The sequence below is a fragment of the Tachysurus vachellii genome, chromosome 8, assembly GCF_030014155.1.
Source record: "Tachysurus vachellii isolate PV-2020 chromosome 8, HZAU_Pvac_v1, whole genome shotgun sequence".
NCBI classification, from domain to species: domain Eukaryota; kingdom Metazoa; phylum Chordata; class Actinopteri; order Siluriformes; family Bagridae; genus Tachysurus; species Tachysurus vachellii.
The window spans coordinates 14883367-15027545 of NC_083467.1; the positions used below are offsets into that span (position 1 = coordinate 14883367).

Here is a 144179-nt window from a genome sequence, read left to right on the forward strand (position 1 = left end):
AAGTGTTCTGGTTGCTCTTTAACTTCTCCACACCAGTGAAGTGTTCTGGTTGCTCTTTAACTTCTCCACACCAGTGAAGTGTTCTGGTTGCTCTTTAACTTCACCACACCAGTGAAGTGTTCTGGTTGCTCTTTAACTTCACCACACCAGTGAAGTGTTCTGGTTGCTCCTTAACTTCACACCAGTGAAGTGTTCTGGTTGCTCTTTAACTTCTCCACACCAGTGAAGTGTTCTGGTTGCTCCTTTGTAATGAAATTAATCGTGAGGGGGCGGAGCTTGTGGCGGGTGAAAGGTGAAGCTGTTCAGCGCGCCTTGTTTGGCGCCAGCGTTTTCGCGGGACTGCTGAAGAAACAGCGAGGCGACGATTTCCCCGTTATTGACAGTCGATACTAATCTTTTTAGGAAGCCTATTTGCTTGGTTTGTTAGTATAAGTTTCCCATCCATGTTCACGCTGCTTTCGGTCGGTTGTGTTCCTTTAATTTCAGTGAGGTGAGAGAACACTACTTTTCCCGTCGGGCTTCCTAGTTAGCTGCAGTGTTGTGGACAGGGTGAGTTAGCTACAGCTCGTGATACCACACTGCAACATCAAAACTAATATCTGCTATAACTAAAACTTGTGTTCCAGTCGCTAAAATCTGCTCCATCCATCACGCTACCTGCGTGTCGTCCTGAGCTCGTTACACGAACGCAGACGTTATTATATTAGCTGTGTTTTTTTTTAGCTGGATCACATTGTTTACACGACATGCTAAACTACAACGAGGTCGCTAAATGTCAATGCTAACGTTAAACAAAACAATCCCTGTGCTGCGTTTGTGGATTTATGAAGAATATATGATTTAGTGGAATTGTCTGTCGTTACGCAACCTATTTGTAAGCAGTTAGCCAGATATTTAGCAGGGAGGAGGAAGAGATGCTAGCTGGTTGCCACATCCGTCTGTTTTCATCATTGCTGAATGCCTATTTCTGATCACTAGCAGTTAAATGAGCATTTTTTTTTTTCAGACGTAAGCTACTTATTTAGGAGCATTAATGTCACCTGTTAGCTGCTATGCATCAGGAATAAAAAGGGATCAACGTACATTTGTAGTCAGAACAATTTATTGTGCTTCAATAAATTACTTAATACTGCAACACTGAGACCTTCATTTTGAGTCTAATTTAAAGCTTGATAATTGATTCCCAAAACGTTTAAGTAAGGTGTTCAAAGAAATCCTTGAACATTTATTTTTCTTCCCCACACCCAGTTCAGTGTATGAAGAATTTGGTTTGTTTGATGGAGTAAGAAAATCACAAGATCGCAATAATTGTGATCACAATCAATTTGTTCTCCTGCAGGACTTGAGGATGATGGCCACGGTCCCCATGTCCAGTTCCAGCCTCCTCCCTCTCCTTGGAACTCTGGAGGACATCGCAGCCGGGGTGTCCGAGCAGACTGATGCCTACCTTACCATTGCCAAGTGAGTGAAATCAGCTTGATTATTGAAATGATTATACTAATAAAACTGGAGCTGTAGTGTGTTCTTAGATGTTCGTAAAACGTTACAGAGCTAAAATTTTAATTTTAAGAAGTAATTGTTTGCTGTTTTCAGTCGCCTCAGTGGAGAAGATGGAAGGCAGTTCTTTCCTCTAATCGTTAAGCACTTTTCACGCCTGGGTAAAGCTTTTCAGGTAAGAGCTTGCTATAAAACCAGTGCGTTCATTTATATGTTTTGTAATATTTTGTTCTGTCATTATTACATATACTTTTATTTTGTAAAAAGTGTGCATTTATTTATTCATACTCAGTACAATGTCTTCGCTTCCAGACTCACATATCCAGTGAAAATGAGGAGCTAAGACAGGCTGCGCTTCAGGCCCTGGGTTTCTGTGTATTCAGCACACACATTGTCTCGGGCATTCCTGGTAAGCTATAGAGCAATGCAAAAGGAATACAGAAAAAATGCAGGTCTTGGATGTCTCTGTATTGTTGGTTTTGAAATGCCGCCTTTTAATTACATTTTTTTTCTTTTTTTTTCTTTTTTTAGCAAATTTTGCAGAGGAGATCTTGTTGACCCTTTGTGCCCTGGTGTTAAAGTCCACAGACAAGAACACCTGCACACGAGCATTATGGGTCATTTCAAAACAGAACTTTTCTGCAGAGGTTGTTGCTAAGAAGGTTAGTAAACAGAAAGTATTCTGCATGTTTTATGAGCTTTTGCTTTCATTTTAAGCCATATTTGCATCTCATCTCTGTCCTTTAGACACCAGAAATACTCAAGACTCTTGAGGCTCTGCAGACAAAAGACATCCAGTCAGTGCTGACCGATCACGAGTCGCTAAATGTTGTTATAAAGTAAATAATGGTTTCTTTTTCAATTTTTACCTTTAATGTCAATTTGTTACACTTATGGCCACTTTTCACTGTGAATCCAAAAATATCACAATTTATTTTTACTACTGACTAGTAGAACTGAAGTGTTTAGATGTAGCATCAACTGGAGAAAGTTTTTGATTTCACTGCCTCCTTTTTCCTTGTCTGCTTAAACTTTTGAGCTGAATTCAGTAGATGACTCAAGTATGCAGGTGTAAATACTTGGTAACAAAAAAGTAAGTTACCAAATAAGCTGTTAACAGTTGAATGTTTCATTTGCAGGCTGCTTGAACAGGCTCCAGTTCAGATGGGTGAAGGAGCAGTTTTGTGGATTAAGCTGATTGTACCTCTGGTAGTTCACTCAGCCTCTAAGGTGCGGTTACGTGCAGCTGCAGCACTAGAAATGGGAATGCCCCTTCTTCTGCAGAAACAGCAGGAGGTGGCTGCCATTGTAGAGCCTATGATGTCTTCTGTAAGTCTATCTCTTGTTTTCATTATGAAGAGATACTGCAAGAGTGAGTTTTAGGTACTTTTGTGCATTGTGTCGAAGCTGTTTGGCCTTGGGTAGGAGGCCACTCCAGCTTATTTAGGTGATTGTGACTTTATTTTGCTTCCTGGTAAAGAAATACTACAGCCTGGGCTTCTGACAAATCAGCACTGTTGTGGAGATCAAATTTTATTACAATTTTTTTAATTTGACTACTAAATAAATGCCTTTTAAAAAATGTTAATGATTCTCTTACTGAAATAAAGTTATATGTTTTGGAAGAAGTATTTCACACTAGTTGTCTTGACAGATTATGCATCTCTGTGTTCTTTCAATTAATGGTCTTTTACATTTTCTCTTAGAAACTTATCCCTGAAATGCAGAAACTGTTCTCCACCAAGAATGAGAGCAATGTGCTAAAGCTCTGGCCTTTATTTGTAAAGCTTCTAGGCAAGGTAAGGCATGCACATGATTGTGCCACTAATGATCGTTCTTTTATAAGTTCTGAAGACATGTTTAGTGCAGGTAAATCTGAAATGTGTTGTCTCTGTGTAGTTGCTCCATAAAGGAGGTGCCTTCATAAATTCGCTGCTTTATTTAGAAGAGCTGGGCTTCCGCAGCTCCTCTCCGAGCATTAAGAAAATTGCCTTCCTAGCCTGGAAAAGCCTCATTGACAACTTTGCCCTTAATCCAGGTAAGCAGTTGACCAGACACCTGCAGACACCTTTTTTTTTTTTTTTGGTCATTGGATCAACTTGTATTAAATGTCTCTTTCAGATATTCTCTGTAGCAGCAAGCGACTAAAACTACTTATGCAGCCTCTCAGCTCCATCCTTGTGAGGACTGAAGCCTTGCTGCTCACCAAATTAGAAGTCTGGTGGTATCTGGTGGTCAAACTAGGGCCTAACTTGTCTGCTAACTTTGAACAAGTAAACTGGAATATATTTTTGTAATTCAAGACATACAGCACAAACTTTTACATTGTTAATAAGTTTGAAACATTCTAACACCTGAAACCTATAATTATAAAGGTTGGTGTACCACTGCTGCTTAGCACACTTCCTCCAGATGCCTCATCGGTGTCTCCAGCCACTCCTGCTAGAAACACAAGCCATAGCAATGGCATTGGATTAGTTACTCCTAAACCAGGTAAAGGAAATGTATCTTTTTTAAAAAAAAAAAAAAAAAACACCTCTGCATGTACAGAATGTACACTGGTCGGTGATATATTTGTCTTTTGTCCTGCATGGTCTTTGTCCTGCACTGTTTGCACAAGGTTGCACAGATGTATTTGGCTAGGACTAACTTAAGTTCTTAGCTCTGTGTTCTATGTAGCACCATGGTCCAGGAGAAACGTCTCATTTCACTGTGTAGTGCAACAGCTATATATTTGTTGAAATGACAATAAAAGCTATTTGATTTAATTATGTTGTTGTTATCTATTGAAACATATATGTAATCTATCTGTGTCTCGATTACACGCTCATATTTATACATATCTATTTCAGGTGGTCCCTCGTGTAGTAGTCCAGGTGCTAGCTCTCATCTGAGCTTGAACAGCAGTGTAAGCACACCCCTGTCCTATGCCTCAATCCAGCTGCTGGGACTGGAGATGCTTTTGCACTACTTTCTCGGCTCACAGGCCAGCGCTGCTGCAGCCAAGAACAATCTACAGCTCAGTCTTGGTAAAGCAGTAGTACAATGATTGTCTCTGACTGTTTAATAATCTACAGTTTTGCCGTTGTTGTAATTCCATGCTCGTTCCCCTGTATTTTTCCAAAACTGCTTTAGGATACTGTGGCTGTATGTGAACTGTATTATAAACGCATGCTTGTGTGCTTTTTCAGAGCCTTTGACTCACAACCTTCTCACCAGTCACTCGTTCTTCAGCAAGCACTCCTCCACACTCATTTCAGCTGTTAGAGATGGCTTCATCTCTGTGGGCAAAGATGCTCCAGGTACTCAGTTGCCTTAATTCATGCTGTAACGGCTGGTTTTTGAGACATTACTGTGCAGTTGCATCCAGCCTTTATTCAGTGATTTGTTGATTTTTCTACAAATAAACTTTAAACCATTTCTGTGATAATGCCACATTTTTGATTCTTTAAAGGGTTTAGTGTCTCTGACTTCAGAGTACCCCTAAACGTTAACCATTATGTAGTTTTTCTAATTATTTAGGATCTGTTGTAGAAAAATGCTTTTTCTAAATGATCTAATAAATAATTCACCTTATTAAATAAGAGTGGAGCCAGCTGAATAATATGAATTTGGATCATTTGGAATGTACTCTTAGGAGACAATGGTCTCATTGTACAGTTGCAGCCCCTGAAGAGCCTCTGTTATACATTTGTCATGGCTGGGTGATTCATTTTAACATGTGTTTGTACATTTACAAAGTCATTACCCTGTCTTTCTTCTTTCCTCCAGATGGCCTGTAATACATCTTGATATATATCTGGCTGCTATAACTGAATTGTCATTGTGAAATATTAATCATTTGCAAAAGATACTTGGCTTTTGGGGCACCGCTAAAAATGTGTATGACTTAAGAACTAGCTTGAACTGTTTCCATATGCATGGCATTGTTTAGGCAGTTTTATACTCTTAAAATGAAACTAATAAATGAAGCTTTTTCTTTGTTTAGAAGCATTGCTGAGACTGATTTGGACTAGCCTTGTTGGCCATGTTAATACAACAATAGAAGCTGGTAAGTACTGCATTGGTCTGTGAGTCTGAATAAATATTCATACATGACTAAAGGGTCCTGTTGCTCCATCTGCTTTAAGTTTGCATGTGTTCCTTCTTTGAGGTTTCTTTTTTTTTCTTTTTACAGCTGGTAATAAGAAGGAGAGGCAGGGTTCTGAAGTACTCACTCTACTGCTACAGGCCCTGCAGTCTATTGTGTCTTCTGAAGCCCTGCCAGCCCCACGGGCTCTGGTAAATCATCTCACTTTGCAAATGGTTGTTCTTGAAAACAGGCTCCATAGAACTCAAGCAGCGCATGCTAATTGCAAGTTCTCATTCAAGCACTCTTTGAGGTTTTTATATCTTGGTGTTCCAATACACCCTGTGTTCCATTGCACCCTAAGTCATGGAAACCTCAAAGGCTTGTATTGAGAATTCATTGCTAATATTAGATGGAAGTGCTAATATTGCTAATATTGGATGGGATACCATTACACAGCCTTTCTGTACTCGTCTCATCCCGTATCTTGCCCCCAGGCTTTGTTGGAAGCTACTGTGAAAGCCATACCTCAGAAGGTACTAGGATCTGCAGCATATCAAGTGGCTAACATGGATGTATTGAATGTGAGTTTGTGAGACACTTTTTGCAGTTCGACCATTGTATAATAAGCTGTACAAACCCAAATCTACTTGGCAGTCATAAGTTCATTTATGAATAAACATGTTCTCCATTTTTAAACAGGGTACCCCAGCGCTTTTCTTGATTCTTCTCTTCTACAAGAGCAGTATGCTCTCTTCGTTTGTGACTTACGAAGGGTGAGTTTTTCGAGAGTTATCAGTACTTGTTTGTTGTTCTTATTACCATTTAAATTAATAATTTGGTCATACACGAGTTTAATCAGCACTGAAATCATTTTAGCTTTACATTTATTTCATTGGTTTGCCTTTTTTTTTTTTATTTTTTTTTTATTTTTTATATTATCTGTTAGGTTCTTTGTGTGCTTGGAGACCCTTGTCACTTGTGGTCTCTGTGGGCCCACATCCCCCCTGGCCTTTGGAGAATCTGTTTTGGGGACCGTGAGTGGCAGTGTGGAGTCTGTGGAAAACAAAGAGCATTTGTGGAGAATGTGGAGTGTAGTTGTGAACCCTTTAACTGATACCATTACACAGGTTTGTTCTATGTTTATATTAGTTATGAAAATGAAAACCAACAAAGACTTGTCCAACAGATCACTTTTTTTTTTTTTAAACAGACAAATGAGGTAAATCAAGGAGATGCCCTGGAGCATAATTTCAGTGCAATTCATAGTGCCTTGATGTTTCCTATTACTCACCTTTTGCCTGGCTCAGGTCTTCCACAGGTCAGTAACCATCTGCATTTCTCACATACTTTGAGCATCATAGCTAGTTGCTTGTAAAATTGCTTTGCTGTAATTTCTGTGTTAGATGACTCAGAAGACCATGTTGAGCACTTGGTCTCGACTGTACAAGGCGTTTGCTCGCTGCTCTGCTCTCGTGGCCACAGCTGAAGAGAACGTGTGCTGTGAAGAGTTGTGTGCCAGGATATCTTCTGCACTGGATAGTGAAGCCCTGAAGGTATATAGCTTACATGGGACATGGCAGTTTTGTAAGGACATGCAATTTCATTATATTTATTTTCTAATTAATGGATCTCTGTTTTCCGCTGTCTAGAATTTGTCCACTCTTGATGCAGTAGCAAATATCTTGATGTCCATTATTGAAAATGTGGACTTCTCTCCATTTACCCCTCAGTTTCAGCAGAAAATGAAATGTAAGATTTCATGTATTTTGGTTTAGTTGGAAGGATAGATTTTCTTTAATGGTTTTACATTTAACATTGAACCTTTCCCTTCTTAGCCCCTCACACCCCGCTACGCTGGGTTCGGAAGAGGAACAAAGCTCTGGGGAATCTCTCAACCTTTCATGCGCTCTTTGTGCAGTCTTTAGAAGTTTTCATAACTTTGGCCTCTTCAGAGGCAAACAGTACAGTTTTAAGTGGCATTGGTGCAATGCTCTTCTCCATTGTCTCGATTCTTTTCACCAACATTTCACTGCCCACTGTTATTCAAGAGTCATTGGCTTCCCTCACAAAACCTCTTGCGCTTCTTTATGGTCCAGTTATAAGGTGAGTTTTCTGTATTTTAGACTACTAGACCTGAATACTCAACACATACTGAATGCAGTTTTTTTTTCTCTTACTACATGTAGTTCAGAAGGTCAACAGTCAAAGACCCACACTATGCTAGCATTCAAGGTAAATGCGTTGCTGAAGTAGAAGTTGCTAATAAATACCAATAGATAAGCCTTTTGTTACAATCCTGCCATCCTATTTAAAAATTAGTTTTGTTTTTTTGTTTGTTTTTTTTCTCTTAAATTTAGTTGGAAAAGCTGGTAGGAGATGTGTTTGGCATCCTGCAAACACGTTCGGCAGTGCAGTATAATGATGAGCTGCTGGAGATTTTGTCTCCTTTGCTCTGTGTACTTTTCCAAAACAAGAGCAAACACATCCGCTCTGTCATGACTCAGTTCTGGAATGGCACTTTTGGAAACGCTCTTGTGCTGACGTACCCTGACAGTCTCAGGTGTGTGTGAATTGTATGCATAAAAAAGCATTAAACTTGAAGCATTTAAGTTGTTTATTGTGTCTATTAATAATGATTTTACAGTATTCCTTGTCTGGCATTATACAAAATGTGCCTTGACTCATAAGAAAAAATTCTTCTAGGCCTGTTTTAAATCAAGCTAAGCAGAAGTCTCCCTTAATATTACCTGGCTTTCGAGCAGTTGAAAACTCGGAGGATTTCAGCGGACAGTGCTCAGTAAGTTCACTCTAGTATTTTTAGCTTCAGACCAAATCGCATTAATAAAAACACGACTAAATAGTATAATATATAAACTTATAATGCTTTAGTAATCTAAGTACACTTTTTATACTCCATGTTGTGTATTGAATGACGTCCACTGGTATAATCACACCACCTGGATCAAATGGTTTACCAAATGTACTTACCTTTTATTGTTCATTTTGTTTTGAGCAGAGTGAATGTTCTCAACTTGACACCAAAATCAGTGGGATGATGGTGACCTCAGTAGGAAAGAGAGAATCCTTACTGACTAGGGCAGCAGAGCTACAGCAGAGGAGTTCTGGAACACCTTCCAAGCCTGTATCTGTAAATAACTTGAAATGATACCCTTTAACTTCGGATCTTATCGGTTGTATCATACATTCTGTCTGATGGTCGTATGACATTTGCAGGTGAAATTGGATTTCGGGTCTCCGAAGCCACCACACAAAGAAGTTCTTGAGGAGGAGGCATCAGTAGATTTTGTCTTTATTCCACCTGAGGCAAAGGAGAGAGTACTTACTGAACATCAGAAGGAGGTCAAAAGAACTAAAAGGTACTAAAAGTAGCAGATTGTGTAGTGTAGCAAAATGTCTCTTACTCAAACTTGTTTTTTATGTACTGCTTTATTCCATATTTTATAGGGTTGACATCCCTGCTATGTACAATAATTTGGATGCCTCTTTGGATACTACAGTCTTTACACAGTACACACAGAGTCAAGAGGAGTCCATGTATGTACTGTTTTTTTTGCATTAGTGTCATAATCTCAGCATCTGTCTCCTTTCAGTACAGAGCTGTTTACTAGCATGTGTTTCAATTTAGGGACAAACTGCCAACACAGGAACAAGCTGAGGCCAAAGAAATTGATATGACTGAAGCGAAGGTAAGGCTGTGTATATCTGACTGCACTGTATTGCACATGTATTATTATGAGAATTTTAATAATTAGAACAACAGCTCAAGTAGTAAATTGGTTATTTTTGTAATCCATAGGATTTAAAGGACAAAGCATCATATGTAATTGATGATCAGAAAGTGCAAGATAACATCAATCCAGACCTTGCTGCACAAGAAAAAGCAACAATTTACCGAAAAGAAAACCAAACTACCGAAGTGCTGTTTTCTCTGGATGTCACCGCTTCAGATGCTGGTGTACATCAGGATTCTGAGAGCCAAAGCCCAAATGTGTCCAGTTCTTCTGACATGATCTCTGGTACTCCACCAAAGCCTAGCAGTCGACGTCAGTCCTTCATAACCCTAGAGAAATATGGAGAGGATAGGCCAACTAATTCTGCAAGTGTTACAAAATTTACTGGCCCACTCTCTAGGACTTCTTTTAGTCAGGAGCCACAAAAGTCACAAATTGACTCAAACCTGCCTTCACCTTCTTACTCACAGCCAGAAACTGGTAAAGAGGTATCTAAGGAATCTGCTGCTAATATTACCGAGGATTCTACTAATAAGTCTGATGGACTGGAGATAGAGGCAGAGTTAAGCTCGGTAGCTACATGTCCAAGTGAAGGCACAGAAGATGATGTGATCCCAGACACCCAAAACCCAGAGCTGACTGAGGTAGCTGATCCTGACAAGTCCTTAGACAAATCCAGTGTCGAGGTGAATACGGAAATTGCCTCCCCTGGAAGAAAATCTGAAGTTTTTGTTGCTTCTCAGGATTCAAGTCCAGTTGAACCAAGGAGGTCCGGTAGACGCAGAAGTAGGCCTGTTCTGCCAGGGGAAGTGTCTGATCAGGACTCAAAAGGCAAGAAAAAGCTTTCTGTTAATGCATCAGCTTTGAATGATGCACAGAAACCTGCACCTGTCAAGAACAATTTGCCTACAAGAACCAGAAGAAGTCGAGTCCATGAAGAGAACAAGAGCGAAAGTGTCAAACTGCAAAACCTCGAACAAAAAGATGAACGGAGAGATTCACTGGTACCATCTCTGGCTATCACAAACTCATCACGGGGAAGAAAAAGTAGGAGTAAAGCTATTACCCAGACTGAGCAGTCTCCTTTAAGTTCATCAGATGATAAGGAGGAGTCTCCTCTTAATCAGTCACATAGTCAGTCACATGGTAGGCCTGTAAGGCGGACCAGATTAAGCAATGCTAATGCAGACGTTTCGGACAAAACACACAGAGTTGAGAACTCTCAGGAGGACTCTCCAGTTAGTGTATCCAAACACATGGATAGTTCTGCATCTGATGCTGATAGCCAGTCACCTGCCAGACCAAGAAGAGCAAGAAGGTCTGAAGCAGCTGAAGCACAAAACAAAGAGAAGCCTGGGCTTAGAAATGAACAAGTTTGTGATCCAGGTCATGCTCAGACACCAACAACCACAAAAGTCAAATCGGGTAGGCGGAAGAAGGCTAATGAAGAGAATTCTGAATGCTCACAGGTTAATGACCTCAGTGAGCTACAGGACAATTCTCAAGGGCGTGGCAAATATAGAACTCGTCGGTCATCTCAAGCCTTGTTAGCATCTGGTGAGAACTCTGAGTCAGATGCGTCTGATACCCGTGACGGACAAAAACCTAAAAGAGCTAGAGGGTATAAATCACCTGAAATAACCCCAAGCGCAGTGATTAATGAAAATGCTCATGTGGATGTGTTGGGCAAGGAAGATGAAGGTAGCATTTCAGTTCCAATGGAGGTGCCTAAAAATGATCCAGAAGCCTGTTTAGTTGTTGGTCCACTGATGGATATCTTGAATATCATTGAATCTGCTGACAAAGTTGAAGCCCCTGTAGCTGAAATCCAAGCAAATGAACATTACACTTCTGATGTAAAATCAGCTGATGATGAGCAACAAAGTGACTCTAAAATTCAAATGGATTCCGATAAAGAGGAGTCTGTTAACACTGTTCTGGAAGAGAGGACCGTTGTGAACGAAGCCCTTCCATCTTCACAGAACAGCCTACAAAGTGACTCTAAAAAGCAAATGGATTCCGATAAAGAGGAGTCTGTTAACACGGTTCTGGAAGAGAGGACCGTTGTGAACGAAGCCCTTCCATCTTCACAGAACAGCCTACAAAGTGACTCTAAAAAGCAAATGGATTCCGATAAAGAGGAGTCTGTTAACACTGTTCTGGAAGAGAGGACCGTTGTGAACGAAGCTCTTCCATCTTCACAGAACAGCCTACAGCTAGCTCAAAACGTTGAGGTCAAGTCTCTGAAACCCCGTAAATGTCCTCATAGCAAAAGAAGTCGTTGGCGCAGACAGTCCACTAACTGTAAATGCCTCCAAGCTGGCAGCACACCTTCAAAAGAAGAATGCAGTAATTCACAAGATGTACAGAATATCACTGAAAACATGGTTCAACTTGAATCAAGCAGCCTGCCACCTGAAGCAGTGTTGAACAGTATTACATCTGTCTTACCGGAAAAAGAGAGTGTGGTACTTCAAGATAATTGTCCTACTGTCGCTAATGCACAATCTTCTTCTTCATCTTTGCCCATCTTTACTGAAGCAGAGGTGCCTGCTGTAAGCCTAGTGGAAAAGCCAAATGAAAGCATTTCCCAGTCCTCTGATGTGATTGATGCAAGAGAGGCAGAGGAATGCAGCAAAGACACCATAGATGACGCAGAGAATAAACATGAGGAAACTGAACAAGATAAAAATGTTTCAAAAGATAAGTCTACCCAGGAACAACCAGAGGAAGATCCAGGTGCACCAGAGGTCTCTCCCAGCCCTAGCCAATCTGTTGAGGATAAACCAATGTACCAGGAACAGTCTGAGTCTCCTGTCAGTCAGGAGGAAATTGTTCACAGCGGAGAAGAAACTGAGATGCCAGAAAAGGAGGAACTTGTGCCTGAGCTGGAAGGTGCAATTACTGCACTCCCAGAGGGCACTGAACTAGACCGGTTCCCACAGGAAGAGGGAGATGATGGTGAAGCAACACAAATAGATAATGATCTTCAACCTGAGACTGCGCTACACTGTGAAGCATCTGTACCTCTGCAAACTGCCTTATCGGAAGCATGCTTGGACTCTCCACCAAAAGAGAAGTCTTCAGATTCGCTCTGTGGAAACACAGAAGTGAGGCAGAGTCCCAGTAATAGTGTAACACGTGGTGTATGGTCACCATCAGCTTCTCCATCTACAAGCATTCTGAAGAAAGGGCTGAAGAGGCAATGTGAGGAAGATACTCCATCACCTCTCATCAAGGTAGTGTTCTGAGGAGAAAATGTTTGGTAAAGATCAAAAGCTTAATTCTGACCTAGTGTGCCTAGGAAAATTGTTTAAATTTTACAACAGGGAGCATATTATGGGTGTTTCTTTTTCCCTTCCATAGTCTCGCAGAGTGTCCTTCGCAAATCCGATATACCAGCAGGAACTCGCTGATGATATTGACCGCCGCAGTCCAGTAATACGAACCAGCTCTCCAAAATCAAAAGCAGTTGGACAGCCTAAGGTATGAGGATTAATATTCCCATATTTCTAAGACATAAGAGCAAATTACAAGTGAGTTTAAATTAATTGGAAGCTAATTTTATTACAGTATATTACAACGCCTACAAAAGGCCTGTTGTCCCTTAGCCCTCGCAACCTTCGCACTCCCGGTTACAAGAGTTCAAAGAAATGCCTGGTATTTGTTTCTATATGTTATTCCCGGAAACTTTTATATAACTTTTATTTTGCACATTTTGATAGTCTGGACAGGCTTTATAATCATATCATATATAACCAACAGATCTCAGAAATGAGCCAGGAGCCCCGACCTATTCCAAAGGATTGTGTTTATCCTGCTCTTGTCTGCTGTTCGACTCCTGTGGAGGCCGTTCTGCCCCAGATTTCTTCTGCAATGTGGTAAGTTATAATTCGGATCACATTTGATCTTGTAAAGTTCAGTTGCACTATCAGAGGTCAGTTTCATCCAATTTGTCTACACTAACCTACTTTTCATTACATTCTTGTGTGCATTTTATGCTGCCTAAAATGTTCACTGGCTTCCGCTTAGTTACAATTTTTATGGTTTTATAGGTTGGCCCCAGTGCCCCAAGATATGTTGATTAACTCAGGGCAAACAGATTCCTTTTTTCTTTTTACCTCTTGTCTGAATAAAAATGACTGCAGTTCATGATCACAATATTTTCTCTTTGTACCTAGGCCTCGGGGCTTTGGTCAGCTTGTGCGTGCTAGAAATATTAAAACGGTTGGAGATCTGAGCGCTCTTTCCCCAAACGAAATCAAGTTGCTGCCTATTCGCTCACCGAAAGTGTCAAATCTCAAAAAAGCACTGAAAACCTATTATGAGCAGCAGGTAAAGTCAAACAATTGCTTAATTGTCAATATTTTACTTAGCTGATATTGTATTTACAAATGTTTGATTGATCTATTAAGCGCAAAGGGCGGCCAGATGACCTGAAAAGCTTTGATGTGATGGAGAAAATGACCTCTGAGCCTGAGGAGACACCTGCAGCTCCAAATGAGGAGGACCAGATGTCTGGAGATGGACAAGGTACAGCTGACAGATTTACCGTATAGATATCCTGTATCCTGTAAGAAAGACTAAACAGAAATTCACCTAATTTTCAAAAAGATACCAGACATTGACATGGGGCTTTTTTTTTACCTGCAGAAATCCTCTCATCAGAAATGCCATCTACAGTAGAGCAGAAACAAGAAGAACCAATGCCTGTGGATCTGCTATCAGATGTTGCTGCTCTGGGATCTCGTCTCACCCACGACGAGCTCAGTCGTTGTTCACCAATGGAACTGGGTCTGATGCATGAACAACTCAGTGGCATGATGAGGAGTATTGTGGATCATCTTCAGTCACGTTTAGTCAGCAACCTTGAGGACAGTTTGTCATGATGGCAACCAGTATTTTCATCCTCAGCCTTCTACATGGAACATTCCTCACTGGTTTTTAATGTTTTCGTCAGTGGACAACTTGGTTTTTAGTGATCGTTTTAGCTGTGGGTCGTATCATCTTTTCCAAACTGATGGGATGGGTCTGCAAATACCTGCTTTGAGATTAAAAGCTTGTACTATGTTTCCTATTGAGTGCATTATATGGATCGATTGGCCTCGCTTAGCCTTTTAGTGGCACTTCTTAAAGAAATCCATGCAGACCAGAATGCAGATGGCACTTTTAGTACTACAATACTTTTTTTGTTTTTAATTTTTTTGTTTAAATAAAGGATTGAAGGTGTAAGAGTGTTGTTTTTAACTGAGACTTTACCAGCATGAACAATTGCCTTGGAAAATTATTTATTATGGAACATCAATAATTTGTAGGCCACATGGTGATCCTTTTATACACCTGCCACTTCCAAGATGTAATGATATGTTTTATAGTTCATGTTAGTCTTTGTTGTACTTTTTTTGGTTAATATCTAAGACTGCCAGTGAACAGTATAGAATTGAACGCAGTAAATTACATTGCAGCCAGATATGAAGAAATTAGCTTTAATCTGTAGAAAGGTGTAAAATCAACAAGGCTAAGAGTAACAAATCTCAGTGCTACTGTGACCATTTCTTCAGTCCCTGGCAGCCTTATGTAAGATATTTAACATTTCATTTCATTCATTTGTTTAGAGTTCTATATTCATAACAAACCTCATGTGAGGAGCTTAGTTCATGTCTTCTGTTATCAGTAGTTTATCACTATTGCTAACTCAACACAAGGACAAACGAGTGTTTTATTTTTTTTTGTTTTTAAAGCGATATTTACTAAAAGTGGAAATGCATGTGGCTGCATGCAATGTTGTGTAATAAAACCATCTAAAACCTGGATTCATTTTAATAATTTATGCATCAAATAAATTGAATTACATAAGGCTACATATTCAGGACAAGACACAGATATACTGCAGAAGCGTGGTGTGCTTTATTAGCTATTGAGCCAAAATGTGACTCTTAACCCTAGACCTAGGGAATTGGAAGAACAAAACACACATGCAACTTGTGTCCAGCCTTTAGCAAAGGAGGGAAGAGGCTTGTTTCTTGGAACTCTTCAGTGTACATTTTTGTATGTGGGGAACTATGGTTACTCCACAATTTCCAAGTTGTGATTTTTTTTTTTTCTCCATAATTACGGTTTACTAATATCTTTTTTCAGTTGTACAATTTTTAGTTGAGTGTCAGATATTCTTTACAGCAAAGCCCATCTCTTCTTGTGCAAAAGATCCAATGCTGGAAGAGGAAGATGAAGCCTTCTCTGATACCAACAGAATCGGTTAATTTTCAGCAATATACAAAATAATGGGCTTTCAAATGATGATCTAGGTTTGATACATGATACATCTATTGTTTGTCAAGTTTATGTGTCACATCCACAAAGGATTTTTTGAGTCGGGCACAAACAAAACTGCACATAATATGAAGGCAGACAATCAGGAGTCTATTCTAAACTAAAGCTTCTATCAACTACACATAAACTAGCTAAATGCTAGAGATGCTTAGCCCTGTGGATGTATCATAATCGCACTCGTATTTAGATCGCCTCTACGTAGTTGGCGGGCAGCATGCCGGTCTTTCCAGTACGCTGCACTGTGCCATACATCCAGCCCTCATCAATGGACTGGACGTTCACGATGACATCGCCATCTTTGAAGGTCACCTCGTCATTGTCGGCAGCAGCGTAGTCATACATGGCACGAACAGTTTTCTGTTGAGAGAGAAAATATATTTAAAGATTTGTGTAAAGTTAGTGTATCAATTACATGTATTACAGAAATCTGTAGAAATACATACCCCAGTGGTGGAGGGGTGTGAGGGCACAGAAGACACAGTGGTCTGCTGGGTGACCACAGAAGAAGATCTCTGCTGAAGTTCAACTGTTTTGGCCTGCTGGTAGCCTGTAAGACAGAAAAGGAAGGATTTGAATTAGAAGTCTTTTACACATCAATAACTGATCCATTAAGATCCTAAGAGAACACTTTTTATTATAGCAATTTAATGTCACGTGCATGTACCAATGGTATGAGTGGGGAATCCATTGCTGTAGAGGGACATCTGGTGGTCCACGTTCTCGGACAGCTCAGATTTCTCATCACCTAAGCCACTCATGGCACTTGTCGAGCGAGAGTGCTCCTTACTACGGCGCTGAGCTTGAACTGAAAGATGAAATTTCACAGTGTGTTAAGGTGTTAAATTCTTACTCAAATAAAAAAAAAAGAGTAGCTTGAAGTATGTGAATAAAGGTTACTGTCTACACTAAAATATATGTAAGAAATTAAAAACAAAAAGATTTGAACTGAAACTAAAGTCAGAATATTTTTTAACATGATTTGCAAATTTATAATTAAGTAAAAAAAAATGTAATGTTTTTGTACGAGAGAAGGTTGCTATTTATACATTTATTTAATTTTCTGACAATACAGAATCTGAAATGAAACCATCTCATTCAACTGAAATATTAAATTGTTTAAAAAAAATCTTTCTTTTTTTATAAAGATACCTTTAATGTACAAAGACAACTGATGTTGTATTCTACAACTGATGGTGTAACTGTGGTATTCATATACACTACTATGAATGTAATGTGTTACATACTATTTGCTATCAATCAAACAGAAAAGAGACTGATATTGCTAGCTGGGCAAAAGAATCGAAAATTATACTTAATTTTTATGAGCACACAATTTGCTTTGATATTTTCTTTTGTTAGTGATTCAAATGAAGTCCAGGGCAATGTAGTAATGTAACATTGTAATGTCTGTAATCTGTAACCTACCTGACATCATGTGGAGACTTCTAGACTGGATATTATCTTCAGCAGGATCATAGTCAAACACAGAGCCAGGGTTTGTACGCCAGACACGCAGGTCTAGAAATGATACAGAGGTTAGTTATGTGTTAATTCTTCCTAAACATAGTGGTATACAAATGTAAGGAAGTGTATAGGAGTAAAGTTGCTGTTAGTGTATTTTTGTGTTTCAATGAGCTGACCAGTGGTAGTTTCCTGGTCATGCTCTATAGCACGTCTCCTCTCCATTTCCACAACACGCCTCTGAATGCCACGGTAGCTGATGTCACTGAAGTCCTGAGTGTTTCTCTTTACACGTTCGGTCACCAGGTCAGTGATGGTAGGAGTGAAGCTTCCCTTATTCTTCTCAAAGTCCTGGTGGTATTGTACCTGAGAGACAAACGCATCATCCATGTTATTCCAGATGTTCTAACAAGCCACAATTAGCTGTGTGCAAAATGAAGCTGAAATTTACCCCAGAGATGATACGCTGAGTCTGTTTCACACGTCTCATCTCAGGAGTGTCCAGTACAAAAGCTGCTTTTCCCTGCACCTGCTTGCGGAAGCTGTCAGAGTACAGCACCTGGATGAATGCAAAATGCAGTATAACATGTTGTAAGTGAACACAGCTCATGTTGGACCATTCCAGCAGGGAAGAAGGGAAACAGATGACTATGAAGACAACAGCCATAGAACATTTAAACATCCGTGTTATTGCAACGGAATAAATTAGCATAACAGGTCCACAAAGATGGAGGGCGTTTTTGTTCCAAAGAAGTGCTACAGGACAGGGGGAAACATGAAAAAGTGTTTAATCAACAGGACGTTAGCAATGGTCGCACACATCACATCTATATTTTAATGTATTATATTCAGCAGATGGAAGGATGAAGTTAATATTATTAGCTATCTAAGCGAGAAGGAAGGAGTTAGATAGGTTATGCTGAACATGAATTTAAGGGAACACACGCTCCCTGGCTGAATACCGAGCTAATATGTTCTTGGTTCCGTTTGACCCGCTCCATCTCTGGCGTGAATATGACAGGAGTTCCTTTGCCAGAAGCTTCTCTATACAAAACCTGGAATGGAGAAGAACATTGGCCATAGAGAAGCCAGTGAGAAGCAGATTCCAGACATTACACTCACACTTCAAACATTTCTTCAGCAGATGTGAGAAAACACCACTCAGAACATCACATTTGATGGTTAAATGACACATTACGGGGCCAGAACCCTGCAATGAGAGGTTAAAAAAAGCAAACAAAACAAAAGCAAAAAAGGTTACTCTGGTGTTGTATTACATGGTCTCAGGTTTGAAAGCTTGGAATAAACTGGAGCATAGAAGATTTGAGCTGCTGCTAGGAAGGGTTGGTGATTATATTAGCATGGGACAATATGGATGGAATGGAGGTAATGTGAGCATTCATGCACATGAAGGCACTCCCAAATATACGCTGTGTAGTTTCCACTACCGAACTGATGTTCTTCTGAGTCTCTCGGACACGCTTGACCTCCGGAAGATCCGATATAGGTGTCCCTTTCCCCAACATGTTTTTGTACTTTATCTACCAATGGATATGGTTCCATGCAGGCAAGATACATAGCAAGATACAAATAAAGCAAATCAGAATAAGGAGAGTAAAAGATAAAATACAATGAATACAGCAAGCATCATCACCTCGTACATGAATAAATGCCTTAATGACACATTTTGTGGCAGACAAAATATAAAATTATATATATATATATATATATAAATATTTATCATATATATATATATATATATATATATATATATATATATATATGGAAAAATAATTTAAAGAGTAAGCTACTTTAGAAGTATTAGCATTAAACCTGGTGGTATATTTATGAATGAGTGTTATAATAAATGATATCACGTGGTGATCATTGGATTTTTCAGGGACTACAGTTAACTAGGGATGTTATAAAGGGTTGTCTATAATGATATATGGATGAGAGAATGATCTAGCTGGGAAAAGAGTCACACCGCAGTGTACCATGCTAATATTTTCCTGATTGCGTTTAACTCGCTCCATCTCAGGAGTTTCTGATATCGCAGTGCCACGTCCTAAATCCTCCTTGTAACAGATCTTTAAATAAGTATAAGAAGAAAGGGTTATACAAACGATCCCACTGTTATTTCTACAAATACCATGTATTATCCATGTACATGATAAGCAAATTTGTCATTAGAAAAGATATTTTAAAAATGAAGAATTTGAAAGAAAAAAAAATACTGAGAAATTTGAAGGTAATTAAGCAGGAAGAATTAATTAACTATAAGATATTCATTAACAATATGTGCTCATATAGATTTACAGAGTGCTATACCACAGTGCCTTTAAAGTATCAAATCTGATTGGTCAGAAGGAGTTGATGTGCTCCTTCTAGTACATTATTACTTCTATAGTATAATGACTGATATGTGTAACAAGTAAGCTTTATGAGTCACATTACCAGTGTAATAGATGTGGACAGAAAAAGATAAAAGGAAGTGTGTGTGTCCGCATCCATTACGCTGGTAATGTGACCTTCGTTACATATAATAAGATTTCTGGAATAAAAACCACTTAATGTTTATGAAGAAACATATACAAGTGATAAAAGGAACTAAATTGTCTCATGGATGTTCAACAACGTAAATAAATATACAGTTAAAAAACACTTCTTTCATTAATAAATGTTAAAATATCATTAGCTGTGGTATAAGTAGAATAGAACACTTCAGGATGTGCTATTACATTATACAAAAAATAAATAAATCTATTTCAGGCTGATAATTGTATCACTACCCCACTGATTATTGATTCTTTTCCAGTTACAGCACATCCATAGTGTTTTATTCCTTACTAAAAGTTCAGCACATCCTTATAAACCAATGAATTAAGAAAGTCACATCTAGAGTAAGAAGAAAAACAAAAGAATGATCAAAAACGTTAAAATGATTAAAGGGGGGGATTCTCGTAACAGAGCCAAAAAACTCTACCGAGCTTATGTTCTTCTGAGTCTCCTGCACACGTTTCACTTCAGGAAGATCTGGTATAGATATGCCTTGACCTAGTGAGTCCTTGTATTTGATCTATTCCATATTTCCATTTAATTTGTAACAAAGGAATAAAAGAGAAATGATAAAACACAGGAGGCATTACATAAGTATCTGGCAAAACTATAGAGGACATCATGACTCTTTACATGGGTTTACAGAAAACCTACATGAGCCCTTCCTCGCTACGAGTGTCATCTGACGTAAACCTGGATAAACATTTAGAAAGGCTTACTCTGATCTCATAAGGACATCTAAAATAACACTCAGTTTTAAAATAACACCTGAGGAAAGGGGCATAAGATTTTTGTTGTAGTGAGAATTAACCTTTATCAAGGTTGCTGCAGGCTTATGTCATGTAATGAAGGGCTTATGTAAGTGTCATGTAGCCTTTGCTTTAAAGACGCTGTCTTTAAGCAAAGTGGGAAATCTAGAAATCTAGAAAGAAAAATACACACCAGCATTATAAAAATGTCTGGGGCTCAGTAACTGAGGATATTAATATTGAAATACACAACAAAAGACTTTTAGTTGATTAAAATATTGGGAGTTTTCGAATGACACAAAAAAGAGCTTTTTTTTAATGAATTAAAAATGGAGATAGTGATGATTAAAATGAACTGAAGGACATGTCCTGGGTCTTCTTGTCAGTGACAAGTAGCAGGGGAATTTGGTGAGGAGGGAAAAGGCTGGGGGAGAGATTCACATCACAGTGTACCGTGCTAATATTCTGCTGATTGCGTTTAACTCTCTCCATCTCAGGTGTTCCTGCAATAGCAGTTCCTCCTCCCACATCCACCTTATATTGAATCTTTATAAATGCAGAGGTAAAAAATGTTACACACATCTGTTATGAAACTATAATTTTTCTTTGTGGTTTCTGAGGAGACTGCTGGAAATAATAAAGGAAATCATCATTCAACACATATGAACATTTCACATATATTTACACATCATGGCTTGGAAAACATGCACATCTGCATCTGCAAAACAGCTGGCAGAAGTGTAAAAAAAAAAGCATTACGGTTTTTAGTTCTTGAAATAGTTAGGGCAGTTTTTTCAAACAAATCAACTGAGCTTCAACACGAAGTTAGTCTCCAAACTGGTAGTCTATAGTTAATCGCTAACTTTAAGCCTAGATGGAAAAAGGAATTGGGCTGCATGTCAGGGACTGTTAACGTATGATCGCAGCAAGAAAAAAAGAAAAAAAAATGGAAAAAAGCAAGAATTTAAAAAAGAGAAACTGAAGAAAATAGGCAGTTAGGGAAAAAAAAGCATATAAAAATAGGAAAAATATACTTAATGAGTAGATACCGAGCTGAAATTCTTTGAATTTTCTTTAACACGAAGCATTTCAGGAGTGTCCTGCACTGCAGTTACTTTGCCTTTACTGTTTTTAAGGTCAATCTGGTATTGAAGCTACAGAGAAAAGAGCACAAGGGCAGTCAAAGTACTGCACATGGGGAAAAAAGCGCAGTGTAACAAATGATTCAGTTCTGTTCAAATGAACCACAACCACTGCATTTATTTATTAATATCTTGGTAAATTAAGTGATAGGATTTAACAACTCTAGAGCCATGTCTCTGAAACCTCAAACACAAAAGACAACAATCAAGGACAACATTAACAAGACAAGGTCCAACCTACTGGGAATAAAGGAAGTAAAAATATAGAAGTGAAAAGAAATTTAAAAAAGAAAAATCTTACAGTGCTGAAGTTCTTCTGGTTCTCTCGCACTCTCTGCATCTCAGGAGTATCCAGAACTGCATTGTAGTGAGACATGGTCTTCTCTGCCTCCTCCTTGTACTTTTTCTGTTTGGAAAAATTGTTGGAATAAGGATTACACAAGTTATTAAAAAATACAATAATTTAATAATTTACAATGTAATAATAATTAAATATACATATAATATAATTAAAAATACAAATAAAGTCCAGGCAAACTAATAGGGTGACTTAAATGTAAGTTATGTTTCATAGCAAAATATGAGATGTTCAGGGTTGGGATGGTAATCCATTACCTGGCTCACAATGTTCCTGATCTGCTGAGCGTGGATGATGTCAGGAGTGTCAATCACGGTGGTGTAACTGGACCTGTCCTGCTCAGCAGTGTGCTTGTATTTACTCTGTAAAACAAGGGCTTCAGCTGAGACATCTTATAGCTCGTTGTTAAAACTGAAATGTTTCTTGATTAGGACAGTGATATTACTAATATTTCACTTAATTAGATTAGTTACAATTATAAGTTAATTCAAAAACACATACAATTGGGCTTCATAAAACATTTATAAGCCTTGCATAAAACATTTAAAAAGCAATGTTAGGATTTAGATATGGGTTATGTTTTTTGAGAGGTGTGATGTGAATGTAAAGGGTCTTGATGACTTTCTAAACATCTTTATGATGTTTGAGACATTTTCTATAAATATTTAATCCTAATATGTATAATATTGATTTTTCCATAAATATATATCAAGCAATTTAGATGGAAAAATCAACTGAAGTTACTGTAAGCATGAACTTTAGAAGTATTAGCATTGAAAGTGGTTGTATATTCATGGAGGAGTGTGATATTAAATGGTATCATGACTACAGTTAACTAGGGGAGTTATAAAGGTTTGTCTATAATGGAATATGGATGACAGAATGACCTAGCTGGGAAAAGAGTCACACCGCAGTGTACCATGCTAATATTTTCCTGATTGCGTTTAACTCTCTCCATCTCAGGAGTTTCTGATATCGCAGTGCCACTTCCTAAATCCTCCTTGTAACGGATCTTTAAATAAGTATAAGAAGAAAGGGTTATACAAACGATCCCACTGTTATTTCTACAAATACCATGTATTATCCATGTACATGATAAGCAAATTTGTTGTTAGAAAAGATATTTTAAAAAATGAAAGAAAAAAATCATACTGAGAAATTTAAAGGTACTTAAGCAGGAATATTATTATTTTTTACTATTTAAACCAGTTCATCAATTGTAAAAGACAACATAGTTTTTTTTTAAAATGGTGTCATTACCATTTTAATTTAAGGACATAAAAATCATTCATATGATTGACTTTTTAAACAAGCTTTTTAAATTAAAAGTTTTCTTGAAATGTGTTTTATAACAATTTTTAATATGTATGGACCTGCAGCTGCATGAAATAAAATTTCAATATCTACATACAGTAATTGTACCAATTAATAAATGTACTGTACAACATGAGGATAAACATTAATTGCATTAATAAAATAAAATAAATACATTTTCATATTTATTCTTTGTTAAGATCTGTCACTTGCTTGGTAGAAATCCATTTTAACATCTAATATCAGGATTACAAATAATCCATCCACTAACCTGGCTGAGGATTTCTGTAGCATTTCTTGCCCTCATAAAGTCTGGAGTATCAGTAGCCAAAGCCAACATTCCTTTTCCCTTTATCTCTTGCTCCAGTGCCTTCTTATATTCTCTCTGTAGGGGTTTAGAGAATGTTGAAGATTCAATCATACAGCTTTATTATAATGGATATTCGATATGCAAAGCTAGCAAATTGCAGCTAGGGGACAAATACATATCTGCATAAAGGCGTCAAGAATATTATTAGAGGTTAAACAGCTTCATTAAGAGGACCCTTATTTTTAGCAGCATCAGGGTGTGGGTAAAGTCCTGTTAGAAAATAAGAGTGAATCTGGAAGAAGAAAAAAAGGTTTAAGTGAGAAGGGACGATGGATCAGTAAAGTTTTATTACCAAACCTTGTTAGATGAGTGGGTGGAGTGATCCATTAGGAAAACGGATATTGGTTAGCAAAAATCAGGACTCAGCACAATCAGTGCAGCCCTGTTAGTGTGGTAAAGAGGCAAAAGAGTCATGACTTGAAGAAGGAGATTAAGAGTAAGACTGGGGATGGCTGCAGCCTGAGCCATTCCTACCTCGTTGAGGATCTGAGTAGCATTCTTTGCTCTTAGCAATTCAGGAGTTTCCTCCAGCACTGTAAGCCCTTTACCCTTCACCCCTTCTTCTAGATCCCTCCTATACTCTTTCTACAGGGTGAAGAAGAATAAAGAAACTGCACAGTGAGCACTCGACAAGACACAGACATGCAGAACCGGACATAGCTCTTCTTAAACATCAAGCTCAGTGTCACTATGCCTCTGTTGCAGTTGTGTATTTCTGAGGTTATATTATACAATCATCTGGTTTGTAAAGTTTGCAGATAAATGGAAAATTCAGTCTATTGTTATTGCCTTGAATTTTCTTTCTTTCTTTTTTTAATCATTGTGTTTTAAAGGATGAACAAAGGCATCAGTGAGTAAACATTTGATCAGGTGATTCTCAAGAACATAAACAAAAACAATAGTGAAGAGATGTTTTATGTTCGTAGAGTGTTAGCATTAGAAATAAACCTAGTACCAGAAATGTTAGGTGGTATTGAATGAGGGTAGAAGAGCATCAGCAGAAGTAAAGACAAAACGGACAAACTTACACACGTACAAAATAATAAAAATTTAAAAAACACTGGAAGATATAAAAGACAGGAATTTGGACAGGATATTATTGAGTGTATTATGACTGGGTGGTAAAACCATGCAAACTAACCACAACCTACTTAGCTGTGACCAGGAAGTTTGGTGGATCTTAGTATGATTACTGGGAAGGGAGGAAATAATATAAACTGGTTCATTTGTTACCTCACTAGCAATTTTGGTGGCATGTCTGACATGTAACATTGCCGGAGTGACCTCAAAGCCTGACAGGTTCCTGCCTTTAATGTGTTCCTCAAAGTCCTTCTTATAGTCTTTCTATCCACCGCAAATATAAGAGAGTGAAAGACACATGAAAGCTCAGTAACATAGGCTTAATGTAAGTTCTGTTGGGCTGAACAGGTCCTTAGATAACTGATATTTTTTTTATCCCCATAATGTAAAGTCAGCAAAAAGCTGAGCAGGGAATAGCTGAAAATAAATATCCACATTCAAATAAATCAGCATACATAAGATATAAACATATGACAGACAACAAAAAATACTTTACTGTCTCCTCAAGCCTTGAGCGATAATGGTCATTTCCTGTTTTTTTTTTCATGAAAGCAATAAACCTGTTATTCTTAATATTAGTCAATAAATGTGGAAAGCTTTGATTTCCAAAATATGATATAAAGAATCTACATGCAACATCATGTAAATCATGACTGTAAGATCCTGTAGTGAGTAATCAGTGATTTACCTGGCTCTGCATATGCTGTGCTTCTTTGGCGCTCACATAAGTTGGAGTCTCGAAGTCCAGCATGGCCTTGCCTTTCTCCTTCTCGTATTTCTCCTTGTACTTCACCTGGTTTCAGAGAGAATCCAAAATGTCAAATATGTTGTTTGGAAATTATGCCTAAACATTATTTGAAAAAAAAAAAATGCATTAAAAAGGTTTCTTTTTTTAACTTTATCAATAATAACAGTGGCAAGAGTGTTAGTGAATATAAAAAAAAGTAGCTTTCCTGACCTACAGTTATAAGACTATCACATTTTAAGCACTTGATGTTCTCCAAAACTTAATGCTATCAGATAAAGATTCAAGTGGTGAGAAAATTCAGTAAAAAGAAGAATAATTGCGTCTATAGTTATTCCAACACAAAAAAACTTCAGTTTTTATTGAAATTGTGTGCGAACCTGTTTTACTACTACTACATAAAAAGTCGCTTACCAAAATAGTAACTGTAAAAGGATTTATTGCAAAAATGACTGTAGTTAAATGAAACCATACAGAAATAGCTGGTCTGTGGGAGTACAAGCTGTTTTAGAGGTAAAATAAAAAGAAAGAAGGTTGATCTTCACACATATGTTGATTTACACACACACACACACACACACACACACAAACATACACACACAAAGTTTCCTGGTGGTGTTGATTTGATGCCAGAACTTGTGACTTACATTACTCTGTAGCTCTGAGGCCTCTCTGAGATGAAGTTGCTCAGGAGAGTCAGGAATCAAATGGTAGTGACCTCTACTCTCCTCAAATTTCTTCTTGTACTGGTACTAAGAGGGAACCCCCAAGCAAAGCAACTCAGTATAAAAAGGCTAAGGCTAAACCACTTTTCACCCATTAGACTAGATTAAACCGAGCTAAAATAAAATAAAATAAAATAAAATAAAATTCAGAACAAAAATGTGAACATCTGGAAAGCAACAATTAAAATAAAAAGCAAAAATAATTAAACAACAATTAAAATAAAAAGCAAATATCATTTCCTAGAAAAAAAACCTTAAAAAAATCAATATCCGAAAATAAAAAAGGATAGATAGATAGATAGATAGATAGATAGATAGATAGATAGATAGATAGATAGATAGATAGATAGATAGATAGATAGATAGATAGATAGATAGATAGGAGTAGATGGAGGGGTTCTGTTTTTTGTTTTCAGGTTATTCAGTATAATTTGGAAAATTTAGGATGGCTTTAGTTTGGTTCTGAGGTCACATGTGGGTGAAGGAAACACAAATGTGAAAGGTTAAAGCTAACTGCTAGTTAGGGAAGAGATGAGGGAGGTGAAGGTCACTACCAGATGATTTCCTTCTCAAACAGGTTTTAGGTGAGCAACATAATTGAGAGTAATGGATGTTTGTAATCATGCTGTTAAAATGACTGAGTTAAAGGAAGATGAAAGTGGAAATGATGGGGTTTGTGAATATCTTACACTACTGGCCAGTTTGCTGGTACTCAGGTTGTGCTGCATGGCCAGAGACTCAGACATATCAGTAACAGGCTTATGGATCTTCTTCAGGTCACCCTTATATTTCACCTGAAATAGTGACATAGCAGAAATGAATTTGACTTTGTTTATCGTCTATATACATGCAAAATATTGCAAAAACTTTCCATTTAGTATCATAAACTAATGATAGATATGAATATAATCTAGAGTACACACCTCACTTGCAAGTGTATTGGCATCCTTCAAAGTCTGATAAATCTTACTGTTCTTCAGGTCATATTGTGGCCTCTTTCCTTTCATCTCCTTGTCAAACTTCTCTTTGTATTTCACCTTTTTGGGCAAAAAAAAGAATTAGTAGATAATAGTCTAAATAATAGGCAGAGCAAGCCATTAACCCCAAAATATGTGATATATACATTCTCATTAGTTACATGCACTTGTTGAAAATGTAGTCAAAAACCAGAGGATGCTGGTATAGAGTGATTTAGAGAAACATGTGTCACCCGGTAATAACTTGACATTCTATATCAGATGAATAACTGAATACAACTGCCAGATATCAAGCACAATACCAAGTCTGGACAGAAGAACATTAACACTGGGACTTCATGACACGTTTATAATTTACTAGCAATGCTAATAGATTTATATAAGGCATATATTACACTAAAGCTTTTCTGTAGTTCTCAACTGGTTGAGAACAAAGTGTCAATTTAGGTGACTCTTGTAATTTTGTAGTTAGTCTTTACTAACAGTACATTCATGAAACTTTGAGACGTTGTGGATAAGGTTATATCAGCTTTTGAGATGATTATTACTACTATGTGCATTTGTAATTAGTTGTAAATACAACTAATTGCATCTTAAAAAAGATTTATAAATGTGTTACAAGGGCCCAATGTTGGAATATTTCCTATGTTTGCAGCGTAACCATACAAATATACTGTAAATACTAATATATTTGATTTTTTTTCTTCAAAATTTGGAAACACCTCCAGATCTGAAGAAAAATGACTTTGTAAGAACAAACAACAAACAAAAAAGAATTTCATGAGGATTGTGTAAACCCATAATCTAACAGCAAGTCCAACTGGATCTGCACAGTCCTCATTTTGTAAGAGGATGCAAGAACATAGCAATACTGATAATGATGGAATAGTTCATCGTAGACATTGGTGGAAAATAATAATGCAATGAACTGCTGAACTATGCATGGCAAAAGCTTGCAAGACAAACAGAAAATGGAAACTGGAAATAAGCACAATCGTGGAACAAAAATTGGTGCTAAGAAGTGTTTTAGTGATCACTTTCTTAAAAATAACAGTGAGTACCACCAAAGATTCAGTCAAAGAGAGAGAACAGAGAAAGACACAACGCAATAGTTATTTGCCCTGCGGTTCAGGGTCCATTCTTACATCACTAGTCAGAGCATTGATTTTCTTAATATGCCGCATCTGGGGAGTATCGTAAGAGGCAGTTCCATGGAGGGAAGGCTTGGCCTCCACCTATAAAGTGCAGTGAGATGGCAGGGTGACAGCAATGAGAATGACACAGGACAAAAATGGACAGTAGATAGATGGGATATGGAGAAAATGAATAACATGAGGATGAATACATGTATATGTGACTGGTATGAATATGGTGACAAAGTTAAGTTTACAAGTTAAATGTATCTACATGAACAGAGATCCATGATCACAGGACAGTATTAGACATTGCTATTAATGCTGGCTGGTAAGAGAAGCGCTGATATAGCATTTAACACTACTGCTACAGTTATTACAAGAGCAATAAAACTAATTTTGCATGACTTGGAACATGGCAGTTGTTATGATACAGCAGGTAAAAGAAGCAGCCGTTTTGAAAAGGTATGGCTAAATGTAGGTGCCAAAGAATTACCAGGCTGGTAAGCTTGGACACTTCGGTGGCCAAGTTGATATCAGGGCGGTTGACCAGCGATCCTCCACGACTGGCCTCCTGACGAGCCTTGTCACGGTAACCCACCTATAAGCAAAGCAGAATATGTGATGTGGATAGGAGTAAGTGGCATGGCCCCTCATGTAGTGCAACAGAAACATGTTCACCCCATCTTTGGGAGATCACAGATTGGAATCCCAAACATGCAACAGTGGTCTGTCGCCTGGAGATAACATATCAGAACTGACCATCCGAACTTAAGAATTGACTAACTGGTTGTTTTACCTTAAAAACATCTCATATTAGTGAGACATGTTCAAGATAATAGCACAAACCAGTCATCATCACTTACTACTACAACCATAAACTGGCCCGGATAATTGAATGTCTTCAGAAATGGTTTTATTTTGCATGAGTGTCTAAAGTTTTTCCAAAACACAGAGTGGAAATTACCTCACTGATGAGCTTGGCAGCCTGGGTTGCCTTCAGGATGTCAGGGCGATCAGCAACAGGTGTGTAATGCAATTTGGCCTTAGCTTCCTGTTTATAGTTGATCTACCAGAGATGAGAGCACAGAGATAAACCTAACTGCATACTGATAATCTAATAAAAACCAGACACTAAAACATTACATTCTCAAGAAACTCTTTAAATGATTAATGGCCTTCTACAGAAAACATTTCTGTAAGAAAACACAGTTGATTTTTCAGCAAGACACCAAAACCTGAAGAAAACTTTATTAAACTATGTATGCTCTTCAGCTGACTGGGTGATGAGGAAAGGCTTATTGTTTTATCTTTTCAAGCCAAACAGACTCACATTGCTCTGGTTCTTGGCCACATCCATGGCATGCTTCACATCTGGAGGTACAGTCATATTGTTGTACTCAGACTTTCCCTTCTCCTTCTCAAACTTCTGCTTGTACAATTTCTGTGGAAAGATTATTTGAACAGTAAAGATCCTACAATCCAAATGAGATAGTAGCACTATAAACACATTAAAGACTAGCACTTACTGAACTTGTGATTTTGGTCATTGCTTTGCTGTGGACTGTGTCACGGGTCTCAGGCAGGGTGGTGAAAGACCCAGACTGGCGCCCCTTCTTGCTTTCCAGCTTGTATTTGCTCTGTAAAGGAAAGATTAAATGAAGTGACAGTGCTCTTTCTCCTGTGTGTCATTATCATTAACAGCCTCATCATTTTCTTTCATGTATACATATATAGACAGCCATACAGTATGCATCTACAGTAAAAATCTTTTATTACCTCAGAAACCAGACCAGATACTGATTTAGCATGAAGAATCTGAGGGGTATCATGGACAGCGTGGTAGTGTCCTTTGGCCTCTTCATACTTTTGCTTGTATTTGATCTAGTGAAGAATCATAAAGCATTTATATAGTATAAAAAAAACAAATTAGCTAGATTTGTAGGCTACAAAATTAAAAAATCTGGCACTCACATCACTGGAAAGTTCAGTGTTCTGCATGGCTAGAATTGTGTACTTATCGTCAGTAATAGGCATCACGCAACCTTTCAGCATCTCCTTGTCATACTTGTATTCAACCTGTAAGATAACCTTTGTAAGTCTCTGTTTTTGATGTAAAACCATGGGTAAAATAGAGCAGTGAAAGGCAATGAGCACTTACATCACTCTGCTGGTAGTTGATCTTGGCAGCATGGATGAAGTCGGGTCTGTCCACAGTCCAAATCCACTTATTCTTGGTGGCCTCATACTTCTTTCTGTAGTCAAGCTACAGCAAAAAAGCATATACTTGGTTTAAATACATACCTTAAGTAATAAGAAATGAGTCCAGATATTTGCTGAAAGAGAGAACTTACATTACTGATGTTCTTGTAGGCCTCCTTGGCAGCCCGGATGTCGAAAGCATCAGGAGCTATGTTGATCTGAGCTTTATTTTTCTCATACACTTCCTTATATTTGAGCTATGAAGAAAACAACATTGTTATAGTAAAATTAATAATAGTCCGTAATTGGTTAATGATAGGTTGATAAAGTGATAGATTTGTGAAATTGCAAGACTTACATTACTGGTGAGTTCTTTGACCTTCTTCATGTGCAGATTCAGAGGAGTGTCATGTCCAAGTGTGTATCCTTTAGCCTTATTCTTATTATACTCCATCTTGTAGATGATCTGAAGAAGAAAATCATAACAATATCATTAATTTTGAGAAAGTTCTTAACAGATTCTTAACAGATTCTTAACAGGCTTTACAGAAACAGAATACAGACGTCAAAGACAAGGCAAAGAGAACGGTGAGGCCTTACATCGCCGATCTGCTTTCTCCGCTTGTGGACTTGGTGTTCAGGTGTCTCCAGCACTGATGTGTACTTCGACTTGAGTCGTTCATATTGTGACCTGTATTTCCACTAAGAAGGAAGGAAATTCAGTCAGAGCCTGGAAACTGCCATACAATATGCTCAAAATTAATCTTATTAATAAAATGAAATGTTTAACACAATGGAGTAATTAGAGTGATTGCAGTATATATTACAGGAAGTGAGAACTCATGCAACAGTGTTTTGCTATAACCAGAACCAGAGCTGGAACGTTGGGAAGTAAAACACTGTTTGCTTGTATTAGACAGAGCAGAAAGCATGCAATTGTTTTCCATTATTAGGCAATATATAACCTTAAATCTTGTACAAAATGAACATGCATACAAATGCAAGCAAAGATCACACTTCCTAATGACATCTAATAATTTATAAGGTAGCATTTAAGTAGCATGTTTTTTAGAATCAATAGAGTTGTTTAAGCTCAGCTGCACACTTACTGTTACTACATGTATTTCACCTGCACATTTGGTATATAACTGTCGTTTCTGTGCTGTAGAATGTTATGTACTGTTACTGCACGTAATATGTAACACGTTATAGAATATATACATGTCATATTACAGGATATCATGTATTCTAGATTTAAAAAAAAAAAAAAATTATTTTTTCTTTTTTTTCTATTTAGTTTCTTAAATTTAGGCTTGGTTTTCATTTTACTGTAAGTTGTATACTGTATATAACTGCATATATCACTAGTAAAATCAAAAAAGTAAATTTAGAATTTTATGGCTTTATTAAAAAAACATAAATAATGGATTCAGTACAATGACAGTAATTAAATTAATCAACAAATTCAATTAACAAAATCAGGTTCAGTGGGTGTGGTATTTAAGCTGTGGTTGATGATGATGAATAACCAAAAGGTGATGATGGTGAATCATTTATGCATAAATGGAGTTAGGATGAATGAAGAATGGAGGTATTAGGTTTCCAGGGGCCTGTGGCAAAGCCTGCAGGCAGATGGTTACCTTACTCCACATGCTAGTGTTGTACATGGCGTTCAAAAGGTCGGGACGAAGCAGCTCATTGCAGCCGCTCTTGAGCAGCTCTTTGGCCCTGACTTTGTACTTGAACTGTTCACAGAGAAGACATACACAAATACACATACAGGTCATGCTTCAGGCTAAGAAGAGAATGCACCAGGGGATTTCACAGTCCAGAGAGTGATTTGCTCTAATATCTTCCTGCCAGGTCATCAATACAATTAATCATAGAGTGAAGGAATTTTTAAATCAGTAGTACTATTACTGGTACTATTAATAGTTGTATTGATGAAATATTCAGCAAATATACCATCTGGAGTGTGCAGATTGAGATTGTGCACACTCAAAGAACCCACTGAGGGGAATTTGTGTGGCACAGTGTCAAAAACCTATGCGTAATCAAGCGTATCATCCAGCAGACCTGAGACGACCTCATGCTCGGGACCTGTGCTCGGGTAATCTGGAGCTAGAGAGCTTTACCTGGCTCATATTGTTGACCTCTTTAGCCAAGAGGTTTCTAGGGTCATCTACAACTATGGTGTACTTATCCTTAGTCTTCTCATACTCTGCACGGTAGGATCTCTGCTCAGAACATTAAAAGGAGAATTAAAGACCCCTGCCTCCAATTTAACATTCAACCAGGAGACAGATGCTTTACATTCGGCAATGGGAAAGAAGAATTAACAATGGCATGTGAATATAATAGTACATTGTTTCAGAGTAAAAAGCATTACCCAACATATTTGTACTGAAATTTACCTTTTCACCTGTTTCCACTTTGGATGCAGGGAAAGAAGTCATGTTACGCTTTTACTTACAATACAATAATTATGTAGATTTTAAATTCTTATAACCATTTGATTTTTGCTATGACTTTTGCTATTAATTGTTTGATTAAACAAAACATCAGAATTATTTTGACTTACATCATTGGAGAGTGCAGAAGCATTTTTAGCAGCTTCAAAGAATGGTGTATCACACGTGTACTTGAAGTTGCCCTTGTTCTTCTCATATGATGCCTTGTACAATCTCTGTTAAGAAAATAAGAGCATGTGATAAACATTCATATATAGCAGCACTGTGTAAGCTTAGATATTTCATACACACGGCAATGCAAAATATATTATATAATACAGCGTTTCTGTGAATTGCCAACACTTTCTCTTGTTTATACTACTCATATTGTTTTCCAGTTACTTATACTGTACTGTATGTTGGATTTTGTATACTGTATAATAATGTTATGTTTAATTTTAGGGTGATAGCTGTGTGTTGTGTTTTGTGTATATTATAATATTACATATAAGCAATTTACCTAAGCTTCTCTATAAGCATTTTAATGTACATATGTTTTGGCATATTGTGCATTTAAAATATATAATTGATTTGAATTCAAGCCTGAAGAGATTTACCTCGCTGTAGAGTGCTTTGTTATGCTCTGCCTGCTTCAGCAATGGTGTGTCCCACACGTAGCAGCCAATGCCTTTGATCCAGTCCAGATCCTCTTTGTATTTGTGCTGTCATACAGGAAAGTAAGAAAACAGCATGTTTAACCTCCCTTCAAAGGAACTATTCTGATGCTATTATATGTAAAAGATAAGTTTCCCTCACATCACTGATGCAATCTCGCACAATCTTGCTGTGGAAGAATTCAGGACGATCTGGGATGGACTTCCATGTGCCCAGTGAGCTGATGTATTTCTCCCTGTATTTAACCTGTGGTAGGTAGAGAAACACCCTGAAAGACCACCAAACTGAATTTCTGTAGCATTTAAAATTAGAAATATTTATTACTGACCTCACTGATGTCATCTCTAACCCGCTTAGCACAAATAATGTCCAGAGCATCCTTGGTGGGATGGTAGTGTCCTTTGGCTAACTCGAAGGTCTCTTTGTAGCGCAGCTATAGGAAGAATCAGGCATCAGATCTATAGAGTCAATGAACAGGCTAGGAGATTTTAATAGAAATTGACTGCATACTTACATCACTGGAATTAAGGTAAGCCTTTTTGGCACGGATTAGGATAGGTGTGTCATGGATAGGAGTGTACTTGTGCTTCATCTTCTCATACTGTTCTTTGTACTTGGTCTACAGGTAAAGAAGGTGCATGTAAATATCTATGTATATATAATATAAATGTGCAATTATGGTGGTTAAAACATTTTATTTCTTATCAAGAATCTGACCTACCTCACTGTACACCACTTTCATAGATCTGGCATGATTCAGTATAGGCGTGTGAAGCTCTGGAGTGTAGAAGGCTCTTTCTTTAGAAGCCAAATCAGTGTACAGCCACTAGAAAATGAAAAGCCATGTCATGTAAAACTCTATTTCAATGATGCAAGTACTCATTAGAGCAAATAGTCTAAAAGCTCATGATTGGCTTACAAATGCACCTAACATTAAATATTGTAAAAGTACTTTACCTTATTGGTAAGAGTCTGGGCCCACTTAGCTCTTTTGAATTCAATAGCATCACCGGTAGTGCTACACTGAGTCTTTTGTAAATTTCCAGCAGCTTTGTAGACCAGCTAAAGGCAAAAGGAGAAACATTGCTTTGAGAATTGGTCTGTGTGAAGATGTATTAAATAGATCTGAATTTTTATTAACCTGAACTCACATCACTTATGTGTGTCTTCAGTTCAGACACACGCTTGTACTCTGGTGTGTCCAGGACCACAGAGAAGTTGGCAAAGTTCTTCTTGGCATCAACATCGTAGGAAGTCTTAAGAGGGAAAGTGAAATATTAGAATATTAGAAATAAAATATTAGGATGAACCGTTTTCAGTGTGCATGCATGGCAGATGATGAAAATGATTATATTTCTAAATTGATATTTACCCTGAATTTGTTGATTGCACGGATGCGGACCATCTCAGGAGAATCAAACATGAAGCAACCAATGCCTCTTAGCCAATGCAGATCCTCTTTGTATTTCAGCTATAAGGAAGCAAACAGTTAACACAAAAATTTGTTAATTTTATGTTACATCACTTGAGCAACGTAAGGACAAAAACAAATGTTATACAGTATCAGAATTCATTTATTAATTCAATAATTTTGCTGCAAAATAATGCCCTAAAATAAGGATCACACTTTTCTTTTCCCAAACCACTTCCTGTTTGATGACAGTCATTAATTTCCATATTTATCAGCTGACAGTAAACAAAATATTAAATATGAATCCAAATGAACACAATGTCATAAAAATCTGAAGAAAATTAACATAACATACATCACTGTTGATCTCATTGACGTGAGCGAAGTGCATCAGCTCTGGTGTGAATGGCATTGGTAGTAGAGTCCCTCTGCTGTTGTAGTACTTTTCTTTATAGCAAACCTGTTGAGAATAAGCATGAGAATGTGAAATTTTCAGTTGAGGTATTCAAGAATTACTTGTGGTTTCCTTAACAGACTACTTTTTTAAAGTTTAAAAAATTAAATAATAGAATGAACTGCATAAAAGTGAAGAATAAACCAATCTGCAATGATTTACTCACATCACTGATGGCCTCCTGGGTGGCTTTAACCTGTCTGATCTCAGGAGTGTCATACACTGAGTGAACCTTGTCCTTTTCCTTTTCATACTGGGCACGGTATAGTCTCTAAAAGAGTAAAATACAGATAAAATATAATACTGTGTTTCTTCTACCAACATAGTATCTTACAGTAGATGCTTAAAAATTGTCTTACTTCATTCATGACTTGGTTAGCCTTTCTTATGGTGACAAAATTGAAACCATTGGGGTCCAGTTGGTAGCTCTTGGCTTTAGTGTTTTCATAAGCTTCCTTGTACTTCACCTAAAGGATGAAAACAAAAAGCATGTTTGCAAGGCATGTGTTCATTATCAGATGAAAATAAATTAATCATGTACTGTGCTGTGGTGCCTTCTTACGTCGCTGAAAGTGACGTTGTTGGCTTTGGCTTGCAGGGCAAGTGGAGTGTCGAAGGGAAGAGAATAACCAGTGGGCATAAAACTCTTGCTTGCTTCTTTGTAGAGGTGCTAGATAGAAAAACATGGAAAATATAATAGTTTGCAACTTGATATACATGTATCTATGACCATGAACAAATGGTGATTGTAGTGGTATGGTAGTTAGTTAGAAAAGAAATCTTACGTCACTCTGGATGTACTTGGCCAAACGAGCCCTTTCAGTGTCCACAGTCGTAGCAGGGGAAGTGTTCGTACCTTTCACATTGGTGATATAGTCATTACGATAGTTGAGCTGAGAATGCAAAAGAGAGGAGTTAAAGGTCTCTTCCTCAAAATACTGATTTAAGGTGAAGGTTCGTGTATAAGTAAGATAAACAGGATAGTCACTAGTAATATTCAACAATTTGTAATTTAGTAATTAGAGTTTTTAAAAATCTTACCTCACTCAGGTTTTGTGCACTCTGCTTACATGTCTCATACACTGGGGTGTCTGTTACTACAGAGAAGTTCTTAAAATGCTCAATTCCTTTAGCTCTGTATAGGTTCTGAAACAGGCAAATAAAAACAGTTCAGTTAGAAGTGTAAAGCGCCACATAAGTCATGATACACAGGGTAATGGGGAGTGTATACTTGCCTCACTCTGCAGTTTCATGGCCTGCTTGCAGCGCAGAATTTCAGGAGTATCCCATGCATAACATCCAACACCCTTCAGCCAGTGTAGATCATCTTTATAAAAGACCTGGTAATAAATATAAAGAACACAATAAGTGGTGAGAAAAATTAGTTTTGATTTCAACAAGAGGTTATTTCAAATGTATGGTTTTACTTGTTTCATCAAACAAGGCTTGCAATTGATCAGGTTTGATTTCAATAACAACATCTAATGAGGCATTGAGGTGTCCAAGTGTAAGATAGAAGGACTGCATGGTTCAATTATACTGATATGCTAGAACTGCTAAAATTGCATCCTTTAAAAATACACTGAATCCATCACTCAGTAACTATATGTGAAACCAGCTCATTTACTTACATCACTCAGCTGTTCATTGACTTTGCGGGCATGTACATAGACCTGCATATCAGGCAGGCAGATCCACTGGTGCAGGTATTTACGGTAGTCCACTCCACTGATCATTTTCTGAGTGTTGCGGGCAGCCACCACATCTAGCATATCAGGAGGAACAGTGATTTTGGCTTTTGTCTTTTCCCACTTCTCCCTGTACAAGCGCTGTGTGAGTACATACAGAAATAAATATTAGAAAAAGATTGCTGTTGCTGTGATATAAAACACAGGAACATATCCAAAAATATCACATACATCCAAGTTGAGTTTTCCAGCTTTGATGCATCTGGCAGTGGCTGGATCATCCTCCAGACACTTGGGCAGGCTGTACAGGGACTTAAACTTCTCATAATCTTCCTTGTATTTCACCTGCAAAAAAATCACAGTATATTCAATAGATATGTCCATAACAGTTATTTTGAATAATGGTGAAGCCATGTAGAAATGTACTCACATTGCTCAGGAGGACCTTCTGTTGTTTGGCATGGACCAAAGCATTAGAGTCATGAGGAATGCTATAGCTCTTAGCTTTGATTCGATCCCAAAGGGCAGAATAAGTTTTCTGTGGAAGAAAATGTGTTTACAGACACAACTCAATAGCATAAAGCATTTTATCAGTATACTGTTTTCTTGAGACTTACAGTGCTGTAAAGCTGCTTCAGGTTGTGGCATCTTGCGTAATCATAAGTGTCCAAGACAGTAGTGTACATGTGCTTCTCTTTGTGGTAGGCCTCTCTATAGTTTAGCTGTAAGTGCAGTACAAAAGACAACAATTATTTGACAACAGTTATTAATAATTAAACGTACAATATTTGTACATTTATTTATATATACAAAATTTGTTAAAGAAAATGATGAAATTATTGATTCGTACCTCACTGGCCCATGTGTGGCCCAGAATAGCAGTCACGTACACGGGAGTGTCTGTCACAATAGAGTAGTTATTGAACTCTTTCTTGCCCTCTGCTTTGTACTTGATCTGTTTAAAGCAAATGTAAAAGGTCAGAATCTGAATATATAAAAATAAAAAATGCAGTTTCTATAAGTGCTACTTACATCACTTTGAAGCTCATAAGACTTCTTGGCACGCACAATTTCTGGTGTGTCCCAGACATAACAGCCAACACCCTTCATCCAGTTCAAGTCATCTTTATAGAACACCTGCAGGATAATAGATCAAATCATACAAATTTAATGCTGAAACAGAAACCATGTAATACATATATGACTTGGTTCTGTGATTCACAGATAACATACATCACTCAGGATCTCATTGGCCTTGCGAGCACGGATAGCATCGTTCTGCTCTGGATGGCACGTCCACTGGTGAAGGTAGGTGCGGTACAGCACATCACTTAGGATGTCTTGGCATTTCTTGGCTACCACATGGCTGATCATGTCATGTGGAATGTGGAGCTTAGTCTTGCTGGTATGGTAATCTTTATGATAGAATCGCTGCAGAAAATTAACAAAAAAGATTATGCAATAATACATGGCATAAATGCATATCTTTTACGTTTCTCAAGCTTTAACAGATTGATCTACAATCCGGTGTGATGTAATAACATGCACTGTTGATGCTAGACAAACTTACCATATTCTTCATCTTTTCCATTTGTCCAGCATGGACTACTGCAGGGAAGTCACCCAGAGTGTTGGCCATGTAATGACCCTTAGCTTTCTCATGGGCATCATGGTACTTAACCTGCAAAGTTCAAATGAACTAGTTAACTGACTAACGTATGCACAACACTTTATTACTGCTACGTTAAACTTTGCACATACACCACACAAACTCAACAAAATAAAGAGACACTCACATCACTGACAATGGTTCTGGTTTTCTTAGCTGATACAAGTGGCAGGTACTCGTGGTTCAGCTGATATCCTGTGGCTTTAGCTTCATCCCAGCTAAGTTTGTACAGTTTCTGTATTAAACAACAATAATCATGGGTAGGTTATCACAACAGGAACTTTCCTGCCCATATGGATCTTTAGTAATGAGAATCAGTGAGCCGCAGTGTTAATTACCTCACTGATAATCTTTGCAGCCTCTCTGGAATGTGCCAGTTGTGGTGTATCTTCAGCTCCAATGTAGTGGCCCTTCTCCAGGTTGAAGGATTCTTTGTATTTCAGCTACATAAAAATGGAACAGGGATTTAAAAATGGAAAAACTGTACATTTTATAAAATCTTACAAAACTGATTTGGATTTGGTGTATCTTTCTGAGAAATGACGTTAAAGCAGTTAAAAATAACATTTACAGAAGTTAAATATTATCAAACATTATAGGAACAGTTCAGTTTAAGTGACATGAAAAACAGAGAGCAAATTTCAATTAATTACATTTGATAACAATAAAATGAAATAATCAATTTACATATTATTGAGTATTAACACTTTATTTCACAAAACACTGTAATAATTTATCAAAAACCTTTATGTATAAGAGTAGATTACTTCTAATTAAAGTCAACACTTACATCACTGAGATTGAAGGCATTAACCTTGGCCAAGAGAACTTCAGGTCGATCCACAATATTTGTGAACTTGGCAAAATTATCCTTGGCATCTTTCTTGTAATGTCTCTGTTTGTAGGGAACAAAATCAGACATTGCTTAATAAGTACATACCATCATACCAAAGACTTGTTTCAAAAACCATCAAAACGTACATCGTTAAGGATCTCCTGGGCTTTTCTGACTTTGACATGATCAACAGAGTCAGCTGCCACCCATCCACAGCCACGGATCCATTCCATATCTGTCTTGTAGATATTCTGAAAAGAGAGTAGTCATATAAGTATTACATATACAAGACATATAAGTATTTTTTTATGTTCACCAAGTTCCCCAGTATTCAAAACTACATATTACAGAAAAAAAGATTTTTCTAGTGTTATACTTACATCACTGGCAAGATCATAGGCTTTGCGAGCCTGAATGACATCATTCTGATCGGGCAGGCAGGTCCAGTTGTGCAAGTATGTTCTGTAGTTGAAATCATTGACCTGGGTCTGGCATTTCTTGGCAAGCTCAAGAGACAACATGTCCACTGGAAGATTGTACTTAGTCTTGGATTTGTTAAAGTCTTTCTTGTACAGGGCATCACTAGCAATCTTAGCAGAGTTTATTGCCAGCATGATCAGTGGGTCATCCTGAACACAGCGAGCTCCAATATGGTGGCCAACATCCTTGCGATATCCCTCCATGTATTTGTACTGGAAAAAAAAAAGTAGAAGGTTTTGCAGAAGTTAACCAAGAAAATATTCAGAAAATATTAACAAAGTGTAACATAACAATTATTAGGATATATATAGAAAAAGCAAAACAACTTTTTCATTTAAAATCCTTCACTCACATGACTTTGCACTTTGGTGTTGGCAATACATTGCTTAATGGGAACAGCATCTCCAGGCATAAAATATGATTTCGCTTTTGTCTTGTCCCAAGCCTTTGTGTAGAGAAGCTGTAAGTGAAATAAGTGTACATCTTAGCTGAGATAGATTTGACACAGTCTGCCATTTACACTTGAAAGCCTGCAGGGAATCTCTCTTACAGGATGTAAATTCTTGGCCACCTCCCTGGCTGTAGCTAGAAGTGGGGTGTCCAGCATTGTGTATTTGATCTTATCATTGTGCCAAGCCTCACGGTAGCTTGCCTGAAAAACAAATACAAAATACACAGGTAAAGCCTTATAATACCAAAGTCACCATAAACAAATCTTCTTCTATATATTTTTATAGCAATATGTCTGCATTAAACAAATATTATTCCATGGCAAACTACAATATTGACAATCTTTACTATATGAAATAATATTTAAGAATTTTAAAAATGGCATTCTCACCTCATCTAGTACTTTTGCCGCATTTTTGGCACGAACAAAGTCAACTCTGTCAATGGGAATAGTGTACTTCTGATCATCCAGCTTCAAACGGTAACCTCTCTAAAAATAAGCGTAGGAAAAGATTATTTCTTGTTAATGATACATGCACATTTACTATTTTTAAATATTGAACAGTTTAGTGTCTGCTTCCAAAGTAAAAGAATATTTTTAGGGACTTACATCAGCCAGGATATTTTGGGCATTCTTCACCTTGAGGACTTCCACAGATTCATGAGGGCTCCAGCCACATCCTTTCAACCACTCTAGATCAGCCCTATATACCGCCTAAGAAAAAGTTTCAAACAAAGTCAGCTGTGAGGTCCCTAACTATATATTCTGCTAAGTAGCATATTTAGAGCTCCTTAGAAGGTATATACATACATCACTGCGTAGGTCATAGACCTTCCTGGCCTGGACAACATCATTGGAGTCTGGCAGGCAGGTCCAGTTGTGCAAGTAAGTTCTGTAGTTGAAATCATTGACCTGGGTCTGGCATTTCTTGGCAAGCTCAAGAGACAACATGTCCACTGGGAGATTGTACTTAGTCTTGGATTTGTTAAAGTCTTTCTTGTACAGGGCATCACTAGCAATCTTAGCAGAGTTGATGGCCAGCATGATCAGTGGGTCATCCTGAACACAGCGAGCTCCAATATGATGGCCAACTTGCTTACGATAGCCAGTCTTGTACTTGTACTGTCCAAAATTGTAAAAAGTAAAGTTAGTTTGCTATACATTTGAGCAACAATGCAATTGCATGTTTCTGTTTGACATACATCACTAGCAATGTCTCTAGAAGCTTTGGCCTTCAATACGGCAACAGTGTCCTCTTTGATTTGGTATGCTTTTGCCTTCTGTGAATCCCAGTCCTTGGTGTACAGTCTCTGTTAACAGGATAAAAGTCACTGAAGGTCAAATACAGTACTCAGTGAAAGCCATATAGCGTAACAATATATGGAAAGAATAGAAAAGAATGTTGAAATTTTATAGTTCACTTACATTGCTAACTGCAATGGAATTGGCCTTGGATAGCATAATTGCCGGTGTGTCTGGCTGGATATGGATTGTGGTCTTGTCTTTGTCCCAAGCCTCTCTGTATTTCCTCTGTGATTGGGAAGAAATAAAAAAATGTTAAAATTCTTTCAGAGCACTCATTTGCGTGTATTAGAAATTATTGACATTATAGAGTGGAGTATTATTGTAATATGTGATGTACGTTATATATAAGCAAATAAGACCAGCTTACATCACTGAGGATATCAGCATTTTGTTTGGCCAGGACAATGGAAGGCAAGTCCACTGGGCATGTAAATGGAACTGTGCTTGGATGCTGTTTGTATAGTTTATCGTTGAGGATCTTCTGGGCATTCTGTGCTTTAAGAACATCAAGAGAACCTTGTGGCAGCCATCCACATCCACGGAGCCACTCGAGGTCAGCCTTATATACAGCCTGGGAAAAAGATTAAACCTGAGTCAGCTTTGAACTTATATGGTACCAAAGGTCTAACAAATAACTGTAGAAAGCTGTAAAGAATTCCTCTGAGAAGTATATACTCACATCACTGCGCAGTTCATAGACCTTCCTGGCCTGGACAACATCATTGGAGTCTGGCAGGCAGGTCCAGTTGTGCAAGTATGTTCTATAGTTGAAATCATTGACCTGGGTCTGGCATTTCTTGGCCAGCTCAAGAGACAACATATCCACTGGAAGATTGTACTTAGTCTTGGATTTGTTAAAGTCTTTCTTGTACAGGGCATCACTAGCAATCTTAGCAGAGTTGATGGCCAGCATGATCAGTGGGTCATCCTGAACACAGCGAGCTCCAATATGATGTCCTTGCTGAAGTCTGTAGCCAGCTTTGTACTTGTACTGTATTTAGAATAATGCAATAATGATAAACGTCCAATCTTTTGTATGAAACTAATGCATGTTTGCTTAATAATGATCACTTACATCACTGATGATATCCCTGGAGGCCTTGGCAGATTTGACTGCAACAGCATCTTTTGGCAGGAAATAGCCTTTCTGTAGACTGTCAACATATTCTTTACGATAGTATTGCTGAAAAAAGATCAAATGCATTAATGCTAATCTAATATTAATCAGTCAATGATTAATAATAAATAATATCAATATTTTTAATCAAAGTCATATCTACTTCAAAGAAACGGCACTTACATCACTGGTGTTGAGTTTGTTCTGCCTGCTAAGAACGATCTCTGGAGTGTCTGGCATTATGTGTATTGTGACCTTTTCTTGATTCCAGGCTTCAACATAAGCTCTCTGCAAAGAAAAAAAAATTATAAAGTGATATGATTCATGATATATTTATAGATTTGTAAGTAATTAAAAATGTATTTAGATGTAAAAAAAACATTAAGATAAAATAATATATTTTTTACAGTTTTCAAAAAGAACGTTAGGAAAAAACATACCTGATCCATGACCTTAGCATTGGCTTGTGCAAGAGCCATCGGTACAGAGTCTGTTTTGCTAGTAAACTTGAAGTTGCTTGGATGTTGACGGTATTTCCTCTCACTCAGGATCTCGCCAGCTTTTTTGACCTTTTCTACATCAAGAGACCCTATAGGAATCCAGCCTGTGCCTCTAATCCATTCCATATCAGCTTTGTAAACAGCCTGGTTTTACAGAGAAAACAAAGAGGTCATTGCAAAATATTGCCAGTGTGAATTTGGCTTTAAGGAAGAACAAGCCTATGAATAAAGTTTGAGTTTTTACAATAAAAACTCACATCACTGCGCAGTTCATAGACCTTTCTGGCCTGGACAACATCATTGGAGTCTGGCAGGCAGGTCCAGTTGTGCAGGAAAGTTCTGTAGTTGAAATCATTGACCTGGATCTGGCATTTCTTGGCAAGCTCAAGAGACAACATGTCCACTGGGAGATGGAACTTAGTCTTGGATTTGTTAAAGTCTTTCTTGTACAGGGCATCACTAGCAATCTTAGCAGAGTTGATGGCCAGCATGATCAGTGGGTCATCCTGAACACAGCGAGCTCCAATATGATGGCCAACTTGCTTACGGTATCCAGTCTTGTACTTGTACTAAACATAAAAGGAAGAATTAAGATAAACATTTACATATTTTCATGTGCTCATACAGTTTTCACTTTCAAATTTACCTAAACACATATATATCATAAATGAAAGCATAAATAGAACTGGTAAACTTACATCACTAATGATGTCTCTGGATGCTTTGGCAGCTTTGATTGCGACTGCATCAACTTTTAGGTCATAGCCTTTCCTGAAGCCGTCTTCAACTCCTTGCCTGTAAAGTTTCTATTTTTTTTAAAAAAAAAATATACTGGTGAATAGTATTACAATTGAATGCATTTCAATTTATAAACTATAAACAGCTATGCAAAACAGAGAACATATTACATTACATTTCAAAACAGATATTAATAACTGATATCTACCTTGCTGTTGACAATAGCATTGGCCTTTGAGAGCAGAATTTCTGGTGTATCTGGGTTAATATGGATCTTGACCTTATCAGCCTCCCAGGCTGCAACGTATTGACGCTGAAATAAAACAAGCGTAAAAATGAGTCATTACTAGTTTATCGGTAGTAACCTACAAAAGACCATGTTAAAAATATTTAAAGGTGCCCTGCCACACGTATTTCATTACTTTTGTGGTAATGTCTGAAGTTTACCATGGACTCTATAACATTCATCGTTCAGCCATCCTTGCTGTATAGGAAACACTGAGCTACACGAATTCTGGGGGCGCGGTCTCAAGTGGGAGAGCTCATGAATAGTAATGAGCTCAGTCTCTCTGACGTCAGAGTGACCAGCTTTTCCAACTGACCTGATTTCTCCCCTTATTTCTTTTAAGTGGCTTGAACTGACCAGGGAGGTAACAGTTCGTTTTCAAATTCACGACACAACACAAACACATATGAACCTAACACATATCAAAAAATCCAAGTAAAAACGGTTTTGTTTGGAAGGGCACCTTTAAACAAAACCTACTAAAGAAAAATGCCATGGACTTCAAAATGCTTTTAATCATTTCATCTTATATTCTAAGTTTAAATAAATGGGCAATAATCAAGCTGTTTAATTCACCTGGTTCCTAATGTCAGCGTTTGTCTTTGCCAAAACCATGGGCATGGATTGCATGTCTTGTATGTAATGCAGTGTGTCTGGTTTCTGCCTGTAGAGGCGATCGTTGAGAATCTCGCTTGCTTTCTTTGCTTTTAAAACATCCAATGAACCTATAGGGACCCATCCAATGCCTTTCAGGTCTTCAAGATCTGCCTTGTACACAGCCTGAAGAAAGAGAAAGTCAGCTGTGATGCTTCAATCAGCTTAATGAAGCAAAAAACCTTAAACCAGAAACCTTCAGACTTATTTGAAATTCTATTTGTTTCATAGCATACTTACATCACTGCGTAGGTCATAGACCTTCCTGGCCTGGACAACATCATTGGAGTCTGGCAGGCAGGTCCAGTTGTGCAAGTATGTTCTGTAGTTAAAATCATTGACCTGGATCTGGCATTTCTTGGCCAGCTCAAGAGACAACATGTCCGCTGGAAGATTGTACTTAGTCTTGGATTTGTTAAAGTCTTTCTTGTAGAGGGCATCACTAGCAATCTTAGCAGAGTTGATGGCCAGCATGATCAGTGGGTCATCCCGGACACTGAGAGCTCCAATATGATGTCCAACTTGTTTGCGATATCCAGTTTTGTACTTGTACTACCATAAACAAAGTCAGGAAGACAGTAGAACATTTAATTTAGTAATTTTACACAATATCAAACATTTATAATTGTGCACATAAACACTATAAGCAAAATAGGCATACATCACTGATTATGTCTCTTGATGCTTTGGCAGCTTTGATAGCAACAGCATCACTACGCAGGTCATAACCCTCCTTCTTGGATTCTTCATTGGCAAGTTTGTACCTTTTCTGTTAGTGAGAAAATTTTTAATTATAATTAGAATATTAACTGCTTTAAAGCTTTAAATAATGCAAGTAAGCAGGGAATGGTAAGTACAAGACACTTGACTTCAATATCGAGGATATTACCAGGACAAAATCTTACCTCACTGTAATTGATATTGTTTTGTTTTGCCAGGAGAATGTCCATAGCATCAGGCATAACATGAATGCTGGTCTTATCCTTATCCCAGGCCTCAGTGTATAGCTTCTATAGTAGACAATTAAAATATCATTGTTGAGACTTGTCAAGTTCGAGAATGATTTAGATGTATGGTTTAAATATATCTGTTAAAAATATCCGTTTTAGTTAAATTATTACTGCACCTTATTGATAACAGAAGCATTGGCTTTGGCCAAGACCATTGGTATGTCTTCAGTTGTGCTTGTGAACTTGAAGTTGCTTGGGTGTTGACGATACGTTCTTTCACTTAAAGCCTCTCCAGCTTTCTTTACCTTCTCAACATCAATTGAACCAATAGGGATCCAGCCAATGCCTTGTAGCCATTTTAGGTCAGCCTTATATACAGCCTAAACATCAGGGATTAAAAAATAGTGACATTATAGCAACACTGAAATTATCACATCAAATAGGTCAATAATGCTATAATGATGGTCCTGCTCAAGTTTTAATCTATTGAGACTGACATCCAAAATAATATACTTACATCACTCTTGAGGTCATAGGCATGTCTGGCCTGTACAACATCATTAGAGTCTGGCAGGCAGGTCCAGTTGTGCAGGTAAGTTCTGTAATTGGCATCATTGACCTGGGTCTGGCATTTCTTGGCCAGTTCAAATGACAGCATGTCCACTGGAAGGTGGAATTTAGTCTTAGACTTATTGAAGTCCTTCTTGTACAGGGCATCACTAGCAATCTTAGCTGAGTTCAGAGCCAGCATAAGCAGCGGGTCATCCTGGACGCTCAGGGCTCCAATGTGGTGGCCAACTTGCTTACGATAACCAGTTTTGTATTTGTACTTCAAAGGAAAGATAATTGAGACATTACTTTTCAATTACATTATTTATATCAATGTATAATTTGCAATGAAGAGTTTATATAACAGATAACTCACGTCACTGATGATATCTCTGGATGCCTTTGCAGCTTTAATCGAAATCGCATCACCACGCATGTCATAGCCCTTTTTCTTAGACTCTTCATTAGCAAGTTTGTATTGTTTCTAGATAAACAAATAGAAATTAAAAGGTAGCAAGGGAAAAACTATGGAAATAGTAAACTTTTTAAGGGTGCTTTACTGAATCTTACCAAGCTGTAGTTAACTTTATTCTGTTTTGCAAGGAGCACCTCCATTGTATCTGGCATTATGTGAACCTTGGTCTTATCATTCTCCCATGCTGCAATGTAATTTCTCTATGGTGTGAAAAAAACAAACAATTATATACATCAGAATCTAAATTAAAACAGGGTATGCAAATAAAAGATGAACAAAGTCTGCAGGACTACTTCTTGAATCTCTACCTTGTTCATGACATTATTATTAGCTTTTGCCAAGACCAGTGGCATGTCTTCAGTGGTGCTTGTGTGCCTGAAGTTGCTTGGGTGTTGACGATAGTTTCTTTCACTCAAAGCCTCTCCAGCTTTCTTCACTTTCTCAACATCAATTGAACCAATGGGGATCCATCCCAGGCCTTGTAACCATTTTAGATCAGCCTTGTATACAGCCTGTGGAGTGAAAATAATAAACATCATAAGATATTTAGTTAAGTTCAAGCATAGAAAGAAATACATGAACAGATCAATTAAGATGAAAAACGTACATCACTCTGGAGGTCATAGGCATGTCTGGCCTGTACAACATCATTAGAGTCTGGCAGGCAGGTCCAGTTGTGCAGGTAAGTTCTGTAATTGGCATCATTGACCTGGGTCTGGCATTTCTTGGCCAGTTCAAATGACAGCATGTCCACTGGAAGGTGGAATTTAGTCTTAGACTTGTTGAAGTCCTTCTTGTACAGGGCATCACTAGCAATCTTAGCTGAGTTCAGAGCCAGCATGAGCAGTGGGTCATCCCGGACGCTCAGGGCTCCAATGTGGTGGCCAACTTGCTTACGATAACCAGTTTTGTACTTGTACTGTCATACAAAATATTGAATAATAGCAAAATGAAACAGTCAAACTGTGATTTTACAAAATATTTTCTTTTCATCAAAAGAATACATTGTATAGGGATACAAATGCACACACACGTATGCCTTTCATTCTTTTATAAGGAAACTCTTACATCACTGATGATATCTCTGGAGGCCTTTGCTGCTTTAATAGAAATGGCATCGCCTCTCAAATCATAGCCCTTCTTCTTAGCTTCTTCATTGGCAAGTTTGTACAGTTTCTGAGAGGTAAATTGTGAGAAATATAATTATTTAAAAAATAATTAACCAATTTTAAAAGCATACCATAATAACTACTTAAGCTGGAAAGTTCTTAGCAGTTACTATTTTATATAATTTTTACAATACTAACCTCACTGTAGTTGATCTTGTTCTGTTTGGCATGGAGCACTTCCAGTGCATCTGGCATGATGTGGATATTGGTCTTATCTTTCTCCCAAGCTTCGATATATGACCGCTAACAGAATTCATTCAGAATTCAGAATTAAAATGGAAAACAGTTAAACACAAAAAATATATTTACAAAATAATGTGACTTTGCATGCTGTATGTCAGAATAACCTCTACCTTGTTCATGACATTATTATTGGCTTTTGCCAAGACCAGTGGCATGTCTTCAGTGGTGCTTGTGTGCCTGAAGTTGCTTGGGTGTTGACGATACTTTCTTTCACTCAAAGCTTCTCCAGCTTTCTTCACTTTCTCGACATCAAGTGAACCAATGGGGATCCATCCCAGGCCTTGTAACCATTTCAGGTCTGCCTTGTACACAGCCTGTGAAATGAAAGCAATAAATGCAATAGGAAATCTATTTTGCAACGTACCAAAATAGAATAATCACCTTAATAAATCAGAGGAAAAACTTACATCACTCTGGAGGTCATAGGCATGTCTGGCCTGTACAACATCATTAGAGTCTGGCAGGCAGGTCCAGTTGTGCAGGTAAGTTCTGTAATTGGCATCATTGACCTGGATCTGATTCTTCTTGGCCAGTTCAAATGACAGCATGTCCACTGGAAGGTGGAATTTAGTCTTAGACTTGTTGAAGTCCTTCTTGTACAGGGCATCACTAGCAATCTTAGCTGAGTTCAGAGCCAGCATAAGCAGTGGGTCATCCCGGACGCTCAGGGCTCCAATGTGGTGGCCAACTTGCTTACGATAACCAGTTTTGTACTTGTACTGTTAAAAAATACAAGGTGTTTGTACTATAAACAATGCAAACCAGTTCACTATAATGAAAAATATTAAAAAAGAGCAATGTCTTTGCAGCTTATAAAACGTACGTCACTAGCAATATCCCGGGAGGCTTTAGCAGCGATAATAGAAACAGCATCATTGCGCAAATCATAGCCTTCTTTCTTGGCCAGTTCATTGGCAAGTTTGTATTGTTTCTGGAAAGAAAAACACAATCCAATTACTACATTTATTTACACAGAGAAAGTGTTTGCTGTTATATTTATCTCAAACAAATCAATGTCTTCGGAGTTACTGTAAGTGTTGGGTGTAATCAACTGATAAAAAATAGGAACCTTAAATTATATTTTCTTTTCAATAAAGATTATGCTAAGAGCAACAGCTTCACACATACAATACAGATACTGACCTCACTGTAATTAACTTTGTTCTGTTTTGCAAGGATCACATCCATTGCATCTGGCATGATGTGGATATTGGTCTTATCATTCTCCCAGGCTTGGATGTAAGATTTCTGTAGGAAAAGAATAGACGTTATAACACTTACATTTTTTTCTCCACAATAAGTAATTAAATAAGCAATTATAACAAATGTTACCTTGTTCATGACATTATTATTAGCTTTTGCCAAAACCATTGGCATGTCTTCAGTGGTGCTTGTGTGCCTGAAGTTGCTTGGGTGTTGACGATACTTTCTTTCACTCAAAGCTTCTCCAGCTTTCTTCACTTTCTCGACATCAAGTGAACCAATGGGGATCCATCCCAGGCCTTGTAACCATTTCAGGTCTGCCTTGTACACAGCCTGTGAAATGAAAGCAATAAATGCAATAGGAAATCTATTTTGCAACGTACCAAAATAGAATAATCATCTTAATAAATCAGAGGAAAATCTTACATCACTCTGGAGGTCATAGGCATGTCTGGCCTGTACAACATCATTAGAGTCTGGCAGGCAGGTCCAGTTGTGCAGGTAAGTTCTGTAATTGGCATCATTGACCTGGATCTGATTCTTCTTGGCCAGTTCAAATGACAGCATGTCCACTGGAAGGTGGAATTTAGTCTTAGACTTGTTGAAGTCCTTCTTGTACAGGGCATCACTAGCAATCTTAGCTGAGTTCAGAGCCAGCATGAGCAGTGGGTCATCCCGGACGCTCAGGGCTCCAATGTGGTGGCCAACTTGCTTACGATAACCAGTTTTGTACTTGTACTGTTAAAAAATAAAAAGTGTTCATTTATGCCCACACTGTATTCAATCCAGTCATTCATGGATAATGTTTATTTTGCCCTAATTAAAGTTAAACATACATCACTAGCAATAGTTGTGGATGCCTTGGCTGCTTGAATTGAAATAGCATCATAGCGCATGTCATAGCCCTTCTTCTTTGCCAGCTCATTGGCAAGCTTGTACAGTTTCTAAAAAATGAAAGATAAGAAGTTATTGATAAGTTTGCATCACAAATCCAGTATGTGAAAGCTATGCTTTAAAGGTTACTAACCTCACTGTAGTTGGCTTTATTCTGACGTGCAAGAGAGACATCCATTGCATCTGGCATAATATGAATTGATGTTTTGTCCTTCTCCCAGGCATCAATATAGCTTTTCTGTAAAAGACATATTGTAGCAATTAATTTGGAAAATATAACTGATAATGCAATTTTTTTTTCGTATTTAAGGATAGTGGTCACATGAAGTCTTTAATTGTCACATAATTGTTTGACTTTTTTTTTTTAAAACCTAACCCTGATCAAAAGTTTACATATCCTTGAATGTTTGGCCACATTATAAACTCACAGGTTTAAATTGCTATTAAAGGGAAGTTTCCACACCTGTGAATAATTGTAATTGTAAATAGTGTGCATAAATAGTCAGTGAGTTTCTGGGCTGGGTGAGCTCCAGTGGCACTAGAAAGTTAGTAAAAACTGATGACAAGATGAATGTACTGTAGCATGTTATTAGAAAAAAAAACTGTCAGACAATTTGAATACTACAGCACAAAGGCTGCACATTGGCCTCCCTTAGATGTTCCAGCATGACAATGATCCAAAGCACAAGGCAAGGTTGACACTCCAATAGCTATGAAAAAGTCTCCTGACCTCAATATCATTGAGCCAATTTGGGGAGATCACAAACGTGCAACCAAAACATTTACAGGAACTGGAGGAATTTTGCCAGGAAAAAATGGGCAGCTATACCACCTGAGAGAATTGAGGACCTCAAGCACAATTATTACAAAAGATTGCATGCCATCATTGATGCTAAAGGGGGCAGTGCATGATATTAAGAACTAAATGTATGCAAACTTTTGAACAGGGATTATTTTGTTCTTTTCTTTTTTTGTTATGTTTTATGATTTGTTTGAGGATTTTGCCATTCTGTTATGCCTTACATATTAACTTAATAAAATAGTCTTCTCATTCATGTTTCCTGTAAGAAATGGTACACATCTTGCAAATTCTCCCAATATATTCAAACCTTTGAGCACAACTCTCTATATATATAACTTATTTGATGATATAGCCCAATAATCAAATCATTAATTAAATAAAAACAGTAACATGTAAAGTGACCTAAATCACCTTGTTCATGATCTTATTGTTGGCTGCAGCAAGAGTCAGGTCCATGGAAGACATATCTTTGATAAACTTGTATTTGCTGGGGTGTGTACGATAGAGTTTCTCGCTACCTATCCGACCAGCAGTTTTGGCTTTCTCCACATCCAGTGAGCCGATGGGAACCCATCCCATTCCTTTCATGTAATTGTTGTATTCACTCTTATATACATTCTGTACAAAAAAAGCATTAAAGACATTTCGTGGTTATAAAAACAATTTGTATAAAATAAAGTTTAATGTGAAGTTTTTAACCAACGTTTATTTCCTGAAATACACAATATGATGCTAATGAGGACTGTGAATAATTGGCATGATACTATTATTAGTGGTATGTTAAATCTCTCATAGATTCATCTCAGTTGTATATATTGTAGTGTATAAAATCTTATGGAATGTAAATTTAATATCAAGGACTGCATTTTTTCTTCATGAAATCACCTAGACTAACATGCCAATCTACACTCACATCACTAGCAATCATCTGCATGTTGCGAGCCAACTCCAGGTTCATGGCATCGGGCAGGACTGTGTAGCGAGGAAAGTGCTGTTTGTATCCAGCGTTGGTTTGCACAGCAGATGCCTGCTTAGCCTGCAAAACACTCCACATGTCTACAGGCGAGTGGAACTTCAGTTTAGCCTTATGATAGTCTTTCTTGTAGTTTCTGTCACTCTGTATTTTAGCAACTTCCATGTAGTGCACCAACAGCGGGTCATCCTTAATACTACGGAAGCCAACGTGGTGACCTCTGGCCTTCTGATATTCCAGTTTATACTTGTACTATTAAAAATAAAATATCAAATTAGATCAGGCAAAGGCAGACACAGGCTCAGAAAAAAAGAATCAAATAATGATTTAGTCTTTTAAGTTGGTACTCACATCACTGGCAATGCGTGTTGAAGCTTTGGCTGCGACCACAGATACAGCATCTGCTCGTAGGTCATAACCCTTCTTCTTTGAAGCTTCCATTCCAGCTTTGTAGGCTTTCTGAAATAAAATGCCATGGACATGAAAATTAGAATGGCCAACAAATTAAGTGTCTAGGGCTGAGATTGAGAACCAAGAGAGTCAAGAAGCTTTTATTGTCATTTCAACCATATATAGCTGATGCAGTACATAGTGAAATAAAATGACATTCCTCCAGGATCCTGGTGCTACATAAGAAGACAGAGCTACATAAGACAACACAGAAGGGCTAAAATGTAAAAACCTATTTGCATAAAGTGCAAATGTGCAACATTGTGCAAACATTGCAAGACAAAAGACAAGACACAGTGCAAACAAACAATATATTACAGGACAGACACATAAAAAACTGTTCTGTAACATACAATTTAAGGGTACCTGACTCATATTTATTGCATTGGCCTTTGCCAGAAGAATCTCTGGGCTGTCAGGCATGATGTGGATCTTAACCTTGTCCTGGTCCCAAGCAGCTGTATATGCTTGCTGCAATTAAAAGATACAATATAGTTTTAATACCATCCTGAGAAACCACTACATTAAATAAATAAATGTACAGATATTTTGTTCAGGAGATAAGGCACCTTATTCAAGATTTGTTTGTTTGCAGTAGCTAATGCCAGGTCCATGGAGTCCATGTTTTTCTGGAAGCTGTGTTTAGATGGGTGAACTTTGTACTTCTTGTCACTGAGTATATTTCCACCGACTTTTGCGGTTTCCACTCCCAACGAGCCAATAGGCACCCATCCAAGACCTTTCATATATGCGTTATAATCACTCTTGTACTCAACCTGGAAATATCAGCAGAAACATTGTTTATGACACAAAGAACTATTGTTAAGCTAACAAATTCATAATTGGACTGACGGATAAATTATTTGACTTACATCACTGGAACTGGAGTTCATGGAGCGAGCTAACGCTAGGTGCATGGCATCAGGAAGCAATGTGTAGCGATGGAAAAGCTGCTTGTAGCCTATGAACGTTTGAGCTTTAGAAGCCTGTTTGGCTTGCACAACACTCAACATTTCCACAGGGGAATGGTACTTCAGCTTAGACTTGTGATAGTCCTTCTTGTAGTTCCTGTCACTCTGTATTTTAGCCACTTCCATGTAGTGCACCAACAGTGGGTCATCTTGAAGACTACGGAAGCCGACATGGTGGCCTCTGGCCTTCTCAAATGCTAATTTGTACTTGTACTGTAAAGGCATAATAGCTCTATTAGGAAAAAAGACATGCACACAAACAAATAAAAAGCTTATTATATCTTAAACCAGTAGAAAAGAGGATAAACATACATTGCTGGCAATGTCCCTGCCAGATTTGGCAGCCACAATTGAAATAGCATCTGCCTTTAGGTTATAACCCTTCTTATTCATTTCCTCAAGGCCAAGTTTGTAGAGTTTCTAAAAAAAGTACAGAGAAAAAGATTAGCACAATTAACACAATAAGCTTGCTCCATGTTAGCAAATAATCAGTAGCTAAACTTGGGTATGGAAATAACACATTTCTTTTAACCTTACCTGGCTGGCATTGATGGCATTGGCCTTGGCAAGGATAAATTCAGGGCTGTCAGGCATGACATGGATTTTGAGTTTATCTTTCTCCCATGCAGCAGTATATGCTTGCTGTTTTAAAACAGATGAACAGAAATGGTTACAGTTAAATAGTAAATAGTACTATGAATAAAGACACAGATTGTACAATTTGTTACAAAATGCCAACTTGCCTTGTTCATAATCTGGTTGTTGGCAGTAGCTAAAGCCAGGTCCATCGAATCCATGGGCCGGTGGAAGGCGTGTTTGGATGGATGAGTACGGTATCTATTGTCACTCTGTATTTGTCCACCAACCTTTGCAGTCTCAACTGCTAAGGAGCCAATAGGAACCCATCCCAGCCCTTTCATAGAGCTGTTGTAATCACTCTTGTACTCAACCTGTAAATGGAAAAAAAAGGAATGATGAGAATTGTGAACTAAAAACAAAGATTTATCCATGACAATAAAGTACTTGTAACAAGAGAAACTGGTTTATTTTATGTTTTGCCATTTTGTTTTGTTGTTCTTGTTTCACTGCTAGTTTATGCACATTTTTAAAATTCCAGTATTACATAGACTTTGTAAAGGATATATTTGACTCACATCACTGGACGTTACATTCATAGAGCGAGCAAGCTCCAGTTGCATGGCGTCAGGCAGAAGTGTGTAGTGATGAATGGGCTGTTTGTAGCCTGCATATGTCTGAACTTTAGATGCATTTTTAGCCTGTACAACACTCATCATTTCCACAGGGGAATGGTACTTCAGCTTAGACTTGTGATAGTCCTTTTTGTAGTTCCTGTCACTCTGTATTTTAGCCACTTGCATGTAGTGCACCAACAGTGGGTCATCCTGAAGACTACGGAAGCCAACGTGGTGACCTCGTGATTTTTCATAGTCTTTCTTGTACTGAAACTGTGAACACAATTAGTTCAGAAATAAATGAAATGTGATGGACAAACTCTTTAATCTAATCTTAATAAAAAGACATTTGTATTTACTCACGTTGCTAGCAATATGCCTTCCTTTTTTAGCAGCAACTATAGGAATAGCGTCAGACTTCATGTCATAACCTTTGGCGATGTCTATGAGCCACTGAGATTTGTATTGTGACTGTGAAAAGGAAGAATTATTTCAATGTGCACAAGTAGTATCACATACAACATTTTATTTTCCAAATTTAGTCTTGCTTTAAATAACTAGGTTTCTACAGGAAGTATATTATACATCCACAGTGCAAATAAAATGTCAGTTAAACACAAGTTTTACCTCGCTAACAGTCTGGGCATTAAACTTGGCCTGAATGAACTGTGGGCTGTCTGCTGGAAGGTGGTAGGTGTGCATGTACTGCTCTCCTGAAGCCTTATAAGCCAACTAGAAGATCAGAACACATAAAGTGATGAGGAAACTGTCTTTTATGTCATAATTATTTTATAGTAATGCATAAGTAGAGCAATACATACAGGATGCATCTGCTTGGTGTTATTCATGGCTAAAACAAGGTTCATTTGGTCTGTCAGGCTGGTGAACTTCAGAGTGCTTGGGTGAACTCTGTATTTCTTTTCATCCAGAGCAGCTTTGGCTGTTTTAGCTTTCTCCACGTCAATAGAACCGATCGGAACCCATCCTGCTCCCTTGTAGACATTGTTGTACTCTGACTTGTAGATATTCTTTCAAGATTAGATAAAGACAAAATTAACAACCTGTTAGATTTTATTTGTGTTAGCCAATTAGGAGCAATGATGCTGAGCAATGATGTGACTTACATCACTCTGAATTTCCATCATGTTGCGAGCAAGGCCAAGATGCATGGCATCAGGCAGAAGTGTGTAGTGATGAATGGGCTGTTTGTAGCCTGCGTATGTCTGAGCTTTAGATGCAATTTTAGCCTGGGCAACACTCCACATATCCACAGGAGTGTGGTACTTCAGTTTAGCCTTGTGATAGTCCTTTTTGTAGTTTCTCTCACTCTGCATTTTAGCCACTTGCATGTAGTGCACCAGTAGTGGGTCATCCTGAAGATTACGGATGCCGACGTGGTGACCTCTGGCCTTCTGGTATGCAAGCTTGTACTTGTACTGTAAAAAGAACAACATATAAATGTTAAAGTTACAATTCTATATCATATATGAAGCATACTTATTAAATAAAAAGTGCAGTTACTAACATCACTGGCGATATCTCTAGAGGACTTGGCAGCAACAATTGGAATAGCATCTTGCTTTATCTGGTGTCCTTTTAGAATATCTTGCTTGTGTGCATATGTGTAGTATGTCTGCAAAAAGAAAAACAGTTAATTACTGTATCTATATAATATTTAACATATTTTATTATTTATTTATTTATTTATTTATTTATTTATTTATTTTTTGCACAGATTGGTTTGTCTTCTTACATTGCTGATATTGATAGCATTGTATTTCGCTTGCAGGAACTCAGGTGAGTCAGAAGGGAGATGGTATGTGTGCACGAACTTCTCACCACTGGCTTTGTACAGCTTCTGCAAAACAAAAAAACACACAATATAAATTCAAGTGTTTCAAATATACCTTAACAATGTATAGTTATAGTGGCATATTCATTGCTACACACATCACTTAGCTGCTGTGCATTGAGCTTCGCTTGCTCCATAACAGGACTGTCAGTGACACTGGTGAACTTGATGGTGTCTGGATGCTGCCTGTACTTCTTTTCATTGAGAGCTTTGCCCGCAGTTTTAGCTTTCTCTACGTCCAGTGAGCCAATTGGGATCCAGCCAATACCTTTTACAGAGGCTTCATAGTCTGCTTTATAGTTGTTCTAATAAAGAGTAATTGGACAGAAAATGTGAGGTACTGTAGGCATATATGCCCTGTAACCTTAATTACTTTTTGACACATTTGGCTTAATTTTATTCAACCATAAAATACTTTTATTCAGTTCATGTGAGGAGAATTGTCTTACATCACTGGAGAGGATGTTCCTGTTGCGAGCCAGCTCCAGATTCATGGCATCAGGCAGAAGTGTGTAGTGATGAATGGGCTGTTTGTAGCCTGCGTATGTCTGAACTTTAGATGAATGTTTAGCCTGGGCAACACTCCACATATCCACAGGAGTGTGGTACTTCAGTTTAGCCTTGTGATAGTCCTTTTTGTAGTTCCTTTCACTCTGCATTTTAGCCACATGCATGTAGTGAACCAGCAGTGGGTCATCCTGAAGATTACGGATGCCGACGTGGTGACCTCTGGCCTTGATGTAATCTTTTTTGTACTGGACCTAAAAGCATAACAAATCAGAATTTTACTAACTGCTTCCAGCTCCCATACTGTGCATGTTCAATGCTATGTGATAATGAGGAAGAAGAGTACATACATCACTGACTGCATGCCTTGCTGCTTTAGCCGCACGGACAGGGATAGCATCGGCCTTCAAGTCATAACCCTTTGAAATAAGATCCTCGTAGGCAAGCTTGTAGTTTTTCTGAAAATCAAGAAAAAAAATAAAAACATTATTAACAACAGTCATAACCCACTAAGGATACCTCATAAGAAATATTTACATACGTTGCTGATATTGTAGGCGTTACACTTGGCCTGGAGGAACTCTGGAACATCAGGTGGCAGTGAGTATTTTTGATGGATTTCCTGAAGACCTTTCTTGTAATGAAGCTACATAGTGGAATACAAGTCAGATGCAGTGCACATAGTAGTACTAGAAGATATTCAAGACATAATGAATGCTCTGAATCATATTCTAAGACCATGTACATACATCACTCCTGAGCTGCTGATTGAGCCTGGATTGCAGCATGATGGGGTGGTCATCAATCGCAGTGAAAGGCACAGTATCTGGGCGCTGCCTGTACTTTTTCTGGATTCAGGCAATAATAAAATAACAAGTGACTAATGCAGGCAGTGTGATAGATTAAGCAGTAACAGTAAACAATATTTTTTCAAGTTAAAAAGTCATGTCTTGTCCAGTATGTTGTAAACTACTTAATCTAACAATATTGTTTTTAAAGACGTATTGTCAAAACAACACAATGTACCTGTAGGGATTTGTATCTGTTCAGTCCTCTAAATATTCATACCTACATTTGGATTTTAATTAGAATTAAACTGAATTTTGAGAATGTATAAACCAGATTGCATTTTATTTTTAAATATGACCCCTACCCCGACTTCATTTTTGTCCCAAAACCTCCCACTTGTGTGTCTTTTTTCCTTTGAGATCCCAGCCCCAATACACACACTTCAGTCTGAAAACACCTTTCAAGTGCAGGTACTAATGAATATATCTTTCTGCAGGTGATTAAATCCTTTCCAGCTATTTTACATTTTGGGAAATTGCATCTTGACAGAATTGACAGTTTATCAAATACCTCACTCAGAATATCTCCTGCTTTCTTTGTCTTCTCGACATCCAGTGATCCATAAGGTATCCAAGGACTTCCTTTAGTGTAGTTGTTGTATTCTGACTTGTATTCATTCTGTAATGAGCGAGGAAATAAAAAAAAAAAAAAAAAAAAAAAAAAAAAAAAAAAAAATTAATAAATGGTTTGCTGAACACAAACTAAACACTAATGCAGGGTTAATTTTTCTGAAGCGTTGCATTTGGACACCATTAGACTTCAAATACGTGTATCTCTCATTGTAACTTTATTGTGTCAGTCTATAGTGTGAATGCTTACATCACTCTGGAGGAGATTGGATTTCTTTGCCAGGTCCAATGCTACGCTGTCATATGGCAGAAAGTAGCGATTGTTGATACTTCTGTAGCCAGTCATGCTGGCGATAGCCTGAGACTTCTTTGCTAGTGTAACAAGCATCATGTCCAGTGGTGTATGATACTTTGTCTTCAACTTCTCATAATCCTTTTTATATTCACGCTGTTAAAGAGACATTTTTATGTGTGAATAATCCGATCAAAATAAAAACTATAATAAAAACTATAATGATGAGTGCCCTTCTAGTTGTTATGTAAATCTGGAATAATTACCTCACTTTGGATCTTAGCAACATGAACCGAGTGCATGATCTTTGGATCGTCTTTAATGCTAAGGGCACCAACCATGTGTCCTTTGGTTTTTTCGTAATCCTTCTTGTATTTCGCCTGCAAAAAGAGGTAACATAGTGCAGTCAATAGCAATCAAAACACTACTGTATTTTAATGTTCAACTAAATGGGGAATTTGTGTCTATGAACAACACAGCTTTGTTTACTTACATCACTGATAATGTTGGTGTGGGCACGGGCTGCGAGGATGGGGATGGCATCACCCTTCACCTCAAATTTTTTTGCTTTTGCCTTTTCCCATTCAAACTTGTAGCAAGTCTAAAACCACATAAAGATCACTCATTAACTTTTTTATCCAATTGAAAGAATAATAATAATGTGGTGTTAAAATGGATAATACTTACATCACTGAGGTTATATGCATTCACTCTAGACTGAATGAAGAAGGGGTAATCAGGCGGTAGGTAGCACTTAAACTTCTCTTTTTCATACTGCGCCTTGTAGTTCAGCTGAAAAGCAAAATGAACTGCGGTCAAAATGAGCAAAATAGTCACAAGGTGTTGATTATTTTTCTTTAATAACAGCACAGCTCTCCCAACAGTTCTAGCTCTAAATCAAATAACAGATTTGTATTACTGTGTTCTTTCTAATATGATATTGTTTCTGTTATAACTTGGGACATGAATGGTGGATGTTCCAATAATTGGATAAAATTGTAATTTGATGTGGTGAAATTCAATGTGTAGAGATGTTTATTTGACATTTTAGATGAAATCAAATTATATTTCATCACTTTGCAAGAGTCAGAGGTAAAGCCAAGGGAAATCTATGATTTCTGGCACATATAACAATTCAAGACTGATGATGCTTTGTGGTTTCTCTGTAACATAAAAACTGCATTTTTTTTTTGTCTAATTATTAACAGAAACACAAGTGGCATTCTTAAATAAAAAGAGTGGATAAAGAAAAGCACACCACTTTAGGACATGCTGTTATTTGGAAATAATCAACCACAAGGCTCAATAAATTCATGTTCATTTGAATCGCATCCCCCCCATCACGGACCGTTTTCTATGAAAGCATGAAACGCTGTTTAATTTATTATTTGGAAAATGATCACAATCAGTGAAAAACAGAGAAATCATAGAAAGTTCAGTAGATGATTCATAAAAGGTCTAATAATGAAAGCCTCTTTTACTTGACCTCTGTGGTCAGGAAAGTTATTTTGAGATTTTGGTATGCAAAGTCTGAAAATATCCCAGGACCTGCACTTTATCTACAGAAGAGCAGCTGGGCTCTGAAGATAAATGAGTATTTGGATGGCATTTAGCTCACATGGAACACCACTGGTGCCACTTAGTTTGTGAGTTTTGTTGTACTGTTTTGTTTGCTGTAATGGACTCTTTTCTAATGAGAAATGATTGCTTGTACAATAAAATTGACATATTGAGAAACAAATGAAGGAGAGATCCTGAGTGAGGTATCTTGTTAAAACAAAGCTAAGAATTCCAAGAGATAGAGAGACGTACATCACTCAGTTGTTTGGCGTTGATGGTTGCTTGTACTTGGACAGGCGAATCTGTTACTTGTGTAAACTTTACTTTGTCTGGGTGTTGCCGATATACTTTCTATGAAAAAGAAATGAAAGACATAAATGTAATTATAGAATTATTATACAGTGTTATTATACAGTGGAAAATTTTCTTTTTAGCATGTTAACATGTCTCATAGCTGGAAAACTCACATCTTTGCACTGTCCCACTTTTTTGATAGCATCATATTCAGGTGTGATTGTTTGAGGAAAGTAGCATCTTGCCTTCATATCCTCATAATCAGACTTATACATTTTCTAGAAGCAAACAAAGGAACAACATTGAACACAAATGTAAGAAAGTCTTACATGTGAATTGTAGATCAGTAACACAAATACAAATTACTTACATCACTCTTTAACTCTTCCACCTTCTGGCAGCGAAGCGTATTTATATCTTCATAACTCCCGATATAGTGGCCCTTTATATCATTTTCATACTTCCCTTTATAGTGTATCTAAGCAGTGAAACAAAAACATGATTTTTCAAAGTCATGAATCATGATTTTTCTATCATTAAGCATTAATGAATAAAGTAAGAAAAACTCACATCATTAAATTTTTTGAGCACGTTGTCCATCTTGAACTTTGGGGTATCACAATAATTAATGCTGGATCCTCTTGTTTTTTCATAGTTTGCTTTGTACACTTTCTAAATAAGGGAGAAATGGGGAAATGCATACCATGGTAATGTCTGAGAAAAAACTTACTGTTTGATGGTTTACATCTGTGAATAAAATTTTATACATTACTAAAATCCAAGCAATGTTTTCTAGCCTTTGCACTCGCTACCTTTATGTATTTTTACATTGGATAAAACACAATCCAGCAATCCTTCCCAACATCTTCACTAGCATCTGACCTTGATATTTTATTAAAGATCAGCAACAAAAAGAGTGTCAATGCAACATTAGCTCCACCTGGTGGCAAAATTCTTCTGTGTAAATAAGCTAAGTCTGACAAAATGGGGTTAAACTTTAATAATAACAAAATGACAAAATAGATACACATTGAAAAAAAGAATATTCATTTTCTAATGTGATAGCATCATTTAAAAAAAAAAAAAAAAAAAAAGTAAACAAATCCAACACATAATCCATACATCACTCAAGATGGTGCCAGCATATCTCAGTTGTCTGAGGAGGGGGTTTTCTGTAGCTGGGAGAACGTTGTAATCAGATTCTGATTTCGTCTTTTCATAGGCTTTCTTGTATTTGACCTAAGAAGGAAAATGTTCATAAATCAGTACAATCCGTTGTGAAATTTTGAGGTAGTTTATATGGCTGCATTTCTATTTTCACCTTCATTATCTGTATCTGCATTATGTCTCAGTCAATATCACAACTACAGTGTGCCAACTTATGAATAGCTTTTGTGTCACTGGTTAAATTCAGACCCAGAATAAATAGCATTTGCACTGACACATATCCACTGACAGTAGCATTTAAACATGTGCATGTAATCCAGCCTGGTCTGTATTACTGTCATGGTTTCCATGACAGGTCATTGAGAATTTAATTGATAGGAACTGGTGGCCTAAGTGTAAAACACACTACCTAAATATCTGCATGACACATTCAGAGTCATTATATTCTCTTATTATTAAAAGATCAGTGACTCTGTGATCTGAAAATAGATCATTTTTCTGATAATACAACCAAATCAACGTCTAGTTTAAAAGTACTATTATCACTGACTAGCTCACTTTTACTTCACTGTGTTTATTAAAATATTAATCACCGACTATAACACATTTACTTTTCTGAGTTAAATTAAAACCATCGTACGACTGACTATCTCACTTTCATTTTTCTGAGTTTATTTCCATATGTGCACAAGAGAAAGAATACATTTAAGCTCACCTCGCTTGCAAAGTCACCAGCCTTTTTGTTTGAATTGTATGTTGGTGTTTCGGTTTGCATGAAATAAATTTGGTCTTTCATGTCTTCATAAGCAGCAGTATATTTTTTCTGAGCAGGAAAAAAGGTATGACAGACATTATTTTTCAGTATAAGTAAACCTCATAACCACATCTTTGTATGGTTTTATTTTCCGAATGAAGATAACAATTGAGGTAGATTAATATACGATTACTTACGTCACTTAAGTTATCCATGACCATCTTGCCAACTGCTACGTCAAAGTAAGGGGTTTCACACCACTGACCTTTGACATTCTTATTGTAGTCCTTATGATATTCAAGCTGCAAATAATAAAAAGATTGTTGTGGCTAATTATCAACAAGAGTAACACATTCAACAAAGAGACTGCACAGAAGAAATAAGCCAATCTCTACATCCAGGGTTGTGATGCCAAAAGAAGACTTTATTTCAGAAAAACAAAGGCAGGTATTTCCATGGATGACTCAAATACACAGCCAATGCAAACTCTTTTTATATCTTTTCAACACATTACTTAAACCAGCCTTATTTATTATCTCCAAGCCAATTCCCACATACTTTCCCACCTTATAACACAATAGTGGAGCAGCTCCTCCTAACCTATTCTTTTTTTTAAAGATATAAATTTATACATAAACATTTTATTACCCTTTATTACTTCAAGTTAATTATTTTGTTTTGAATATGCTGATTTGATAGAATACAAAACAACACACAACACGATTAATATAAGAAACACCATATGATTTACAGTAATTTATTCGTCATATATTTTATTATTATACTTATACTTATTATTTACTTTGGAAAGTTTGAAAGATGAACACTTAGGATCTGATATAATACTCAATATAATATAATATCATGGTCATACAGTTATTCTTGTGTGTCTGAGGCACACTTTTATTCCTGTGTCACAGCTCTGCTTAGTCTCTCCCTCTCTGAAGCTTTGTGAAACAACTCAATACAGATATGATATGGCTAATAATAGACACTGATCGTTAAACACTCCCAGAAAAAAACACTATAAAAGTTGCTCCTAAATTCATTTTGCAGCGTTTAAAGGAACTGTATGTTTTTTAACATGACTGACCTTACTTGTGATTTCTACTTACATTACTTCGATTGGCAAAGTTTTTCTTGGCCATTTCCACTTCTGGGGGATCAGCCAAGGATGTATACTTTGCTTTGCGTTGATCATGACCTTTCTTATATTTAACCTATGACAAAGGAAAGTGAAAGTTGTTAACATTTAGAAAGGGAATATTTGGCCAATCACAGTTTTGTTCTCGTGTGCCAAAAAAAAAGGGAGCGTAATAATGTATGTCTTTATTTCTGAATGTGATGTAAGTATTCTCTAATATCACATAACTAAGACCAAAAGCAACAGACAATCACAGCTGTAGGATTGTGTGTGCAATATTACTTTTTATAGAACAGTTACATTAATCTTAATAAATTGACATTTTGGACACAATATGGCCAAATGTTTCCTTATTTTTGCTCCACCATGCATAAGTAGATTTGCCTACTGATAGCCTGTCAGCTATGCTAAATAGTAATATAGTATAACCAATCAGATTCATGAACCTGAACTAACTGTTGTATAATATACTCACTGGTCACTTTATTAGGAACATGCAGTTGTCTGATACAATGGTCATGAGATTCAAGAAGTTGTACATGTTGTTGTACAGTGACGAATGCAAACCTTCTTTATGACAATAATGTTCAGCATTGTGTGAAAGTAAACCTACATCACTGAGGGCTTCCTGGGCCTTGGCCACTCGGCGGAGCTCCGGACTGTCACTGTAAGGGTAGTACATAGTCTTCTCCACATCCCAATCTTCTGTGTAGAGTTTCTGATAAACATTTGATTAAAAAGCATAATCAGTCACAGAATGCAAGTCATAATAATTACATGACCAATTACATGGTATTTATGTACAAGACTTTCTAGGCTGGGCAAATTTCTACCTTGCTCATATTTGCAGCATTTTTCACTGCCAAAACAAACTCGGGTGCATCAGGAGGCAGTAAGTATCTGTCTTTGGTCTCATCCCACTTCTGTCTGTACAAGACCTGAGGAGCCACATAAAAATTAGGTAATCTGACAGAGGGTGTCCACTCTGTTTTGATGTATTGTGTTAGATATGCTTACTTTGCTAACAAGGTCAGAGACATTCTTCACATGTTGGACTTCACGAGCCTCACCATCGTACATGGTGCCAGTTTTAGACTTCAGACCTTCCATACGATATTTCACCTGGAATGAAAAGTTTTTAGAATAATAGTCATGTTGCATCATTTTCAACAATAGGACATGCTTCATATGCCACAGTGGTTCATATTTACAAAACTAAAGTTGGAAACCAAAAGAAGTAAACTGATGAGCGATGACCTAAAGGCTGAAAGTAATACTAAAGTCTACTCCTCACCTCACTGAGCTGCTCTTGAGCCTTCTTGATGCGAATCATCTCAGGTGTGTCAGCTGTAATGTTATAGGGCTGACCCTTGTTCTTCTCATATTCCTCTCTGTACTTGTTCTGCAAAGATCCATACACTTATGTATAACAGTAATAATATATATATATAAAATATATTACATATATACATTTTATACAGCACAATCAATGCCAATAATACATAAATAATTACAGTTTTATATGAATAAAATGCAGATCACTTTTTGTTGATTTTATTGTCTTACATGGCTGTACTGATCAAGCATCTTATGACTGTGTGCCAGGTATGGGGTCATGAATTTGGAAGTGTCCACCTTGACCCTCTTCCTGGCCCTACGTACAGGAAGCCCCCCAGGTCCAAGCTAGAGAAGCAAAAAGAGAGACAGTCAGAATATTGATTAATGCCCAGGTATGAGCATCCTCAGTGAATTAAAATATGTAAGACACCAGAGGCGTTAACATTAAGAAAATGTGCCTCTCGCTAATATGAGTACTAATGTTGTGTTTATGGATTTACCTGATTGTAATAATCTTTATGCTCCAAGACAACTTATACGCTTTAATTTAAGGCATCATCTAGGTTTACTTACCTGCTGTAGTACATTTCATTAATATCAGTACAGTGTACTAGTACTAAAATTTAGTCACCAAATTAGTCTAATCTAACGTATAAACATACACGTAATCTAACGTATAAACATACACACAACTAGATACATATGGCTTGTGTGTGTTAAATCTGGGCTGGATTACACACACACACACACTCACACACACACACACACACGGTTAAGAGGCTATTTGCTAAAATCATAAATGATAAAGGCTAGTAAATGTTATCCTATTCTGGCCAGCAGTCAAATAAAATGCATGGGACCAGTGTCTATTCAAGCTCACATGCATAAATACTTGAGAAATAAAGACATGCAGGATCAGAAATGGCATGCAAAGAAGTCTATAAAAGTCTATAAAAGTCATGTCATGTTCTTAAATACAACTAACTTTACTGTTTTTTCTAAAAGGCTAGCAGAACTGAATATGAGGGCTATTTCATCAGTGTTTCGACCACAGATCAACTAAAACTAGCACACTGAAAAATCACACATTCCTGGAATATGAGACCAACTCTTCTAACTATACTGTGAATTGTTAAACAAGGGTTTTTGTTTAATAATCCACTGCCTCTTCATGAGTTAAATTAATTATTGTGTTTTTGTATTTTTGAAGTGAACAGTGGAATAACCCTCATGACATGCGAGATCAGGCAGTACGACAAAATCCTTATATCTCTTTCAGCAGCGGACCCTGGTAGGAGGACATTTACCTCTCCAACCCGAGACTGATGTGAGCTGGTTGAGGAAGTGTAGCCAGTCGTAATCTCCTCATAATACTACAAATATAGGACAAACTCTGGGCTTAAAAATAGTGTTCACAGAAACCAGACACAAGCTAAAACATGTGTGACTGTAAATTTTAAAGTGAAATTGCTAATTATTTCTTTTAGCTTTTTATAAATAGGTTATAAATAGCCAACGCGGCTATATTTGTATGCCCGCTCATTTCTTGATAGATATGAACAATGCTAATCATTTGTGCCATTGTTGTTTCTGGAAGGAAAATTGGGTTATTTTGCCTGAAAGCAGTCTGTAATAGATTGGCTGATGTGACTGACTGAGCCTCCTGTGCTTTAACACTTAAGCGCTTAGATGAGCTCATATCTATAATTGTTTTCAGCAGAAGTTAATGTCATGGTAACAAAAAGAAACAGTGGCACGTTGAAACGAAAACAATGAATCATTGCTCATATCATTTTGGCATTACTTCCTGAAAAATGCTGTTCATCGTAATATAGTTTTTGCTATCCTGATCGTATATCATCCAAACTCTTGAGCCTTTTTAGTCTTGCTCATAAAACTCTCATTTGCTACCTCAAACACTTATATTTTATAGTCTAAATCACAAAATGTTACACATTCTCATGGCTACACTACTGTTTTCATATAATTAAGATTAAAAAACTACACATTTGCAGATTTAAATTAGTGTTGAAATAAGCATACAGGGTCTAGATTCTTCCCAGTTCATTCCTATGAGATTATATGGAAACATAAATATGATTTCATAAACCTATGTCCCTTTACTTCATCTTCCTGCCCTTCACTATATAGCAGAATTCTCTGTTTTCACCCCTTGTATGTGTCTTTCCCTCTTGAATCCCCCAGCAAAGCGTTCTTTCAGTGTGAATGGCTAGAGGTCTTGATGAGTATGATTTACAGTGCCTCTCTTCTCATTTGGCTTCCTGTGATCTGCAGATGTACACTTCTATATTTGTAACTACTGTAAGAATAACCCATGTCAAAGCTGAACACTAATTTTCCACTAATGGTGAAAAGGTATATGAGACATAAAGATGTATAGATAATCAGCTATTAATAAGATAATCAGCTATTAATAAGATAATCAGCTATTAACCTAAGAGTTTGCAGCTTTTTTAGTAACAATTACAGAAAATTCTACATAACTAACAGATATTAGACTATTAAAGATGATAAAAAGTTACTAAATTGGGAAATATGAATTGAAAAAATGAATGAAAAGAAAAGAGAGAGAAAAGTTAAATAGATTAGCACAAGAATGCATGTCATTGAACAGGAGCCCCTGGAAGCTTCAAGAAGTGATTTTGATCTAAGGGATTAAATTGAATTGTGAAATGCTTAATTGTGAGTTGAATAACAAAAATCACAGGTTGGTATCCTGTGACAGTTGAACAACGCTAAAATTTGCAAATGAACACATCTAGAGATCATTCTAAAAGCTTTAAAGTAGTTATTGTGTGTTTTTTCCATTTGCAGCATATTGCACATCTCTAATGAGGCTTGCAGGAGATCTTGTAACATTGAACAGAATGTAATCCCACTGTTAGTATAAAGGTTCCACAGCAAGTGTGAGAATATCATATCTAACAATGGTTACTTCCATTCAGCCATTTTTCATAAGATGCTTGTAACAGCAACAAAAACAATTCAAAACAGATACAGAATCATATATCATGTTGCTTATATATTGTGTTATACATAACCACCATTCTGATATTGCAGGTGGATCAGTAATCGGTGACTACTATAGCTGGGATTCATTTCGGGGGCTGAGGGGAATTGAAATGTAGGTCTGATACTGCAGTATGGGTGGTACTGGGAGGAGGTGATTTGAAATGAGAGCCAGCTCTAGTCATGAATATTGGGATATATGCACACTGAACTGCTGACTGTAGTGGTATCTCAGTTCTCTATTCATAGGACGTGCCAATAGACCTGCACTGTAGACATCATCAAAAGAGGTTCACTTTAATCTTACCTCTTCCACCACTTCTTCCTCATACTCTTCTTCATATTCTTCGGTGTCCATCATTAGACACTCTTAGTGGATCTGAATAAGCGAATAAACAACCGTTACTCTCCCTTTAATTTACTTTATCTGCAAAGAGGAACAAGAACTCCAGAAATAAACATTACCGAAGCTTAAACTAAAATCCCCACAAGAGAAGCATTCAAGCAGTGTTAAAATATCTGGACAAAATGTATAGTCTCTCCTTGCTATCAGCTGAAGGGCACACAATGAACCTATACTAAAAATAGGCCTCAGACCATCTATCAACCCCAAGAGCAAAGATAACGTTATAGGGACTAGAATATTTCTCTCATGCAGATTCATACATACCTGACCAAATACAATTCTGAGTTTATCCAGTGACAGTAGAAAGAGAAATGTGTTCACTTTCCATCTACTAGGGTCCCAAACTGATATTCCACGTAACGTATTCCTGCAAACCTAAACACAGACAGAGACTTAAATTCACTTTTCACTGAACTTCTCAAAACGTTGTTTGTTTAACAGGTTTTGAAGGCCTCAGCTGGTCAAACAGTTGGATACCCAAGACCCCCAAAAGAGCCAAAGTTCCTGAAGCTACACGACAGCTGCTCCTAGACGCTCCAGCTATGTGTCATGAAAGCTAATGCCAAGACCTGATTGGCTGGCTTTGTTTAGCTAGTTGAACTGCAATGCCTTCTGAGGCTGCAGGTTAAATATAGGACTGCATACTAACTAACCTTTTTTAGCACCAAAGTCACAGAATTTCACATTAAAAATCATCATTTGATTAAAGATAAGATAATGGAGAAGAGAAAATAAGGATTTAAGCAAATTCCTGTTCAAAGTTGTGAGGGGCCTCAGATAGTGATCCAAAGTGTAGATGCATAGATTCCAGAGAGAGTGAGAGAGAAAAAAGTTCCAGCATCACAATATTGGTAGGTTTAAGAGCTCTTGGAACGTTGCACGGTCAGAGGAGGATGAACAGTGCTTCATAAGAAACTGTGTCAAGAACCGGCCCTCAGCTTCACTTCCATCCAATGGCAAAAGAATAGAAAATCCTCAGGATTGAGCCGTGCAAAGCTATGTACGTGCTGACGAGGGAAATCTGAATTGTCTGTTCTTGTTGAATTTCTTTGCTTACCAGTAAATTTAAAGTTATAATGTTTCCCAAGCTGCCAGAGCCTCCCCAACTCTTCCCTCCTGAGAAACGCTGGGCGACAGCTCACAGTCACAGTCGCACTCCAGTTATCATGTGCTCCACCCAGCCAATCAGGAAGCAGCATTCTCAAGTTTCAGCAGCTAAATATATAGTAGTGATGCCTTTAGTAAAAGAGCACCTGTTCAGCAGATTCAGTAAGACATAGCTATGCAAAAGGAGCAATGGGATTAAGGAAAAATAGATGTTTAGTCTGTGATATTGCAGCTTTTGGCAGGTGTGTTGCAGGGTTCTGCTGCAAGTCACCGCCTTTGATTAATGGCCAAAAGTGATGATCTTTGACACTTTGAAGCAATTCTAATACTTAATAAATGCTTTAAGGTATATTTGGCAAATGGATAAACATTGCACAATAAGCAACTGGCACAACTATATTATAAATCTATGATTGCCATTGATATGACATCATGCTATGTCCTGACAGCTTCTCACATATTAATTTTCTGTTTATTTTAGCTAGTATATACTCTCCACCATGGCACATGTAAAGGTGAATGTAAAGAACATTCTTAACACAGGACAATAACTTGGGTGTCAAATATGCTTTAACAAATGTCATGACAAGCACTTCTGAGGTCTTATATCTGGTAAATAATTATGACATCATAAAAGATTTCATTACCTACAAACAGGTCTGAACTTATGTACTAAAGATCGCTATTGTTCTTAGACCAGAGCAGTTTATAACTTATAAATTATATCATTTACCCAATTCTGACATATCATTTAAATGATGGTTTTATTTTCTTTTGTTATTACCGTAGTAAATATTACTGTTTAATGATTACAAATAATAATACATTATTACAATTGCAAACATGGCATAATTCAACAAGAAATTCAACAATACATACAAATCAGTAAAGGCAACAAAAGAGAAAATGAGGACATGAATTTTAAAAATATGAAACAAGATATAAGCAATTTTAAACTTGTGGCTGTCCTGGAAAACATTCAGCAGAGTAACTTCTGTAATTATTTATTTATTTATTTATACTTTATATACAAACGTATTATATACAAATACATACGTTTCATATGCAGAATGTGATGTGTCATGACAGCCGACATGAAATGTCATGTCATAAAACATATGCTAACTGGAGTACGCTTAATAAAATGCATAAAACTTTTATAGTATCAAACATGAGAGCTGACACTCCGTACCGTACATTGTCATTTTCCACAGCATATAGAAAATCAGTGTTATGTCAGTTTGACATTTATTACCCAAGGATGTGTAAGTGGTATCATAGTGAAGAATAATCACAAGTACCAGCCCCTGCAAACCCCTGACAGCCCTCCAAAAAAAAAAACACTCACAAATAACTAAATAACATCATATTAACACAGAGGACATTTCATGAATTATCGCAGCTCCTAAAATTTGGCTGATGGAAAGGTTACTATTTTGTTGCAGACCAGGTGATTCTTGTTGATGCCTCTCTGTCACTCCTGCACGAGTCTTTGAATTCTGATATCTCCTGTGGAGATGATCGCTACAGAAAGTGAATGACAGCCACAGCTGTGTTTCATTGCTTTGCTGGGGTTCTCTGTCCATCCTCAAGATCTCATACTTCTTACAGCATCAGCAATCATAATTGGAGGGTACCAGATCATTCAGCCATCAGGGAGCTCAGGTTTTAAAACCGAGGTTTTATGAGATTGAATTGCACCACGCTTTTAATAAACACACACAAATCTTTAATGGCGCTCAAATAACAATAAAATGGCTCGTGCTTATTCAAGAGCATGTTGCTACTCCTATTCATTTGGTTACGCCAAAGATAACAGCAGCATCAATAGGCAGCAGTCAATGTCTATTAATCAACAGTAATATGGCGTGATAAATGAATCACCAGCTAAAGACGTCAAATCGCTTGGTCATTTGTAAACAATGAGTCACGGGGATTAAGATGAAATATTACAAATATTTTGGCACTTGTATTCAAAGCACTGTTGCATGTAACAGTGGAAAAGAAACACTTGCCAAAACACTGAGGTAAGTTGGCTAAAAACAGACAGGGGGAAAGAAAAAGGCATGTTTGCAAGTTGTTGACATCAGCAGGTTGTTGACTCTGTGCTTGTGAAGAGGTACTGTAAAAGATTTTGGAAAGTTTCAAAGCCAGTGGTCTATGGAAACTGAAAATATGCTAAATGTCTGTTAAAAAGTGCTGGAAAGTTATTTGAAGCACCAGATAATTCAAATGAACAAAAATGTTCTCTCTTTTCAGCAATCCCACTTACATAACCATAACTATTCAACCGCAGAATATTTGTAGTGATACAACCTGAAATTGAACTTAATTAGGATTATTGAATAATTATGATTGTTTAATAAGGATGTTATGAATCTACACAAAGATATGTTATGAATTCTAATCCAGAAGGAATGTTATTTCATTTCACTATGTACTGCATTAGCTGTCTTTGGTCAAAATGACAATAAAAGCTTCAGGACTTAATTTGGGGGGTTTATAACCATCAAAAGTCACATGATTAGTTGAATGGGGTCCAATTGTGTGAAATTAAATTGAACATAAATACACCTTTTTATGGAAGACCACAGAATAAGTAAACAGCACCCTGAAAACCAACAAACATCCTGGTTATATAGAGGTCGGGATTTGGTTATAAAAATATCCCAGGAGAGTGCTATTAAATCCACAATTAAAAAAAATGAAGGAACTATAACTCTCCCTAACTGATGCCACCCACAGAAAAATCAGTGGCCAGGAAAGGTAGGCGTTAATTGTAGAAGATACCAAAAAGATGAAGAAAATTCTGAAGTAGGCAGAAAGATACAGATCAGGTTGGAGAATCTCGTCACAGAACATCCATAGACTAGACAGTTCACAGAGCCTGGCTGTATGAAATAGTGGTGAGAGGAAAGGTGGAAAATTTAAAAAAAAAATCCTCTAGTCCAATGAGACCAAATTTGATTTTGCCTCTGGCAAAAGCATAAGCTGCCCCTCACCCTGAGAACAATATCCTCATAGTTCAGCATGGTGGTGGCAAAATTGTGAAGCTGCATTTGTAGAACATTATCAGCAGGTGCTGCTGCACTGATCATGCTTGAGAGCAAGACACAAAATACTGGACAATCCTATTAGAAAACCTTTTCTAGTCAACCCTAAGCATATTGCCAAAGCTATAGTCATTCAAAACATCCTAGAAAAGACATGCGGTAGAACAGCCCAAAGAAAACTGCTGCTCAACATTGGTCTCCACCCATTCACAGATGATGTGCAATTCTACCAAGAACTGTGGAAAAACATTAAAATCCAGATGTGCAAAGCTGATAGAGCCATATCCCAGAAGACCTGTATCTGTAATTACTTATGCAACCAACACATTTTTTCTTTCTACCACAGTGTCACTATATTTTGCACCTAAAACTTTAGACTGATTATATAAATAAAATGGTAAAAAATACATTTTAATTTCAAGTTGTAATCTGACAATATCTAGAAAGGATAAAAAAGGGAGTTAATATTTCTCTAAGGCATTGCAAGAAAAAGTGACCAGTAAAAAAGGAAAAGGCTATTACTCAATAAGAAAGCCCATATTATTGTAGAAATTAGACTAGATTAGAAAAATCTAGATTAGAAATTATAACTGAACTGATTAGTATAAATTGAACACTTGACATTGACATTACTTTTAAAATGAACTGCACATAAAAAAATAATTTCAACTACCTTTCCACTTCTCTGTCTTTCCTGACAGGAGAAAATTACAAAAATCAATGTGTCACAGCACCACCAAAAGGCAAGTGATTAAAAAAAAGCTGCAGCCTTCATGGGTAAAAACTCTTTATTAACATTTTTGTTTGTACATTAAGTGAAGACTTCCCTTGCATGGTGTTTTTACTCTTACTTACTTGATGCCCTGGACTCAGACACAGGCTCATGGTCAAGGTAAATACTAGACTGAACACACAGTGCAATACTGTCAGACAGTCAGACAATACTTCGAAGTCACTCCATGCAGAGCCTCAGTCAGTTACACATGCGCTCAGCCCACATGCTCCTCTGCTTCTTTCCTGTTAGACTCTTTAGGGAGCAACTGAGCAGAAAAACACTATGTGGTTTTGCCCATCCCGAACCTTTTGAATAGTTAGTTGAAGAATTCTGTTCACAGTTCTCCATGAGCTGTAATAAATTAATCAAAACACAAGTCTGGGTAACATCTCCAGGCCACCTTCACAGTGAGCGACAGTTGGCCTCCACGTGAGGAGGAGAAAGAGTGTGAACCGTTTGTTACAGTCAGAAGTCATCTCACTCGCAGTCGTGACATCATCCACTCCAGCCCCTGACACAGTCTGCACACACAAGAGATTGCATTTCAAACCTTAAATTTGCAAATTAACTGTTTAAACACACTCAAAAAGCATTGAAGTCAGGTGATTTAACACTGAATCATTGTAAGCTATTGGACGTCCTCTAGTCCTAGATTGAAAACAATAAGAAGGAATAAAAGTTACATCTCCATTCTTACTGTATTCTGTGTATATAAACTCTATAAAAAAAAAACTATAAACTCTGCCATATGCCGTATGGTAAAAATGAAAAAGAAGATTTAAAGGAAATTATTAAGTAATTTATACCTAAATGGAGAATGCAAAACATACAACATACAAAGGTTTCTCCAAATTCTGTATAGATATTAAAGAAGAATACATTACAGGAAAATGTGATACATGGTTTGCATGTGTTAAATGTAAAAATCATGAAATGACATCATGCTGGTCATCTTACTGTATTTAATCTTCATCTTAACATTCAGATGAATATCAAAGCTGCCATTTTGGCTAATTTATGGAGCTGAAATGAGCAGTGGGTGCTCCTTGGGTATTTAATTCACTGGCAGACAGCTACAAAAAAACTGCCCATTAGTGTGAAAACAAATATATTCTTACCCCTCCCCTGTGAGAGCGCAGCAGGCCTGAATGTGCCACTGGTGGTCCTTAACAGAAGTAAGCTGTAGGCTCTGTGAGATTTCAGCCACTGTCATACAACCTTTCACATCCTGCTTGTTGGCGAACACCAACAAACCAGCCTTTTTAAGGTCCTGGGGTAAAAAATAAAAGCATAACACTGAAGTATCTATTTTTTTGTTATCGTTTAAAAAATGATCACTTCTTTCATCACACAGATTAAAGCATCTGTACACGAGTCTGAATGAAAGCAAATATTTGGTGGTCTGAGAATCCTAATTATATTCTAGACTTTCCTAAAGTGAAATATAATCTCTTTTTTGGATGAATCTCAAATAGAAGGAAAGTTGTAACATCTTAACATTAAGTTATGTGAAAAGAAAATGAAGGAAAAGGGAAAGACGCTCTGCTTTCCTCTACAACCGAGTCTACTTATGGAAATACAATATTACACCATTACAAGTTTAGAATGGGCAACGGGATATCAGTCTCTGTATTATTACCCGAGGTAAAATCACACACAGTGTTGTCTCTTCACTGCTGATTAATTCAGTCAGTTCTATTGGCTACATTTCAATGACTTCTGTTCAGTTAACACATTTAAAAAATGTTATCTGCTGTCATCTGTAAAGTGAGTAAGCGCCCTGTCGATAAGGCTGTGACATCTGTACATGTAGTTCAGAATAAGGAAATGAGACAACAGCATATCCAGATAAATCTGAATAGAAACATCAGCATACATGAAGGTGGTGTTGGCCTGGAGGAAGCACAAGAGGAATGTTGGACTCACCTCATGAGCTAGCATTCGGTAGAGCTCTTCTCTGGTCACAGAGATCCTCTCTCTGTCTGTGCTGTCCACCACAACTATCACAAACTGTAGAGCAATGAGAATAGCAAGTTATTGTTGACACAATTAATTACTTAATAAGAAGAAACCTGATCAACTCACCTCTGTATTAGTGTAGTATGTATTCCATGAAGAGCGCAGAGATTCCTGGCCTCCTATATCCCACATGAGGAAATGCGTGTTGTTCACCACAATCTCCTCAACATTGCTGCCTATTGTGGGTGAGGTGTGAACTACTTCATTCATAGAACTGAAGGCCAAACAAACACACCAAACGGAAACAGTTCATAATTAAAGCACCATTTATTTAGATAAACTGAATATTGTAGGAAATCATATAATAACACTTTAATAAAGTTTTCTGTATAATAAAAACAAAGCACAGCCATATATAAAGCTCAGTATCTTCATTATAGATACTGGCATAGAGTTGTTCCTGTGTACTGTGGTGTGATGTGACAAAGGCCAGAAAGAGTATCAAATAACTTCACTGGTGTTACACGAGGAACATTAAATTACATTCACAAAATAGTTATAGAGATACTCTAGAGAAAGGGAAAAAAACATGAACAATACATTTAACAATAAATACATTTATTTATTTTAAATCTTAAGATACTATAAATAAATAAGTAAAAATATATAGTTGTGCTTTTTATTGACTATTAGAATAATAGTATTTTCAACAATAGACCGGATACAGGTTTCAGGACAAACTCAGGACTTACAACTGATAAAGGATTGTTGTCTTTCCTGCATTATCCAGTCCAACAATGATGACTTTATGCTCTGCGTGACAAAAGAAAATATTGAAAAGAACACAATCGGTTATTTTTCACCTTAAATACAAAAAAAGACTAAAGATTATTATAATTATAAGATTATTATCAAAATCAGTCCACTCCTTAAGTATAGATTCCACAGTGGACAAATCACAAGTTTACTAACTAGGCGACCAAACAAGTAAAGACTGCTTTATACTTTCTGTTTAAGTTTGAGTTTATGCAGGATGAGGCCTCTGCACATGTCCTGCTGTCTTTTGACATTGACCAAATAGCCTGTACATAAAAACTGCATGTCCTGAGTGCCTGGGCTACTAGTTTTACATGTTACAAACAAACACACAACACAGAAACAGCTAAATCTGCAACAGAAAAAAAAATTGTTATGGACTTCATTTAGATCATGCCTGAGACAACAAACAAAGGTTGAATATAACTAAATGAACAAATGTTTATATTTATTTAGATACAAGGTTAAACGTAATCTGAATTGCAAGATCTGATTTTTTTTTTTTGCAAGATCTAGACTGTGTGGTTCAAGTGGGGTTCTTGACTAAGACTAAAACAGCTCTACGTTTTCTCAAATGTATATTAATACTTTTATTCGTACATACAGCTGTGAATATGGAACAAACCAAACCACATTTCTTGGTTAAACAGTCAAAACTGTCAACATGCTCCTCTAACAAACCTAAGCCATGTGCACACAACACTTCTGAATCAACTTTCAAGTACAGAAGCACAGTAAAGTACTAGAGACAAAGTCATATTTCTACAACTGCTTCACAAAACTGGCCTTTATAAATGTACTGGTTAATTACTTTTCTCTTAGGAAAGGTGCCATAAAATACATTGTGCATCTAAATGGAAAATAATAATCCAGTGGTGCACACATTAATATCAGTTTTGTTTTTAATGTACGCTTTGTTCCTAGCTGCAGATATATTAAATAAAGACATGTACTACAGAGTGAGAAACAGGGCAGGAAAAGCAGCGAGCAATATAATTTAATCATGCTTACAAATCTACTACTTTAATGACGTAAACCAGCAGAACTTCTATGCTCCAGTTAAATGGAAATGTTCTGTGACTAGCTTTTCAGGAATGTTTTAGTGTGGCTTCACCATAAGTCATTTTTAAATAATAAAAGTTCCAAAAGATGACTACTGTCAGCATTTAGTTCAGATACATGTATTTTAACCTCCAAAATACGTGAAGTGCTTGTGTAAGAAGGAAGATTGCAGCTATGGTTGTGTATCTCGGTGAGGCAACTTAATATAAAATACACTATATGGCCAAAACTATGTGGACACACGATTGTTACACTCGTATGTGGTTTGTTCCTAAACTGTTACCACAAAGTTAAAAGGAAGACAACTGTAATGAATGCCTTTGTAGGCTGTAGCATTACAATTTCACCATATAGGAAGTAAGCAGCCCAAACTTGTTTCCATTCCATCAGACTCTCAGATTGATGTGACTGGGACTGCAATTACTTTTCATTTTGTTCATTAATAACATTTTAACATATAACATGTTGTTCATTAATAACATTTTTCACCTCATTGTCTGTTCATGGAGAAACACAATTGTCCTGTGTGCTCATGTTTATGTTTAGAGCTATCTAGACATAGTGCTAAATCATGAGTTTCATATCTTCCTCATCAATTATTCAGCAAACCTGTTTCCATTACACTTTTTTCCACACATCATATCTTTTTCAACAAAGGGATTTTTCCAACTCAGTAATTTTTTCTGAATTTGGGCTTTTGCATTCAGTTCAAAAGCCCAAATTTTTAACTAATCAACAATGATAATCCTAACTCCTAATGCAATTTCTAATGCAATTTCACTCCTAATGCTTAGAAAGAGAGGTCTGATAGCATTAAAACTGAAGACATTATGTCTCCTATTTAAGAATTTTAATCAGATATTGGGTCTAAAGGTTAGATCACTCGGGAAGGATGCACTTTCTTTTTCATAGCAACTGAACATTGATCTCCAACATAGCATATCAGCTCCCTGTCTTGTTTTTGTCACGTCTGACGAGACATTCAATAAGGAGCCAGTGACAAAATACTGTAACCTCAAACAGTCAAATAAATAAATTCTTTATTAAACAAAATGCATCGGAGAATCAAAAGCAGAAGTGAAGACCTTTCTTTAAAAAGGTCACATACTAAAAATGGTCATGTGAGGCATCTCAGTGCAACTGTAAGTCGTGTCTGTGGATAATCAGAATCAGGCTAATTGGCCAAGTGTGTTGACGCAAACAAGGAATTTGGTTCCAGGTGTTGGTGACTCTCAAAAGTAAAGACATTATATAATTGGGTTGCAATTAAGGAAGCAATCAGCAGATTATGTTTCATACTTTCAAGCAACTTGCACAAAGAAAAACTCCTTTGGTTTTACCCCTATTGTCTGTTAAAAAAATTGATCTGTGAGTAAACAAAGAACCTGGACACAACCCTTTACAAAGGAAGGGACAGAGAAACTTTAGAGAAAGACAGCACTGTTAAAGTAACACTAAAACTATTTTATCCATGTAGTAGTTGGTCTTGCAGCATTACCATTAGAATTACTCAACTTTATTCACTCCTGTGACTACATTACAAGTAATAACTGTGCATGGCTATCCTGGAAATATCTTTGAAGCCTTTTTTTTTAATTGTGAAATCACAATTAATCCCTTAACAGAGTAAGCGCTCTGATGAAGCATAGAGTAAGATCATGCTCCAGGTTGATGATGGAGGTATCTGGTAGCCTAGTGGTTAAAGTATTGGGCTACCAGTCAGAAGGTTGTGAGATTGATTCCCAGGTCCACCAGGCTGCTGTTGCTGGTCCCCTGACTAAGGCCCTTATGTCGCTCTGGATAAGGGAGTCTGCTCAACACTGTAAATGTAAATGTAATGCTTCAGATACTTTATACTGAAGCAACAACGGTTTAAATGTTAGGATATTTGGGAGCTGTGTCACTGATACATTTTCTAGACAAGTTGACTTTCTAGTGAAACTTGAGCAATCGGTGCTGGCAGCTGAGCAATGCCACTGTTTAAGCCAATACTAGGTCAAATCATCTATAATGAATGAGAAGCCATGGATACTGCAGGCTATCACACTGTGGTCCTTCACAATCAGCTCTGCAGCTCAGGTCCTGTCAGTCATTACGTGGACATTGAGTTTTCTTTAATCTGTCACTACACCGCGTAGTTTACATGATGATTGTGCATCAATCCAGCTTCACACAGGCTTAAACAAAGGAACAATATTACATTCTGATGCTTATACGTCTTTGTTGGCTCATTAATGATACATATTACATAGATGTGATGTCACACCGGTGTTGCAGATATACAGGCCTGAGCTTAGCCAAGACTAATTGTCAGCATTTGGGCTAATGAATAAATACAAAAGCGATCAGCGCTTTAAATCTTAAAAAGTCGTTCACATTTACACACAAACGGTGAAATGAGATCCGACAGGCCGAGTGAATTCTGGCAATCCGTTAATAGCTACAAACTGCTAACAAAACAACACACAGCGTCAACAACACGTTAGCAAGCGTCAAACAAGTAGCTAACACACACACACAACCAGTTACAGACCAACCAAGTCGTTTTGCCATCACTGACAAACATATTTGTCACTGACAAACATTTGGAAAGCCTTTATAAAAATATTCCATGCTTTATCTTAACCGTGTTATCACCGTATCATAACATTATCTAGACTTCACGTAGCTAATGTCAACTAGCCTGCTAGCTAACTTTGCTAAATATCGATTTCTCTAACAGAAATTACTTACCTTGGTGGTTAAAAAGCCTCCATAGCTTTGTAAAAATGATTCCCATGTCTGTTGGATGGAATTTCTTCCCAAGAAGACGGTCTAAAAAAACACAGCTGCTTCGTTTAGCCACTTGTTCACGCTAGTCGAAAGCAAAACGAAGCTAGTTCTCGCTGACAAGCCGCGATTTAACTAAATGCAGGTGATATTTTCAAGGCGAAATTGAGATACGAAGTAAACACAGCGATTGATAAAGAAGCTGCTTTGGAAATGCTGCATAATTTGCTTAGTGTCATAGCGAAGTCCAGGAGGAGATCGTTAGCATTCAGTCCGCGCAGCTCGGTGTAAGTGAGACGCTGCGGTTGCAACAGCTGAATGAAGGAACACACGGACAAGGAGGAGATCAACCTGAGGGAACCCGGAGCTGCCCTTCACTATAGACACGAACCTGAGGGAACCCGGAGCTGCCCTTCACTATAGACACGAACCTGAGGGAACCCGGAGCTGCCCTTCACTATAGACACGAACCTGAGGGAACCCGGAGCTGCCCTTCACTATAGACACGAACCTGAGGGAACCCGGAGCTGCCCTTCACTATAGACACGAACCTGAGGGAACCCGGAGCTGCCCTTCACTATAGACACGAACCTGAGGGAACACGGAGCTGCCCTTCACTATAGACACGAACCTGAGGGAACCCGGAGCTGCCCTTCACTATAGACACGAACCTGAGGGAACACGGAGCTGCCCTTCACTATAGACACGAACCTGAGGGAACCCGGAGCTGCCCTTCACTATAGACACGAACCTGAGGGAACACGGAGCTGCCCTTCACTATAGACACGAACCTGAGGGAACCCGGAGCTGCCCTTCACTATAGACACGAACCTGAGGGAACACGGAGCTGCCCTTCACTATAGACACGAACCTGAGGGAACACGGAGCTGCCCTTCACTATAGACACGAACCTGAGGGAACACGGAGCGGGATTTCTCGTTTTGCTGCATAGTTGCTTCTATTAAACTATTGTTTTGTTTACGTGAATGAATATATTCCATACACAGTTTCACATTAACGATTTATTGGCTTAATAACGACTCAACATACACGTGAAAGCCAAACTACACAGAATATTAACGCAAATACGTCTAATAACACGATGGAGAAAAGATTCATTCAGCTTCAGTAATAGCTGGTCAGAGCAGCAGTGAGACCTGACAAGTTAAAAGAGAATTCACCCCAGATGGGACACCACAAACACACTCACTTATTCACACACAGACACACACACTCACTCACTTACTCACACACACACACTTACTCTCACTCACTCACACAAACACACACTCACTCACTCACACAAACACACACTCACTCATTCACACAAACACACACTCACTCATTCACACAAACACACACACTCACTCATTCACTCACTCATTCACACACTCGCTCACACTCTTACTTTCTCATACTCATTCATTCACACCACAGACACAATCCTGAGGTCAGGGTCTAAGCATCAGTAGTAGCTTTAGCAGTATTACTGTTAATGGCAGCTCCATTGGCTGTAACTAACCAATAGTAGCAGAAGTAGTATATTTGGCTTTCTTTTCAGATCCTACATTTTCACGTTGAATTTAATCAGCTCTGAATTTAGTCATTGCGGTTACTAAAATTAATTTGTAAATCCAAACACACATTTGTTGTTTTTTAATATCAGGCTGGACATCATAGTGGTGCAGCAGACAGTGTTGTCTTATAATGATCTACTATATATAGACACGTTGCTTTCATTAATATCGGTTAAAAAGCATATTAAAACAAATCTACTTACTGATAATACTAACCAATGTAAGACACCTGCATACAGTAAGGGGCTTTGTGGCTTTACTGTGCTCTGACTTATAATATGGGATGTTCTTCACATTCATTTGTTTACATAAATGGCCTCCTCGCTCTCTAATTCAATTACCATTTGTTATTAAAATACCCATTATTTGTTCTTCATTATACAAACCAATTACTAAAGTTTCAGAAGGATCTTTCTCAAATCCGCAGCATCGTCTCACGTGTTAGAGGAGAGACCGCATTCCCCTGACGTCATCAATATGCGTCCATTGAAGAAGAGCACGTTGATGACTCAGAAAGGTTCTGCGCTTGATCTACGGTAGAGAAAGAAAGGCCGGAGCGCGTTATTATAGCTTCTGTTTGGTTTAATTTCCTCTTCTTTCCCTTACGTTGTATTGAACGGGTGACACTGGAGCTTCTGTTGAAGTCTGCTTGAAGAACTTGTGCGAGGTAGCCATGTCAGTTACAGAGATGTTCAGCTACATCCAGGGGTTTCTCACTGCTGATCAGGACATTCGCGAGGTGAGATGGGATAGTAGTGTTTTTGTTCATTTAACGTTATTATGTATAGTGATCATAAACTGTAACTATACTATAAACTGTAAATTTGCATTACACACGTGTGTCCTGACCAGGTTTGACAATATCTGTAGTTTTTTTTTTTAGCTTTTCCTCCTAAGAGCATGACTACTGTTAGAAAAAGGTGCTTTCTTTTAACTTGTAGGACATAAGAAAAGTTGTCCAAATGCTGGAGCAGACTGCCAGAGAGATACTAACCATCCTTCAAAGTGTCCATCAACCAAGTGGTTTCAAAGACAGTAAGTGTACAATCACTTAAAATATGTTTGATGGTTCACTAAAGGTCTGTAGGAGTGTTTAATAGCCTATTCATTTCCCACCAGTTCCCAGCAAGTGTCTGAAGGCCAGGGAGCTGTTTTGCATGGTTCAAACCCATATTGGTGAGCTGAAAACAAAGTTCCCTGTGGAACAGTATTACAGGTCAGTGTTGAAATTCTGTGGGGGATGTGATTCAATACAAGCTTTAAATTAGTTATATTTATTTTCCCAAACCAGCTATCAGAACAATGTTTCATTAACTCTGCACAGGTTTCATGAGCACTGGAGGTTTGTTCTGCAGCGCCTTACGTTTCTTGCTGCTTTTGTGGTCTACTTGGAGAGCGAGTCCTTGGTGACGCGGGAGGAAGTAGCTAAAATACTTGGAAGTATGTGTGTTGAATTTTATTTTTTTTTTTAGGTTTTTGCATGGTTTTTGAAAGTATTATACAGCATTATATATAACAACAACTTTTTGTTTGTACAGTTGAAGTGGACAGAGAAAAGGGATTCCATCTGGACCTTGAAGATTATCTAGCAGGGATTCTTATTTTGGCCAGTGAGCTGGTAAGATATTAACTGTTAGAAGACAGCACACACACGAGCGTATTAACTGTTTTAGAAAGTGTCACAAACTAAAATCTATTGTTAACTCCACAGTCAAGGTTGGCAGTCAATAGTGTAACAGCAGGAGACTATGGGCGCCCTCTTCGTATCTCAAATTTCATCAACGAACTTGATTCAGGTTTTCGCCTGCTAAATCTAAAAAATGACCCACTACGCAAACGCTATGATGGTCTCAAGTATGACGTGAAGAAAATTGAGGAGGTAGTGTATGACCTATCAATCCGGGGCCTTGCTAAGGAGCAGGAAGCCGGGGGAGATAAGTAGAGGCAGTAGGGAAACAGAAGAGGCCGTGGGGCAAATACCCTGGCTGGTATTCTCCATGAGTGCAAGAGTGGAGACTTAACCTGCCCATGGGCAGGCACATGGAGGAAGAGAAGATCAGATGGAAGTTTCAAGCCCCAATAGCCTTTGACAGCGGTGTGGATTTTGTCTACCTTAGTGGTAAGCTGTTTAGGGCTGAAAAATACGGGAGAAACTGTGTTTCTTACTGTTGTTGAGAGAGGTTTACTCATGTACAGTTCATCTGTATGCTTGGCTGGATGTGCCATTTTCCTGTTCATTATGGTTCTGTGCTGGTCATCTCATTTGTAAAGCATTGTATAAACATTGGACATGATTGACACTGGGATGAGGCGATTTAAAATTTTTTGTTTTCTTCTCAGTTTCACTGAGGTCTGTAATATAATTATACTACAAATGAAAGTTGTTTGAATGTGGCCTGTAGTGTGTTTTTTTTTTTATTTTTTTTTTTTATTTTTTTTTTATTTTTTTTTTTTTTAACACACTGTTTTAATATGTATACATGTGTTTTGAAGATAAAGCTATATCTGTCTACAGAAATGAGTGGAGGATCTGTCTGTACTATGCTAAACTGCTGCATTTGATAGCTTTTTATTCTTCCTGAAGGGGTCAGTACCTGCAGACATAGTCATAGAAACAAGTGCACTTTTCTTAGTGTTGTCTCAAAGTATTCAAAAAGAGTTTTTATTCAGAATGTTTCTTCTAAAATAAATGTTGCACCCTTGTTGTCTGGTGATTGAACAGAGGATTCTTACAAATACAAATAATATTCTTTAATGAAGGTTACTTGTTATTTTTGCAATCTTATCTGAGTGCTTCTGCTCTCATGACCTCCATTAGTTTCATTTTGTAAAACATAAAATATGTCAGGCTATTGCATGTTCTGTGGTCTGAAGAGAGTTTTATAAAAAATTCACTTTTATAGTCACCACACGTGACTTTGGGTGGTGACTCATTTATTGTTTGCTTATAGTTCACTAGTATGTAATGTTGAGTTATACATAGGAGCATGTGATTAGCCTGCTTTATAAACTTATGTCTAAATACTGTTACTGACACAACACAAAGTACCTGTGTGTCAGCAGTAAACATATGCACTGTTTTCCTCATGGAATGATGTCTGATATATTACTACTGAAATGAAGTATGAACTCTTTCACTGCCTTTTCGCAGTCTTTTATTATTCTTGCTGTCCCTTTCTCCCTGTTTGCTGTCTGCCTCTCTCTCTCTCGCTCTCTCGCTCTCTCTCTCTATCTCTCTCTCTCGCTCTCTCTCTCTCTCGTAATAAACTGCATCACAAAACAGACCCATTTTCAGTCAGCAAATAGCCAATGAAAAGATCAATTCACTTGTTCTTGTTCATTTCTATTTATTATAATTCACCAATTTTTACACATGGAAACTATTAAATTAGGTATTGTAAATAAAGAAAATATCAGCATGTCTGGTTTCAATTTAAAGAAGAACTGCTGATGTGGTGAGTTAAAACATCTTCTGTTGGGTAATATGGGAGCTGCAGTGTTACTGTGCCAGTGAAGATCATTTTTGTAATAACAATATTCTTCCTCCATGAAGGTAGCTGTATTCAGCTACAAATCATGTCTATCAGTGGTAATGCTAACCCAAATAGCCTCAATTATGGCAGAATTTTCTGGACTTTAAATGATTATTTAAACAATGTTTGCACTTACAGTTCCCTTATGATTGTACATAAGAGTCAAGTCTATTTCAGTTGAAAAACTAATATTAGAAATTTAATTTTAAAGGTCTGAGCTTTTGTTCTGACTACTATACCGAATATACTATATGTTGTTCCAGTTTGGACATTTGCAACTGCACTTTCTCATCCTCTGGTACACCTGGAACAAAATAAATCACCATTTTCAGTCCTGTATGCATCTGCATAGTCACTGAAATGACCTGTCTATCAAGTGCTATGGGTGGGACTGTCAATGGGCATCACAGGAAGTGATGTCTGACTAAAAATTGCATCCAGCTGGTCTTACCTGCCTGGTGTGCATTTTATCTATAGAAAATAAGGGCCTTTCAGTAAGTAAGCTGCAGAGAGTCCACTTTTAACTTGGGTTGGAGATTTATATCAACCTCTATAAGCAAAATATGGAAATTGGACTTTTAATGCAATTTGTCAGTGATTATTCTCTTATATTTGTTTATATTGGCCTTAATAGTGTATCAGTATAAATGTTAAAAGAGTGTATTGTACAATATATGCTCACTGTCCATTTTATTAGGAACACCTGTACTCCTGCACATTTATGCAGTTATCTAATCAACCAATCATGTTGCAGCAGCACAATGCATAAAATCATACAGATACACATCAAGAGCTTCAGTTAACGGTCAGATCATACATCAGAATGAGGAAAATTATGATCTCTGTGACTTTAACCATGGCATGGATGTTGGTACCAGATGGGTTGCTTTGAGTGTTTCAGAAATTGCTGATAATCTGGGATTATAACAAACAACAGTCTCTACAGTTTATATAGAACAATGTGCAAAAACAAAAAACATTGAGTGAGCGAAAGTTCTGCGCGTGGAAACACCTTGTTAAGAGAGCTCAGAGAAAAATGGTCAGAATGGTTAAAGCAGCCAGGAAGAGTTTAGCAACTCATATAATCACTGTTTACAACTGTGTTGAGCAGAAAAGCCTCAGCATACACAAAACACCAAACCATGAGGTGGATGGGATACAACAGCAGATCTGAGGCTATTATGGGCACAGACTCTTGGCTGACAGGAACCTGATGTGTCCTCCTGCTGTTGCATCACCCACCAAGGTGTGATGTGTGTTCTGAGAAGCATTTCTGCTCGCTACAGTGGTAAATAGTGCTTATTTTAATTTCCTGTCAGCTCAGACCACTCTGAATATTCTAATCTCATATCTCTCAACAAGGTGTTTCAGCCTGCAGACCCTCTGCTCACAGGATGTTTTTTGTTTTTCCTCGCCATTCAATATAGTATCAGTTCAGGCTAAAACAAATTTGAGGTTACACATGGCTTTTTAAAAAGTTCCTCCGAAAATACTGTTTGTAGCATGAGGATGAGAAAGTGCCATCGCGGATGCAATTATTATAGCTTTTTTAATATGGCAGACAAGTTTAGACACCGAAATTGAAATTACACTACTGTACACAAAAATGCAAACACATGATTTAAAATTTAATTAGAATTATGTCTCATTTTATGCACGCTCACAAGGGAAATGCAACTGCAAATACATGTTTAAATAATAAATTATATCTAGCATTAGAACAAAATATGGAACATGCCATACTAGTTTATGTGGGTGCTGAATATCGCTCAAGTCAACCACCAACTTTCTTGTAAAGCTATGAAAATAAAGAGTAAAGCTTTTAATAAAAACAAACATTTCAACATTGTAGACTAAAGTGCATTTAACAGAAAATACGAGTTTATATTATCTTGATGGAGATGATGGGAGATGTTTAAAGAACAGTACTTTTTCTCAGAAGATTTCACTGGAGTGGGGGAATCCGGCTCTGATGTGTCAGGAGGCAATCAAATAAAAGGCACGCGGTTTTCTTTCTTATCAATTATCAAAAGATCAACATTTCATGGTTTTAGAAGATCTCTTTCTGACACTCCAATATTTAGTTACTGCTACTATATCTTGAGTAGATGCAGTTTCACCACTATTTTTCACGTGGCAACAGCAATTAGTGAAATCAACACAAGTGGTCGAGAAAAGATTTGCTACTGTATATGTAAATAAAACAAATCATTATTTTGTTTTACTGCAGTGTGTCAGGAAGGATTATGATGAGTTGAAACCAGCATTACCATAGCTACAATATGCTTATTGATTATTGCTGATTTGTTTCCCCAGCACAGTGATAATAATGCAATTATATGGGTGTTGTAGGGTTCAGATATCATGCGCAAATTCCCTTGGATGCTTCACTGCTAGTGGGAATGGAGCATTTTGTTGTTTTTCAGACTAATGAAAAGAGAGGAAGAGGACTTTCAGAAATCTTAATAGAAAAAAACACCACCACATGGGATCTGCTTCAGTCTTCTCACATTACACTGGTTGTCATTTGTGCGTCTTTGTTAAAAAGGATTTCTACTGATAGTTTTCTTTCTCAATATAATTTTTAAACAAATATTTTTCACTCATGCTGTTGCAAATAATTAATGAAAATGTTTACTTCAATAGCAAATTCCACAGTCTGTGGCCAGTGATGTTTCTAACCATGTTCTCATTTTGGTCCACCAAAAGCTGATTTTCCCCTTTTTTTGTGAGTCTCAGAGCTTACCTATAGAAAGTGCACTTTTCTGGCCAAATCATCAAACATTTGTTAATGTTCATAATGTAATACTGTCAATTAAATATTTTAAAAAGATTTTCACCAGATTGAAGTTGCGTAAATAAGTCTCAAGAGCGGCTCTGGGACTTATTGATCATAATATTAGGGAGTGCGTTGCGTCTTTTTCTCCATAGCCCCAGGTCACATGCGTACCTCTTAATCAGACGGAACCACTGCTGTGTATGTGATTTGTCAGAGGCACGTAAAACAAAGGCTTCGCGTCGGATGTCCAGCACCTCGAACGTGTCATCACAGTCTGGGTCAGTCGAAACCACACAGTTAGCCAGATGGATGGGTTCACGCAGTACAGCAAACTTGCCACTACTTTTATCTTTAATCATTACCAGCACGCCATCCTGCACTGTCTCGAATGCCTCCGTTTGGTCTCCACGAACACCTCCATCTGCCGTACGCACCATTAGCAGGCTTTGAACGTTCTGGAACTTGAGGGACTTGCTCCCTTTTTTCACCCACTGGCCATCAGCAGGCTGTGAGATCTGCAGTGGGCCCTCCATAATAAAGCGCGTGGTCTCACGAGCCCAACCTACAAGCTTCATGGATGTTTCTCTCATCTCAATGTTTATCACTTCACGGTTCTTGCGGCTCTCGCGCCGGAAGGAGCGCAGGGACCATGTGGCTGTACCATCTTGCTTGCTCTTCATGTTGATGTGCTCCAGGTGAGACTCCACACGACTTTTGGCCTCTTTCAGACGCTCGTAATCAGGGTGGTATTCGTTAGTGGCCTTGATGATGCGGCTCAGCAGCAGCGGATACTTGGTTACGCGCTGCAGTGGAGCCATGAGGAAGGAGCGCAGATTCATGCGCCGCAGGGCCGTATTGTCATTCTGGGATACGTCAAGGAAAATCCTGGTGGGCAGCCAGAAAAAACACTATCAAATTTTAATTCTTATTGACAGCTAATATATTTCACTGTCTGCACAAGCGTAGCACTTGGTCAAGTGACCAATATTCTATATTAAGATACAAATGGTATACTGAGGAAAATCTAGCATTATGCAAAAGAAATGTTAAAAACATGATTTAACTATTTAATCATATGGTTGTATGAAGCAACTAAAATAAGAATTGAAATAAGAAAGTAAGTAAAATATCCACCTGAGTAGTCAATTTCAAAAGATGTTTTACTAAAAATGAGCGTATAGTATAATAAGCGTCACCCTAGTAAATGTCAAGTATTAAAACAAAGACAGAATAACAGTTTAAACAGTCTAACAATAAAGGCTACATTGGGAACGCCCATACATTAGCATGTGTTCGTTTAAAATGTTCTCTGCTTAGTTAAAAAGACACAGCTTAGTTTTGTCCTGATTTCTTTTGTTACCTAAGCAACTCTTTTTCCTTCTCCAGTGTGTTAAGCATGTTGACAGATGTGGATTGCTTCAAGCAGTAGGTTTGAAATGCTGGTAACATGTTGACAAACTCCAAAAAGATTTCTCCAATGCATACAGTCAGCAGATCTTCATCTCCCTGCATGTGTATGTGTTGAAACACACAACACTCAATTTATCATACAGTTCCATTTCACCCTTGGGCTAAATAAAGGAGGGTAGTCACGGAGGTTTGTACAGTCTGTACTGTATGTTTTGATGCACTCTGTATAGTACAAAAGTGTAACAACAATAAAATGTAATTCTATAAAGTATATTATCTGTTCAACATAATAAATAGTTGTAAAAGTGCAGCACTTGCTGTGTCCATACCTGGTCAAGTGCTTGGTCAATGTTGTCTTGCAGATGCTCGGTGAACCTTTCATTCACTTCAATAAGCTCCTGTACATTGCTGAAGACCACAGTCAACTGTTCAGCTGTGAGTAGTCCAGCGCTTTGCATGGGGAAGTAGAACTCTTCCTTAATGATGCGCAGATCCTCGCCGTAACTCGACTCTGTGTTGAGGAACTCCAGAATGGCCTCCTTGCGCTCGGTCCGTAACTTTAAGCATCGCTCACACATGCCCTCCTCTCGAGTGGTGTCTCGGTGGCCACAGTCTGGACATGGCCGCTGGGCCTCCCATGTTTTATAAGATTCTGTGGGTCTCTTCCAGCTTGGTGCCAGTCCAGACCCGATACCACTGTCCACTCGCTCCACTTCAGGCCCGGTACTGTGCCGAGTCCAGCGTGGCTCCTCCTCATCCTCGCGCTCATCGCTCAGCCCAACTACACCACTGTCTGCACTCACACTGCTCACTGTGCTCCAGCGATGCTGACACACACGATTCACCCCCAAGCGTCCATTCCGACCTTCTCCTCTAGGCTCAGAATGGCCCCTAACTGTTCGCATACCTGAAAATACACAGGCAATGGTATACTTTGTTGGGCCATATGATCAACATCTACAAGGCATATGGAAATGCTTGGACTTTTAGGAAAAGGCACAAACAAAAGAAAGGAAGGAAGGTACCTGCAAAGGCGACAGAACTATTTGTAAAGGCAGCAGCACTATGGTGTTAATATCAAAGGTAACAGTTACTAAAGGCAAGACTTTGCAGCAAAGGGGTAGTTACATTAAACATGACTAAAGTGTTATTAGATTATTAGAAAGTCTTACTGATGTAATATTAATACTGCTAAATTATTTGTGATACATTTCAGTAGTTTAAAGTAAATTAATAAAAAAACATTAATGTTCAACCAATATTAAAGAAAACATGCACTGATATGATATGAAACAATATGGTTCTGACATGAAATACTGTATACTGCAAATGCAAACCACTTAAAGTGTTTGCTACTTTTTTAGTGAATTAGGAAACTGCTATGGTCTCACCATGATCTCTGTCCCTGCGTTGACTGTGGAGACGTGCAGCTGCAGCAATCTTCATCTCCAGCTGCTTGCGTTTGGCAGCATCAGTGGGCATGGGGTCGCTGTAGTGAGGGCGCAGGCGACACTCCCGCTGCGCCCTCACCGATCCAGCCGGCTCATAGGTCGCGTCTGAGCTGGAGCGCCTGCATCCTGACCCTAACAGCTTCTGATTGGGCAAATAGCCATCAGTCAGCTAGCCACTCATCACAGTGTGCAGTGAATTAGTTAGTATTGATTGATTAAAGAACTGAGATAATGACATCCACAAGTGCTTATACAAAGGGTGCAAATTGCATATGTTTACATTCTTTGTAAAGTAGTGTAAAAGGGTAAAAGTTTGCACTTCCATGGTTAATGTATTTTATTTTACATTTTATCTTAAAAATGTGTATCTTAAAATCGTAAAATGAAGATATATATTTATGAATACACTGACATACACTGTACATTATTTGGCCATTTCTTTTACTTATAATGATAGAGCTTCTGTTACACCCAAAAGACAAGATTTAGTTAGAATTTAAAGCTTGCAATAAAAACACTAAATCTTTCAAATGTGCTGATTTACAGCAACTATCCAGGAGCTTGAAAGGTCCCAAGATGTACAAAACGTCTGTGTGTAAAGACATGCTTTTCCATTATTCACAACATCTCAGAAATAGTACATAGTAATTCACTAATGCTGACCTCCAGAAGACCTAACTCAACACCTGACACAGTACACCAACAATACATCTAGCAGACCAGCTACTCAATAAGCTAGACTGGCAGAGATACATTTCAACTGCTATCAGTGCCTGAGTAACAAGACACTTTAGGTGCAGATATCAGCCAGAATAATTAACGATGCCACTGCTATCGTAATTAATAACAAAACAGCAATCCACATGAGACCTTCTGCGGGTAACAGAGCTGAGCTATGCATGATGCCAGGTGAACACTGCAAATCTCAATTCCACCAGCCTAATGCAAAATACATGAACTAATAAAAGCAAAGGAGCCGGATCAATATTACACTCAACCTTCCAGCCTGCAGTCACCAGAGACCAAATGTATGTGGCACAATGAAGAAGCAGCTGGAATTTTAAACACAAAGAGCAAACGCAGACGCACATCCACACAGACAGAGTTATGTATCCCCACGCTCACTTGCATGCAAATGTAATGAAACCGGGTACTAGCCTGAAACCTGCCTCTAATCCTGTTAGAGAGTCATTCTGAGCCGCATGTTCTGCAGCGTGGACCGCTACACTGCTACATGTCTGCAGTTGTCTGTGCTGTGCAGCTGCATGTGTAGCCTTATCTAGTCCCTTTGCATGCGTGACACAGCACTCCGCAGTCCACGGCTACAGCCGGAGAAAGAAAGGGTCATGATGAAGAGAAATAAAGAGCTCTGTGTGTGCGTGTGTGTGTTTGTGTGCGGGAAGGGGAATTTCCTTACGCATTCTCTTGGTTCTTCTCGTCCAGTAGCTTCACTGCAAGCCTCCTGTCTGCAGGCCAATGTTGTCATGGCAACGCAGGCAGATTGACACCCAGGCTGGGGAGTGGTGATGTCAGTACCGTCGTGCTGGTCATGTGACAGCCTGGTGGGGGCTTTAGCGCTGATCTCTGCACTGCAGCTGAGGGAGGAGGACAAGGAGTAGAAAGCAGGGAGGGGGGTGATGAAGTATGAGAGAGGGAGGAAAAAGGGAATCTTTTAAAGTGAATTTATGATTCCTGCTGCTTCCTCTCTTTCTCCTCTACAAGGCATGTGGCTGTGCATCCCCCATTTTCTCCAGGGATAGTCATCACTGTGGTTCAGAGGGGCTGAAGTGCAATTAGATGCTTCAGTTCACATTAGCACCTGACCTCACAAGATGAGCAGCTCTATGACTGATCTCTCAGATTCCTTTGTCTATGTTTGTGTGTGTGTGTGTGTGTGTGTGTGTGTGTGGTTGTCTGGGTTTAACTGTGTGGCGTATGAGATGTAAATGTGTCCATTTTCTCTTGTGTCAGTTTAATATTTACTACACTCTCTCGTACCATTGGCATTTGTGTTATTTCATCACATTGATCTCTGTAGCAAGATATACGACCCTTAATAAATTGTTTTCCCTTTCTTTTACTTCTACCACATCAGGATCTGCATTGCTAATGCAGAACACGTCCCATAGCCCTGTGCCCATAGATATGAACCTGCAATACTGCTGATAGCACAACCATAAAGCACAGCTCAATCATAACTCATAGTGTGCTTACACACATATATACATGCATGCACCATAATTATGAACATAAAGGAAGAAAAATCTCATGTATAAAAGTATATGGTCTGATAAAATCTGGAAATTTTAGCCTTTGTGTTATTGTTCTTGTGGAATTGTATTAAATATACAGTATATCTAATGTACTGTAAAACACTAAATCAGTGCCAGCACTGAAAATATCGTATTTACTCTTTGTCTTTACAACCCAATTTAATCACTTTCTTTCATAAATCCTTTCATAATAAAATGAACCTATCTCATCAGGGAAATACACACCCATTGCACTGCAACTGGAAGGCAGTTCAATAGTTATGTAATAATAGTCATAGTTAAGTATTTTTACTACCATTTTACACCCTTGATATAAATTCTCTAGCATTTCGGAGACAGTTGCCATCTGAACTCCCATATTTTGTCTGAGGGCACTATAGCATGGTGGATCAAACTTTCTCTGAATATTTAGCAACATAAATCTTGCAACAGTCATATTTTTGTTTGTGTCCTCTCAATAATATTACCTACACTACACAGATGGAAAGATCCCCTTTAAAAAACCCTTATCCATCCAAAGAAGCTTTGCAGAACCCATTTTCCTTAAACAGTCTTTTTGTTGCCATTTGAGTAATTTACTTATGTAGCTATTTATTCAGCAGTATAGAAAGCAGTTTTGTTCAGTGCCAAAGAATAGCTGGTGCTAATTAGCGGATCTGTCCTCAGGTAAGACGATAAACTATAGAGCAATAGTGAATAAACTTCATATACCCAGCATGTAATCCTGCATGACTGTAATGCCTGCCAAAGTTCTTTTTTTGATTTAAATACTGCCAATGAAACAGCAGACTCTGAAGACAGTTCTGTAATGTAACATAACAGACAAAGCTGGAAAATCTTCTTCTTTCATAGTAATGCTTAAATGTTAATTACTTGACGGATGTTATTGCTAGCAAGGAATTTCTACTTGTAAAGAAGCTGTCGCACTGTGCTGTGTAGTCAGCTCGTGTATATTCATGTCTGGTAGGAAGAGTTGCGCATACAGTATCTACACTGTCTGTAGCTGAACACATCACAACTGTTTGACAACTTTAGCAGTCCTGAACACATGTCCAATTGTCACCAGGAAAGAAGAGGACAGTTTTGCTGAAATGCAGTAATTTTGTTATTACTGAACTACTGAAACAAGATAATTACTCAATATATTTGCCCACAGTTTCATGTTTATTAAGCACATAGTCCATCCTGCTCCTCATTTAATTAGAAGTAAGATTGAGGAGAAGTTTCACAAAACCCATTGTATTCTTCATCAAGAGCTAACACACATTCTAGATATCAGCAATTAATCAATCTTGCATGAGTTTTCTTGTTGTACTATAGATACATTTAGAATTTCACCTAGACTATATCAGGGATTATGTTTAGGTTATATTAAACCTCTTTGCAAAAAAATATATAATTGTAAGAAATCTGTAATTATTTTAGGCAGATCTAATTAGATCAGTTATGTGACGAAGAAGTGTATGGGATATTGCTGTTTGATACTTTTAAAGAAGCTGAAACAACATGATAAACGCATCACTAAAATCCCTCCCTTGCCTCCCAAATGTTCAGTCCCCTGACCCTTATCAAAGTACTGTATATTTCAGAACTCTGGGAAACACTGAATACATTTCACTTGCTTACCTCTTCTTTATGAGGTCCAGGGCTGATCCAAGAAGGTCAGTCTTCATCTTGTAGATCTTGGCTCCATAACTAGAGAGATCTTTCCCATCCAGAATTATAGCAGGACAGCAAGTTGATGCCCCCTCAGCACTCTCCCTGTTGGGAGGGAAAGGGACCGCAGCTGGATCCATAATTCCAGAATCTCCTGCTTTCTCAGTGTGCTCTTCCCCTGCAGTGGTACTCTGGGACTGCAGAGGAGAGCGAGGTGCAGGTCCTGTGCAGATTGGGGCACCTGAAGCTTGTTCAGTAGACATACCGCTACTTGATTCTTCTCCACTTGAACCATGTGGATGAGCTGCATCAGTAGTGCTACAGTTTTGCCAGATGTCTGTAACAGATTTAGCCTCTGTATGTAATCTGTCTTTAGCTTTCTCTTCACAGTTTCCCTCTCTGCATTGGCCCTCCTGTTGGGCTACTCTACTAGATGGAGCTGTTGATGAACCCAGGTCTTCAGCACCCTCTTTTTGCCTCATCCTTTTAAACTCTTCAAACGTTGGGATGTGCAAGCGACTCATGGGGGGTCTTTTCCTCTCAGGAGCAGACTGGGCAATACTGCTGACATGCTCAGAGGTGTGTGACTTGTTGAAGGTGGCTTCCTGGCTGGAGCTGAGTGCCAGGTTAGGAGTGCTCCTCTGCCTTTGTAGCTGTAGCCGCCGGAGCACCTCCTGCTTGATTTCCTCTGGGCTGGTGATACGATGAGCGTACAGCTCTTTTTTGCCATTCACCTGTCCTGTAGAAGGGAGATGACCAAAATGGGAAGCCATTTCATGGTCACTAAAAGAATGCAGAGTGTTCCGTATCGAAGGCTGCGGACGAAGGGGCTTGTTAGGCTCCGACACACGAGTGCTCTGGAGGCGAAGTTTGTCTCGCAGGCCTTTCCGGGCATTTCCATTCATGGCCCAGTCCTCCACAGCAGGAAATAGCCACTGAGGAAAGAGAGGTAAGTCCTTCCTCATTAGTCCCTGACGAGGACAGGAAGCCATATTCTCAGGGGAGTGCATCATAGTGTATACCTGTGAGCCCTGAGAAGTTCCATCATACCACTGACTGCTGGAGGTACAGTGAAGAACAAACTCACTCTCCATGCTTCTGTAAGTGTACATACCAGGGTCTGCATTCCAGTGCAGATTTTCCAGGCTATGGTATAGTCGATTATTGCCTGAGTTGACACAGCTCTGTGAGAGTTTCCCCTCCTGGTAGCTGGACTGTGTCTCTGGCTGTTTAAGAGGATGCATATTGCTGGTAGAACAGTACCTAAGTCCCATGTTTCTAAGAAGGTTGTTGTTGGGTCCTGCTGGATAGCGGTTCAAAGGTGCATCTAGATTGATATATGAAGGATTTCTGTGTTGAGGGAAACCAGATAATTGGGGACCAAGAACAGAGAGAGGATCTGGCAACTCACTGAAGCAAGGCTCCAGGTCCATGCTGCAGCCAGCAGGAGAGGTTACTGGGGAATACTCACATGGCAAAGATTCTACGTCTGGCATGACCACAGCAAGAGCCATCCATTACAGAGAGGTAGTGCAATCACAGCCCTTTAGAGATCAAAACACAAAAGTAGAATATTGGCACACTGACAACACATTGGGGACATTGTGCTCACATGTTAATAGACATGGCATCCAATTAGCCAATTAAACTTTGTATAATATAACATTTTTTTCTATAATGTTTATGTTCTGTAAAGCTGCTTTGAGACAATGTCCATTGTTAAAACCACTAAACAAGTCAATTTAATTTGAATTGAACTGAATTAGCCACTTTTATTAAAACACAAGAAGTGACAATGACTTGCAAAGAAATCCTTAAGAGCCAATAAATAATTTTTATGTAGACAGCATTAGCTTTCCCTGCAAAAAAAGGACAGCATTATTTGATATTAAAACACACCATTTAACTTTAAACCTTGTGAATAGGTAAACCAAGAAATTCCAAGAAAAACAGCAAATTCTTAAAGCCTTAAATTCTTCTTAAATTCTTGAGCATCTACTTTCACATAAGCCATTAACCTTGAAGTATAACATCACACAGGCCATTAAGATTTTCTGAACTCTGGTAAAAAGAGATCAAATTTATCCCCTTTTTTTCAGAGGACAAAATGGAGTAATTTCCTGTTTCTTACTACTTCTTACTGTTTCTGTTTTCTTAACCTAGTTCAGTTTCTGTCTCAAGATATGAGCATGTAAGCACGGCACCTAAAAGAATAAGAGATTAAATAGATCATGGCTTAAAAACTTAAAACTTAATAAACAAACTAAAATATAACTCTTATTTTTTTCCTGTTAGCTGTTTAATTGTTGCCTTGTTGGGACATGATTGTTTGTTAGTAATAGCATTTGGTTTGTGATGTCCCTGATACTTGGCCATGTTAGTTGAGGAGAACCAACATACAGTATTGTTTGTCAGAACAATTCAGGAGTTTTGAGGTTCAGTTATTGAGTGCTCCACAACAGAGTGACTGATAAAACACAAAGTTCAAATTCAGATAGACAACTTGATGCATTTGTTGGTATTAATATTTTCTTTATACAAAAGCTATATTTGCACAGTAGTCAGACTGTAAATGCCGACATTTACCCTACCAAGAGGCCTAAGCAAACAGACTACAAGGAATATTATTTTAACTATTCTGATCAGAAAATAAGGGAATGACGAGTCGACAGTCATGAAGAGAGCCACTTTTCACTTGCCGTTTGCAGTCATTCCATTAATGCAAAGGCATAGATTAGCTAGAAGAACACCACTTACTAATTATTTCTGTAATTATTATACATTGCCTAAGTTCAGGCCTTCACTGATAATATTAAAAATAATGCATTTGAAAGCATTAAATACAAAAGTACAATGAAGCATAGAACAACCAGATGAAATTTACTTTATCAATAATTTTCTCTATATAGCTTGTTAGACAATAACCATAGCATGCATGTACATGAAAGCATTACATGTACAAGAAAGGCAAAAAAACCTGCCATGTTCAGATGTTCAATTAAAATTTGTAGCCAGATTAATTAAACTGGAACCACTTAAGGGCTTTTAGCCAAGCAAGGCTCTTAAATTCTTTGTAATGATAAGGAGTCAAAGCTTAAATTTATATTTTCTTATCTTTTAAAGATTCTATCTTTTAATAAGACAACAAAATTTGCATTAGTGTTAGCATAGGTTAGTATGGCCTTAGTGCAATACATCCTCTCTAACGGTGTCAGTGTTGTCTCTGGCTGTGTTCAGAATCTGCTGATGTGCGAATGAGCATGCTTGACTAGCATAAGGATACTGGTTCATGAACATGGAGAGCACAGCTCACTTCACACAGAACACACCCTGCTGTCTCTGCTTATGGCAGGCAGATGCTCATTTTCCATTTTTAACTAAATTGCTGTAGACACACAGTAGTACCTAGAAGCCACTTGCTGTGGTATAATGGGCTTAAAAAATGCATGTCAATGGCAAAGAGTTCCTAGTTACAACTGTAAAAGTGAGATATCAAATAGAGCATAACTGTGATGCTCTATTTAATGGTTGATGTTATATTCTGTATTTGATGAATTATTCACCTTTAATGGTAGCTTGAGAAATCAGACACATTAATATGAAATGTTAAATCTTCTGAATGATTTTTTTATTGAAAACTATTGTTTGCTTTCTGGCTCATATCAAGTCTATTGCCTCTGTCACTACCATCTCCTCTTACTGTTCACATGCTTCACTTCTCTGAGAACACATCACATCTTTACAAGATATTTTAGCGCACCAGATAGTACTTTACAAATTGTCTAATTTGTTTAAAAGTGCTGTACTGGTGAGAACAGCAAAATCCTTACTTCAGCATTCTGCACTGGATTAGAGTTTTTTTGGTGAATTTTATAGGCTTATTAATCTTATATTTGGCTTATTCTCTTATAATATGTATATAAGTAACGTATACCTACTGTATATCTAAATATAAGTAACCTATATTCTCACTTCATAAGATTTTTTGCACTTTTTATATCACTGGATTTCACTGAATTTAAACAAACTGTTCATAAATAAACTATTAAAATTAATGAGTCTTCGTGGACTGGGTAAGAAAGAATCTCATAAAGTACACTCAAATACAAATCACTGTAAGTTACAGTTTACATACTGCAACCTGGCAGAAGTACAAAGATTAGTCAAACAAACGCCACACTTCACTAGGGCACTAAAAACCACACTTAGCAGCAATAATTCAAAAGGTCTGTCATTCAAAGTGCCAGTATGAACTCAGTATGAACTCTTTTATCTCACATTTTTTAGTATTTGTACTTGAGATGTAGAGATACAAAATTGTGACATTGGCCTCTGAAGACATCACAGGAATCTTTTCTCATTCCTGTAGGATAGCTGTTGCTGAACTGCTTTTTCAACATCATACATTATTTTCCATTTTCCCAGCACAGACAGATTAATTAGCGATACGCTATAGCCTTGTGATTTTCCACAGTCTTCTTGCAATAAATGCTCATGGCACTTGGCGAGACAGATTTGAGTGACAGGACTCTTAAGGACATTCACTGTTAGTTATTCTGGGCAAGTGGAATGATCTTTGATAATAATTGCCCCATAACATCCTGGCCTAAACTACACAAGATCAGACAACACATTATATATCTTTTATAAGCTTTCTGTGTGAATAATGATAGTCTACTAATATTATTGGGACATTTGCTATTAGGCTGCTAATATAATGTGTATGGCATCCTGCGTATTTTATGTACAATAAGTTTGCTGTCAAAAGAAATTGAAAATTGTAGAATATATGTCATATGAAAAAATTAGGACACCCTATGAAATGTGTTTGTTTAACATAGTTAAACATATGGGCATTTGAGCTTTAATTTAACAAAATCTAAAGATTCAAGTAATATAAATAAACAATTAAAACCAAAGAAAAGTCTTCTTTAAACAATCTGTAAAATGTAATGAAAAAAAAAATCCAATTTCTTGTGAGGAAAAAGTAAGGACACCCCCACATTTATTTGTACTTAAAATGGATAAAATTACCTACACGTGTATCACTACAGGTGCAAACTATTAGATCATTGTTACAGAGAATTTTGAAGGAGGCTTGCCTTATTTAAACCTCAGACATTTAGTTTGCTCCTAATTGATGAAGTGAGAGGTATCACCATGGTGAGATCCAAAGAGCTCTCTGAGGCCTACATGAAGAATATTGTTGAAGCTTATAAGTCTGGAAAAGGGAGATAAAAAGATCTCAATAGAATTTGTAATCAGCTGTTCCACTGTCCGAAAAATCATTTACAAGTGGAGAACATTTAAAACAACGGCCAGGTCAACATGGCCAGGTCAGGCCATCCAAGCAAATTCACCCCAAGAGAAGACTGCAAAATGTTTAAAGAAGTCTCCAAAAAATATCATCACAGGACCTACAGCAAGCTCTGCAGAATCTACAATTAGAAACAGACTGCACAACTTTAATTATCAAGGGATGTGTGCAAGGAGGAAAGAAGCCAAAGAGACAAGACTTCTGGAATAATGTGATTTGGACACATGAGAGTAAATTAGAATTATTGGAGACCATAATGAGGGCATGTTTGGCGTAAACCAAATACAGCAGAACCTCGTACCAATTGTGAAACATGGAGGTGGAAGTGTTATGGTTTGGAGACGCTTTGCTGCAGCAGGACCTGGCCAGCTCATCATCATAGAACCCACTATGAATTCTACATTGTATCAGAAGGTGCTTGAAGAACATGTGAGACCATCTGTCAAAAAATTGAAGCTGAAGGAGAACAGGACCTTGACTAAAAACATACCAGTAAACCCACCAATCCACTTACTCACTGAAAAGTAAAAAATCAGTCAAAGTCAAAGCCCAGATCTAAATCTTATTGAGATCCTGTGTGGTGATTTGAAACAGACTGCACCTGAAAGAAATCCCTCAAATATCACACAGCTGAAAGAAGTCTGCATTGAGGAGTGGGGGAGACTGCAAGAAAGTTTCCCCCAGTCCTCAATGCTCAATGCAGACTGCTTTTAAGTTACCTTTAAGTAAATCGAGTTACACAGTTTCTTTCCAGAAAAGACTCCTCAATAGCTGAGCACAACACACACACACACACACACACACACACACACACACACATGCACAATCAACCGTATGGAATCCTATGACCTACACCAAATACACACTCTTCCAATATACATCCATGTCTACAGCACCACCATATCAAACTGTTTACATAATGTTTTTGCACACTGTTTTTGCTCTTTGCACATGCTGTCTTTCACATCTCAGTCGATTGCTATTTTGCACAATACATTACAATACCTCCTGTAACTGCTGCTATAATTACTAATGTGTTGATTCCAGTATTTGTGCACACGCAATATTGAACATACAGTATTTACACTAGTTGCCGCTGCTTTTGTGTATTGTCTTTTGTGTATTGTCTTTTGTGTAATTTTTGGCTTGCACTGTCTTTTGTCTTGCACTGTCTTTTTGTCTTTTGTCTTGCACTGTTTGCACCAGGTTGCACAGATGCACTTTATGTGGCTAGGACTACTGACTTAACTCTTTAGCTCTATCATTGTTTTAAGTAGCACCCTGGTCCTGGAGAAACGTTGTCTCATTTCACTGAGTACTGCAACAGCTATGTACAGTATGGTTCAAATGACAATATGACAATAAAAGCTTCTTGACAAAGTGATTTTTTTGTTGTTTACTCTACAGGTCCAAATTAAAACAAGATCAGAAATTGACATGTTGACATTTCTTAATAAAAAAAACTGAATATTTAATGGGGGGTGTCCTAATTATGACTAAATGTACATGTAGATGTAGTTATCAGGCTTTGTTTAAAATTAAAGAGGGAGAGAGAGAGAGAGAGAGAGAGAGAGAGAGAGAGAGAGAGAGAGAGAGAGAGAGAGAGAGAGAGTTTGTGCAGCAGAGACAGACTATAAGACAGAAGCAGGTAATAGAGGTAATAAAACCACACATACAGATCACTTCCCACATTAGGCAATAATGAGAACATCTCTACTGGCTAAATCCCATGTGTGATAATTATAAAAGCAAATCCTTGTTTTTTTTTTCAAAACAACACACCAAACGTGCAATCAACAAACATGCAATCAACAAACTGGGCAGCTAAAATATGAAAAACAAAAGGCTACTGTTTAGAATGAAAATCACAAGACATCAGCAGGTTCTGAAATGCTCTGGCACCAAAAACTATCCATGGTCAAAGTCACTAAGTTCAAAGTCACGGAGATACTGTTTAAAATAAATATTAACTAAGCTGTGTCTGCATGATGCTACCACATGATCATTAACTGATTGAATAATTGCAAGTATAATCATCTGTACAAGTGTAGTGATGTTTGAATAAGATCACCTGGTTGCCATGTTACAGTACCTAGTCTTCAAGGTTTATTCTTATCCCTATGTAATGTCATATTCCAGAATCTGTTGGAAATCTATGCCAAGTATTGATCTTTTGGGTTCTTTCTCAGATGTCTAAATGATATTTTAAACCGTCAGAGTATCCTCATTTTATTCCTAAGGCACTAGAGGATAAAACAGGATAATCACATAAAACCTACAAAAAAAGGACTATGATTCTGAGCACATTCTCAGAACATTTCTAGGACAAAGTTGTTGTTTTTTTTTTTTTTTTTTTAATAAGTTAATGTTGTTAACAATTTCACATACTGTAAACAAAGTTTAAAAGTCAGGCTCTGTAGAATTTTCACTGAACATTCCTTAGAAAATATTTCTTTCACTAATTGCACTTCAGCTATGTAGTTAAGCCTGGATCAGTGTTAAAAAGTGTTTAAACTGGATACTAATCAGTGTTTTTCCAAGGTTTCCCATGTTTAAGGGCATAAATAGTGCATCATGTCTAATTGTCTCTTTGAAAACTGATGCCCTATAAAACAATCAGATCTGTTCTGAATGGATTTGAATTCTGGTATTCAATTAGCTCTGGATAATGAAGTCTCATGCATCCCACCATTCCAGCCATATTTCTGTTCACGTCATTTGCTTTTAAGTTAACGTCAAGTCATTTTAGGTTTTTACTGAACGTTGTTAGGTATGTGTCCTTCCTATGCCAAATAAGAACGTCTTGCTGCTGTACATGAGACAACTAGGCTCTAAACAGATTCCAGAGTTTTTCTTTAACAGGAAAGAAATTGTTATAATTGTTATACCAATGTCTGATTAGGAAATTCTTTGCTTTAGCAAAAAGTCCTTAAGAGTTTTGTCCTATATGTTGAGCATGTGAATGGTGCCCAGCAATATTTTTGTTTGGCACCAACAAAAGACTTTATTTATTTATTTATTTATTTATTTTTTTATAGAACCCTTTTTACAGCCAGAAAATCCTCTATTAATTTGTATGAGAAGTAATTTTGTCCTGCAGCCATTTCTCAGAAGTATATGCCAAACACAAAAATGTGGTAGTGTAGCACAGGAAAATACTGGCAAGTCTGACCGAGCAGTAAACGCTTGCAGAGAGCCTCAATATATACAAACAGGAAATTCACAGGAGGAGCAAAATCTGTTCTCTTTGGCCCAAACCTGGGTTCATCAGCATTCACCTTGGCACATAACACACAGTACAAATACAGACTGCATAATGCAGGTGGTTTATGGCAAGTACATAAAAGCAACTGAGACACCTACCTGCCAAAAATACTGACAGCTTAGATCTTACAGTGCTCTGGGTAGCTAAGAGTTGGCTGTTCAGTAGTTCTACAAACGGTTCATGTAAACAGTAGTTGGGAGAGTCTTTACAACTTGAATTTGTATTGTGAATTTTTCATATCAATAGAAACATGAGGTGAAAAAAACATCAATTATTCCACTGGAGTTTACACAGAAATATGAAACGTGTATACAGCATATGCGTTCAATTCTGTTTAAAGTTTATAAAAAAAAAAAAAAAATTGTAATTGTATTTTGCCATAATAATACTACAGAAACTTTATAGTACTATAAGAGTAGACATTTGTAAACATGTTAGTGAGTTATATTGGGCATATCTACCTGTTTGTTCCTGGCAGTGTTTTAATTAATCACTCTACTGCCACAATCTGTCAGTTATCACATGATTTCATCAAGAAAAGTGGAGCATGATAAAAATAGCCAAGCGGTTTTAGCTTTAATTGTGTAGTGAACCTGAGCCCCATGGACATTTCAGCTTCAACTATTCAGAGTAATGGGGATTATAGATCTGTCTCTTTTAGAAATAAGATATTGAATGTAGGACTGAAAATAACACACAGTCCATCATACAGGCAAATCTTTTAAAAATGGGACAGGATATTATTTAGCTTAACATACCATGGAGGATTTTTAATGTTTTTATTATTATTATTATTATTATTATTATTATTATTATTATTATTATTTATAAATGAATAGCATCAGTGACATTTCTGAGTTGTATGTAATTTTGTGCGGATTTCTGCATGAGATGCAGAAGAAAATTAACTGGCCAGATAATTGACTTTTAGACTAATGAGCCACCGGGCTGTCGGTCTAGAAGGCTTTTCCTGCTAAATTCGATACTTACACTGTGAAAGATAAGGAGGGTCAATGCAAAAAAGACACACGCTCATACTTAAAGACAAAAAAAAAAAAAAGACAATAAAAAGTGTCTTAGTAAATGTTGGGTCACAGTGATCAGCTTCAACAAGGCTGTAAAGCTGTACTGGAGGACAGCGCACAGTTCTTCAAAAAAAAAAGGACATTTCCATCACCATCAAACCATTCCACTCCAGCTTTTGATATCCTGTAATAGATCAGTCTCATCAGGAAAAAAATGTTTCAGCACAGGATAGAAATGATCAGTCAGAAAAATGTTATATTGATTTGCAGTGATTATTCCCTTCAAATGTTTTTTTTTTGGTGTAACGGAGCCACCGTTTTTTTTCCTTTAATGTCTCACCCATCTTCATATTTTGTCAAAAAAGAGAAAGAGAGAGCAATTGAATGTTAAATACTTTGTATTATAGAAAATCACAAAGGAATAAGCCGGTACAGTGAGGAGAAAAATGAATGAAAGGTGAGAGAGAGTGGGGAATGATTAAGCATGGGAGTGGGCAGAGAGGGGCAAAAAACACGAGTACAATAGACAGAGTAACAGAAAAATGAGATGAGAATAGGTAATCTCAGAAGAGGAGCTCTGTTGATAAACAAAGGGCTGGTAATAAGGCTGGATTACACTAAGGAGCAGATGGCTAGATGACTCATTCATCACTGGTAAATGAGACTGAGAGACCTGCACGAGAGGGAGAAAAGAGAGAGACTATATGCTACCCTTACCTTGAGGTAAGCTTCATAAATATAGCCTCATAATGTACACTCCCTGACACAAAATCTGAACAGTTCACATCCTAGGAGCAGTACAGAGCTGGTTCATTCCAGACAACATCCATCAGTTACAGTCTTTACCTAAAGAAAAGCTATTATTCTAGATAACAGACAAAATATACACTACATCAGCCCCATGAAGAAATTCAAACATGTTCAGTAACAAGGGTATTTTTGAAAATAATGGAATTTGAGATATTCAGTTCTATGTACTTGAAATTCTTCAGCAGATAGTTGTGAATTCCTATCTCTTTTGTCCTTGCTTAAGCAGGATTATAGGATGCTCAAGGTCATGTCCATGAGCAGGCATGCCTTAGCAACACTAAGAAATGTCTGTAAAGAGAAAGAAAAAATACAGCCTTGTCCTTTGTTGTTGAAAATGACTGGAGATGGGCTCAAAGCAGGGGGGCATCATGTGAACATGCCCCCAGTTCTGGGATTCTGGGACCCATTTGTCCAGTAATGGTTTTTCATATGAAGGTGTGGAGGGAACAGCGGGAGATGTGAGAGGGAGGGAGAGGAATAAACATAGTTAGGGACAGCAAGTCATCAGTTGACATCTTGATGTATTTCAGACTACTGTTCTTTTCACCAAAGGAAACAAAGCCTAGCTGGGACTTGTCCAGTGTTACAACATTTACATACACTGCCATTTTCCTAACATGACATGCATACAATACAAATACGTACATAATCTCTGTTACAAGTGATGAATAATTATTGTTTATCTTATTATTAATAAATATTAATAAATATTAATCAATATAATTATTATTGTATGCTTATCAAGGTTAATTAGTGGTTTTGTTTCTTGGAATAATATCCGTACAAATTCAGGCAACATTTCCTGGTTGAATTTTAAATGTCTTGAGGCATAAATGCTCACTATGATGGGGATAGTGGTGGCTCAGTGTTTAAGAGTCATCGAAAGGTCGGCAGTTCAAGCCCCAGCACCTTTGAGCAAGGTCTGTAACCCTCTCTATTGTATCATGGCTGACCCTGCTTACTGACCCCAACATCTTCCCAAGCAGGGACATGCAACAAAATAATTTCACTGAGCTATAAATTATATGTGATAAAAGACTTTTTCTTCTATGGAAATTATTTTAAAATAATGTGCTGCTTGAACCATCCACACTGCATTAACAATAACAGTAAGTGATAATGTGACACATTCCCCTGAACTTTTATCAACACATCATCTCAGCAAATTCTATTTAGCAAAGACATCACATGGTGACATTTGATGTAAAATATGTTTGTGGTATTTTTACAAAAAAAAAAAAAAGAAATGTAAGAGATGCTGAGGAACAGAATTGAGAGTGACGGGTACAATATTCAAATGAAAAAGAGGTTTTCACAGTTTTCACATTTGACCCTTTCTGAGCATTTTTTTCACAGTTTTTAGTTTTTGCAGTTTTTATATCACTCACTCATCTTCTACCGCTTATCCGAACTACCTCGGGTCACGGGGAGCCTGTGCCTATCTCAGGCGTCATCGGGCATCAAGGCAGGATACACCCTGGACGGAGTGCCAACCCATCGCAGGGCACACACACACTCTCATTCACTCACGCAATCACACACTACGGACAATTTTTCCAGAGATGCCAATCAACCTACCATGCATGTCTTTGGACCGGGGGAGGAAACCGGAGTACCCGGAGGAAACCCCCGAGGCACGGGGAGAACATGCAAACTCCACACACAAGGCGCAGGCGGGAATCGAACCCCCAACCCTGGAGGTGTGAGGCGAACGTGCTAACCACTAAGCCACTGTGCCCCCTAGTTTTTATATCAATTGCTTAAAAATTTTAATAGAACTAATTTAAATAAAGCCGCCCTACACCCCCACACACTCCTAGCCTTTGCATGCATGATTCATAAAAACATATTCATCCTCCGGTGTCCAGGGTACTTCCTGAAAGTGTGTTCCTGCCTGCGTTGCTACGTGCTAAGTTGCTAAGTTACCGCCATTCACACAAATATATCTTTTGAAGAATATGAATGGGAGGAAGCTTCTGATATGGATCCCTTTAAACCTGGTGCCGTTGTGCCACTTGAATGATTATTGCTTCGATGAAGCATTTCCACATTCTACAACAAAGCATGTCATGTTCCTGTTATTGAATAAGATAACCAACTACTGTAACCAAAACAAAAACAGCTTTTGAATGTATTCCACAGAAACTGTTTCCTTTTTAGAAACCAATCCAGAACTGGATCATTTTGTTCTGCCTCCAGTAACCCAAAACTACAACCCAGGAAGAAGAGAATAGATTTAATTACAATGAGAATACAGTCATCATCTCAAAGAAAAGTTTCATCTTAAAAAAAGGTTTTTTTTTGTTTATTTTATATCTTTAAAAATGATGTTTGAGGAAATTGATGTTAACTAAATCAGCATACTTAGAGTTGTAAATCCATAATTTATTTTGCAAAACATTGTCATTGTACTTCTCTAATTAGTGGAGATTAAAATGAGTAAATCTTAAAACTGCATGTATAGACTTAAAAACTGAGTAGACTAGAAATCACTTTGAGGACAACAACCTCCTCATCAGTACACAATTGTCGGCCTGTATATTTATAATCACTCACTCTAATGTCACCCAAATAAGGATGGGTTCCCTTTTTGAGTCTGGTTCCTCTCAAAGTTTCCTCCATTTCCATCTAAGGGAGATTTTCTTTGCCACAGTCGCCTCAGGCTTGCTCATTGGGGATAAATACAAACACATTTAAATATAAGTCTGATACTAATCTTTAATTTGTGTATTATATTAATCTCTGTGTAATATTAAACTTTTTGTATTAAGCTTTTTATATTCTGTAAAGCTGCTTTGAAACAATGTACTGAATTGAGTTAGAAATCACTGAATAAATACTTAGAACATTAAAACATTAGAAGTTAAAATATAGAAAAATTGGCAGAAAACAACTTCTAATCAATGCTGCATGAACCCATGATTTATGAAAATTCATTATGACTAGCTGCCTCTATACCTGCGAAATAGTCCTCAGCATAATACATTACTTATGGCTAATTTTAAAGCATCCTGAAACTATAGTACACAGCGTGCATATGATCTATTTCCAGCGCTCTCTTTCTGTGCTCCACAGGATTAAATACTAGGTCATATTTTGCCTGTGTTTGCCTAACACTCTTCCGACTGCACTGGAGTGGGAACAGTCCAGCCATCGTCCAGAGATCCAGGACTGGATTATCAATACACACTCACATGCAAACACACATAAATCAATGAGATGTTTCATTAACGCAAATGGAGGCTGTCCACTGAGTCTGTATCCGGTGTATTGTGTGAATGGGTTGCTGTAGAGCTTTTTAGCTCGTTAAAACTAGACCACTAGTCTAAATGTGTTGACCAGACTGACCCCTCACCCCCATCGTCACGACAACAGAGTGGTGGGTCAGTGAAGCATGACTACACAACTTCTTATAGCAGAGGCATCGTGTGACGAGGCTGAATGAACACACTCATATCAGCTCCATCCTCTCTGCTTCACTTTCGGCTTCTTTTCCACTCCTAGCTAGCTCACTGTCTCCATCCATAACATTCATCTCGTCCAGGTGTAAAAAAAAATCTTGTTTTTCTTTTTTCAAACATGTTATCCAGGTGTACATAACAAAAGGCAAACAATTTTCAAATCAGGTGATCATGTAACTCATTACATGAACATTATGCATTAAACATTACTATTAAACAAAAATATTACAATCAAGAATCAATTATTTAACATCTTTAACCCTTAAGACTATCAACAATCACAAGATTGAAGCAAAATTAAAATGTGAATAAAGATCCAAATACCTGTTACTGAAGTTCATATAATTCATCAAGTAATATCCAGATTTGCCATCTCACCCCATGGTCCCATCCAATACACACAAAATGTTAATATAACACTAAAAAGCTAAACTAGGATTGGAGGAAGCCCCCTACGTGCAGCGTTTGGGAGAGTGAGAGCGCTGTGAGGTGTGTTCCACTCTGATGTGAGATCAGCATGTGAACACTCTCAGGTCCCTCTGCTATTGTTACAGCAGAGAGCTCTTCACTGAGCATGCTCCAATACAGCACGTTGGCATGGGAACAACAGAAACACAAGGCTGTCCAAAAGGACCTCTGAGCCACATCTACCCTCTTTATCTCCCCCACCTGCTATCCCAAGAGGGCAGTCCTTGTTTTTGTTTTCTTGAGTATTTTTTTTCCGTGAGACAAACCTCAGAAACTGTGAACATGAGTCTATGTTTACCACATGCTGCATATACAGACGTATAATAAGCTAATGTACTGTACTCTGGTAGGAGCTGGTCAATCTGCATGACTATACTAGCGGTCAGTTATGCTCTTTTATCTTTCAGATGGGCTGTCGATTTTGGCAATATTTCAATCTTTTTAATATTTAATGTCTTTTCATTTCACTCCATTTAATCTAACAGATAGATGATGATGATGTGCTCTGAAATTAATGAATAAATTATGTTAATCTGGAACATCCCATAGACTCCCATATTGCATAATGAAGCAGACAAAAAGGAAAATGGAATTCTATTCCATAAAAAAGAGGACAGGTTTTTTTTTTTTTTGTTTTTTTTTTTTTTTTTTATGGAATGCACCAGAAACAAACTCGTGCACTATAGGAACTTACTGCAGGATGCTGCATCATTCCTCTGGATTCCTATGGGACAGCTTTCAAAGTGTATTGGCTTTGCAGTGTAACTGCAGTATGCCGAGCCATATGGGGGCGGCTAATCCTCTCTGCTACCACATACGTTACCAGCAAAGAAAAAACAAACAGCTTGAGCGTGTGAACTAGACGTCAAACTGAGGCTGTCAATGTGCCATAATGTCAGGTTCAGCATGTCTGAAACTTAAAGCAGGCTGAGGGAGTTCCTCATTATTTGTATAAGTGGCAGTGATCCATTACTGTAAAAAAGTAATGAATTCATAAATTCAGCAGCTCTATTCCACCTCCCCGGGAAGAGTGTACAGTATATATTTTCTATATATTGTTGTTTCAAGGCTGCTGACTGGTCTCACGTCAGCAAAAGTCTACAGCAGCTTACTGTCTACTAAAACAAGATAGATTATTTACAGAAAAAAGAGGAAATAATCTGATATTAAAGGTAAATCAGTAATATAGAAATGTGTGTTTTTTCACACTAGAAGTGAATGATTTTGGTAAGTGTGAAGAAACCTGAGAATCAGGACGAAGCTCGCACAAACAGGAGAACATGTGAAACTCCATACAGACAATAACGTGAGCTCAGAATTAAATCAGGGACCTTGCAGCTGTGAGACAGTGCACCACCGTGCTATCCAACTGCAATATTTAACAAACAAATGAACCATTATTGGTTATGGCAATACTGGGCTTTGTGAATAAATGAGCAATCAAACAAACCACATTTATTAATTATTGTGTTTCTTGTGTACAGCAGATGCAAAAAGATTCCTACAGATGTGTTGATAATTCAAATCAGCAAAAATCAACAACAAAATAAAATACTAGCAATTATTTTGCTCAAGATATCCAGTGATTGCAATATGTTTTTTAGACTTATCATGCAGCCCTAATTGCATAACAGTTTGTATGCTTACACTGCAGAGATTTGTGCCTCTGGACTTGGTTATATGTGTCTAAATGTATGTTATATTTTATAGCTCCCTCAGTTCTGTACAGAGCTTCCAGCTTAACACACTTGAGTATCTGTTCTCAAGCCCATAAATGCATCAGTCAACAGTTTAATTGCACAAAAGGGTCCTATCAATTTTATATGATGTCAGATTTATGAGGCTTGTAGAAACATAATACAGTACATTTTGATTTGGCAATCTCTGCTGAATTAAAATGAATTAAAAATAAGCTCTAACTTTCATACTAGTTGTAGTTAAACAAAGTCCTAGTACATATAAAGATAAATCATCTATTGCTCATTAAATCAAGATTTTAGACACAAGTCATTAAGTAATTGAGATTTAGGACATCCTGCAGGTCATTCCCTGAGTCTTTATACTGCAGTCTATCATATTAGGGTCCTGAGGCTAGGTGATAAAACAGGATTGACTGATGGCCTTGTAACTGAGGTGACCAATTACAGAGCACTGGCACATGTGGCCGTGAAGCATCACAGCCATAGAGGCTGCTATCACAACTACAAAAGACCATTCCTAATTTATGAAGGTTCTACCACGTTGTTAATAATTTATACACAGCTCCACACAGCGGTCATACAGACACTGCATCTCCGGGTCTAAAAGACATTCTTTCATCACCATGTGTATCTATATTTAGAATTGCATATGATCAACAGTGGAGAAGCAAAAAGTGACTATAATATTAATGCAACAAAGCTATTTCAAATAATAATGTTCACAAAAATAACAAAATTTAATCACACTGGGCTGAATTTTATTTTAATATATAGAGAAAGCATACATGCAGTATCTAAGCAGAAATCCTCTGTCATACACACAAAATAAGCTTTCAGGCTTTTATTATAAGCTATGTATAAAAAACTCTGTTCCAATATAAACAATTTGTTGTCTGTCAATGTGTACATGCAGAATGGAGCAGAAGTACCCACATCAAACAATTACATTAAACTGTTATTTAGTCTGATGCAAGATATTACAAGACTTGCTGGAAAAACATCTCTGGTCTTAATCTCCAGCCAAACATGATATACAAAAACGCCCAGGCAAAATGATAGGAAAGGCAAAAACATGATGATGGTATAGTTGGTGAGATTTTGTATCTCCTCCTTATATTGTCCATTACAGAAAAGTCACATGATACCATGTGAGATTTAAACACGTTTTAAGATACAATATTTAACCTGTACTGTAGTGCAGGTGTTTTTATTTTTATCGCATGCGGTAACATTTTTATGCTAATAATTATTTCACAATGTCACGTGTTTACTTGAAATTATAGGGTCATTTCAGGGCATGACGTTGATTTATTTTTTTTTATTTTTATTTTTTTTACATGCGATCACATTTTATTCATACAATCATAAACAAAATCATGAGCACATGTGATTTTCACTTCCTGTATGGCACAATAGAAGGAGACAATTACTGTAGCTAGTTAAATCTGCTTTCCAGACCTACTTGATCCATCCTGATGCCCTACTTCTGGTTGGAGTATTATCACTCACTGCTGCTAAGAATGAACCCACACAGATAGCCTAGAGATACATGGGATTGCTGTGGATGGTACCACTTAAGTGGAGTGGAAGCAGGAAAATAGATTTCAACTGCAATTTCCGCTATCAATTTTGCACTCAAGTCTCCATCATTGAGCAGCTGATAACATCAACAAGATAAAATATTAGATTATATCTAGAATACATTTCCTGGTTATAGAATTGCACTTTTTGACCTTTTGAATTAAAACATCAATTCATCTCAAATATAGTTAGTATGGCATGTGGGCCATCTAGTCTTTAGTTTGTTTCATACACAGACATGCAAGAATCCTGCTTAGGCAGTACTAATGCACTACAACCTGTAAAGTGTAAAGCCCACATTCCTCAGATGAGTTAGATTTATGAAGTCATAATAATCTTATCTAGTGGAATAGGAAACATTTACACTTGGGATTTGTGAAAGCATATTAATCACATACTGCCAGTTAAATGCAAGAGTATTTCTCAAGGGTTCATATTATTATTATTATTATTATTATTATTATTATTATTATTATTATTATTATTATTATTATTGTTTTGTGATTTCCTTATTGCTAAATCATTTAAAGCAAAAATGTAGGGATGTGAAATGCACTAAAATGAAGTTATGTATTACTAATGACCTGAGGTATGCATTTAAACATAATGGATGTAGTCTTAAAAAGTTCAGTTTAATAAGTCTTACTCTCCTGTGGTACGGTTTTAAAGCTAATGAAACCTCTAGGTACACTACCCATTTATTCACATTCTCAAAACTCTCTAAAATACTATATGGGTATTTATGTATAGAAACATTCTAGAATTTACACATTTTTCTTCAAATTTCTTCTCATCTGTCACCCACCGTCCAGCTCTTCCCTAATATACAGCAGCTACCACAAGAGGAGGGTGAAGCCCAACACACATTTCTTCCATGACATGTACTGTAAAGCCAGCCAAGCATTTCCTTTCTGCTTATTCTGTGTTACAGCAAAATGTAACACACACTTTAATGAACATACATAAGCATTGAGATTTCAAAACACTAGATGATAGAGCTAGTGTTTTAAGTACTTTTTACCTTAAGTGGATTTTTTTTAAATGCACATTATGTTAATTAATTACTAATATATTTTAAAACATATATATACTATAGGGGGGGCTCGATGGCTTAGTGGTTAGCACGTTCGCCTCACACCTCCAGGGTTGGGGGTTCGATTCCCGCCTCCGCCTTGTGTGTGTGTTCTCCCCGTGCCTCGGGGGTTTCCTCCGGGTACTCCGGTTTCCTCCCCCGGTCCAAAGACATGCATGGTAGGTTGACTGGCATCTCTGGAAAATTATCCGTAGTGTGTGAGTGCGTGAGTGAATGAGAGTGTGTGTGTGTGTGTGTGCGCCCTGTGATGGGTTGGCACTCCGTCCAGGGTGTATCCTGCCTTGATGCCCGATGACGCCTGAGATAGGCACAGGCTCCCCGTGACCCGAGGTAGTTCGGATAAGCGATAGAAAATGAGAGAGTGAGTATATACTATATAGATATCATCAAGAAATGGCTAAATTAGAGTAATTATTCTATTGCAGATTCCTTTTTTACATCTCAAAGCATTTTTACATCACAAAAACACAACATGATCACACAAAATTGCTGGAGCAAACATTCCCAGTGCACACCAGAGTTACCAAATGAAGGTAATGACCCAGTTCCCCAGCAGCATGGAAAGTTTGATTAGTTCATTGATGAAAGAGACAGAAGTAAGTCAATATTTCTCTAATGGTAACAGCCCACATCCCCACATAACGATGTCTCTTACTGACTTTGTGTTGTTGAATAGGGCCGAAGTCACACAGTAAATATTGTATATTTTTAAGTAGATAAATAATTGGATAAATAATTAATTCATTATACAAGTATCTTCACAGTACTTGTTTTCACTATGATCCTATAATTTCCTAATGCTTCAACTGAACAAACAGCCCTCAGTTCCTTCATACCATAATTGTAATGACACCACAGTGTATTTGTGTTTGTGGGCATATCAGTGGTTTCTAAAAATGGTTTTCTATTGTAGAAAATGCACATAAAACATCAAACAAAATATTGCAGAAGTAAAATCCTATCCTGGCAAAATATCACCCCAATTTAGTTAAGATTTATTTAAGATTGAGTCCCAAAGCTATAAAAATTTCTCTCCTAGTTACTTCACTCTTTCTGTCACTTAAGCCTGTATATACAGAACCAAGTTCCACTGCATGTTCTTTAGGACTCCTCTTAGCTTAGCAACAGTGTTTATATAATCAATGGTTCATAACAGTCTAACACAAAATGTTTTTCTCTACACACACTTAACAGAACTGTCTTAAATATCCTTATTGGAAGCATTCAGTAAAAATCTTTATGATAATAAGAGAACAAGAGAGCTAATTTTGATGCACCGATATTTACATAACAAAAGAAAGGTTTAACATGGCCTTTCAGTGCAAAAAAAAAAAGTAGAATATAAAGTACATTCAGCCTCAATGGGGTTTGCAGATGAACCTAGAAAATGGGCAGGGATGACTTTATTACTGGCACCGTGGACATTTCATTTTCGTTTTTGTTGAACACATACATAATGCTGCATTTTTATGGAAATACTGAAAAAAATCCCCAAGGAACAGTTGACACTGGACTGCACACTGTCACCAAAAGCATACAGAGAGAATCAAATTTTTCCATCATCGAATGGCACAAAGGAAAAAAGAATATACTGTATAATAAGGCAGTGGATCAAATTCTGTGATTAGTATTGAAAGTCATTAATATCCATTTTTGTTAGCTTTTCATATCAAATTAATCGAAAAGCTAAGAGCCCCTGCTATGCATAAAGGAGAATATTCAGTTATTCAGGCCTCCGCCCTGGCTAGTGTATTTGATAAAATGCTCAGCAGGGAAGGTAAAATGCACTGCATGGCTATTTTCTCTTTCTCAGAATCTACACCAGGCAGCCAGAGAGCTACTGTAAAAGAGAGAGACCTGCATTCAGGCAACTCATTTAATCAGTACCCAGCAGTTTTATAAAATAGTAATATAATTATATATACTTCAACTAGGACCAGTATAAGTGCAACACAGCCAAGTAGACTTTGCTCACATCAACTGCCAAAACTGTTTAAGCACAGAGGACGTCCAGTCTGCAACTCAGCTCCATTAAACCTTATCTAGCAATTACAAAAGCTTCTGACCTGAATTCTCAATGATCCTGAATTACATAGCAAACCATTTCACACACACTGGCAGGGACCTGGCAACACAAAATGTGCCTGAACTGTCACCCCATAATGTAGCAAATTAAGTAGATAATCTGTACTGCTATTAAACATAATTTAACTGCATAATATTTTAACTGATTATTATTGGTTTCTAAATGTATATCTGGCATGATATGCTGTCACATCCTGTCACCTATGAATTCACTTAAACGATAACATACGTTCTCGATTTGGCCTGAAATGATAACAAATCCTGAAATGATAACAAACTCTCTTGGTTTAACTCGAGGTGTTAGAGACTTTTTTCTACTAATGATAACACTGATCCAACTCATCTCCTATTGACCATTATGTTTTATAGCAATAATGTTGTCATGCTGAATTTAATCTATGCTATGAGATAACTAAGGAATAATACCTGACTGGGTATGCTGTTAAAGACAAACATCAGTGACAAGATGATGTAGAATGGTTAGATCAAATATTTACATTTTTTTTAATTAATCAATTTATAATTAACCTTAGATTATGTTGAGTGTCTGCTATACAAGTGAGTTGGCACTAAAGAATTGATGACAGAACAACAGCAGGAACATGAATTATAGCCTTTACTAGTGCAAATTAATAAGTAACAAACAATTCTAACTGAGAATTCAACAGCGGTTTAGTATAACTGTGAACAACTAATTTAATTTGCTTTCTTTTATACACAAATCTTAGTTTGTTATACTAATGACTTTCTTACACAGGCTAAGACCATTCGCTGCAAGTGGTTTTATTTAGCGAGACAGGTCCTGAACCCTGAGTCAAATGTAAAACTACTAAGAGCTGTAAGACTTGTCATGTCTAATAAAACAAATCACTGTAAACCTTGTATGCAGAAAGTGAATCAATCAAAATGGCAGGTTTCAATAGTTCTAAATACTAACACCCAATTATGATGCTATTACAGTAAATAGGTTTTATCCATTTTGCTATTTCAGGCTAAAAACATTCAGCCATGAGATTACCCTTGTTAAAATAAAGGACGTGAGCTAATTATGCCAGACAGCCGCTGGGAGTTCATGGTCAGTGGTCTCTGTGAAATGAGAGAACTGACTGATACTGCTCTGCCTGCAGGGCCTGGTGCTCAAACAGACACTCTGTAAAGGGGAAAAAAACATTCCTGTCTTTCTCTCTCACAATCATTGTTCACAATGTACACAAAAATACCAGTTAGAGCCAGTGGCTGCTTCTGCTCTTATTCAGCAAATCTTTCTCCTGCATCAGGGCTTTTATTTTATTATTCAATACACAATATATCAATCTACATATTTTGTGTAAGGCCATGAAATACCACCTATGATGTTATTATTTGTATTATTAAATGGCCTTAAACTTTCCAATCCTAGAATGTAATTTGTTGAGTATATTCACTCAGAGGAACACCTGTAGCCTGAGATGTTTTTCTGCTGTCAAGACCAAGACTGTTGGCTGTGGAAATCTCAGATTCTGAAATGCTATGACATGTAATGGCATACAACCCTATCATATATGTGTGTGTGTGTGTGTGTGTGTGTGTGTGTGTGTGTGTGTGTGTGTGTGTGTGGCCAGCCACCACATATTTTCTGCTCATGCTCTATATTTAACTCCACAATTATTGGCACCCTTCAGAGAAAGATGCATAAAAATGTCTTTTTTTGACATAAAAAATTTGCATAAGTGCATTTTAAATTGTAATGTAAATTGAGAATGTCACAGGGCATTCAGAGAAAACTGTTCTCTTCCACATACATGAGCTATGTGCCCACATTTGACCATCAGTGTTCTAGAGAGACAGAGAGAGAGAGAGAGAGAGAGAGAGAGAGAGAGAGAGAGAGAGAGAGAGAGCACATCCAGAGAGCAGAGTCAGATTTATCATATTATGTCTTTCTAATTGTGCAGTGTGTAATGTCCTACAGCGTTACAGTTTTACATATTACAGTGATAACGCTGTTGATATATGATGGGTCAAGCTGAACAGATTAAATCATTTCTCCCAGCTTTGAACCCCCAGGATCTGACACTTAGCATGCAACCTTTTTGACAGTCTTTTTATAAGGAATTAAGGTACAAGTCATCTATCACCACACGTCTGTGACTGCTAATTTAACAAAAACAGCGGAGTTTATTTAGCTGAGAGGCGGAAGAGGTGAAACACTTGCCAAAATTTAGACTGAGAATACATATAGTGCAAATGCCAGAGGTGAATTCATTTCTGTGAGCTTTAGTTCTAATTGATTTCTAAGTAGTGTAAATGTATATTCAATGTGGATGTTGCTGGAAAGACAAATAAACAGGGTGATAAAACGGAGTAGATGAAGTGCAGTGAGTCAGGTTTGATTCCGTCATTATGACCTCACACGTTCTAGGTCAGATGCAAGCAGCCATCCTTTATTCAGGATGTTTTATCATATGTCCATAATTCCCTTTATATCCCACTCATTTACATTCATTCATTCATTCATTATCTACCGCTTATCCGAACTACCTCGGGTCACGGGGAGCCTGATCTCAGGCGTCATCGGGCATCAAGGCAGGATACACCCTGGACGGAGTGCCAACCCATCGCAGGGCACACACACTCTCTCATTCACTCACGCAATCACACACTACGAACAATTTTCCAGAGATGCCAATCAACCTACCATGCATGTCTTTGGACCGGGGAGGAAACCGGAGTACCCGGAGGAAACCCCCGAGGCACGGGGAGAACACACACACAAGGCGGAGGCGGGAATTGAACCCCCAACCCTGGAGGTGTGAGGCGAACGTGCTAACCACTAAGCCACCAAGCCCCCCCACTCATTTACAGAATAAGAAAATGTCAAAATTTCTGTATTTCAAAATAAAACATAACATGATGACCTACTCTAAATGAGCACTAAATAAATGGATTCAACTACTAATATCTCCTTCAAAGATGATCAAATGAAGGAGCAATAACTTCATCCAGAAATATAAAGCTAGATAATATCCAGTCAATTTCCACACTGAACACCAAAAACTTAAACTACTTCATGCGATGCATTTGATAAGGTGTAATTCAATTCTATTTTTAATTATACAGGGATACATAATTATTTGGGAATAAACCTAATTTGACATCGTAAATATGTAATAAAAGTTTATCAGATGTGGAATAGATTCATTCATCCATTCATTCATCTTCTACCGCTTATCCGAACTACCTCGGGTCACGGGGAGCCTGTGCCTATCTCAGGCGTCATCGGGCATCAAGGCAGGATACACCCTGGACGGAGTGCCAACCCATCGCAGGGCACACACACACACTCATTCACTCACGCAATCACACACTAGGGACAATTTTCCAGAGATGCCAATCAACCTACCATGCATGTCTTTGGACCGGGGGAGGAAACCGGAGTACCCGGAGGAAACCCCCGAGGCACGGGGAGAACATGCAAACTCCACACACACAAGGCGGAGGCGGGAATCGAACCCCGACCCTGGAGGTGTGAGGCAAACGTGCTAACCACTAAGCCACCGTGCCCCCTTGTGGAATAGATTAATAAATAAATAAATAAATAAATAAATAAAGTATCTACAATAATGTTTCATTCCACTGAAAAAAAAAACACAATAACATTTACATTTGCAGCATTTGGCAGGCGCCTTTATCCAGAGCAAAGTGCTTTTAAGTCTCTATCATTGAAAACATTTACTCTGGTTCACTAGGTTACAGATTTAAGATTCCATGAGCTTAAAACACTGTTCAAAGTTTTATTTATTTATTTATTTATTAAATACACACATACAGCAAACGGGGAGAAAGTGCTAGTTCAAGTATTTCATGAAGAAGATCGTTGATAGCCAGATAGCCAGTGGCTCAGCTGTCTGGACCCCCATGGGAAGTTCATTCCAACACCTCATTTCCAGAACAGAAAAGAGTCGTTGTATACCTACCTCGTACCCTGAGAGATGGTGGAACCACTCAAGCAGAGCCGGTAGATCTGAGGGTGCAATGTGCATTGTGATGAGTGATAAGATCTTTGCAATAAGAGGGAGCAGGTCCATTTTGGGCTTTGTAGGCAAGCATCATTGTTTTGAATCTGATGCGTGCAGATACTGGATGAAATGGAGGGAGTGCAGCAGCGGGGTGGTATGCGAGAACTTTGGCAGGTTGAAAACAAGTCGTGCAACTGCAGCTTGAATTATTTATAGAGGAGGAATTCTGCCAACCGTGAGTTGCAGTAGACCAATATTGAGATGACTAGAGACCAAACAAGTACCTGCACAGCATGTGTGGACAAAAATTGTCAGAATCCTTATAATGTTGTAGAGAAGAAACCAACTTGAGTGGATCACATTAGCAACATGCAAAAGACAGTTGATTGTCCATGGTTACCCAAAGGTTGCAAGCTATGCCTGAAGGGTAGATCAGATCGTTATACAGGGATATTGAAAGATCATGACCTGGGGATGAATCACCTGGGGATGAATCACCTGGGGATGAATCACCTGGGGATGAATCACCTGGGGATGATCAGCAGTTTAGTTTTTCTGTGATTGAGCTTCAACTGATGAGCCATCATAAAAGAGATTTCTGATTTCTGATGGATCCAGAGCAGGTTTCTTCAGGATGGGAATAACCCTTGCTCTCTTGAAGGTACTGGATACATGATGAGATGTTTGGGATCCATTGATGATTGTGGGGATGAAGGGCAGAAGGTCTTGCGAGATGGTCTGGAGCATAGTGGAAGGGAGTGGATCCAATGGGCAGGTGGTAGGATTGCAAGACCGGATGAGTTGTAAAATCTCTTCTGCTGCTACGGTTGAGAAATGTGACAACAAAGGAGTAGGGGAATTCTGACTGTGAAATGTACATGCAGTCGGGGAATAAGTGAAGATCTAGCAGATTTTCTCAATCTTCTCGTGGTAGAAAAAAGAAGCAAAGTCTGCTGCAGTCAGGGAGAATGAAGCCGGTGGACCGGGGGGGGATTAGCTTACAATGGTCTTGTGCAGAAGCTTTAAGAATTTCCTTAAAGAAGGAAACAAGTCTTGGAAGAAGTCATGTCTGAAAAGAACTTGACCAGGAGTGTAGGGTAAGAGGCAAGATCTGCATCGAGTTGTGATTTCTTCCACTTTCTCTCTGATGATCTTAGCTCTCTTCGATTGCTGCGCAACTCATCTGACAGCCAAGGAGCAGAACAAGGTTTTTTTGGGTTTAGTGGACAGAGGGCAGAGAAGGTCCATGGTTGAGGAAATAGAGGAAAGGAAGGTGTCTGAGGCTGAGTCCAAGGGTAGTGAGGAAAAGGAGTCAGGATCAGGAAGAGATGAAAGAGTACCAGAATCTACAGAAGAAGGGGGACAGACTGGAGGTTGTGGCGGGTAAGAGAGAGATGCTGAAAGTTGGTTTTAGGTAGGATAGGGAGAGTGATGGTGAAGGATACCAGGTGATGATAAGAGATCTGAAGTGGGGTAGCAGTCATGTCTGCAGCTGGGGAAGGACAAATGAAAACCAGGCCCAGAACATTTCCTCTCTTGTGTGTGGGGAGGCAACTGTTGAGCGTCAGGGAATATGAGTCCAGAAGATTCAGGAGGGAGAAGATTGAAGCTTGTCAGACGGGAGGTTGAAATTGCCAAGCACTGTCAGGGGGTGCTGTCGGAAGCAAAAGCACTGTGCAGTGTGTCTATTTCTTCCAAGAAGTCGTGATGGTAGCCAAGGAGGGTGATAGACAACAATGATGACAAGGTTGATTGGAAAGGTAACTGAAACATTAAATTTAAAAGAGGAGATGTGAAACACCATCTCCTTGACAACAGAAGACCTGTAACTCTACAATCACACAATCAATTAATTACTCCTCTAGTGACCCCTGCTAATACAATGGACACTAAACAGTCTAAAGTTCAGATTTAGTTCAATGATTTATGGATAACTACTAGAGTCTGTCTGGCTTTAAATGAAAAGTGTCCATTAACACAGTCATTAGTCCACATCAACTAAACTCTGCTTATGGAGTCTAAACCTTCACTGGTCTTCTATACTGCAGACTTTTAAATTAAGTTTAGTGCTATTGACTGAATTTAGTGGGCTATCTTTTACAGAAAAACACAAAGTCATTGAGACCCAATGACCCTACATCAGAAGACTGATAAATCTTGCTTAATACTGTACTAGCAAGAGAGATTTTCCTCTTAAATTAGAATGCAAATGATGTATGGTGCTCTACAATCTTAGTATGTATTGAGATAAGTAAAATTACTTTAATTTAAAAACAACTGGCTCCTCCATGTCTCTCTGACAAAAGATTTTACTATGTTTAATACGCCCTACATGAGGTAATGAGATATTTTTTAAATCTTTAAAGAATTTGTTTATTTTGCTATAGTATGAAGAGTTAAATGTCTAAAATGTTTGTATTAAATTAGAATTAATTTATGATATACCTTTTTGACACACCCTCAAAAAGTAACATCACAAGATCATTTAAAAGACCCACTTCTCTCCACCTGGCTGCCATAAACACTGTAGACTTTACATCTATGCAATTAAAAAAATGTTGACTTAAGAACCATTGAAAACTATTTTGTTTGTCCCTCTGTTGACCCTTAAAAGTTGTGATTAACAAAAGAAAAGTCATAGAATATTGCAGCAAATCCGAGAGAGTATGAACAGGAGAGTATAAAAGTATTGTCCTATTTTTACGACAAAACATATAAAAAGAAATGTAAAAAACATATAATTCTAGAAATGTAAAAATTAATGAATAAAATATTGTAAAATAATTACATTAAAAATAATAATACAAATTAAATACTACTACTACTACTACTACTACTACTACTAATAATAATAATAATAATAATAATAATAATAATAATAATAATAATAGAAAATAAAAAAACAGGCAAAATATGCAGAAAAAAGGACACTGTGTTACTGTAACTGAGTAGGACTTTTACATTGGATTTCTTCTCCTTCCAAGCAAAAGTCAACTTACCCATGAAAAATTAAATCATTACCATAAGAACACTAAATTACCTCTTAGGTCTTTCTGACTATGTGTAAATTTCTGCAATCAGAATCATTTTAGCCTGTTTCATACAGACTTCAATCTGAAGTATTTATACCCTGTAAAGGGCTTGTTTAAGACATAGTGTAAAGTGTAATGTACAGTACATAATGTATATTTATCTGTGAAATGCTTCACATATGTCAGTATATCAGACTTGCTATATCTGTAATGTATGTGATCAAATATACTGCAACACTGAACATAATTTTAATCCTGTTCTAGCTACGAGATACATGATGAACTATCACGACTCACCTCGTCTGCACCATCGTGCTAGAAATGCCCTTGATTATGGATATGAACATAACGTATCAAACAAAAAAACGTGTTTTTTAACACATCCTAACCGCTGCAGTTGATGATAAACATGATACCATGTTAACATTAACCGGCTGGTGCACTGTTTACATTAGCATATGCGCGTGGGTCACTTACAACAAGCGCGTGCTGTTGACTGGAACCAAAGTCCACCGATTCTCAATTAAAACCCGAATGACCACAGTGTTGTCTCCCTCAAGACGGTAGTGCTTATATCCACCTTAGGACACTTGCTCACGATCACGTCGTCCAGCTGTGTACTTTTCTCTAAACTACATTTTCACTGAGCTAGAGGCGAGCAGAATCGGCTAAGCTACCAAGAGTGAAAGCAAAGGATCAGGCCATAGCAATTAGGTTACCATAGAAACGGATACAGACATTTCTGATTGGCCAGTGAGAAAGAGTCTCTCTCTCTCTCTCTCTCTCTCTCTCTCTCTCTCTCTCTCTCTCTCTTTCTCTGTCTGCGTGTGTGTGAAACAAAAAAATATATTATAATAATGTTTTATTCTATAATTACAAAAAGATATTATATATATTAAAAATATATTATTATAAATATATGATATATATACTAAAAATATATTATTGTAAATATATAATATATATTAAAAATATATTAATGTAAATATATAATATATATGGGGGGCACAGTGGCTTAGTGGTTAGCACGTTCGCCTCACACCTCCAGGTTTGGGGGTTCTATTCCCGCCTCCGCCTTGTGTGTGTGGAGTTTGCATGTTCTCCCCGTGCCTCGGGGGGTTCCTCCGGGTACTCCGGTTTCCTCCCCCGGTCCAAAGACATGCATGGTAGGTTAATTGGAATCTCTGGAAAATTGTCCGTAGTGTGTGATTGAGTGAGTGAATGAGAGTGTGTGTGCCCTGTGATGGGTTGGCACTCCGTCCAGGGTGTATCCTGCCTTGATGCCCGATGGCGCCTGAGATAGTAGTTCGGATAAAGCGGTAGAAAATGAATGAATGAATGAATGAATGAATGAATATAATTAAAAATATATTATTGCATTATCACTTTTTTGGATACTTGGCATGCGATATCGCTGAAAACTTTGGTTACTAAAATACAAATTGTTATTAAATTGATCTTTTTAAAAAAAAAGATTGTCATTAATCAACTTACTTATTGCTTTACATCCTTAATGATGTTGCACATGTGTGAACTGTCCAACATCCGTCACATTCATCACATTTCTGATTTTTTTTTTTTTTAACTCAAAAGAGACAGATTCAGCAGCAGTAGCTAGTGAACATCGATTTTGATTGGGCAGGATGACATTTTTGCTATAGGTAACTTTATTGCTGAACTGCAGGGGAAGAACTGTTTATAGCAAATAAACCATTACACCCTATGAGAAAGAGAGTGTGTGTGTTACAATGATTGTATAACAGGTATCCTATGTTTATGTGATACTCCATTTGGTGTTGTGCCTAAGAAAAGTCTTACCTGTGCTGTTTAAGTAATCTGACCGAAGCTACATAGTTATCTGTTTTGACTGAACCGTTTTTCAGTATATATTACATGAAGTATACAGATTATTTCTCACAATTCGATTTGCATCTGTTCCACCATTTTCAGCCTGTCACTACAGATGGTAATGGATTTTCTGTCACCCTGCCATTAACATTTTAAGTACACAGTTCACTGTAGGGTGTGTGTGTGTGTGTGTGTGTGTGTGTGACTTTTTCACAGGCAGCTAAAATTAGATTCTACATGAGGTACACATGTCCCCATATGATTAAATGTGAACCATTGACAGAATTAACTAAACGATTGCTGCATTTGTGTAATCACTGTATCTTTTGCTTAGACATAATTGCAGAACTTTAAGAGTAAACAAAAAATGTAAGGATCTAAAAACAATCATCAGTATTTCTGTGCATAAAGCTGTGTTTTAAACATCCATATCTGTTTAAATAAACAGTAACAACGTGTTATTCTGATTATTTATATGACAGAAAATAGAATAACGTTGTAATTAAATTAATTGTGATAAACAACCACACAACAAACACCATAAAATAAAAATTACAGCTCCACCTTGTGGAAGTCATTGAAATTTCTTCGAAACTGTGATTTTAAGCGTGTGCACCACCTCCTATATAGAAAATCATAATATGGATATAAATATATAAGCCTAAATATTTACTTTTGCATCCATGCTTTTGACAACTCCTGTTTTTCTGAAGTATATTCATCTCTATATCATTCCACAAATCAAGCCTTAGAGGCTAATTGCTGCAGAGAAAACACTTAAAACACTTAAAAGACTCTCAATCCATGAGAAACTAGATGCTGTAGTCTGATTTGCATCAACACCAAACATTAAATCTGAGAAAAAAGGAAGCACTAATCACAGGGATAATTCCATAAATTTGGTGACAGCAGCATGGTGTAGGGATGATTTCTAGTAGAAGAAGACTGTTTTAGATGAGAGAAAACAACACCCTTAATGCCCCTCTATTTATGATTTCAGTAAATGTGGGAAGCAGGAGGTTCTCATTTGGAAAATACAAGTTCCCAGGTGTGAATGCAACATTAATTACTCCCCAAAACCTTATCAGCAATCAATAAAATTGAAGCAAATTTAGTTTAAACTGAAAAAAGTTCTGAAAAGTTCTGAAATTTTGAGTTTTTAAAAAAAAAAAAAAAAAAATCAAACAAAATTGGACACCACTGAAGATCAGATGTTAATTATAAAAAAAACAACATACAAGCTATTCAGGGCAGACTTCTTGCTGTACCAGTGCAGTGCTGGAACTAAATTGCCAAAATCTGTACCAGCATTACAGTGCCCCTGTGCACAAAGCTACATCCATATAGACAGAATTTTAAAAAAGTTGAAGAACTCACAGGGCCCAAATAGAGCCAAACCCCATTAAACACCTTTGGAATGAACTAGAAGGCCAGCTTCACACCCAAACTCCTCACCCGCCAACAGTGCCTGACCAGTGTCACCGGCCAATGCTCTTGTGACTGGGCAAATCCACACAGCCACACTCCAAAACCTAGTGGAATGCCTTCCCAATTACATGGAGGTTATAACAGCAAAGGGGGAATAAATCTGGAATGTGATGGACATCAGTTCAGTTCAGTTCAGTTCACTTTATTTATAAAGCACATTTAAAACAGCCACAGGACTGACCAAAGTGCTGTACAATAACAGGGGTTAATAAAAAAAAATACATAGAAAAATAAAAAAAAATGATATTAAGACAGGAGAAATAAATAAGCGAAATAGAATTAAACAATGCAAAAATACACACTAAAGCACTAAAACAAGCAATAATAGAACAATTAGAAACAGTAAGAAGAGAATGAAAAGGAAAACTATAGAAATGCCGAGGAAAAGAGATACGTTTTTAAAAGGGACTTAAAGAGGGACAGAGAGGGTGCTAATCTTAATTCAATGGCAAATCATTCCAAAGCTGTGGCCCAATTACTGAGAAAGCTCGATCCCCTCTACGCTTGAGTCTTGAAAAGGGAACAGAGAGGAGGTTCTGGTTGCCTGATCTTCTGAACTTCTGGAAGGAGAGTACGGATGTAATAACTCAGATAAATAAATAGGAGCTTGATTATGCAGGGCCTTAAAAACAAATAAAAGTATTTTAAAACGAATTCTGTAATCAATAGGCAACCAGTGAAGAGTCCTCAGAAGAGGGGTAATGTGATCGCTTTTGTGCTTTTTTAAAAGAAATCTGGCAGCAGCATTTTGAACCAATTGTAAACGGTTAATTTGATTTTTGGCAACACCACAGTATAGAGAGTTGCAATAGTCTAAACGAGATGTAATTAGAGCATGTACTGCCATCTCTAAGGTTTTATCAGTTAAAAAGTGCCTAATTTTTGATAAAATGCGTAGCTGATAAAAACTCGATCCAATGACAGCGGAAACTTGTTTATCAAATTTTAAGGGCTCGTCTAAGAGAACACCCAGATTCCGTACCTGCGGAGACCTAAAGACGGAAAGACATCCTAGGTCAGGGTTGGTGACCTTTACACTTTCTGTGGGGCCGAACACTATCACCTCAGTTTTATCTTCATTTAAAAACAGAAAGTTTTGGGCTAGCCAAGCTTTAACTTCATCTAAGCACAGTAAAAGGGATGTAATGGATGAGGGGTCATTTTTCTTAAAAGGTAAATAGATTTGGGTATCGTCCGCGTAAAAGTGAAACGACGCTCCGTATTTCCTCAGAATGGAGCCCAGAGGTAACATGTACAGGGAAAACAGGGAAGGTGCCAGAATTGAACCTTGAGGAAGACCACACAACAGCGGGGCAGAGGAGGAGGAAAAGTTACCCAGTTTAACTATATACTTTCTGTTTGATAGGTATGACTGAAACCATTTTAAAACTGTGCCTGATAGTCCCACCCATGACTCTAATCTAGCGATAAGTGTAGAGTGGTCAACCGTATCAAATGCTGCAGATAAATCCAGTAAAACTAGAACCACAGAATCTCCAGAGTCAGTAGCTAAAATATCGTTTAGCACTCTCAGAAGAGCAGACTCAGTGCTATGAGCAGTTTTAAAACCAGATTGAAAATTGTCGGACAAACTGTTATTGGTGATACAGTATGTGTATACAGAAAATTTTAGATGTAAAAGGTAAGGCAGATATAGGGTGGAAATTTACATCAAACACATATAATGTAGGTATGATTATTCATGTGTCAACATACTTTGGACATTAATTGTAGAGTAATTAATGACCATACGATACTCTACATACTGGATTTATATCCCCTATTTATAAAAGGAAACAGTATGCTTTCCAACCCTGATGCATGGTTTGACAGGATTTAACGTTTAAAATAAAATTTTATGTAACATTTTTTTATTTATAAAAATTGCATGTTAATTCTTTGCATCCATAATACATGATTTGTGCTGAATGCAAACACACAGAGCATTAACCATGGTGAAAAAGCATTGTCCATTTCTTCCCTTTCAGGAATTATAATGTAATATTGACTGAATATTTAGTTAGTAGTAAATAACTCTAAATCTATAATTTACCTTTACTAAAATACAATATACATCGAGTGAATCCACTGCACATTGTAGTTTTGATCCAGCTTTGTCTGGATTTCTTTTCTTAACTGCAGGTGGCACTATATCCATTAATAATATATGTCCTACAGTACATTTCTACCAGTGACCCTGCTGGGAATCAGTAAACTGGTCTACTGAAAGCTAACATTCTGTACCTGTTTTCCTTAAATTATTGATTAAGACCCTATATAGCATTTCATTTTTATCTTCTTTGACACCAAACTGTCAATTCTCTTTTAAATGAAAAATGTGTGATGAAGCACTGAGCACTAATGCTGCCAATCCTTACATACTGTATGGAGAGCTGAACAATATTGTGCTATTATGTAAAAATTACCTATTGTACTATTAGTTAACATCGTAAAGCATTATCCTTTGAATAAATCTCATCATTCAATCATTATTTCAGTCTGTTGTTGTTGCAGTATCACCTTGAGGCCCATAATTAGATCAAATGTCCAAACAAGTGAAGAGGGCAATAAATCTGTTTCTCAAACAATGACTCACTTACTGCTGAAGCTTTATATAGGAATTGGGATTTATTAGCAATCCATTCTATCTCTTTTAAAAGTGTGTGTCACGATAACCTTGGTTAAATCACACTGAGCACTTGGTTTGCTTTGTAATCTCTATCAAAAACATCCTCATTTTAGTACAAATAGTTTGGCATCTGAGAATCTAAGCTAAAACCGTGTGGAGGTTGTGGTTAGAGCACAGGCTCTGCCATGATGGAGCAGGGAGGGCTTAGAGCCTTGCTCAAGGGCCCAGTTTGTCAGTGTTGAAACCTGAACCTGACCTTCTGATCAACAACCCAGAGCCTTAACCACTTGAGCTTCCACTACCCTCTGGGGCAGAGTGTAGGAGCAGCCATGATTAAAGATTAAAGGTCTTGCCCAAGGACTCAACAATGCTAGCTTTGTAGCTCAAAGCCTTGAACCTTGACCTTCTGATCAGTACCTTAACCACTAAGCCACCACGTTAGTAGTAGTAGTATAACCTTTAGGTGGTATAACCACATTAAAATGTTGATTCAAGGAATCTTTACTTGTGTGCAGGACTGGATAAACAGTTTTAGGTTCTCAGAAAAGATTTGCCACATATGCCTTAAACAGAACCAACAGCAAAAGAGATCTACATTCTAATCTCCTCTTACTGTATGACAGTGACCAATGTGATCTATTGGTGCCTACTCTGCTTTTGATTGACAGTATGGATGAGATTATTCACTATAATTGCAGTGACTGTAAAGAAAGAAATTGTGTGTTTGTAAGCAAGTGTGAGAGTCAGTGGAACTCTCGCTGCCTCCGCTGGCAGCAGCGTCTCCTAGCAACACTTCTAGAATGTACAGTATCTCTGGATCTCATGGGCTCTGCGAATATACAGCTCCTGTGTGCCACAAGGCCTTCAGTAAAAGATTCATGAGACATAAATGTGCATTTTAATGCCATTTACTTTTTTATATTTTCCACTTAAAATATGCATTTTCCTGCTCATGTTTCTTATACCATGGCTGATTAAATCAAACAAGACATTGTTGAGATAGGTTATATTCACCTTAAGGTTAGTGGAACATTGAGACAAACATAAATAACAAAAAAGAACAACCCACTACACACTATTGTCCTGGGGAAGCTTTGGTGTTCCTAAGTGTTCAGAATTACAATGAAAAATATAGGATGGTCGCTGATGTTCTCTCTTTTTTTTCTAATTAGAAATGCCTTCTCAGTCGAAACGTAAATGCTGAATCCAGCTCTGACACAAAGTGAAGTCGACAGCATGGAGGATTAGATAGGCCTGCTGAAAGGTTAACAAAAAGGAGAGAGAGGGAGAGAGAGAGAGAGAGGTGGAGAGATGGATGGGGAGATGAGTGACATATATTGTTGCCTCTCTTGTAGTAGATGGAAATTTAGGACAGATAAAGACGAACCTAATTATCAGATTGACAGGAAGTGTTGTTGCTCTGACAGATTTATGACTACCTGTGTCCGGCAGCATTGCCACTGAGAATTGTATTTAAGAAGAAATACATTCGCTGTCCACTTTATTAGAAACACCAGTACTCTTGCAAACTTATAGTTACCTATTCAGCCAATCATGTGGCAGCAGCACAGTGAAAAGAATCATGGAAATACACCTCAAGTGATACAGTTAATGTTGTCAAATATCAGAATGAGGAAAAAGTGCTATCTTGGAACTTTGATTATGGCATGGATGATAGTAGCAGATGGGTTCAACTGCGTTGGGTGGAAACTGATGTGGTCTTCTGCTGTAGAAGCTCGTCCACCTCAAGGTTTGATGTCTTGAGATACTTTTCCGTTACTATAGACTTCATGTCTGTTCCAATCAGTCTAGTAATTCGCTTCAGATCTTTCTCATCAACAAAGTCTTTCTTTGATTCTCTGCTCACAGGATGTTGTTTTTTTAATGTAAAGTCTAGTGCCTGTTGTGTGAGAGGAAAAGTCCCAGGAAAGCAGTTTCAGAAAACTATGCCATGATTAAAGTCACTGAGATCACATGTTTTCCCCATCACCGGCTCCAACATTTGTTAAAAAAAAAAGTAAATTAAAGAAAATGTCAGCTTTCTCTTTTTTCGTTCTCATTCAATTATTGGACACAACATTTCCTAAACAATTGATGGATAATGGATGGTTGTTGTTCACTGGTGTTTGAATGAAACCTTGAACGCTTCTGTGTGTCTCTTATGGCCTTTCCTGAAGTGAGAGACATGGTGTCTCCCATCTGATTCAAAATGCAGACCACTTGTAACTCCTCACTGAGTGAAACAGCTGCAAGCACTGAATTAATGTGGAGACAGACTGACACACATCTAGGTATTAAGAAAAGAAAACATGGCACAGAATTCAAAGGAAATAGGCGAGAAATTCCTTGGGGCTCTCCCAGACCCAGATTCTATCTATTTGAGGTTTTACATTAACATCCTCCTCTTATTATTTTACTATTATGCAAGGTTTGATGATTCATGAATCTTTGGTCTTTGAAGAAGACAACACAACAAAAGTTACACATTTGCTAATACATTATTACCGCTAGTAGAGTTTCCTTTAGTAGAAATAAAATGCTTCTAAAATCCAATAATTTGTCTTCAGTAATCAACCTTTGCCCTCTGATGGTCACAGTGGTAAATATGATGCCGACAAGATCCAATAAAAACATTTTTATGTATGTTTCCATAATTTTATTTATTTTATATAATATTTCCATTTCTGTTTTTGTTGTTTCTTGGCACAAGCACAGGATTTTCATTACATTTTAGGTCAAAGCTTCAAGAAGGTTAGTTGGAACAATAGTTGGGTCAGATTTCTCAAACTTGAACATTGTATTCCACCATGAAATCAACATCATGCAGTTCTGCTTACTTCATAAATTATTTACTGGCTTAGATGCTTTGGGATCATCCTGACACATTAAAGATATTGATTTGGTGTGATTTATTGATTTTGTGTGTGTATTTGTGTGTGTGTGTGTGTGTGTGAGAGAGAGAGAGAGAGAGAGAGAGAGAGAGTCCAGAAAGTGATGGAGGGTCCATTCTGTTATCAGAAGTATAGAAAGTGTAAGTGTCCCCATGAGAAAAAGTGTCCATTTTTACTTCATACAGTTTGTAATAAACAAATGATCAATAACATTTCCAGGCTCTGCTAAATTAGTCTGGAAACACCATGACTCAATTAATTTAAAGGGGAAAAACAGGTCACTCATCTAAGAGGTTATGGTACAATACATTATTAAAGCTACAGAACATAAGATTTCTTTTTAGAATGAAATTCAGGAGACAAAATACTGCCTAATAGGATGATACTGAGCATTGATGGGTGTCTGGTCGGAGTTGATATACTTGCACTGTTTATGACATGCCAGCTCAGACATGTCAAACATCAGCTTACTCTAACTTCACGCATGAAAGAAGTCTGCCTACAAGGTGGCATACAGGAGCTGTCAGCCAATCAAGGAAGAGAGAATCAGAGCAATAGAGAGTAAACAAACTAAAGAAGAAAAAGGAAACATGAACAAGGATTGATGGAGTTCTTCTTACTGAAATGGTAAGACATTTGTTCTCTAATTTTTGTGGGAAGCCAGTAAATTCGCAAACAGCAAAAGTTAGTTTGTTCTTAGCCAATTTGTTCTTAAAGTGGAATTTGTTTCATAATCACAGAGTCATCTCCATGCAAATAGATCTGAATCAACAGAGCATTTGAAGGCACTTTATTGTACCTGGAGGAAATTCAAGAAAAATTACACAGAGGGTAAAATGACAAGAATGTGGAACTTGATGTGTTCACTCTGCTGTTCAGTCTGCTGCTTTGACGAATATATTAAACACCCTCCCACCACCTTCACAAAAGAGCATCTGAATGATGCTGCCCCTCACTGTCCCCAGATTGTAGTTTACCATTCTGATGCACTTTCTCGTGCCAAAATACAATATATATTGCATTGTACTGGCTATATTGGAAACAAATCATATTATGTATCCATTTTAAATGATGACATCCAGTTCATCCATTCAATTAATTAATCAATCAAATGAAGCATTTACATGTACTCAGAATTACTTTAAATAAAGAAAATGAAAAATTATTAAATTAAAAATTATTTATCCCATCAATGTGAATTGTCTTTTTGCATCAATTACAGTTTTGAGTTCTCTCAGAAGTATTTTGTATATAAACTTTGCACATTCCTTAATGGTAATTTTCTACAATTTTCTAATTATTTAGAGAACATTTTCAGGTTTCTATACTTTTTCAGGTCCCCTCCTTGAACCGCCACCTTATTGTGGTGGAGGGGTTTGCGTGCCTGAATGATCCTAGGAGCTATGTTGTCTGGGGCTTTCTGCCCCTGGTAGGGTCTCCCAAGGCAAACAGGTCCTGGGTGACGGGCCAGACAAAGAGCGGTTCAATACCCCTTATGAAGAAAAATACAGCAAGGTCCGTGACGTCGCCCGGTTGCCAGGCCCGGGGTTGGGGCTCGCATGCGAGCGCCTGGTGGCCGGGTCTTACCCCACGGGGCCCGGCCGGGCTCAGCCCGAAGGAGCGACGTGGGGCCGATCTCCTGTGGGCCCATCACCTGCAGGAGAAACCGTAAGGGGCTGGTGCAATGTGGATTGGGTGGCAGTCGAAGGCGGGAGCCTAGGCGACCCAATCCCTGGACACAGAATCTGGCTCTGGGGACATGGAATGTCACCTCGCTGGGGGAAGGAGCCTGAGCTGGTGCGGGAGGTTGAGAGATACCGACTAGATATAGTTGGGCTCGCCTCCACGCACAGCTTGGGCTCTGGAACCCAACTCCTCGAGAGAGGCTGGGCTCTCTACTACTCTGGAGTTGCCCGCGGTGAGAGGCGACGGGCTGGTGTGGGCTTGCTCATAGCCCCCCCAGCTCAGCAGCCATGTGTTGGAGTTTACCCCGGTGAACGAGAGGGTCGTTTCCCTGCGCCTTCGGGTCGGGGAGAGGTCTCTCACTGTTATTTGTGCTTATGGGCCAAATGGCAGTGTAGAGTACCCGACCTTCTTGGCGTCTCTGGGAGGGGTGCTGGAAAGTGCTCCGACTGGGGACTCAGTCGTTCTACTGGGGGACTTCAACACCCACGTGGGCAGCGACAGTGACACCTGGAGGGGCGTGATTGGGAGGAACGGCCCCCCTGACCTGAACCCGAGTGGTGTTCTGTTATTGGACTTCTGTGCTAGTCATAGTTTGTCCATATCGAACACCATGTTCAAGCATAAGGGTGTCCATCAGTACACATGGCATCAGGACACCCTAGGTCGGAAGTCGATGATCGACTTTGTGGTTGTTTCATCTGACCTCCGGCCGTATGTCTTGGACACTCGGGTAAAGAGAGGGGCGGAGCTGTCAACTGATCACCACCTGGTGGTGAGTTGGATCTGATGGCCGGGGAGGAAGTTGGACAGACTTGGCAGACCCAAACGTACTGTGAGGGTCTGCTGGGAACGTTTGGCAGAGTCTCCGGTCAGAGAGATCTTCAACTCCCACCTCCGGCAGAGCTTCAATCAGATCCCGAGGGAGGTTGGAGACATCGAGTCCAAGTGGACCATGTTCTCCACCTCTATTGTCGACGCGGCCGCACGGAGCTGTGGCCGTAAGGTCTCCGGTGCCTGTCGTGGTGGCAATCCCCGAACCCGGTGGTGGACCCCGGAAGTAAGGGATGCCGTCAAGCTGAAGAAGGAGTCCTATCGAGCCTGGTTGGCTTGGGGGACTCCGGAGGCAGCTGATAGGTACTGGAGGGCCAAGCGAGCTTCAGCCCGTCTGGGAGGAGTTCGGTGAGGCCATGGAGAAGGACTATCGGTTGGCCTCGAAGAAATTCTGGCAAACCATCCGGCGCCTCAGGAGGGGGAAGCAGTGCCCTGCTCACACTGTTTACAGTGGGAGTGGGAATCTGCTGACTTCGACTGGGGACATTCTTGGACGGTGGAAGGAGTACTTCGAGGATCTCCTCAACCCCACCGACATGTCTTCCACTGAGGAAGCAGAGGCAGAGGGCTCAGTTGAGGACTCGTCGATCCCCCAAGCTGAGGTCACTGAGGTGTTTGAGAAGCTCCTCAGTGGCAAGGCACCGGGGGTGGATGAGATCCGCCCTGAGTACCTCAAGTCTCTGGATGTTGTGGGGCTGTCTTGGTTGACACGCCTCTGCAACATCGTGTGGTGGCTGGGGACAGTGCCTCTGGACTGGCAGACTGGGGTGGTGGTCCTTCTGTTTAAGAAGGGGGACCGGAGGGTGTGTTCCAACTACAGGGGATCACACTCCTCAGCCTCCCCGGAAAAGTCTATGCCAGGGTACTGGAGAGGAGAATTCGGCCGATAGTCGAACCTCGGATTCAGGAGGAACAATGCGGGTTTCGTCCCGGTCGTGGAACACTGGACCATCTCTATACCCTCACCAGGTTGCTGGAGGGTTCATGGGAGTTTGCCCAACCAGTCCACATGTGCTTTGTGGATCTGGAGAAGGCATTCGACTGTGTCCCTCGTGGTGATCTGTGGGGGGTGCTCTGGGAGTATGGGGTCCGGGGCCCTCTGCTAAGGGCTGTCCGGTCCCTATATGACCGGAGCAGGAGTTTGGTTCGCATTGCCGGCAGTAAGTCAGACTTGTTCCCGGTGCATGTTGGACTCCGGCAGGGCTGCCCTTTGTCATCGGTCCTGTTCATTATTTATATGGACAGGATTTCTAGGTGCAGTCGGGGGCCGGAGGGAGTCCAGTTTGGGGACCACGGGATTTCGTCCCTGCTTTTTGCAGATTATGTTGTCCTGTTGGCTTCTTCAAATCAGGACCATCAGCGTGCACTGGGACGGTTTGCAGCCGAGTGTGAAGCGGCGGGGATGAGAATCAGCACCTCCAAGTCCGAGGCCATGGTTCTCAGCCGGAAAAGGGTGGCTTGCCCCCTTCAGGTTGGTGGAAAGCTCCTGCCTCAAGTGGAGGAGTTTAAGTATCTTGGGGTCTTGTTCACGAGTGAGGGAAGGATGGAACGGGAGATCGACAGGCGGATCGGTGTATCTTCTGCAGTGATGCGGTCGATATACCGGTCTGTTGTGGTAAAGAAAGAGCTGAGCGAAGCTCTCTATTTACCAGTCGATCTACATTCCTACCCTCACCTATGGTCATGAGCTTTGAGTTATGGCCGAAAGGACAAAATCCCGGATACAGGCAGCCAAAATGAGTTTCCTCCGCAGGGTGGCTGGGCGCTCTCTTAGAGATAGGGTGAGGAGCTCGGTCACTCGGGAGGAGCTCAGAGTAGAGCCGCTGCTCCTCCACATCGAGAGGAGTCAGCTGAGGTGGCTCGGGCATCTGTTCCGGATGCCTCCTGGACACCTCCCTGGGGAGGTGTTCCGGGCATGTCTAACCGGGAGGAGGCCCCGGGGAAGACCTAGGACACGCTGGAGGGACTATGTCTCTTGGCTGGCCTGGGATTCGCCTCGGTATTCCCCCGGAGGAGCTGGAGGAAGTGTCTGGGGAGAGGGAAGTCTGGGTGTCCCTGCTCAGACTGCTGCCCCCGCGACCTGGCCCCGGATAAGCGGTAGAAGATGGATGGATGGATGGACATTTTCAGGTCATGACACAGATTTTCAATTGAATTTAAGTCTAGAATTAAACTCTGTCATTCCAAAATACAAGCCTTCTTTTTTTAAAAGTATGTATGGCCAAAGGTTTGTGGACATCTGACCATCACACCCATATGTGCTTTTTCAAACATCCTAGTTTTATTCCTGCTTTGCTTTTATAATAATGCAGGACTTTGGGCTCATTTAGCCACAAGCTAAAACAAAGGTGTACATTGGGGTTGAGGTGAGGTCTCTGCAGGCCACTCAGACACTTTTACTCCATCATAGGCAAATCAAATCTTCATGGAGCTCACTTTGCAAACATCGCTATGCTAGAACAGGATTGGGCCCCTTAGTTATATGGAAGTGAAATTATAATGCTACAGCTTACAAATGCGTCCTATACAGTTATGTGCTTCACACCTTGCAGCAACAGTTTTGGGGGAAAAAAACACATGTAAGTGTGATAGATGGGCATCCACAAATTTATAGTCATACAGTGTTTGCGGTCATATACTGTATTCTTTTACCATAAAAAGCTATCAGGGTAAGTAAATATATTTATTTATATTAGACACCATCCATGATGGCAACAAGTTTCACCTGTTGAAAAGCAGTCCTACAGCTATTCTACCATCAACATGCTGGATCACAGGAATGGCACAAATTTATCAGCAATCAAAACATTAAATCTTTTTTCCAAAACCCACCAGATTTTCTTACATGGCCTTTCTCAAAAGTGGCCATTTTATCATGAAGATCATATCTGTCAAGAGCTGGTGATATTGAAGATGTCTATACAGGTTCTCCTATTTCCTGCTTTTTAGCTCCTTAAGTGGACTTTTGGACACTTCTCTGACAATTGTCCTTCTTGCCATAGCACTCAGTTTACCCTGATCTTAGGAGTGTCTGGGTTGTTCCATATTTTTTTCCAGTTATAGTAGATTTTTCAGTGCTCCTAAGAAAGCTTTGCTGATGTTTTAATAACCTTTTCATCCTTTGTAGCAGTGGCAGTTTTATGGTCTTTATGACAGCAGGGCTGATCTGATCTGCTATTTTAGCTGTAAGACCTCCAAAGTCAGAGATAAAAAGCATAGAGTACATAATGGAGTACAAATTAGCACATATATCCTGTTTAAATACTTGTCTTATTTAGATAAAATTGACAAAATTTAGATAAAAGGAAGGGAGGTGAAGACTTTTTCAATTAAATAATTCTGAACACAAACAAATATTTTATTATTTCTATTTCTGTAGCAAGTCACATCAAAATCAGAGGATGTCTAATGTGCTGTATATTCAAAAGTGCATTTTATATATCCAATTTGTTAAAGAATTGATGTCCTTTTTTTTTTACATTTCTTTAGGATTTTTCATGAAACATTTTTTTCATTTAATCCTAATAATTTAGAATGTAGGGTGCGAACACTTATGTTTACTTATTTTACTCATGCTGATGTTTTTCAAGAATGCAGAGAGGAAAATAAAATGAGAACAATGTGCACAGACATATTTTTGATACTAATGATAATATATTGTAAAACAATATATTACACTCCCGAGAGGGAGATTGATCTACCTTGCTTCATTCCATGGCTATTTCTATTCCTTAGCAAGAGCAGTGTTGATGCAGGAGCTGCCCTGCTTTATTGTAATCATCATGGCCAGTGGGAAGATGGATGAGAGAGATCTCACTGCCCTGCTTCAATATGGCAGCTCTCAATCACACACAGCAGCACATGATGCAGACACACTGCACAAGATCTCAGTCAAATTACAGAGGCCAGATGGGTCTCAGAATAGCACAAGCAGCTCACTTTAAATGAGTAAAAACACTGAATGTAAGATGATGAAATTATTCTATTTTTACACCAGATAGTGTGTGAATGTGGTTGGAATGTTGCAATTTTTCATGTTTTGATTAAACTGAGAACTTGTCCGATATTTTTCAGATAATATATTGCTTTCTACATTTACATTTACAGCATTTAGCAGACACTCTTATCCAGAGTGACTTACATTTTTCTTATTTCAGTTTATACACCTGAGCAATTGAGGGTTAAGGGCCTTGCTCAGGGGCCCTGCAGTGGCAACTTGGTGGACCTGGGATTCGAACCAGTGACTTTCCGATCAGTAGTCGAACGCCTTAACCACTGAGCTACCACATCTCACATTCTACATGCATTTCTGCATGCTTAGAAATAGAACATCCAAAATCTTCTAACTCTGATCTGCCCTGCATTTTTCACAGTGTCTCATTGTCATGACGACTGATATGGTGATAATCACCATTGTTTGCACAATATCTAATATTTGTTTTATTCTCATTATGTAATTAGTTTGGGAGTACAACCTGAGCATTAATTATTCTCCCCAATTAGGTCACCTGCCAATTCTCTTCTACTTGCCAGCTTTCCCATTATACAACAGCTACAAACCAGGGAGGGTGAAGTCTAACATGTCTAACTTGATAAACTTTACATGTTGCTTCACAGGGCAGTGTACTGTAAATAGAGCTATGACAGTGTAACAAGTTTGGAAGAAAGAGCTATATACTGTACCTGCTTCCACATACATGATTCACAGACACCCATGGCTAATGTTGCTGTGAATGACAAAGTTCATTCCAACTTCTTCTCCTTCATTTGGCCTGTGTGTCACAAACAGCAGTGGCATCATCTGAATTCTTGACAGCTTGAAGGTATATATTTCATATATATATGAAATTACAACTCACATCCAAACAACACACACATATGGTAGCTTGGCCTGCAGTGAAGATTGAAAATACCATTTTATTATTTTTGAGGCATTCACAGCTCCAGGGTCTTCAGTTCAATCCCAAACTCAGGTCTCTGTCTGTATAGTTTTGCTTGTTCTCACTGTGTATGAATTGGTTTCCTCCATAAATGCTGTTTATCCCTGCATTGTGCTCCTGGAATAGTCTCTGGAGATGCCATGACCTTGAACAGAATAAAGTGCTAACCGAAGATGAACAAATTGATTGATCTCACGCTCTCATTGCCGCGACCTGGGTTCGATTCCCGGGCAGGGAGCTAACCCAGCCACTGAATACTGTAGTTAACTTTCAGTGCCAGTCCCAAGCCTGGATAAAAATGTGAGGGTTGTGTCAGGAAGGGCATCCGACATATTTAAGGGAGCTTAATCAGGATAGCTGCTGAAGCTGTCTAAGATAAATTGAGATATAATTTGAGAATGTTTGTTAATCACACACAAATATACTATGGTATAGGATTTAACTTGAAAATTACACCATATGTATCTCAAGACTTGGCCACGGCTGCTTGTCTTGCTCCTTGTGTTCTCTCTCTCTCTCTCTCTCTCTCTCTCTCTCTCTCTCTCTCTCTCTCTCTCTCTCTCACACACACACACACACACACACACACACACACACACACACACACACACAAACACACACAGTCATAATTGCACTTGCACGCTCTAATTTAACTATCTCCAGTCGTGAGGGCTGCAGGTGCAAGACAGGGCATTGACAAAAACCCAGAGATCAATTAGCTCCTTTACTCCGGCTGATATGAATGATTACCTGTGGGAGGCAACCTGCGGGTGCTTTAATTTGCTGCCGCACAGCACTGCCTGCGTAAGATTATCACTTGTGTTGTACTTGTCTAATGAAACACCATTAAAACTCAGCTCATTTTCCTGCACCCTGATGTGAGCCACATACTCAGGAACAGAGGAACTTGGATTTAGAGCATAGCAGTGGTGATGGGGTAGAAAATAACCATGCACGTCTGTTAACACCCCATTCTTTAGGTGTCAAATTTGGGAACGTTCCAGAATAAGACACAAAAGCACATAAAAATCTTAAATATAGTGTTGGTTTGCACTGTTATCAAATAACCAATTTAAAAATAAGTCCAAGAAGATCTAATATAAAATCTTGTCTTTCGTTAATTTGTCCAATGTCAAGAACTTGATTTAAAGCTACTGTGATTTAATAAAAAAAAAGTTGACCAATCAATTTCAATTTCATAAGCCTGCCCAGCAAGTCTCCCTGTTAATATTGACACTGTCCTGCTTTTGCAACAGTCTAGTAGTAGTAAAAATAACCCTCTAAATATAAAAAAGGACAGACTGAAATATGGGATGCCTCATGGCCATCACACTTACAGGGCAGTGTTATTTCAGACATCCATATTCAGAACAAATGAGACCTTACCTCAGTGTTGTTAAAAATGTGTAAGGTTTTAATTAGAATTTCAGAAACAGAAAGCACTGCAGACTCATCCCAGCTTTCATGAACTGCCTTCATGGTAATGTGATTTAAAGGTCAGTTTCCTTAACCTCATTACTCAGACAGATCTGCATTATTTATACCTTGTGGCTTTACAGCTTGTTCAGAGTAAGTACACAAATAATCAGCAGCAAGGCAAACTGTTCTAATATAAAACTAACAGAACACATTTTACAGTTCAGTTCAGAGTTCAGTGACTAAACAGATGGTCGTCATCTAGAAAATGGGCAAATGACATAATTAAGCATAAGTAAAATTCGAAAAAGGGAAAAAAACATCTTTGGAAAGATGACTGCAAAACACGACTTGCTGTTAGACAGGTGGGTGGCACAGTGGTGCAGCTGGTAGGATTGCTGCCTCACATCTCAGGGGTCTCTGATTCAGTCCAGAGCTCAGGGTGCTGTGAGGAGTTTTTTATGTTGTCTGCGTGGGTTACCTTACAAAAACATGCCGGTAGGTGCACAGACTATGGTACATTACCCCTAGGTGTGAATGTATGTATACATGTTGCTGTGCGATAGACTAGTGTACCATGCAGGGTGTATTCCCATCTTGGACTCCCATCTTGGTTTTTACAGGGATCACGTCAATTCTACTGACTAAAGATTATAAAAACTAAATTTCTAATCTGTAAACAAACATGGTTTGACAATTTTAAAGCAACACTTGCTATGAATTTTTCAAGCATACTAACAAGCTACTGGATATTTATCTTGTGGTCTCAGGTCGATTTTAGGAGGTGTTGTCAGACCCTTACATACCCACTGTTTCACACACAGTCCTTGTGCTGAGGCAACAGACAAGCAATAAGGGCAATGATTGTTTTCATTCTTTTAGTTGTCTTTCGCAGTGTGCAGCTCATGCTCTACATTATATACACTTATTATTAAACATTTAAAAAAAAAAAAAAACAGGGACTGGATGTAATAATAATATAATAATAATATAATAATGGTCCACACCGATCATGTGTGTATAAAATACTTTGGAGGGCATTTTATTTATGTAGTTCTGAATCGCTTCATGAGGTAAAACTACTGAACATTTTGGGTTCAGCAAGAAAATGTGGACATTTAGTACTGTCTATACAGTATATCAAAAATCCATGATGATTATACATATACATTTTACAGTGCTTCAAAATTCAGAACACATATATTTATTAATTTTTTTATTAAAAATTGCAAATTATTGTCAATAAATGACATAAAACCTATAGCATTAAACTATTTGGCTATGGAAGCCATTAGAAAAATTTTTAGTGCATTACTTTTAATAGATTGTCAAATATTAAATCAATATTTAAATGTTGGGGTTTTTTATTCCAGATTTGTACCTGTAACTTGTTGCCCTGCCTGTTGTAGCAAGCTGTATCTAGAGATAATTTAGTATTAATTCATGTGAACAATGTAATTATTTTGATTGCGTTATCTTGGTATGCCATCATACCAGTGTACCATCTCTCTCATAGCCCTTTGTCTTAAATGAAGTTTAATGTTTATCATGTAGTAATACAGCTTGTCAGTGAGGAGAAGAGAGAAGCCTTTTTTACACTAGATGCTGAAAAAGGTTGAGTAGCATCTGGACCAGGTTCACCTGATTCATAAGCAGTTACTTCCTACAGGCCATTAGACTTGTAAATTGATTTGTCTGATGGCCACCTCAGCTCATTTCATTATCACTTCACTCTGCTGCCTTACCTTCTAAACCCACTGCACTCAGTCACTGTAGAAGAGACGTTCCCATTTATAAGGCACTTTACATCTTATATAATGAAAAATACTACTGTGCAGTTTTTGTTTCTGTAATGTTTACTGTTGGTAATCTGTTATTGTATTGTTATTTTATAGTTTATTGCACAGTTTATTGTCTGTTTTTATTGATTTTCCACTGTCTGTCACTGTTACTTTGTCTGCCATTGTATCATGTTAAGGGTTGTGCTGAGATTCTGAGGGAACTCTATATGATTCTTAAAATTACATCTGTGTGTGTTGAGAAAAATGGCAATAAACCTACTTGAAGCTGAAGTTGAAGTTAAGAGAAGCTGAAAATGTGTGAGGTGAGAGAGATGAATGATAAAGTCATACATCCAAAGATATAGTATATACTAAGTGTAGAATAGACAGAAAAAGAATGTGTGTGTGTGTGTGTGTGTGTGTGTGTGTGTGTGTGTGTGTGTGTGTGTGTGTGTGTTGTTTCAGCAAATCTAAGCTGGGGTCTAAAACTCTTGAGCGTTATAGTAGACTGACAGCTTGCAGTTGCTAGGTAACTACTGCAGAAACCCCTGCTCTTGAAGTATTTAGAGCAGATCATTAAGCACCAATTTCCACTCCGAAAAAAATAAAAAACTCAGGAGGTTCATGCAGAGCATCAGCACAAAAGAGCAGAGCTGAAACATGTAGAGTAATTGTAGGTAGTTGGAGGAAGTGGTATTAAAATGTTTGTGGTACGTAAATGAAGAGGTCACAGGGAAAAGAGTCATGCAGTAAATTCAAACACTTTCCACACCATGTGTTATATGTGCACAGAATGCAGCATTTCATTCATATGCGCACTTTATTAAAGATTTTCAGAATTCAACTAAATGAAGAAGAGTTGGTCAATGACAGATATCTTTACATACTAATTCAGTGCAACTAATTTTAACCCTAATTTTCCTGAAGCAACAAAACACAAGGACAAAGGAATTATTCTAATATATGATTATAGCCCATTTCTTTGGTGATGAAATATTTTAGATCTAAATGTGCCACTCACTAATAGTAGTGGTCTCGTGAAGAGTGTGTTAAGAAGACACGTCATTTTAGAAACTGTGAATTACTTGTGCGGAAAAGCTTTTGTTCTTTTCCATCTCAGTTGCTGGTCTGGTAACATTTCTGTTACAAAGCATTTTTTCTTGTTTATGCTCTCTCGCTCTTTCTTTCCCTTTTTCTCTGTCTCCCTCACTCTTCTCCAGAGACTGCCCTCTAAACACAGCCAACAGATGGGGGAGCAAATGTGATGTCATGTTTTTGGGGCTGGAACACAGAAATCTTCCTCAAGGCTGCGTTTATGATAAATTCATCCTCATTCTGCATGCTGCAGGAAATAAGAAGAGAGCATAATCTGATGCCAGGCACATAAATAGCACAATGGTGTAAAAACCCCACGCAATGTGGATCAATGTATAATGACTAAAGATAAATGTCAGTTATGGATGTAATCTATTCAGTTATGGACTGACTGTATTCTAAAACATTTGAGATAAATAATGCTGCCAGTTTTTCTATACCATTTAGTATACATAGTATAAATATGACCAGGTCTATGTAAACATTTAATAGCCTTCATCTTACGGAGATATATTAAAGCATCTTTCACATGCTATGTTTATCACACACACACACACACACACACACACACACACACACACACACGGCACTGTTGTAGACAGCCTACTGTTCTTGGTGTTTTTGTATTTTGTTAGTCATGGATATGTCTGTCTAGCTTTGACTGGTTTCTAATTATGTCTTTTTCATTCCCTGTCTTTTTTCCAGATTA

General features: G+C 38.0%; 5 protein-coding genes across 30 annotated transcripts; 2 read left to right on the forward strand and 3 right to left on the reverse strand.

The window, feature by feature from the left end:
* Window positions 1-294: 294 nt before the first annotated feature.
* On the forward strand, window positions 295-15132 carry rif1 (replication timing regulatory factor 1). Of its 3 annotated transcripts, none has more exons than XM_060876486.1 (36): window positions 295-549; window positions 1340-1461; window positions 1594-1672; window positions 1810-1906; window positions 2029-2159; window positions 2245-2336; window positions 2637-2826; window positions 3204-3296; window positions 3397-3535; window positions 3619-3770; window positions 3873-3990; window positions 4350-4526; window positions 4689-4799; window positions 5486-5548; window positions 5675-5778; window positions 6064-6150; window positions 6269-6342; window positions 6516-6696; window positions 6780-6887; window positions 6973-7122; window positions 7219-7318; window positions 7405-7672; window positions 7756-7801; window positions 7927-8129; window positions 8273-8366; window positions 8583-8717; window positions 8804-8946; window positions 9035-9124; window positions 9216-9276; window positions 9387-12560; window positions 12688-12807; window positions 12895-12981; window positions 13087-13202; window positions 13503-13656; window positions 13737-13854; window positions 13975-15132. In XM_060876486.1, exons 2-36 carry the CDS (start codon window positions 1349-1351, stop codon window positions 14208-14210), a joined length of 7404 nt encoding a protein of 2467 aa, XP_060732469.1. In that variant the 5' UTR covers window positions 295-549; window positions 1340-1348; the 3' UTR covers window positions 14211-15132. The 3 variants fall into 3 exon arrangements, with proteins under 3 accessions (XP_060732469.1, XP_060732468.1, XP_060732470.1); XM_060876485.1 differs by having other exon boundaries at window positions 295-490; XM_060876487.1 differs by having other exon boundaries at window positions 295-490; window positions 8586-8717.
* A 74-nt stretch (window positions 15133-15206) lies between these two features.
* On the reverse strand, window positions 15207-69948 carry neb (nebulin). Of its 23 annotated transcripts, none has more exons than XM_060876459.1 (141): window positions 69871-69948; window positions 69078-69188; window positions 68715-68786; window positions 66685-66750; window positions 65606-65722; window positions 65334-65441; window positions 65057-65161; window positions 64873-64977; window positions 64653-64757; window positions 64011-64115; window positions 63093-63197; window positions 62857-62964; window positions 62097-62213; window positions 61545-61646; window positions 61345-61452; window positions 61148-61252; window positions 60933-61031; window positions 59808-59912; window positions 59614-59721; window positions 59387-59500; window positions 59079-59276; window positions 58770-58877; window positions 58160-58258; window positions 57952-58056; window positions 57761-57868; window positions 57353-57664; window positions 57002-57208; window positions 56805-56909; window positions 56577-56684; window positions 56176-56487; window positions 55873-56079; window positions 55679-55783; window positions 55415-55522; window positions 55013-55324; window positions 54602-54808; window positions 54396-54500; window positions 54171-54278; window positions 53760-54071; window positions 53457-53663; window positions 53254-53358; window positions 52789-52896; window positions 52378-52689; window positions 51876-52082; window positions 50796-50900; window positions 50605-50712; window positions 50195-50506; window positions 49898-50101; window positions 49709-49813; window positions 49389-49496; window positions 48973-49284; window positions 48676-48879; window positions 48461-48565; window positions 48222-48329; window positions 47761-48072; window positions 47462-47665; window positions 47249-47353; window positions 47055-47162; window positions 46647-46958; window positions 46306-46509; window positions 46085-46189; window positions 45841-45948; window positions 45420-45731; window positions 45102-45305; window positions 44448-44552; window positions 44200-44307; window positions 43759-44070; window positions 43442-43645; window positions 43185-43289; window positions 42960-43067; window positions 42564-42875; window positions 42252-42455; window positions 42005-42109; window positions 41782-41889; window positions 41390-41701; window positions 41189-41293; window positions 40970-41068; window positions 40679-40780; window positions 40481-40588; window positions 40029-40340; window positions 39795-39899; window positions 39604-39708; window positions 39152-39256; window positions 38941-39048; window positions 38715-38825; window positions 38378-38575; window positions 38177-38281; window positions 37995-38099; window positions 37762-37866; window positions 37575-37682; window positions 37376-37489; window positions 37088-37285; window positions 36692-36796; window positions 36498-36602; window positions 36242-36349; window positions 36019-36126; window positions 35816-35923; window positions 35623-35727; window positions 35358-35462; window positions 34964-35062; window positions 34743-34847; window positions 34549-34653; window positions 34313-34417; window positions 34106-34210; window positions 33920-34024; window positions 33733-33837; window positions 33534-33638; window positions 33048-33152; window positions 32107-32211; window positions 31067-31168; window positions 30825-30932; window positions 30619-30723; window positions 30426-30530; window positions 30239-30343; window positions 30044-30148; window positions 29794-29904; window positions 29598-29708; window positions 29232-29333; window positions 28761-28865; window positions 28277-28366; window positions 27078-27191; window positions 26844-26948; window positions 26077-26181; window positions 25373-25477; window positions 24838-24948; window positions 24079-24189; window positions 23506-23619; window positions 22840-22932; window positions 22178-22282; window positions 21864-21968; window positions 21470-21574; window positions 20874-20966; window positions 20099-20191; window positions 19110-19202; window positions 18561-18653; window positions 18075-18167; window positions 17564-17671; window positions 17292-17478; window positions 17077-17169; window positions 16316-16456; window positions 16095-16198; window positions 15207-16008 (listed from the first exon to the last, which is right to left on the reverse strand). In XM_060876459.1, exons 3-141 carry the CDS (start codon window positions 68766-68768, stop codon window positions 15835-15837), a joined length of 19104 nt encoding a protein of 6367 aa, XP_060732442.1. In that variant the 5' UTR covers window positions 68769-68786; window positions 69078-69188; window positions 69871-69948; the 3' UTR covers window positions 15207-15834. The 23 variants fall into 23 exon arrangements, with proteins under 23 accessions (XP_060732442.1, XP_060732444.1, XP_060732445.1 ...); XM_060876461.1 differs by lacking the exon at window positions 32107-32211 and adding an exon at window positions 32602-32703; XM_060876462.1 differs by lacking the exon at window positions 66685-66750.
* Window positions 69949-73743: 3795 nt separating this feature from the next.
* On the reverse strand, window positions 73744-80761 carry arl5a (ADP-ribosylation factor-like 5A). Its single transcript, XM_060876489.1, has 6 exons — window positions 80319-80761; window positions 76460-76520; window positions 75834-75981; window positions 75675-75758; window positions 74867-75018; window positions 73744-74269 (listed from the first exon to the last, which is right to left on the reverse strand). The coding sequence occupies exons 1-6, from the start codon at window positions 80362-80364 to the stop codon at window positions 74221-74223; spliced, it is 540 nt and encodes a 179-aa protein (XP_060732472.1). The 5' UTR covers window positions 80365-80761; the 3' UTR covers window positions 73744-74220.
* Window positions 80762-82140: 1379 nt separating this feature from the next.
* On the forward strand, window positions 82141-84073 carry tsn (translin). The gene is made up of 6 exons (XM_060876488.1): window positions 82141-82670; window positions 82873-82966; window positions 83051-83147; window positions 83256-83371; window positions 83470-83549; window positions 83643-84073. The coding sequence occupies exons 1-6, from the start codon at window positions 82605-82607 to the stop codon at window positions 83871-83873; spliced, it is 684 nt and encodes a 227-aa protein (XP_060732471.1). The 5' UTR covers window positions 82141-82604; the 3' UTR covers window positions 83874-84073.
* Window positions 84074-85812: 1739 nt separating this feature from the next.
* Window positions 85813-109392, reverse strand: si:dkey-91i10.2 (uncharacterized protein LOC555224 homolog). 2 transcript variants are annotated; one of them, XM_060876492.1, is made up of 7 exons: window positions 109236-109392; window positions 95004-96577; window positions 92522-92699; window positions 91045-91243; window positions 89983-90560; window positions 89604-89749; window positions 85813-89128 (listed from the first exon to the last, which is right to left on the reverse strand). In XM_060876492.1, exons 2-7 carry the CDS (start codon window positions 96545-96547, stop codon window positions 88330-88332), a joined length of 3444 nt encoding a protein of 1147 aa, XP_060732475.1. In that variant the 5' UTR covers window positions 96548-96577; window positions 109236-109392; the 3' UTR covers window positions 85813-88329. The 2 variants fall into 2 exon arrangements, with proteins under 2 accessions (XP_060732475.1, XP_060732473.1); XM_060876490.1 differs by having other exon boundaries at window positions 91045-91246.
* Window positions 109393-144179: the final 34787 nt, after the last annotated feature.

Bases quoted from the DNA above. Each gene is read 5' to 3' on its own strand.
- rif1 (XM_060876486.1), top strand. From the start codon at position 1,349: ATGATGGCCACGGTCCCCATGTCCAGTTCCAGCCTCCTCCCTCTCCTT. The intron at 5,779-6,063 runs GTAAATCATCTC...TCTTGCCCCCAG, and splicing joins TGCCAGCCCCACGGGCTCTG to GCTTTGTTGGAAGCTACTGT. The intron at 12,982-13,086 runs GTATTTGTTTCT...TATAACCAACAG, and splicing joins AGAGTTCAAAGAAATGCCTG to ATCTCAGAAATGAGCCAGGA.
- neb (XM_060876459.1), bottom strand. From the start codon at position 68,768: ATGATGGACACCGAAGAATATGAAGAAGAGTATGAGGAAGAAGTGGTG. The intron at 57,869-57,951 runs GTATGTAAATAT...CTTGATTTTCAG, and splicing joins ACGCCTACAATATCAGCAAC to AAAAACTACAAGCTTGCCTA. The intron at 16,457-17,076 runs GTAGGTTACAGA...TTCATCTTTCAG, and splicing joins AAGTCTCCACATGATGTCAG to TTCAAGCTCAGCGCCGTAGT.
- arl5a (XM_060876489.1), bottom strand. From the start codon at position 80,364: ATGGGAATCATTTTTACAAAGCTATGGAGGCTTTTTAACCACCAAG. The intron at 76,521-80,318 runs GTAAGTAATTTC...TTTGTCACGCAG, and splicing joins GAGGCTTTTTAACCACCAAG to AGCATAAAGTCATCATTGTT. The intron at 75,019-75,674 runs GTGAGTCCAACA...TTTTTACCCCAG, and splicing joins ACCGAATGCTAGCTCATGAG to GACCTTAAAAAGGCTGGTTT.
- tsn (XM_060876488.1), top strand. From the start codon at position 82,605: ATGTCAGTTACAGAGATGTTCAGCTACATCCAGGGGTTTCTCACTGCT. The intron at 82,671-82,872 runs GTGAGATGGGAT...TTTAACTTGTAG, and splicing joins CTGATCAGGACATTCGCGAG to GACATAAGAAAAGTTGTCCA. The intron at 83,372-83,469 runs GTATGTGTGTTG...TTGTTTGTACAG, and splicing joins AGTAGCTAAAATACTTGGAA to TTGAAGTGGACAGAGAAAAG.
- si:dkey-91i10.2 (XM_060876490.1), bottom strand. From the start codon at position 96,547: ATGGCTCTTGCTGTGGTCATGCCAGACGTAGAATCTTTGCCATGTGAG. The intron at 92,700-95,003 runs GTAAGCAAGTGA...CTCCTCCCTCAG, and splicing joins CTGGACCTCATAAAGAAGAG to CTGCAGTGCAGAGATCAGCG. The intron at 91,247-92,521 runs GTAAGGAAATTC...TTGCCCAATCAG, and splicing joins GAGAAGAACCAAGAGAATGC to AAGCTGTTAGGGTCAGGATG.